This window comes from Eubalaena glacialis, chromosome 5 (assembly GCF_028564815.1).
Source record: "Eubalaena glacialis isolate mEubGla1 chromosome 5, mEubGla1.1.hap2.+ XY, whole genome shotgun sequence".
NCBI classification, from domain to species: domain Eukaryota; kingdom Metazoa; phylum Chordata; class Mammalia; order Artiodactyla; family Balaenidae; genus Eubalaena; species Eubalaena glacialis.
Window position 1 is genome coordinate 30,569,715 of NC_083720.1, and position 121,896 is coordinate 30,691,610.

Consider the following 121,896-nt stretch of genomic DNA (forward strand, 5'->3'; position numbering starts at 1 on the left):
TATGGTATTTGTTTTTCTCTTTCTGACTTACTTCACTCTGTATGACAGATTCTAAGTCCATCCACCTCACTACAAATAACTCAATTTCGTTTCTTTTTATGGCTGAGTAATATTCCATCGTATACATGTGCCACATCTTCTTTATCCATTCATCTCTCGATGGACACTTAGGTTGCTTCCATGTCCTAGCTATTGTAAATAGTGCTGCAATGAACATTGTGGTACATGACTCTTTTTGAATTATGGTTTTCTCAGTGTATATGCCCAGTAGTGGGATGGCTGGGTCATATAGTAGTTCTATTTTTAGTTTTTGTTTTTGTTTTTGTTTTGAATTTTATTTTATTTATTTTTTTATACAGCAGGTTCTTATTAGTTATCCATTTTATACATATTAGTGTATATATGTCAATCCCAATCTCCCAATTCATCACACTATTTTTAGTTTTTTAAGGAACCTCCATACTGTTCTCCATAGTGGCTGTATCAATTAACATTCCCACCAACAGTGCAAGAGGGTTCCCTTTTCTCCACACCCTCTCCAGCATTTATTGTTTGTAGATATTTTGATGATGGCTATTCTGACCAGTGTGAGGTGATACCTCATTGTAGTTTTGATTTGCATTTCTCTAATGATTAGTGATGTTGAGCATCCTTTCATTATTCAGCCTATTTTATAAGATTATTGTTTCTTGCATTACTAAATGTGTGACTGAACCTCTGATAAAAATAATTATGACTAGACAACTTAAAACAATTGACCAAATATATAGTTCTACAATAAGATCAATGACTGTAACAGTGTAACTCTAGATATGGGAAGAAGCAACAAGAAGGAATCAGTTCCTGGACCATAGCAGACTAGTAAGACAGGCGGTGCAGAGGCTTTGGCTACTGCTAACAGGGCCTAGTCCAGTAATAGCACACTGAGTGGCCTATCAACAAAATCCTCGCTTGAACTGGGAATGAGCATTCCTAGCACTGTGGGACAAATTGGTCACGAAATGCCTCTCAAACCTTGGTCAAAATCATGACCAAAAAGGAGGGGATTATAAACTAAAGATATTGCCCACTATCCAGTTCTACAAGAATCAAGTCATTAGGCACTGCAGTCGCGGACCTACAGTACACCCTGAAAGGAATTCAGGGTGAAGATCAGGATGAGGCACTTTGTTCTCTGGGAAAACTAGCTGAACCAGCCCTTATAGTTAGATATTTTCAGGAGAAAATTTTATGAACCCAGTTTTTTGCATCTTCCCAAACTTAGAAAAGCACTAAAAACATTAACTAAGATATCTATTCCTTGCATATAGCAGTAACCTTCTACCGAGATGTGTACTTGATTGCACTATATACTGGCCTCCCACCTTACCTCTTTGGAACAGTCCTCAGAGCTTTCTGAAAGACTGTCTCTTGGGATATAATCTTGAGGTTGGGTCAAGTAAAATTTTCCATTTCTTTCTTACACTGACCATTGATTAATTTTTTCATCAATAAAACAAAAGATAGGAAAAAAACCACAAACATACAAAAACCCTCACTCTGATTAACCTTAATTCTAGTGCCAAATATATGGAAATACATACACATGAAAACAGTAATTAAAAATGCAGAACACATAATAGTATGCACAGATTATAAATTGCTATATAAAATATATATGTGCATTGACTGATGTGATTTAAAAGCAATAGTGCTTAATATTCATTTGATCATTTTTATTAAGTAGACTGTTAATAAATAATTGCATTAAATTTTAAATTGTGAAGTGCTAAAAATGTTTTCCATTCTAGCTGGGAACATCCAACAACTTATTTCAGTAATTATTTATTAAAGACTATTACTTATTATTATTATTAATTCATTCTAACATTAAAATAGCAGTTGCTGCTGATCTAATGGAGGGACCAGGCAAGATACCAGGTACAGCCTAATACATGCCATGATAGGGAGAAAGAGAAGAGGCCTTAATCTCATGTGCCTCTATTCACCAAAGGAGATAAGCAATAAGTTTACATATAAGGAAACAATGAAACATTCCCTACAGTGGCCAGTGCACCAACAGAAGAACTTATACACTGCACGTGAGAAATCTACAGTCTATTAGGACAATCCTCTATGTCTACATTTGACTGAAATGGGCTCAGATTTTAAGTGAAATTAAATGATCGAAAAAAAAAAGTAAAGCAAATATTTTGATAATGTGTGCTTTCCTCTTATTTCAGACTTTTCCAGAAGTCAGTGGGTTTTGGGGTACATCCATTGGTAAGATACTCGCCATGGGCATTGCTTGGTGAGTCTGACATTTGAACATGGCAAGCATCGCCCTCCGGAACCTACAATAAAAAAGGGAAAATCTGGCATTACCCATGAGGACCTGGCACTTTTAGAGTACTCTCAAACATGGCTAAGATGCCACTACTATGAACTGGCATCTCCAGATAAACTTCTGCTTCCAGCTTTAACATCTGCTGTTGAGACCCTTGGTCAATGTATCAAGTGTATGACACAGTTAAAGACCACTTGTGCACCACTGACTATTAACATTGAAGACACTTAATAAAAACCACTAATTATGTCTAAGATGGTGCATCTAACGTCATTTGCAAGGAATTATTTACTTGAACTGAGGATGTGTATTTCATGCATTTGTTCTTCTGAGCAAAGGCCAGTTTAAATTAAGAGGAGCTTGAGAATGCCTGACCTTTCCTAAAGAACTACCAAGAGACTCTGAATTTAAAATGTGTTCTTTATGCTTCTTATGTGGTCTGCTTGGTCTAAAAAGTTTTTATGTTTCTTCATATACCTGTGGCTAAAGTTGCTTTCCCTAACATGTACATAAATACATAAGTGTAATAGAAGCAGCATTGGCATTCCAGGATCAAATTACTGCACCTCTACTGAGATTTTTCTGATCAAATATTTAAGCACAGTAGATTGGTTCATCCCAATCTACTGTAGATTGGTTCATCTACTGTTACATCTTTAAGCAGTAACAGGAAATGAAGTAGTCTAAGCTTCACTGAGGAGGCAGGAAAGAAATCCTTGCTCAGAGGCTCAACAAAGGGGGAAGGGGAAGATTCTCGACTATCCTGAGTGACTACACACTCCTGAAGCCCTTTATGTTAGCACTGAATTTTTCTCTTGCATTTGAATGATATGTCTTCCTCCTAGTAAATATACAACTATGCTACCCACTTAGGGAGCCCAAGTGGCCTTGCTTTGTCCATTTTCCAGTAATAGAACTACTCTCTTCTTTGCAAAACCAATTCCGCATATTTTAAATGGGGTAACCATGTGATCCAAGCTGAGCTCACCAATGACCATCCAGGGCCGCTTCTGCCAGAAAGCCATGTGAGATGAAATTCACATTTGGGGATGCTTAGCTTGTGGAACTTGGGTCTTGAGTTACCCGTGATTATCTCGCCTCTGTGTGGGAAGAGCCTGTCACAGAACTGGAGCCCTAGACATTTAAGGTCCTAAATGCTTCTCAAGTTGCATGAACCAAATAACTTTTACATTCATCTGAAGTGAGTTTCTGTCACTTACCTCCCCAAAAGTTTTAGAACATTATCCATTGCCTTTTTAACATTCTTTCTGTATACGCTTTTTTTAGTTGAGAAGCATTTTAGACATAACTTACTTTTTATTAGCAATCACATAAATACAGGGATTGTAGAATGTAGAAGATTTTGCAAACAGTGGAGCTAGGATGGCCATTGAGGGAGGAATCTTCTTTGGGTCACCAAAAGAAGCCCATAAGCACACGATGGAATAAGGGGACCACGCCACCAGGAACATGAGTATCATTATCACAGACATCTATAAAAGAAATCAATATTCGCCAAACCCAATATCTAAAATATCAAAATAACTAATATATCTTAAACTGCATGAAAAATTATCTGGTTTGGAACTTGAATAAATTTATGTTGTTGAAGACACAGAGGAAAAACTGAATTTTTCCCCTCATACTTTGCTAATGTGCCTGAGGTCATCTATGATAACAAGAGCTTGTGAAATGGATAGACTGGTGCACGAATGTAAAGAATGCCCTCTTTCTTTTGGTGAGCTGGGGAGAATACAAAAGCTGGCTTGGATGACAGGCAGAAGGACCCACTCCTGGCCCACTTGGAGTAACTGTGCTAGGGACTGCTGGTGTTGAGCTTTCTTTTCCTCACTCTCATCTGCTAATCTAAAAAACAACTTTCTAACTTTCTAAACTCAATGTGAAAAAAAAAAGTCCTCTATTGAGCTCAGCGAATTCTCATACAGGCCATTTGAGCTTGGTATATAATAAATCACATATAATACGTACAGTGCAGATAATTTTGTAAAGAAGCTACCCTTACATTTTGTTTGAATGAAAAATTATAATTGTACATTGCTCCCTCCTGACTGCCCACTAAAACGATAGAAAAGGTTTAAAAAGACATAAACGTATAAGGTCTGAGAACCACAGATTAGACAGCTTTGTAAAAGTTAAAATCAAATAACCATTAGACAAGTGGCATATTACTTATCAGACCTGAGAATGATTTTTTTTTTTAATTTTTTTTTAATTTTAAAGAGCCAGGAATGAGGGAAAATCAGGTACAGATGAACCCACTCCACAGAACTACAGAAAGTCTCAGGAATTAGAGGTGACAGTTCTGAATGTGGGGCTGCACTTGGAACCTAAAACACAAAAACTCATTAAAATCTGCAAAAAGAAGCATTTAGACTTCTGAATCCCCTCTCTATTCAGCTAGGAAACAGCCCCCTCTCCCCAGAAGAATCCCAAGGGTCAGTGTAAGAGAGGGTAAAGCAGGGAAACTTGGGACTGGGGGACACTGGGCTCAGCTGAGAGCTGGCGTACTGTCCTGAAAAGAGGGGGGCTGCACGCTGTCCCTTCCCTGCACTGAGCCATGAGAATGTGGGTACACAAACTTGTACCTCCTACCCAGAAAGGTGAAAGAATCTTCTCTCCTTGGAAACTGACCAGCCCAGAAGAAAATACCCAGAGGTACAGATAATCAGAAACCCCCCTCTCCAAAGACATATCCCAGTGAAAGAGCACAGCGAGAGCTCACAATCAACTTTTTAGCGCATCACTCTTAAATATGCAGGGACAGTCATTGATCACCATACACTGAGGAAACACGCAAACTGACAGGCAGAGACCAAAACAGTGCAGGAACTCGGGGAAAAAAAATATGTGATGAACAGAAGGAAAATGTAAACATATACACAACATCATCACAGAAATGAGAGAAGATACACATGCATTAAACAAGAAGAGGATGCTATCAAAAAGAAGTATAGAGTATAAAATAATGCTTCTATCTCATCTATAAAAGTGAAAGCAGAATTTAAAAAATGCAATAGGAAGGTTGAAATGTATGGTCAGCCAGGGTAAGGGTGAGGTAAATAAGGTGAACTGTGCAAGTGCAGGGTCAGATCCTGTCTTTGTTTAATATTTTATATTTTGTTCAACGTGGATTTTTTACATAAATTTTGATTTTTTAAAATACTGCACTAACTACTTGTTTTTTTGATTACTGAGCTTTTTGACGCCTGCTTAAATTTTGCACCCCAGGCTTGAACCTCACTCTCCTCACCCAATTCCAGTCCTGGACATGGTTGAGGAAATCTCTCAGAAAGTAGAAACAGGAACTTCCCTGGCGGTCCAGTGGTTAAGACTTCGCCTTCCAATGCAGGGGGTGTGGGTTCGATCGCTGGTTGGGGAGCTAAGATCCCACAGGCCTCCCGGCCAAAAAACCAAAACATAAAACAGAAGGAATATTGTAACAAATTCAATAAAGACTTTAAAAATGGTCCACATCAAAAAATAAAATAAAAAAAAAAAAGAATAAAGTAGAAACAAAAACAAACAAACAGGGGACTTCCCTGGTGGTGCAGTGGTTAAGAATCCACCTGCCAATGCACGGGACATGGGTTCGAGTCCTGCTCTGGGAAGATCCCACATACCGCAGAGCAACTAAGCCCGTGCACCACAACTACTGAAGCCCACACGCCTAGAGCCCGTGCTCCGCAACAAGAGAAGCCACTGCAATGAGAAGCCCGCACACCGCAACAAAGAGCAGGCCCCGCTCACCACAACTAGAGAAAGCCTGCGTGCAGCAATGAAGACCCAACACAGCCAAAAATAAATAAATAAATAAAAACAAAACAAAAAACAGAAATAATGCAGGAGAGAATATTTAAGAAAATTAAAAGACAAATCCAGGAGATTAAATACTCAAATAAAAAGAGTTCCAGAAAAAGAGAACAGAGAAAACAAAATGGGAGGTGAAACTCACCAGAGAAATAATACAAGGAAACTCCCAAAAGGGAACACCTGAGTCTCGACATAGAAAGCACTCACCCAGTACCCAGCACATGGGTGAATAAAGAGCCACACCAAGGCATATCAGCGTGACATTTCAGAAAACTGGAGACACAGAGAAAATCACAAGCTTCCAGAGAGAACGCAGATCACCGGAATGCTGTCAGCCTTCTCAATGTGACACCTGAAGCCGAGAGACTATATAGAGTAATGCCTTCAAAATTCTTTGAAAGTCATTTTTCTACTTAGAATTCCGTACCAAGCAAACAATCGGTCAAACATGATCGTAGAATTAAGACATTTTCAGGCATGCAAAATCTTAAAAATTTGACTTCCTTTTGACCTTCTCAGGACTCTATTATAGAATGTGTTACACCAAATGTGAAGGAGTTAACCAAAAAAAAAAGGGAAGACATGCAATCCAGAAAACGGGCGATCTGACCTACGAGACAGGCCAAAGGCATTCCCAGCTGGTGACAAAGGAGATGTGGGGATGCTGGCTTCCTAGGTAGTCATCCTAAAGAACAGCCAGTGTAGACTAGGGCAAGAGATCTGGCGGGTGTCAGGAGGGTAGCGCCAAGAAAAGGATAAAGTCGACCTAGTTTCTGATGTATTTGAAAATACTAAGAGGAGACTGAAGCTTCTGGTGGAGAGTTTAGAGACGAATTAGTGACAGGTACACAGACGAGTCAGCAAACAAAGCTACAGAGAGAGAGAGAGGGAGAGAAGAAAAGAAGGGGAGAGAGATGAACGTAGGAAGAGAAAGAGAAAAGGAATGAATTGTTAACTCCAAAGGGGGAAAAGTTGTATAAAAAAAGAAATATAAATCATAGAGTCTTACAGAGATTTTCAATAAATAAAATTTAGATAATCACAATAATGTAAAATTGGCTCTTCATCTAACCAAATATTAACATTTTACTGATAAGATGAGAGATAAATGTTGGTGGGGAGGAGTAGGAAAGGTTGGTGGTATAAGAAAAATTTTCTTTGTCTACAGTAGGAAATCAAGAAGTAACAGCAAAGAAAAATACCCAAAACAGGGCTTCCCTGGTGGCACAGTGGTTAAGAATCCATCTGCCAATGCAGGGGACATGGGTTCGAGCCCTGGTCTGGGAAGATCCCACATGCCACGGAGCAACTAAGCCCGTGCACCTCAACTACTGAGCCCGTGCGCTGCAACTACTGAGCCCACGCACCTAGAGCCCATGCTCCGCAACAAGAGAAGCCACTGCAATGAGGAGCCCGCGCACCACAACGAAGAGTAGCCCCCGCTCGCCGCAACTAGAGAAAGCCCGCGTGCAGCAACGAAGACCCAACGCAGCCAAAAATAAATAAATAAATAAATTTATTAAAAAAAAAAAAAAAATTACCCAAAACAGCAGATAAGCACCTCATTTATAAATAAGCACATCATTTATAAATATGGAGGCCAACACCAGAAAAAAGAGCCAGAGAGTAAGAATAGGGAGTTGGGGAGAGGTGACTGCAGGGGCCAAGGAACCATGTCCATGTAAAAGCTTGATTACAAAACCTTTTTAAGGATTTTAATGTCTTACCTACCTTTGTTACATCTACCTGATCTGACCAATCTCTGTTGAGATACTCAGTGCAGGTACCAGTGGCATGATGTTTAATGGATCGAGTGACATGGTAATAGCAGTAAAACATCATTATCAAGGGCACAATAAAATTTATTGCAACAACCATCATGGTGTAAGAAACAAAAGATCTGAAAGTAAGAAAAGGAAATAATTAAATCATGACTTTAAATCACTACTCATTTAATATACTAAATAGAGTAAGGGAAACAGGATAATTATCAGAAATAATACTGGCACTGTCCAGCAGTCATTATGTTATTAAATAGCTTAGGAAGTGCATTTGACTCTGAGTTCATTTGGACTAGGGGTTGGCAAACTATGACCTGTGGGCCAAATCCAGCCTGTCGCCTGTCTCTGTAAATAAAATTTTATCGGAACCACATTCATTACATACAGTCTAGGGCTGCTATCACAGGCAGAGTTGAATAGTTGCAATGGAGACAGTCTTGCCTGTAAAGCCTAAAATATTTATTTTTTGACCTTGCACTAAATCTAAAAAGTTTTAGATTTAGTTTGAGAGTTAGAAATTTTCTATTTGCTTTTCTTCATAACCTATCATTTCCTTCAATAAACTAAATTACCCCCTTTTCCCTGGTAAATATAGAAAAGCATCACTGATGAGCAAGCAAATCCTCGCAGTGACTGTGCTTTTGCTGCATAATTCTCAGGAGATGCTTTATCACCAGATCATCTAGAAAAGGAAGCCTGGACTTTTGCCAGATCTGCGCACTGTCTAGCTCCACTAACACTCCTTTTCCTCGTCAGGTCCTACCTCTAAGGTGCGGATATTGGAAGGATTCTCTGTTTCGCCTTTGCTGCCAGAAGATAGAGGAAGGAACAGAGCAGGGGACAAGGGGAGCTGGATGGCCTTTCCTTGCAAATAAGCATAATTCACTTTTCTCAGTTCATCTCTGCTGTAATCATATCATCTATACCAAGGAAGCTCTTTGTCATCTCTGTATGAGAAACATTTGATCTGAGCTTAAATTTGAAATGGTGAGAAAATGTCTACACTAGAAGCATTTGATTATAAAGTGTAAACATGTCTCTTACACATCATTTTTCCGCCAGTTTATGGTACAGGTGGCCCCAGTAGGATCTGGGGCATAACTAGCCCACCCAACAATAGGCATCAAAGCCCAAAAGAGGCCATTGATCCAGGCCCCCAGAATCATGCTGATGTAAGTGTTGGTGGTCATTCTTCTTCCTATTAACAAACATATGGAACATCAAAGTCATTTCCCAATGATGTGATTCATATCTTCATTTTGTTTTAACTGATTATTCAAAGTTGTCATCAAATAGATTCTTCACAGAGCACTTTAGTTCACACAAAGCCTATCTACATAAATTCACATTCTGAAAAAAAAAAAATGACATTTAAGCTGAAACCTGAATGATAAAATGATCAGTCAGAGGATAGAAATGGAGAAACACTAGGGAAAGAGCATTTACAAAGACTCCAAAGTGGGAAAAGGTTTGGCTAGTACCCCAAAGTGAGAGGACCCCAGACCACACTGGAAAGGTAGCCAGGGGCCAGAATGCGTGGGACCTTGGAGGCTGTGTTATGAAATTTGGGTTTTATTCTAGGTATAATAGAAAATCACTGAAACTTTCAGTCAAGGATTATCAGAGAAATATGACTGACCATGTTGCAAGCCATTACATTTACATTTTGAAGTGAATGGGTATCGAGCAGTACTTAGGCAAAAATGGGTTCATTGAGAAAGCTGAGAAAAGTGCTGTACCTGCATCAGGACAGCAGATGGTCAGGTATCGATCCACAGCCACAACTGTGAGCAATCCAATACTTGCCATTCCAAAAAAGATATTCAATCCAGCATAAATCTGAAGATCAAAATTGGAAAGATTCCACCATTCTACTCATCCTCCCAAGAGACATTTACACTTTTATCCCATTGCTAAAATATATTTTAAATACACTGTTTTTTATTTTACTAATTTTAAAATATATCATCTATTGTCAAATTATAAGTGGTTTAATAAAGGCATTTATAGAAAATGTTTTGAGACTTCATTAATTAAAATAAACTTTTTAAAAATGTTAAGGCTTAAAGTAAAACTTCTATACATACTCTGTGGAGTACAAAAACAAACCATAAATTAAGTGCAATGCATATAACCAACAAAAGACTGCTATTCAGAAGATAGACAATTCAACAGGGGGAAAAGACAAACAGAAAAATGGGCTATTCACACAAGAGGAAACCTGCATGTTTGACATAAGATGTACAATCACATTAAATCTTGAAAGAAATGCAAATTATAAGATACTATTTTATATCCATCAAAATGCTACAAATTCAAAAGTCTGACAACCCCAAGTGTCGGAGAAAATGTGGAGTAACAGAAGTTCTAGCAACTGGCACAACCATTTTGGAGAGAAATTTGTCCACATCTGATAAAATTGAAGATAAACATTATCTACAACCAAACCATTTCTTTCCTAGTAATGTATCTAAACTTTCACACATTGCAGAAAAAGACATGTATGAGAACAATTTATTGAAGCCTTGTTTGTGGTTTAAAAAAATTGGAAACAGGGAATTCTCTGGCAGTCCAGTGGTTAGGACTCGGTGCTTTCACTGATGGGGCCTGGGTTCCATCCCTGGTCGGGGAACTAAGATCCCACAAGCCAAGCCACACGGTGCAGCCAAAGAAAATAAGAAAAAATTTTTTAAAAACCCCAAACAACCTGAAGCACATATTGCAAAACATTAAGATTTGACAAAACTGGTTGGTGCACACATGGGTATTCACTACTCTCTACTCTTTTCATTTTATTCTCTATAGTTTTATAGCTTAAAATAGCTGTTTTAAAAAATTAGGCCAAAAGTCATTAATGCAAATTAATATTAATTTATTTTCTTGTCAGTAAAAATCATAGTAGATATATTCACCAGCAATTCTCATGGAGAACTTTCCATAGAAAAAAATCAGCAACAGGTAGTTTAACTACATTACTTAGATATTATGACATAGTCATTAAATATTTTATTGTTTCAAATGAAAGAGTATTTCTTTTTGAATTTGCAATATGCAAGTTTTTATCTGAATATGCAAATGTTCACTTTTCTTCTCTAGTTGACTGCTAATTTTTTGTTAGTTTAGTTTTTTCCTTTGAGTTGGGGAAATTTTAAAAATATAATGATGGTGACTGATTTCACTTCTCTTATTAAAGAATATATTTCCCAGTCACTCCTGAAGCCATTTTTATTAAGGGCACCATATCTATTATCCTACATAATCTTATTTGATTGAAACCCTTGGGATTTTTTAAAGACATTTAAATGTACATTTTCTTAATCTACTTTATTTTGCTTTGATTCTAAAGATCTCCAATACCTGACATCCTGCATATCCAAACTTCCAACTTCCATGCAGATCTGAAGCAGCAGACATGGGGTAGCCAATGCTACTGACCCCTATATCAGTAACAGCCAAGTTAATGATAATTGCATTTGTGGGTGTCCGAAGCTCCTTGTACTTAATGAAGATGCCCAGAACTATTATGTTGCTGAGAACACTTATCATACCTGAGAACATAAACAAAAAAATCACACATTTTGTTTAATTTGAATGTGTAAAAGTAGAATCAAATATTTAAGCTCCTTCAAAAATATAGCAAATCCGTTTTGGTTCGTTTATTTGAAGAGCTTCAGCTATTCTTCAAGCTAGTTGTAATATCTTCACAGCCCTTTTGTGAAATAGAAATATAAAAATTAAAGCACAAAGAATCTACCAATTGCATAAACCAGCACCAAAGACTGGTGTTAATGTCATCACTATTGATCACTCTGTCCTTGATATTATTCCCTTGCATGTCATGATACCACCACCACTGATTTTTAGGATATACATATGATCATACAATCTCCTTTGGCAGCTTAATTTTCTCATCCTCCTTCCTGAAGCCTGAGGCTCTCCTTTCTCTATAGTTTCTCAAGCCTCAGCTATCATTCTATCCTAACAGTGCTTCTGTCACTTTCCATCCCTGAAATATGCTCCAGTCCCGCATCCCTTTTCATACAATTCATTGCCATTAAACATTTATTAAGCATCTACAGTATGTAAGATCATATGACTGTTTCAGTATCACTTGAAACTCAACATGTTCAAATCTTAATTCTTCATTACACACACACACACACACACACCCCTATAGAAGAATGCACACTGCAAGGTTTGGCTATCCAGAGAGGAAGTCGGACTGGCTTTCAGGTCCACTGAGAAGCCTCACAGGCCATATCACCCTAGTCAAATCTCCACAGCCTGGAATCTGACTCCTAGCCCTGCAGGTCCAGAAACTCAATGTTGTCAGTGCCCCAGAATTGGCTGGATTCAGGTAGACTGATGACTGAACTTCTTAATCTGAATGCCAGTGTATTCATTTACAACAAGAAATATTGTTGAGTGGACTGGATGTGCATGTTAGCCTGTTTAACACTCCCTACATGCAACAAAGGATGCACACATTTCCCATAAGCCAGATGTGGGCCATATTAGGTCCTAACAGCTGAGAGAGGCTAGAGCTATTACCAGATTCCTAGGGGCTAAAGGAGGGGTAAGGAACAAAAGGAATAGAGTGGTGTTCACCATCATGAAGAGAACTCTGGTGATCAGCTCCAGCTATTGCCGGTGAGAGGGAAGGTTTCAAAGCACCAACACCCAAATGTATCAGCTAAGGAAGAACTTCTATTATATCTTGGCACCTTGGTCAAAACTTCCATTCAACATCCTGTTATACTAATCTTCCAGGTTCCTGTTCTTTCCTCCTGCATGCTGCTGGCAGAATAAACTTTCTATAACATAGAATTAACCAAGGCTCTTCTCAAAACCTCCAATACACCCCAACATCTGTGGGATAAAGTCCACATGTCCCAGCCTGGTATTCCAGGCTCTTTGCCTCAATCTGTTTTTACCCTCTCTAAGCAAATTTTCACACTTGTCAAACAAGCCCTCCAACTAATTATTTATCAAATGCACCAGGCTTGTGGTAAATATCGACTTTCATTTCTCCCACTTGGAACACCCTACTCCTTTCCTCTACCTTTCCAAATGCTACCCTTCAAACTTCTGTTCAAGGCCAATTCTGCCCCAAAGACTTGTCCTCCGCATAGTATCCTCTCTTCTCTAAATTCTCAAAGTATTTGCTTATATTATACTTTACCTTATGTGATGCTATATTATTTAATTCATATATGCCTAGTCTTCCTGTGTAGATTTTAGGCTTCTAATCATTTCTATGTTGTATATATGACATATAGCAGATTTATTTAATAAACGGACAACTAAAACTCATATTGTTTAATGTCTATCATTCCTGCAAGCATAATTAAGGCACAATGATATCAAATTTGATGATCCTTTGGCTCAATATTTTTGCATCTAGTATTGTAGCTCCAAAAAGTTTAGTGGATTGAAGAATCTTTCTGGGCTAGTTACAGATTTGATGATTTTTAAGTCAGATAAAAACACAGTGCAGTAAATTGTTGCCTACCAAGTATGCAACCAGAATAAAGTAAGTGTGCTTTGGGGGCGGTTTTAGATATAACAGGGAGAATGAGGTAAACAATTTAGCCCTTTTTCTGTTTTCTCTGCAGCTGTCTCAAGCACTCTGCTTTATTTCCTAGCTGTAGGTGTTTTCTAATGAGTAGACAATAGATCATTTAGTAGTTAGGTCTATGTTCAGTTAATTTCCCCTTGGCTTCTGTGGCTCTCCTCCAATCTCTTTGGCAGATCCTCCTTAATCTACTTCTTGGCCTTTCTTTCTTCATCTCTACCTTATTAAATATATGCATTGTCCACGTTTCTGTCCTGGACCTTCTTTCTTTTCACATTCAATATACACTCAGTGATTTCACACAGATTCAAGGCTATATGCTGTTACTTTCCAGATCAATCTCATAAAATTCAAACTCATGTGCGCAGCCTTTTATGGAACTTCTCTCAAACGGAACCCAGAGATTTTCTCTCTTGACCCAAACATGTTCTTCCCCAGATGTGCTCCCATCTTGATGAATAGCTTCACCATCTATCCAGTGGCCCAAAAAAGAAACCTAGATGTCACCTTTGATGCTCCCTCACCTTCTCCCCCAGTCTCCACATCCAACCATCAATTCTAACTTCTAGCTCTTGAATGTGTCTATTTCTATCTCCAATACTACTACTTCCTCCTCAGAAGTCTTTTTAATCTTAATCACACAGGGGCCACCTACCTGGTCTCTTAGCTACCACTGCAGCGCATTTCTAAAATACAAATTGGATCATGTCATTCAATGATTCCCCTATCGCCTTTACGGCTTAGGTCTTTCATTAGCTGGTACACAGCCATCCTCTCAGCCTAGTATCTCTCATGCTTCATCCTACAAGTCACCCATTATGAATCTATTTCAGATCCTTAATTCGCCATGCCCTCTTGCTCCCCAGCATTAACTGGAGAAAGGGAGAGTGCTCAAGTTGGTAACGTTTGTAAGAGCTACAATCTAAGAAAAATATTAAACTAAAAATTAAATTTAAAATGAAAAATCTAAATAGGCTCTTGGTAAAAGTAACAAATGAAATAAATGCTTTGACTAAATTCTTTTCCTCATAGTTTTGGTTTCGATTTGGACATTTAAGTGAGTTTTTTTAAAGGGAGAGATTGGGGGGCCCAAAGAACAATAAACGTTTGAACAAAAGCATAAAGAAGTTAGATATGCTCCCTTCAGTTCATCTACTAAAAACACAAACAAACAACACGTACTCATAGTATTGATAAAACTGATCCTTGTGGTTATACCTGAGGGTTCTAGAGTCGAAATACCTGAGTTCAAATCTTGGCGTAGCTACTTAGTAGATGTGTGTGTTGGGAAAGTTATTTAAACTCTTTATCTGTAAACAGGGAAAATAAAATTTACTTACTGAATTAGCATAAGGATGAATTATTCTGTACATGTAAATATTTAGAACAGTGCTTGGTATATACCAAGTATTCCAATAATAACATTAGTAGTGGTAGCAGTAGTAGTAGTGGTGGTGGTGGTGGTTGGAGTAGTAGTAGCAGTAGTAATAGTAATTCTAGTAGAAGTCATCATTGTCGTCATAGTAAGATTACTATTACTATTACTATTACTATTACTGTTACTGTTACAGGGATAAGAACCAGCAAGAATGTTTTCTTAACAGGAAAATTTCTTTGCATGCTTCTTTTGTAACCAGATCAAAAAAGATAGCTTTTCTTGGTCATCTACCAAAAACTAACTAAACCAAAAGTTTGTATACAAAGTACTTCTATGTAATTGTGATAAGGAGCTTATCTCTTTAAGTAGCATACTGTTTTCTCCTTTCTGTTGCAACACCAAAAAAAAAAAAAAAAAAAATCAAAAAGAAAACAGAACTTATCCAGTGCTTATCATACAGAGGTATTCAAATGAAAAAGTTTGCTGAGGAACCACATTTTCTATCACAGAAGTAATACTCTGTGAATTATGGGGAAACTAAGCAATTATAAAGAATAAACTGGGTACAGTAGGATTTGTTATGTTTTTACTCTACTTTTGAATATATTTGAAAATATTCATAAGTCAATCCAAAAAATAATAAGAGTTACTTCTAAAACTCATTACTAAGCATAAAGTTGAAAATGAAGTGACTGTTAAGCATAAAATTAATACCACAATTCAACCTATACATAAAAAAGGTAATCAGAGAACTTCTATTGTCAATTTCTTCATCCCTTTTTTTCAGCCAACAAGTCTTTATCTTAATCCAATATATGCATCAATGAGTGTGTGTATGTGGGGAGAAAGAAACATTTGTCCAACATATACTGTATATATCATTTAGGTATATTTGTGCATTATTTAATTTTACTTTTCAAAACAATTGTGACAGTGGCTTATTCTTATCCCCGTTTTACAGATATGAAAATGGAAGAACAAAAAACTTGCTCACTGTTGCAAAGATACTAAAAAATGAAAACCAAAGCTCAGTTTTCCAATACAGCATTGGAAAATGAGCTCAATTTTCAAACTCTGTCCTCAGTGACAATACACTCTGCTCTCTCTTTTTAAGACTTTAATTTTCTTTCCAGGATCTTTCGATCTTAACTAGATTCCACCACCAAGGACAAAACTACAGAAAGTATGTATGAGAATAGTAAATGCTATAAAAATACATTTTTGTCACGGTGCACACTATTCCCCAATAAAAACTTAATTTGACAATGTAATAACCAAACATATGGATAATTATGCATTTTATAGAAAACTTTTCTCAGCCCCATTTCACGGCTCTCACTGCCTATCAAAATTCAAAATAATTTGTTATATTAACCACCATTAACAATGTTTCCATTTATTCTTTCACCTACATTCTTTTTTTGATCCTTACAGCCAGGAAGTAGAGCAAGTATTATCATCCTTATTTATCACATGAGCACCCTAACTGAGAAAGGATAAGTGACTTGTCAAGGTTGGCCAACAATATAGAACTTGAAACATTATCTCTGAACCCATGCTTTTTCTACTACCTTATGCTGAAAACCTCTGCTTTTCTTCACTTATTCAAAAACAAAATAACTGTTAATGGAGTAAACATCCATACCTGCTGTAATCAAGTAAGCTGCAACAATATTGTGTTCAGTCTGTGAAAAGGCCGAGCCGTCTTCATTTTTAGAGTCTGAACTGTTGCCTAAATTATTCCTTAGCATTTTGGAGGGAAGATATCAAGATAGCCTTCATAACGGGCCTTCAATATCTATGAAATGTTTCAAAAGCCACCTAGGGAAGAATTTTCAGAACCAATCATTTCCACTTAAAAGACCTCAAAGAAGGGCCTTTTCATAGAGGCCCTCCCTTAACAAATTTAATTGGGCTAAAGAGGAAAGGATTTTTAATTCCCAGAACAAGAGAAAAGCTTATTAGCAAAATAAAGAGAAATAACAAGCAACACACATTTTAACCAATTAGGGCATCAGCTTTATATCCAAGGAGATTATCAAGTGCACACATCACATTTAAACAATAAACAAACTCAGAAAATCAGATCAGGACCTGACTTAACTGATTTCTGCTGGAAATCAGTTTCAAAATTAAGAGCCAGCCTTAGTCCTCTAAAACTATTCAGATTAAGGTCCCTGTTTTCTGTTTGACCCTTTCAAGTTTTCCATTTCAATTCCTTTTGTTTTTTCCATAACAATTTAAATCATTAGAGATAAGTAAAGAAGTAATCTCCCCCATCCTTCCAAATTTTACTCCCCTAATGGTAATAATATTGTTCGGTGTATATTCTGCTTTTCTTTGCTTATAGAAACATATATTTATACAACTGTTTGAGGTTTCTTCCACGTTTTTTTCCATTCTTTTCAAAAAATGGGGAGCTATGTATATATAAAATCATTCTGTAATTTGTTTTCCCCTAAAGCCATACCATAAATTCCAGGTCAATAAAGCATGGATATAGCATGATCTACTTCACAATTCACCTCAGTTCATTTACCCTACACTTTGATATGCACAAGTAGTTAATCTGGTAATAATCATAGCATGCACCAGCAAGGTATCTAGATTCAATAATTCATCTTGTAAAGTACAGGGCAATTCTAATATTCTGGATTATCTTGTTATAACTCCAAAAGTGGGTAACATAAGTGGTTGACAATCTAATATGAACATTTATTGTTAGAATAATATATCCCTATACCTTTTTTCCTCATATTCTTTATGCCAGGTAATATTATAAAAATTTGATTCTTCTCAATAGTGAATTTCTAAACATCAGTAACTTTAGAGAAGTGCTAGATGCACCAAAGTTAACAGTGTAAGCATATAACAGAACCACTAGAGGGCTATATTTACCCACTTAATTTTATAAATCTTAGAATGGCACAGCAAGAAGGGACTGGATAATCCTTTTGCCTCAATTTTCAGTTATACACATACATAAACTGAAAAAGTTGAAATCAGGTTGGTCGATCTGTCCCAGATCCCATAGCTACTAGTACTCAAATTTTTATAAATGTAATAAAATATTCGGAAGGGTATCTATACTAGGAAAGTGAACCTCTTTAGTATTCCAATATCAAAATATTTTCAAATGACCCTAAAGCAATGAACATAATACCTAAGATAACCTCTCCCTTTTAAAAATCTATGGGTTGTTAGGTTTTAAGTCTTTCTCTTTTTTTTTTTTGCATTCACCATTCACTCAAAATTTTTTGAGTTTACTTTGGTTCATACTCCCTTCCTTTCCTGTAATGGATTATTCCTAGTTAGTTGTAGTACCCATTTAAATTTTCCAGAAATAATTATTTCTATTTATAAGAACTGAAGAGGAGAGATTGGTTCAAGATGGCGGAGTAGAAGGATGTGCGCTCACACCCTCTTGTGAAAGCACTGGAATCACAACTAACTGCTGAACGATCATTGACAGGAAGACACTGGAACTCACCAAAAAAGATACCCCACATCCAAAGACAAAGGAGAAGCCACAGTGAGATGGTAGGAGGGGCGCAATCACAATAAAATCAAATCCCATAACTGCTGGGTGGGTGACTCACAAACTGGAGAACACTTATACCACAGAAGTCCACCCGCTGGAGTGAAGGTTCTGAGCCCCACATCAGGCTTCCCAACCTGGGGGTCTTGCAACGGGAGGAGAAATTCCTAGAGAATTAGACTTTGAAGGCTAGTGGGATTTGACTGCAGGACTTCAAAAGGACTGGGGGAAACAGAGACTCCACTCTTGGAGGACACACACAAAGTAGTGTGCGCACTGGGACCCAGGGGAAGGAGCAGTGACCCCATAGGAGACTGAACCAGACCTACCTGCTAGTGTTGGAGGGTCTCCTGCAGAGGCGGGAGTGGCTGTGGCTCACCGTGGGGACAAGGACACTGGCAGCAGAAGTTCTGGGAAGAACTCCTTGGCGTGAGCCCTCCCAGAGTCCACCATTAGCCCCACCAAACAGCAGGGTAGGTTCCAGTGCTGGGTCGCCTCAGGCCAAACAACCAACAGGGAGGGAACCCAGCCCCACTCATCAGCAGAGAAGCATATTAAAGTTTTACTGAGCTCTGCATACCAGAGCAACACCCAGCTCTACCCACCACCAGTCCCTCCCATCAGGAAGCCTGCACAAGCCTCTTAGATAGCCTCATCCACCAGAGGGCAGAGAACAGAAGCAAGAACTACAATTCTGCACCCTGTGGAAGGAAAACCACATTCACAGAAAGATAGACAAAATGAAAAGGCAGAGGACTTTGTACGAGATGAAGGAACAAGATAAAACCCCAGAAAAACAACTAAATGAAGTGGAGATAGGCAACCTTCCAGAAAAAGAATTCAGAATAATGATAGTGAAGATGATCCAGGACCTCGGAAAAAGAATGGAGGCGAAGATCAAAAAGATGGAAGAAATGTTTAACAAAGACCTAGAAGAATTAAAGAACAAACACCTAGAAGAATTAAAGAACAAACAAACAGAGATGAACAATACAATAACTGAAATGAAAAATACACTAGAAGGAATCAATAGCAGAATAACTGAGGCAAAAGAACAGATAAGTGCCCTGGAAGACAGAATGGTGGAATTCACTGCCACAGAACAGAATAAAGAAAAAAGAATGAGAAGAAATGAAGACAGCCTAAGAGACCTCTGGGACAAGATTAACCACAACAACATTCACATTATAGGGGTCCCAGAAGAAGAAGAGAGAGAGAGAGGACCCGAGAAAATATTTGAAGAGATTATAGTTGAAAAATTCCCTAACATAGGAAAGGAAATAGCCACTCAAGTCCAGGAAGCGCAGAGAGTCCCATACAGGATAAACACAAGGAGAAACATGCTGAGACACACAGTAATCAAACTGACAAAAACTAAAGACAAAGAAAAATTACTGAAAGCAACAAGGGAAAAACGACAAATAACATATAAGGGAACTCCCATAAGGTTAACAGCTGATTTCTCAGCAGAAACTCTATAAGCCAGAAGGGAGTGGCATGATATATTTAAAGTGATGAAAGGGAAGAACCTACAACCAAGATTACTCTACCCAGCAAGGATCTCATTCAGATTCAACAGAGAAATCAAAAGTTTTACAGACAAGCAAAAGCTAAGAGAATTCAGCACCAACAAACCAGCTCCACAAATGCTAAAGGAACTTCTCTAAGTGGGAAACACAAGAGAAGAAAAGGACCTACAAAAACAAACCCATAACAATTAAGAAAATGGTCATAGGAACATACATATTGATAATTACCTTAAACGTGAATGGATTAAATGCTCCAACCAAAAGACACAGGTTTGCTGAATGGATACAAAAATAAGACCCATATATATGCTGTCTTCAAGAGACCCACTTCAGACCTAGAGACACATACAGACTGAAAGTGAGGGGATGGAAAAAGATACTCCATGCAAATGGAAATCAAAAGAAAGCTGGAGTAGCAATACTCATATCAGATAAAATAGACTTTAAAATAAAGAATGTTACAAGAGACAAGGAAGGACACAATGATCAAGGGATCAATCCAAGAAGAAGATATAACAACTGTAAATATATATGCACCCAACATAGGAGCACCTCAATACATAAGGCAACTGCTAACAGCTATAAAAGAGAAAGTCGACAGTAACACAATAATAGTGGGGGACTTTAACACCTCATTTACACCAACAGACAGATCATCCAAAATGAAAATAAATAAGGAAACAGAAGCTTTAAATGACACAATAGACCAGATAGATTTAATTGATATTTATAGGACATTCCATCCAAAAACAGCAGATTACACTTTCTTCTCAAGTGCACACGGAACATTCTCCAGGAGAGATCACATCTTGGGTCACAAATCAAGCCTCGGTAAATTTAAGAAAACTGAAATCATATCAAGTATCTTTTCCGACCACAACGCTATGAGATTAGAAATCAATAACTGGGAGAAAAAATGTAAAAAACACAAACACATGGAGGCTGAACAATACGCTACTAAATAACCAAGAGATCACTGAAGAAATCAAAGAGGAAATCAAAAAACACCTAGATACAGATTACAATGAAACACAACGATCCAAAACCTATGGGATGCAGCAAAAGCCGTTCTAAGAGGGAAGTTTACAGCTATACAAGCCTACCTCAAGAAACAAGAAAAATCTCAAATAAACAATCTAACCTTATGCCTAAAGGAACTAGAGAAAGAAGAACAAACAAAACCCAAAGTTAGAAGGAAAGAAATCATAAAGATCAGAGCAGAAATAAATGAAATAGAAACAAAGAAAACAATAGCAAAGATCAATAAAACTAAAAGCTGGTTCTTTGAGAAGATAAACAAAATTGATAAACCATTAGCCAGACCCATCAAAGAAAAGAGGGAGAGGACTCAAATCAATAAAATTAGAAATGAAACAGGAGAAGTTACAACAGACACCGCAGAAATACAAAGCATCCTAAGAGACTACTACAAGCAACTCTATGCCAATAAAATGGACAACCTGGAAGAAATGGACAAATTCTTAGAAAGGTATAACCTTCCAAGACTGAACCAGGAAGAAACAGAAAATATGAACAGACCAATCACAAGTAATGAAATTGAAACTGTGATTAAAAATCTTCCAACAAACAGAAGTCCAGGACCAGATGGCTTCACAGGCAAATTCTATCAAACATTTAGAGAAGAGCTAACACCCATCCTTCTCAAACTCTTCCAAAAAATTGCAGAGGAAGGAACACTCCCAAACTCATTCTATGAGGCCACCATCACCCTGATACCAAAACCAGACAAAGATACTACTAAAAAGGAAAATTACAGACCAATTATCACTGATGAATATAGATGCAAATATCCTCAACAAAATACTAGCAAACAGAATCCAACAACACATTAAAAGGATCATACACCATGATCAAGTGGGATTTATCCCAGGGATGCAAGGATTCTTCAATATACGCAAATCAATATGGTGTATCAATATGATACACCATATTAACAAATTGAAGAATAAAACCCACATGATCATCTCAATAGATGCAGAAAAAGCTTTTGACAAAATTCAACACCCATTTATGATAAAAACTCTCCAGAAAGTGGGCATAGAGGGAACCTACCTCAACATAATAAAGGCCGTATACAACAAACCCACAGCAAACATCATTCTCAATGGTGAAAAACTGAAAGCATTTCCTCTAAGATCAGGAACAAGACAAGTATGTCCACTCTCGCCACTATTGTTCAACATAGTTTTGGAAGTCCTAGCCATGGCAATCAGAGAAGAAAAAGAAAGAAAAGAAATACAAATTGGAAAAGAAGAAGTGAAACTGTCACTGTTTGCTGATGACATGATACTATACATAGAGAATCCTAAAGATGCCACCAGAAAACTACTAGAGCTAATCAATGAATCTGGTAAAGTAGCAGGATACAAAATTAATGCACAGAAATCTCTTGCATTCCTATACACTAATGATGAAAAATCTGAAAGAGAAATTAAGGAAACACTTCCATTTACCATTGCAACAAAAAGAATAAAATACCTAGGAATAAACCTACTTAGGGAGACAAAAGACCTGTATGCAGAAAACTATAAGACACTGAGGAAAGAAATTAAAGATGATACCAACAGATGGAGAGATATACCATGTTCCTGGAATGGAAGAATCAATACTGTGAAGATGACTATACTACCCAAAGCAATCTACAGATTCAATGCAATCCCTATCAAATTACCAACAGCATTTTTTTACAGAACTATAACAAAAAATCTTAAAATTTGTATGGAGACACAAAAGACCCCAAATAGCCAAAGCAGTCTTGAGGGAAAAAAACGGAGCTGGAGGAATCAGAGTCCCTGACTTCAGACTATATTACAAAGCTGCAATAATCAAGACAATATGGTACCGGCACAAAAACAGAAATATAGATCAATGGAACAGGATAGAAAGCCCAGAGATAAACCCATGCACCTATGGTCAACTAATCTATGACAAAGGAGGCAAGGATATACAATGGAGAAAAGACAGTCTCTTCAATACGTGGTGCTGGGAAAACTGGACAGCTACGTGTAAAAGAATGAAATTAGAACACTCGCTAACACCATACACAAAAAAAAACTCAAAATGGGTTAGAGACCTACATGTAAGACCGGACACTACAAAACTCTTAGAGAAAAACATAGGAAGAACACTCTGACATAAATCACAGCAAGATCTTTTTTGATCCACCTCCTAGAGTAATGGAAATAAAAACAAAAATAAACAAATGGGACCTAATGAAACTTAAAAGCTTTTGCAAAGCAAAGGAAACTACAAACAAGATGAAAAGGCAACCCACAGAATGGGAGGAAATATTTGCAAATGAATCAACGGACATTAAAGGATTAATCTCCAAAATATATAAACAGCTCATGCAGCTCAATATTAAAGAAACAAACAACCCAATCCAAACATGGGCAGAAGACCTAAATAGACATTTCTCCAAAGAAGACATACAGATGGCCAAGAAGCACATGAAAAGCTGCTCAACATCACTAATTATTAGAGAAATGCAAATCAAAACTACAATGAGGTATCATCTCACACCAGTTAGAATGGGCATCATCAGAAAATCTACAGACAACAAATGCTGGAGAGGTGTGGAGAAAAGGGAACCCCCCTCTTGCACTGTTGGTGGGAATGTAAAATGATAAAGCCACTATGAGAACAGTATGGAGGTTCCTTAAAAAATTAAAAATATAATTACCATATGACCCAGCAATCCCACTACTGGACATATACCCAGAGAAAACCATAATTGAAAAAGACACATGCACCCCAATGTTCATTGCAGCACTATTTACAATAGCCAGGTCATGGAAGCAACCTAAATGCCCATCGACAGATGAATGGATAAAGAAGATGTGCTACATATATACAATGGAATATTACTCGGCCATAAAAATGAACGAAATTGGGTCATTTGTAGAGACGTGGATGGATCTGGAGACTGTCATACAGAGTGAAGTCAGAAAAACAAATATCATATATTAATGCATATATGTGGAACCTAGAAAAATGGTACAGATGAACCGGTTTGCAGGGCAGAAATAGAGACACAGATGAAGAGAAAAAACATATGGACACCAAGGGGGGAAAGCGGCAGTGGGGGTGGTGGTGGTGGGATGAATTGGGAGATTGGGATTGACATATATACACTAATATTTATAAAATAGATAACTAATAAGAACCTGCTGTATAAAAAATGAATAAAATTCAAAAATTCAAAAAAAAAAAGAACTGAAGAAAAAATAATTCCAAAAATGGCCAGCTCTTTGCTGTAGCTACAAGTTTTACAGATTATGAGTGTGGTAGATGCATTCAACGTACTTTTTAATGCTTCCTTCATGAGTGATATGGAAAAGCTATATTGGGATGAGGGTTAGAATACTAAGAAATATAATTATAAGTATGTCAAGTTTACACAGCTCATGATTCTTCAATTTTATAAACCTTAACTGGCCTAAAGTCAGTCCTCCTTTCATAACTCCTCCCAAATTTTCAGGAATGCCAGGAAATATTGCTTGTATTCCACTAAATCTTTTCAGTGCTATGGTAACAAGTACATTTTAGCATGATGCAAGCAGTCAGAATGTTATTTGGTTAACAACTCAAAAGATTTAATATGTGAATAATCATCAAAGTATCTTTTACAGTGGAGTTCAGTGATACCACAGTACCAAATGCATTAATGTTAGGCTCCCTAAACATATGAACTCGATTCAAAACCAAATACCCTGGGGAACTTCCCTGGCAGTCCAGGGGGCATGGGTTCAATCCCTGGTCAGGGAACTAAGATCCCACATGCCACGTGGTGTGGCCAAAAAAAAAAAAACAACTAAATGCCCCAAAGGAAACCCAGGAAGAACTACTATAAGGAAGAAAAGAGAAAAATAGAGTTTAAAGATAGCTAATGACCAAAAGATATACCTAAGGTAAAAGATGAAATCTCAAGTGATCTGTCTACCAACATTACTACCATCAGCCAGTTTAGACTTTTAAATGTTAAAAAAAAGCGTAGGAATTTGCACTATTATTTGTCCTTGGGACAATACCAAGGACAAATAATTGCTTGCTATGTCTTTTACAGACCAAGAGTAAAAAACCCTGGCCCTAACTCTCACTGAAAGTTTCAACCCAAGTATTCTAAATCAAACAGTCTCCTTTCCCAAGTTGTAAAAGCATAACCGCTTCTTCCTGTGAAAAATTTTCAGCATATTTGTTCATCATATATACTTATGGCTTACATATTTATTCATCCTGCTGCAATTCCATTAATCAAAAAAGTCACGTAAAACCCAAAATACTGATTTAGGCAGTATTAGGTAAAACATGCTAGAAAACTTAAAAGATATGGCAATCCCACTCCTTCTGAGAATGAACACATGTGAGGGGGGAAAATCAGTGGCAGGGGAAATTATCCTATATCACAGTATTCTAACTTGCTATCATGGTTACGTCTTGATACTACAATAGCAGTAAGGACCAAAACCAATTTCATTTGTAATGTCCCTACCCAGGAATCTGAACGTGTAGCAGGCAATCAAATATTCATTTATGGTCAGTAACATCTTAAACCTTGAGTCCCTTAAAAAAAGGAAAATAAAAACATTCAGTAAAACTTTCAACATTCCATCTATGTTGAATGAAAAAAATTAAACATTTCTTAAGAAATGTCATCAACTTCTAGTTCTCAACTTGAACAGAGCTGTTCCATCTTTAATAGATTCATAACCAATACTAAAATTTTCTAATCAATTACTAATTACAATTAGAGAAGCTGCCTTACTAACTTTGATTTATGTACTAACACACAAAAGGGAAAATACAATAAAGTGTGCTGATGTTCTCATATACAAAAGGCAAACATTTTGAAAGGGAGTGTTAATTTATAGAGAATGTTGAAGTACTGCTCTACTAGCCTATTTTTTTAAAAGATCAGTTATATATGCAAACACCTTTTTTTCTACCTTAAATCTACTGGGTTGTCCCTTTTAACTCAAAAATAGCTCTGGTTTAATAAACACAGCTCTAAATAACTTAAAGGAATAAAAACACTTTATTTTAAAAATTCAAATACGCTTCAGATGAAAGCTGCCCCTTTCCTGACCACCCACAAGTTCCAAGCATTGTACAAAACATTAAACACTTGTTCATACTCTTTTAGAGCAAAATTGCCTGTTCTGCCACACTCGTTTTTGCATGACGTTGACATTTTAGCTCCACTGTCATAAAATGACCAGTTCTTCAAGATTTGATCAAGAAACGAGTTTCTGATCCATAGATGTAGATCATGAGGTTAATGCCGAAGTCAACTGGTGAAGTTTCTCTGTCAACTGTTACACTTAATGTCCTCTTCCTGATTAAGAGAAAACGAAAGTATTAAGGGTACAGAAAAATGAATATTTAATAATACTATTACCCAAAACTCAAGTTTAAAATCAGCATTAGTTCTTGTAAGGTTTAGCAAAAGTATTTTACCAAATTTAACTGTCATTTGTATTACACTTTTTTGTTTTTCAAATTAATAATACAGCAAAGTAAAGTAGAAGTAGGTGAAAAAATTCAAAGGGAAAAGTGATATAAAATGAAACTATCTATTAGGCTAAAGCAAAGAACACCATTGTGTTCTATGTACTTGCTGGCAAACAGAAATAAAAGTTGGTAGACATTACCATTTCTAGAAATTCAGTCATTTAAAGTTTTTTTTCCACTCACCTCTAAAACCACCACCCCCTCTTCCTCCTCTGAAACCTCCACCTCCACTTCCTCTTCCACCTCTAAAACCACCTAAAAATAAAGGAAACATTCATTAACCGTAACCTATCATATTTTGATAAGCCTGTAAATATCAATATAATTCTTGCAGTTGTAATGAAAATATATTCACATATTTTACCTTACAGAATTTTTTAAGATAAAAATGGAGAAACTGTCCAGCAGCAGGCTAAAATCCTAGGTTACAACTTTTTAAACAAGGTTTCTGTTTTAATAAATTAGAAAAGCTTGTTACTTAAAAGGTCAATTTAGTCCTACCATTAAGTTCATGAGTACCTCAACTTTTGCTTATTATATATACTTTTTAAATTGTTTTTACCCTAAGAACAAAGGGTAGCAGGTATGGGTGGTTTGGCTCTGGGGATACTACCATAAGTACAATGTTTAAGGTCAATGGAGCTGCAAACAGATCAACACTGATGGTCACATGCTGATGAGCCTTGAAATTTAAAATTTTTAAAGCATTTTTTTCTATTATCCAACACGTTTGGCTTCCTGTTGCAGTCCCTATTTTTACTCATTTTGGGGGCTAACTTTGTAAAGAATGATGAAATATAAAAAGAGAAATTATAAAATGAGGAAACAAACACTTACTTCCAAAATACTGATATAAAAAAATTAAGATTTTAAGAAAATATAGTTGCGAATGCTTTAAAATGTCGTATATGAGACTGAATATAAAATGGAAATGAGGGGCTCTCCATTCATCAAATTCTTAAAGGGGTACTCCCAAAAATACTTAAAGATATATGTTAATATCTCTTAAGAGATTATCTCCAAGCTATCGGGACGCCAAAAAGGTACATTTAAGGAGTGAAGTGATAATTACATTGAGAGGCAAAAGTGAAAACAGAATTCTCTCTTTTCTGATCCTGTACCAGAAGCTGTCCAATCCCACTGTGCAGCTCCTCTTCCTTATCTCTTTGGCTCTGCCCATCACCCAGTGACCCACCCACCACACCATCTGCAGATCTAAGCATAGCCAATGCTGTATCCCACCTCATCCCCAGCTCTGCTCATTATCCAGCTGCCCACAATGATGAATGTACCCAAGCTGTGGGGAAATACATATGTCAAAATACTGAAATCAAAGCAATGAACTTACTGTAATAGTCTTTGGCATGACATCAGAAGATATGGGTTTTATTTCTGAGCTGCCAATTGTTTGATTAGAGCAAATTAACTTTTGTAAGCCTGCATTTCCTCATCCATAAAAAAAGGATATCACCTACCTTCACAAGGTTTTGCTAAATATTAAAAGAATATACTTGGATGTTAAAAGAATATATGACCAGCTCTTGGCATATAATCACCACTCAATGATATTAACTAAAAATTTAAAATTCAATTAAGATAATACTATACTTTACAGAAACTAAGCATTATTACTATGGTAATGTGCCAAGATTGGAAGCAGCTTTATTTAAAAAGATAAATAACCATAAGGGAGGTCCGCCTCTATACAAAACTAAATTGTGCTATAAAAGTTGGCTGCGGCTTTGAAATCTCATTAGAAATCTCCCCCGCAGGTAACTTACCACCCCTAGCACCTCTGCCACCTCCGCCTCTTCCTCCTCCTCGACCTCCCCTGCCACCGCCTCGTGGAGGCCCCTTCTCACCCGGAGGTCGAGGCAGAAACCTCTGCAACGGCAGCAGCTTATATGGGTCTATGTAAAACTGGAAGTATAACAGAAATAATTAGTGTGATGTGCTTCACACTCATTATGTCCAAAACTGAATTCATTATCTTCCCCTAATTCCCTTCTTCTCCAGTATTGCCCATTTCAGTGAATGGTGACACCATCCACAAAGCTGTTGCAATCAGACATCTGAAAGATGGTGATATTTTTTATTTCAACTTCAACAGCTAACCAATTACCAAGACCTATCGATTCTACTTCCTGTATCTCTCATAAAACCATCCACTTTTCTCCATTTCCACTCTTTCAGGACTAAAGCAACAGCACCCAACCTGGCCCCTTCACACACAGTACTGACCTCTTTCCAGGGTGCTCTTTTATTTTTCTAGCACTCTCTTTTAAGTATAAATTTAACCGTATATATCCTGATAGTTAAAAACAAAATGAAGACTAAAGTCTAAATTCTTTCCCATGACCTGAAGGCCTTAAGTAATCTAGCCCCTGCCTACCTTGCGAGTCATTACTTCACAACTTTCCCCACCCCTCCTAAATGTTGTGTCCAAGCTCTACCTCTGCCTGTTTCAGATCCTTGAGGTGGCTTTACTGTCAGACTTGCACATGCTGTTTTCCTTACTTGAAATGCACTTCCTCCTCCTCTGTGACTAGAGCAGTGGTTCCCGAGTGCTAGCCTAAACTTCATCAAAATCAGCCAGAAGTTTCCTTTTAAAAACTGAATCCTCGTCCCTACCTAACACCTACTTGGTCAAACTTCTAGGAGTGGGACCTAGAAATACATCTTCTTAAAAGCTCCCCCAGGTAATTCTGACGTGCAACCAGGTTTGGGAGTCACCTGTGGTCAACTTTCAGGTCTCCGCTTCAAACTCACATTCTCAGAAAGCCAATGCACTAAATTTGGTCTCACTACTAACATTCTCATACCAACATGTATTACTTCTTTACAGCATATATCATAATGTTATTGAAATATCTGTGAACTCATTTAATATCTGATTTCTCCCAAATAATATAAGCTTTATAATTTAACATTATACTTAGATGAAAGCTTTTCTATAAAATTTGTACATAAAATAAAAAATGTACTCCAGCAGTTACAGAATTGCTAATATGACCACAGATTACTTTCTGAAAACCTGAATTAAACACACTACTTTTAAAGATTAGTAAGTTCAATGTCTAAAGTACAGAACATCTCATTTTAAGAGCTTCACTAGTGATACACTGGGGAAGTCTCAAGTGCCTTAAGTAAAACTGTCCTAAGGTAGGTCATTCGTTTATAAAACCAAGGATCTAGGTATCATGAACTTGACTCACCTTCTGCAGTTTTTTAAAGGAAGATGCCTTCATGTTCTCTGACAATTTAACTGAAAAATACTATTAATTTTATTAAGGAATAAGCAATTAATATCAAAGATAATCTTCTGAATTCACATATAATTTTTAAAATAACAAGGTTAGAATATACAGGAATATTTAGGAAAAGTAAGAAATGAGTTTCCAAACAGAAGTGAAATTTTAATTTTGGTTTTGAAACTTCCAATTCCACCATCCAATTGCAGTGGCATCATCATATCCAAAGCGAAGTACCTCAACCCTGTGGCACTGATCCAAGTGGCAATCATTTCTAAAACCTTCCAAAAAGGAAGTCACCCTTATAAGGCCTATCTTTTCAATATATGTGAAAATACATCCCCCCTCTTGATTCTCCTTTATGGTCCAATCTTAGCAATACTCCATCCACTTTAATGAAGCAGGAAGTTTAGTTTAATCAATACTTAACCCCAGAAAAAACAAACAGTAACCTTTTAATGAGATAGCTACATCCTCCAATTAAAAAGGATACAAAATCTCTAAGTTGTCCAAATATTTCATCCACTTTTCCAATTTGTTCTTTGTTTTCTAAATAAACTGGAGCATTGAAATAAGGCACCTTATTTTCATCTGTGGTACATTTACAAACTATGTCATCCTCACAGGGGTGCAGGAACTCTCCTAATACTGAAATAGGACATGAAAATGTTAAAATATAAAACAATTTCAAATGATATTGACCAACCTCTTCTGGAAGCTTTCCTCTTGGCTGCCTGGAATTTCACCATATCTGTTCTGAGGCAGAAAAGCCCTCCTGGGTTAGTATACCAACTCCACAAAATACTAGCTATGTGACCTGGGGTACGGGTCTCACATTCTCTGTGCTTCAGTGTCTTCATCTTTAATGTAGGGCTAACAACAGTACTGACACCTAACATATAGTATTGTGAAGATTAAGTGCAATAATAAATGTCAAGTGCTTAGAAAATGCCTGGCATACTGAGACCACTCAATCTACAATAGCAGTTATTTTACTATAATAACTATTATTATTTGATTAAACAACACTATGCTTCATTCTATTGTCTCTTCCTTCTCCCCATCCCTAACTCTAAGTCAGTCTTTGTTGTTCTCTGGCCCTTTCTTTTTTTCTCCCCTTTCCTAAGTTCCTACTACCACCTCTTCACCAATGACCCTTCGATCTTTTCCAAGGAAGTCTGGAATCTCAAAATAACTACCTATATATCTGACTTACAGTCACCCCAAACTAAAATACTCATCATATTCCTGCAAAACCGACTCTCAATTCCTATCACCAAGCTCAAAACCTGGAGCCTTTTATTCCTAGTATTAGCCAAGTTCTACTGAGTCTGTTTGCATTGAAATATCTCTCCCATCGAACCCTTCTTTTTTTCCTCACTTTCACCTTGCTCTGATGTGTCATGCATTGGACCGTTATGGGGCTAGGACCTTTGACTCTAGCCATTGACCTCTTCAAACCATTTTGCATACTGATCCATCCTACTCTTTACATTAGACTCTGTTCATCCTTTCTCTTCTTTGATGTAGGCTTCTACTGTCAAATCTCTCACTTTCCATGACTTCCATTCTACCTCTTTGATAATTACTCCAAAACTCCTCTAATTAGGCCTTTTTCTTGACTCCCCCCCGGAGTTTCCCTTCTGAGCAAGTTTTTTTACTCACTTCACTTAGTTATGAGTAGCAATTAAAAGCATGGGCTTTGGAGTCAGGAAACTTGGCTTTGTATCTCAAATACATCACTTACTGATCACTTATCACTATGACCCTAGCAAAGAAACTTAACGCTGAATCATAGTTTTCTTATCTGTAAAATGGGGACGGTAGGGGTAAACGCACAATATTACGTAGTTGTATCTCCCTTTCAGCCCAAACCCAAGTTCCATCTCCACGATGCATTCTAAGTGTCCTTCAGCTTTCTTATCTCCCCCTTACTTCGACAGCACGATTATACGTCACTTCACAGCCTCTCCGTAGGCTTGACTCCCCAGTCAAGCAGCAACCTCCGTAGGAGAGAGAGCTGCTGGATCTATCTTTCAGCACCCGACTCCTAGTCAAACTTACTAATAACACAAACCCACAACCTCCGTCCCCCGACCCCACTCCACCCTCGCCCCCTGGTGGGCCAAGCTTTGAAGCCTACTTACAAACTACTTGCTCTGGAGGTCCTTGGTCCTGGCCTTTGTTAAAACCTCCGCGGCCGCCCCCTCGTCCAAATCCTCCTCTGCCGCCGCCTCTGAAATTGCCGCCGCCTCCACCTCGGAAGTGGTGGTTGCTGCTGCCGCCGCCGCGACCGAAGCCGCCACCTCGATTAAAGCCCCCGCGACCTCTGCCTCGAAAAGACATGCTCGCTCCCACCTTGTTAGAAAAACAGGGCGTGCCTTTCAGTCACTGTGGCCTCTGGGGGCACCACCAAACCCCTCTGAGCCTCAGTCAGAAACCATAAAAGTGGACAACAATAATAATAGCAACCCTGCCACCTCACCCATGGCCAGGCGGCCAGCGACGAGCCCGAAGGGGGAGCGTCACCTCCCCATAGCCCAGTGAGCCCCGACCAACCACTCACCAGCCCCGTCACCCCCGGTGAGTACTTCCTCCCCCAGCTGGCAGCAAGGTCCTCAGCCGCATTCCCCCCTCCCTCCGCTGGGTTCCACCTCCAGCATCCTCAGACCGCCCGGCCCCCTCCCGCCACTCACCGGCGCCACGTGCACCTCAGGCCCGGAGGCTCACACCCTCAGGCCCGGAGGCTCACACCCTCCCGCCCGGTACTTCCGCCGCACACGAGCCTCTTCGGCCACTGTACCGGCACAAAACGGAGGTGGGGAGGGAACCAACTAGAAACTCGAATAACTGGTTCAGAAAGCCAGCCAGTCACCCGCGGAATCAGGGACGCTGTCACCTGCACGAAAAAGCCTTCAGCGACGGAAGGGTATCAATACTACCTAACGTCAACCGCTACTTTACGACAGTTAGGTCTATTTGCCTACGGAGAGCGGAGGAAATGACGTACAATAGCGGCGTCCTTTGCAGCGTGACGTTTCAGGAAGTGCCGCCCCGCGGCGTTGCCCTTGGCGATGGCTGGCGTCAGGGACCGCCCCTCTCCCAGCGGCTCGGCTGTTCCTGGAGGCAGCTGAGTGGCTGTGCACCCTGTCCTCTCAGGCTGCGCTGCAGTCCCCTCGCTCGTCAGTTGGCTGCGGCTCCAGCAACTGTGCTGCCCGCGGCTCTGAGGACGTTTGAGCCGCGCTCTGCCGGGTGGTGGATCTGGCCGCGTCGGAACTTAGTGGAAGGGCTTGTCTGCGTTCTTTCGAGTCGCTTGTTTCTTCCGGATCTTTCGAAGTACGCACGATTGTGGGCAGTGCTGCGCCCGTCGTTTTGTAGTATGGTTTCACGAAAGGAAGAAGAAAAAGTGTGTGTGCCTGTGTGTGTGTGTGTGTGTGTGTGTGTGTGTGTGTGTCCTTTTAAAGAAACTGTTACCTGACAGAAAGCCAGACCATATTTTTGTCTTTTGTACCAGATAGTTTATTCCTTTGTCAAGTACGTTTTCAGACCCGCAGGACACTGTCTATACTACAAGCCCCTCTCCCCTTCTGTCTTTAAGTCCTTGATATTTGACTTCAACTTCCGCTAAGACTTCTCTCCCAAAGAATAGCGTTAGCGCTTCTATTTGTTAAATTTGGTTGGTCTCTTTTCACTCGAATCTTCTGAGACCTTACCTTGATATTTAACGCAGTCAACCGCCGCTTTGAAAGAGGGTGGGGATTGGTACCTTTTTTAGAGGGTTATTTTCATATTGGAAGAACTTCGTAAACTTAACTATGGAAATATTAGGAATCACAGTATGTCTTCTACTCTAAAGTGTAAGCTTCTTGAAAAAGCATCAGTCATATAGAAAAAAAAATTTTTGGTAAATGAATTTTTATTCAGATTTGATACTTTAAATTCTATACACCATACAGAGGTAGAATTATTCATAACTGCCCTGCTCTATTTTACTCTGTTTACATTCAATGTTTTATCTCCATTTGGTGTCCCAGTATTATCCTCAACTCAGTGTGATGAAACCATTGAACTTTTATGGGACCTTCAAGATTACGTGGTGCCCCTTTATCTTACATGTAAGGAACTGACAGAGAAGCAAAGTAACTTCCCCAGCTAGTTAGAGGGACAAAGTGGAACCAGGGATTCTCACAGCCCTCAGTCCTTTGCTGTACCACCACCCCCAGTCTCACTCCTTGCTCTCTCCAAATTATTCATCATTCCAACTCCCTGTTTGTCCTCATAGCATCATACTCTTGGTTTCTGCATCTTTGGACTCAAGCCTTTGAGCACTCTCCATCATCTTTGTCACCATCCCCACCCAACCTTGGTTGCAGTCTCTTTTATCTAAAGCGCTCAATTTCTGTTCATTCCATCTAAAGCTTGTGCTGTTGTTACAGGCCTTCTGTTGCCACTACCACACTTTCCTCTGTTATTCCTAACCGAAATCACCCAGTATAATCTACGGCAACTCAAAAGTTGAGAAATAATTAAAGGGAACTATAACATCCTCACGTTCTGAGCATCTTTGTTTTCTCAAATTAAATGCTTCCAGGCTGTTCTTCCTCCCATCTGTACTGCATGTGATGACATACTGAACTTATTAAAATGTCCTTGTACCATAGCCATCCTCAGGATCCCAAATAGTTCTCCATTTCCTTTAACAACAAGTCTAAAGTAAAATCTCTCCATTGACTAGGCCCTCTATATAATTAATTTTATTTCCCTCCAGTGCTGTACACCATTCCTCTGTCCCATCAGGCCAGCATCATTGCCTTGCTTCTCTTTTCCTGCCATTGGCAATCACTTCCTTCTTGGAAAAGCTCCATTTGCCATCCATTAGACCAGCCTTTTTCTATCTTTTTACCCTGGAAGAACCATTGGAGTAATTTTTATGTCTCAGAAAACCCTACATAATATAAATATATATGTAATATAAACATATATATATACATATATATATATCTCCATCCTAGTACGTTAACATGATCAGCAGCTTATAGACATGTAGACATGGTAGTCCAATAATAATTGTCAATGCTCTTTTTTTCAATTGTAGTAAAATACACATAAACTGTACCACATTAATCATTTTGAAGTGTATAGTTCAGTGGTTCACATTGTGTAACTTGGTGCTCTTTTGAGTAGAGAATGGTGTTTTTCTATGAATCTGTTTATTTTTGTCCAACTTACTAGCCTACTCTGTGTAGTTTCCCTCCTCTCACAAAGGATCTCAATTCTTTTTTAAAATTTTTTTATTGAAGTAGAGTTGCTGTACAATATTATATAAGTTACAGGTGTACAATATAGTTATTCATAATTTTTAAAGGTTACACTCCATTTATAGTTATTTTAAAATAGGATATCAATTCTGCTGCAAATTAAGTGGGAGAGGAAACTTCAATTTTTCATTTAATTTATTAGATTGCAAAAATTGATTTTAATGGATATTAATCTTTTTATAGGCCTATATGTGCATGAAAGTGCTATTTTTGAAACTAAAGAAAATAATGTGAAATGTTTGCTTGTCTTTTGCTATGTATATGGTCAATGCTGAGTTGATCTTGAGACTCACATACACAGATCTCATTTTCAGCTGAAATAAGATTATTTCAGTCACTGTTTTTAAGCTCAAAGAAAAAGCTTGCTCACACAAGTAAGAAGTTGGAAAGTACAGTAAAATGTTTATTTCGTATGAATGGCAGGATACTCTTTCACAAAAATCCAGAACTTGTAGAAAGGCAAATCAGTTAAGTTTCATCTTATGTTTATAATCATAATCTTACAAACTCTCCCTCTTCTCTCAAAGTCAGGTGCACAGGTTGAGGAGCAGATTCAGAGAAAAGAACCCTCATTCAGTCATTTACCTGTGTTAAGGGGAGGGAAAATACGGTTCAGTTTTGTTCTGCAATTCCCTCAGGTGGTTTGGTCTTAACTTGAGACTTCCTCACTCTAAAGTGCAAGCAACAGTAGAAATATTTCAAGATTTTTTTTTTGCCGTATGATTTTTCCAGAATTTCAGTTTCCATTTAAAACCAAGAATCTTGTCACTTGAAATCAAGATATTTTCTCCAGACCCTAGTATTCCCACAGTTCACTTTTCAGCTGAAGCATCCTATTAAGAACCAAAATCAATATTAGTTTCTCTTACTGTATAACAAATTACCCCAAAACTTAATGGCTCAATGTAATCAACATTATCTTGAATAATCTCCATAAGTCAGAAATTCAGGAGCAGCTTAGCTAGGTGGTCTGGCTCTGGGTCTCATGACGTAGCAGTCATGATGTTGACTGGGGCTGCAGTCATCTGAAGGCACAACTGGGAGTGGAGGATCAATCTCTGAGGTGCCCTCAGTTCCTTGCCACGTGGGCTTCTTTACAGAGCGCTTAAGCATTCTCATGACATGGCAGCTGTCTTCCCCCAGAACAAATCATCTCTTAAGTCATAAGATTTTATGCATGTGGCAGATTTATGTGGTCTTTGTCCAGGTTTTTACACAGTTTTTTAAATGTTCTCAGGTAAACTGGTCTTTGATAAGGTTAATCATTTTTGTATCATTATCCAGAATTTTTTTCATTTCAGCTCCAAAAGTTTCTGACACCAGCAACTCTCCTGGAGGAAAGAAGGGTGTTGTGAATTCATTAGAATTTTCTCTTTTATGAAAGTGAACCATCTCAGGGAACAATGCTCAAATCATTGACAGGGTACCGTCAGTCAGTTGCCAACACATTTCTTCCAAGATGTACCTTTTGTTTCCAATATGAAGACAAAACAGTAAATGTATCTTGGCCTTTGCTTGTTTGGGGCAGCATTTTATAGCAGAAAAATTTTCTCAAATTTCACCACAATTTACATCTTACAAGTGCTATCATATGACATTTGTTGTTGAAATCTGTTGATCCATCAGTCTGGATAAAAGGTGGTTTTTTGGTTTATTATACAAAATCTCTTTAGCATCATGTGACATCATCAATTACATCAATCTATCAAACTTTGAGAGTGAAACCTTTTTAGTTTCTCATATAATGTCTTATCCTGACATTTTGCTCTCTCTAAATTTATATACTAAAATTGTGAGGTTCTTCCCAACTGTGGGCTTTTTTTCCTTTTTTAGTCAAAAAGTTCTGCCACTTGATAACTGCCTTTCTAAAAGGTGACTTTTTTTAATCAAGTTTTTTACTCTGGGATTCCAAAGGCCATTTGACATTATTTGCTCTCTTACTGTGATTTGAGTGTCTTTTCAACTTTTCTGGAGCCATTGCTGCACTTATAAGTTGTGATTCTTTATTACTATCAGAATTACCTAGGCCTAGAATTCTCTTTCATCTCCCACTTTGTCTTCAAAAATCACCACATTGAACTCTAAGTCATGTTTGTAAAACAGGTGTTAATAAAGTGTAAAACAATCAAACTAAACAAGGAAATCAGAAAAGAAAAATGAAATCCTTATAACAACAATTCACCATTAACATACAAGCTCTATCCACGCATTACATTTGATTGATACGTCTCTTAAGTCTCTTTTATTCTTTATCAGTTTTCTCTCCTTATTTTCTTTCATGGCATCTACTTGTTGTAGAAACTGAGTTTTTTATCTTGTAGAATTTCCCATCTTCTTGGTCGTATAAACCATGTTTCTCTGTCCTCTGTGTTTCCTGGAAACTGGTAGTTGCCTGGTAGTCAGATCTGGAGAATCGATTATGTTCAGGTTCAATTTTTTTTTTCCAAGAACACTTCTTACAGCATCACACGAGTAGGCACATGACATCTGGTTGTTTCTCTTTTGGTGTTGTTGAGATTCATCAGTGGGATCAGTATGTCACCCTGATCCATCTGTGAGAAAGTTCCCTGCCAGCTTTTCACATGACGGCTTTAGCAGCTATCAATGATCCTCATCTAGAGTCATCTATTCATGAGGGATTGCAAAATGGTGATCTGCTAATTTTATCATTCCTTTAGCAATTATTAGCTGAAATAAAGAACTTTTCTTCATTATTTTTTAATATTTATTTTTACTTAAATCCTTTGTTATCATTGTCCTTTTTAATGCTTAAATTGGTTCATCTTTGGCTGTGAGAAACCCTTCAAGTTTGGTCCTATGTCTGTTAATACCACTTACTAGCCTCTGATAGCTTCCTTGCTCTCTGACGCCAGATGTCTCTATCTAACACATCTTATACATTTCCTGCCCCAGCCCTTTCTTTAGGGAGCCCTTGTTCCTTTTAGTAGGGAAGGGTATGTAAAGAACACAATCTGGCACTAAGGGGTGGTCATTGCTTCTGGATTATCACGACTTCTATGCCTTATCATTGGACAGAGATAGGAGATATGTTTAGTACATATTTTTAGAAAGAAAGAAAAAAAAAACATGGTTTGTACTGATATGTCCAAAGTTAAGACTAAAGGGTTTTTGCTTCTTTTGAATTTAAACATGTGCCTCTCCTCCCCTGAAATTATGACATTAACATAATTACTTATTTACTTGAGCCTATATACATATGTATGTGTGTGTGCATAAAAAGTTGTCAAGTGTTAATGTTATTATTAACAGACTGCTGAATCCTATTTAAGATTTTGTTTGTATCAGTTTGCTGATATTTTGTTTAGGATTTTTGCACCTATAGTCATAAATGAGGTTGGTCTTCCTTTTTATTGTGCCGTACATACTGGTTGTGTAGCTTCTGACTACAGAGCACTGTGTGGATGATTGTGTAGGAGAAGGTGGGGTGGAATGTGAGGCCTTGGGAGATTGCCTATAACTTGCTTTTTAAGTACAGAGATACCCTGAACCCCATGAAGTTGTACCTGGAATGGTTCTCTGCTTCTCCTGCCCCAGTGTTCACTCCAGGGGAACTAGGTTAGAACATGCACTGCAGAGAGCCTTTTGTAGGCTTTATCCTGGAGCAAATGCTGAAGTGAGTTTCCTGAAGAATGGGGTACTGGCTCAACTGTTTTGCTCTTTATTTAATTGATTACCTAGTCTATCACTTCTCACAGATTCCACTGTCTTTACTTTGTGGTCTCCCTTATTCTGGATACAATTGTTGTCACTTACATCCATTTAACATTTCAAAACCTCCTTTAAGTTTTGCAGTTGATCTCTTCCTCTCTGTTTTATGTCTTCCAGTAAATCTTCACTGTTTGTATCCTGTTGATGGACTCCCTCTTCATTTTTCAATGGTGCAATGGAATTATTTTTATATTTATTTTTACTGAGACGTTGGAAGGGAAGAGATGTAAACTATATAGAATGTCTGTCATTGTGAGCCATTTATTACATTTTCTATTTGTTAATTGCTGACAAATAGGAAAAGTCATTTTCTTATGTTGATTGTGTATCCAGTCGCTTTAATAAACTTTGACTTTAGGTCTAATAGTTTTCAATTAATTTTATCTAAGTAGATAGTCATTTCATTTACAAATAATGGCAATTTTGTCTCTTCCACTCCAATATTTATAAATTTTTTCATGTTTATTCCCTCCAATAACAGCAATATTGAAATATTGCATCCTTGCTTTTATTCCCAATTCTAATGGGTTTGGCTCTAGTGTTTCACCAGTGTATATGGTGTTTACTGTTGGTTTCTACCCTTTATCAGGTTAATGATATTTGTTCTTTTCCTAGATTGCTCACTTTTTTTAAAATTAAGAATTGGTGTTAAACTCATATCAAATACCTTTTCCATATCTTGTGATATAATTATACAGATTCTCTTATTTAATCTATTATTTTAATTAAAGATTTTAATATACTGAATTACTCTGATATCCTAATGTTGAACACCCCCGTATTTCTGAAATGGTCCCCACTTGGTCATGGTATGTTATTCTTTTACTATATTGTGGTTTATGGTATATGGTTTGCTAACATTTTATTTAGGGTCCTTGCATGTATATTAATAATTAAGAGTAGCTTATAGATTTCTTTTAGAGGCTTGTCTTATCCAGTTTTGGATAAGTATATTAGAGTATTGCTAATAAGTTGGAGAGCTTTTTATCTTTTTTCATGTTCTGGAAAAGTTTAAATAACAGAAGAATGATCTTTCCTAAAAGAGTTGGTAAAACTTAGTATTTTGGGGGGTTTAAAATCTTTAACTTTTCCATGTCTTCTTAGCTATTAATTTATTTGAATTTTCTGTCTCTTCCTGAGTCAATTCCAATAATTCTATTTTCCTGGAAATTTTCTTCCAGATCTTCAGATTATTTGATAAATTGCACATGATTTTATCACTTAAGGTTCTAAGTGACAAGCCACCAAACCAACTCTGGCTAACTTTAGTAAAAGAAAATTCACTTGGAAGATAATAGGATGTTTACAGTACTGACAGGTGACTAAGCACCTAGGCTTAAGAACTAAAGATACTTAACAAGGCCAAAATGAATGAATGAAAAGAAGCTTATCTTATAGCTGAAGCAGTCTAACCAGTATGCTGCTGCTGCTTCTGCTGCCTCAATAAATAATTCACAACTGTTCCTTTGTTCTCTTATCACTTAACTCAAGACTCAAACACCAGAAAGAGAGAGAGAGAGAGACTCTTTGATCAGTCCCTGGGCTATAAAAAGGAATGGAAAGAGGCTGGATATGGATTTCTCAACTTCCATTTGGAAAGCAGGTGCCTGGAATTACTCTCCCACCAAAACAACTCATAATAGAAGAAAGATAATTCCACACAGAAAATTGGGAACCTATTATGAAGGATAATGGATGTTGGCAGCCCCCTAAAAATGTCCACTTAAATAGCTTTCCTCTAAAATTGTTTTACTCTCTCTTTTTAAAAATTATTTCTCAAAATGACTCGTGTTATTTATCAAGTCTACTACTTTTTTACTTTTTGGTTAATTTATTATTGCTTATGTCTTTATTAGTTCCTTTCTATCATTTTGATTCTTTTTGATATTTTTTTAATGGTATCCTGAGTTGCATGCTTAGTTCATTTTTTTCAGTGCTTTTTTTGTTATAAAATTTTTAACATAACTTGCATATATAAATGTCTTTTTGTTTTCTTCTTTCTAAGCTTAGAAATTTCACCCCCTACCTAAGGTTTAATATTTGTTTCAATAAAATTTCTTTTAGAGATAAGAACCTTGATTCTAGTTTTAGCAATATTATAAAGTATATCAATAAGAATTTGGTCAGGAAAACCAAAACCACTATAAGTATTTTAAGCAGAAAAGAATATTGGAAACAGTTTGCATTCATGTGGGATGAACAACAGTATACATTTAGAATTTTTTCATAGGTCTTATGTCCCAACTTCTGCCATAATAAAGTCTGAAGAAATCTGGGTATCATCTGGACTTCTTACAAAACATTACGTTGTTTTATTACATTAATGGCATTACCTTAATCAGAGCAGATAAGCAAGAGGTGGCTAACATACTGAATGCCTTGATTAGACACACATGCTCCAGAGGTGATAAATCCTGGCACATCAGTAAAATTTTAGGAAAACAGCACTCAGAAACCTTCCAGAACATCTTCTCTAAATTAAAAGATAAATTATTTTGTACTTCATTTCACAAAGAAGGAAGCACAAAATTTAGTGAAACTTTTTGGGGATATTCCCTTTGGGGAATATTTGACTTCTGGGCAAATATTTCACACTGAAGAATCGTTCATTGGCTACCAGAGCAGGAAAGAGTTCTGCAGTAATCCAGAAGACCCTGCAGTGTTGGAGGTATCAGTGGTGGGAGAAAACATTGCAGAGTGTTTGAGGAAGACTCAGTGGGAGAACTACAATACAGGACCCTGGGGTCCTGGAGCAAGGCCATGCCATCTGTAGCAGAGAATTATATTCTTTCTGAGAAACAACCTGGGCACTACTGAACCCTGGTAAATGTGGAACAACCGAACATGACACTGTGTCACCTTGTGGCAGAGATGCCCGTTATGAGCTGGGTGCTAACAGACCCATGAAGTACAAAGCTGAGGAGGCCTAGCAAAAACGTAAGATGAAAATGTTACATCTGGAACCAAATACAAACAGCAAAAAAGGGCACAAGCAAAGTACATGAGCAGGTGGCCCCAATTCCCCCCTTTCCCCCAAATCCAAACCATTGCCCCTGTGTTCCTCCCTCAGCTTACACCTGTGGCTCTGTGGGGACTCTGGTAATGACCAGCTGAAGGAGGAGGAAAAGTTTGGGTTTGGTTCACAGATGGGCTCAGCATGTAGGTACAACCTGAAAATAGCAGCTGCATTACAGCCATACTTAGTAATGGTTCTGAAAGACAGTGGTGAAAGAAAGTCGTCCCCATGGGCAGAGCTTCAGGTGGCACACCTGGCTCTCCACTTTGTGTGGAAAAATAAGTGGCCTAAGGTTAGACTATATATGGAATCACAGTTTCTAGAAGGGGAGAAACATGTGGATGTACATATAGGAGTAGGGCTGAAGTGTAGAAATCTTTGTATCACATGTTAACGCCCACCAGAGAACATCCACCAGAGAAAAGTAATAAATAATCAACAAAATGACTCAGCCAATTGATAATCAGCCAATCTCAGTCATCAACCACCTCGGTACTAGCACAATGGGCACAAGAATAAAGTGGCCATGGTGGCAGAGATGGAAGATACCCATGAGGCCAATAGCATGGACCCTGAAGGTTTCTTTAGCTACTGCCATCAACAAATGTCCAATCTGACAGCAACAGAGACCAATGCTGAGCCCCCAAGATGGCACAACTCATCAAGGATACCAAGCCCGCAAGATGGCACAACTGAGCGCCCAGGATGGCACAGTTCATCAAGGATACCAGCTAGCTACTTGCTGGTAAATTGACACATTCGGTTCTTTCAATCTTAAAAGGGCCAGTGGTACATTCTCACAGGAATAGACATAAATTGTGGGTAAGGATGTACCTTTTCTGTCTGCAGGGCCTCAGGATCATGAGCCAAAGGATTACAGAGTATTTAATCCTCCAACAGGGGATCCTGTATAACATCCTGCCAGATAAGGGAACCCACTTTATAGCAAAGGAGATGTGAGCGTGGGCCTATGACCATGCAATCCACTGGTCATATCACATACTATACCACTGTGAAGCTGGCAGCCTTATGGAGCATTGGAGTAGCCTGCTGAATGCCAAGCTGAGGTGCTACTTCAAGGCAATACTCTGTGAGGACTGGGTGCTATCCTCCAGGAAGCAGTATATGCATTATATCCCCAACAGAGAGAAGACACAGGTCTGGGAGCCAAGGAACAGAAGCAGGAATAACCACACTTACCATCACTTCTGATGACCACCTGGAGGCCGTGTGCTCTTGTCTCCACACTTTGTACTCTGAGGTCTGTTCCTCACAGGAAGCGCACTTTTGTCCTTTGGCACAACAGGAATCCCACTGAATTATAAGGTGAGCCTTCTGCCTGGTGCACACTGAGCTGCTTGTGTCTGGGGACCAGCAGGAAAGAGGGGGCATCACCATCTTGACAGGAGTAACTGACCCTGATCCTTCAGAGGAAGTTAGGCTGCTATTATACAACGAGGGTAGGGAGAAATGTGTATGGAACCATATGAGCTGCTCAGGTGTCTCTTGTGACAGTAAAGGGATAGAAACAGCAACAATGGTCTGAGAAGTGAATGGTAATCAGGGGCTGGATAACTCCTGGAAGAGGTTGTGGGCCATCCCACCAGGTAAGCCACTGAGGTCAGCAGAGGTGGAAACTCAGGGTGAAGGGAATCTAGAATGGATAGGAAGGAGGCAGGGGGTGAGTATCAACTGCAGCCCCAAGGTCAACTGCAAGGGAAGGGGCTACAGTTCCCTCCCCTCCCCCTCTCCGCAACCTCCCTCTCCTAAATAATCTCTCAGGAAGAAAGGTGCACTGCAGTTTTGAAGGAGCCACCCTTGAAGCATACATGGAAAGTAGATCTAAAAGGTGCAAATGGTAGACGCTGAAAGACAGGGAGATGAGTTTCCCAGATCCGCCTTCAAGGAAGGTCTGGCTGCCTGGCCGTGAAGTGTGTGGTCAGCTGACACTTCCTTCTGACAGCAACTAACTGTCAGATCCTTCAAGGTCTGCCTCAGCGACAGAGACCTGCCTCACCTAAGGGCAAGCATTTCCTGGGTAGCCCTCACCAGGCGACTGAGCAAGGCAGGCAGGATCCAGCCATTTCTGCATGACCCAGGGCCACTGTGACTGGCCACTCTTGCTCCAGAGGCCCCCGTGAGCTGGGCAAGGCTTTGTCGAACCTGCATTGCAGTCTAATTTTCTGCTCATTCCTGCTTCTCCTCCCTTCCTTTCCCAGGAGCTGATTCCTGATAAGTATCTCACACCCCAAACTCTGTCTCACATCTGCTTCAGGAGAATCCAAACTGTTGACAGCATTTCTGCTTAGAGAAAATAATTTGATCACAGAACAACTTGTGAATGAAAGGAAGCGTTTTGGTGAGGATTTTTAATGTATTCAGCATAACCTTCAATATGATGGACTTTTACTTCTTACCATTTCCTAGTTTTTGTCCTTAAAGAAAAATACATAATTCTATTTTACCAAAACATAAGAAATTTCTTCTAGTGATTTCTGTCTTCTCTAGAAAACAGAACGAGGCATTGTTCAGTATCAAGGTGGGGCATCAGTTTCCTCTCCAGGAAACACAGTCCCTCAGCTATTTACTGAGGCCTTTTTTGGTTTCAGTTACGGTAAAACTCTGGAATTTTGCCAAAATCTACATGAGTTCAAAAGTACAAAGCTCTTTAGGAGGCTTGCTCTTTTTAAATATTTTTTCAGAGGTTAAAAATTAAATTTCAAAAGAATATCTGGGGTGCAGAAGAGTCCACAGTAGAGATACAGACCCTGATTGTCTCCAACATGAAGCTTGCTCATGCTGTTCTGTTACTTTTGTGCTTCTGCTTAAGTTTTTGTGAGGTAAGTAATTCAATATTTATGCAAACTATTTTAAGTAGATAGTTCAAATACTATAAAAATACAGAAAACATCTTAAGGATACATTTTGACTTAAGGATTACATAGTTCAGTTGCCAACAATGACAGTATCTAGTCAGTAACAAAGATTTTATGTTAACATCTTGATGAAAGAGCTTTAAGAAATCGCTTTTTTCATATGCTATTCTCTGTGCATAGAAATTGAACTGAATGAGAATTTTACTAATATAGATCTATATTTACAGTAATTATTAAATCAGTAAACATTTATCAAGCTCCCTCTATCTATGTGCAAGGTAGAGTGCTGGGCAAATGGCAAGACTGATCTCTTCCTTCAGTAACCGTTTGGTACAGTTGTAGAAAGACGATACAAGTATGCCAATGAGGAAATAAGCAAAATTTAAATAATATATGAAAACACAAGAGAAGGAACTTTTAAGAGACATATATATTTAATTGCCAAAAAATGGTACAAATACTATCTGCCAAGGGACATTAACGAGAGGAAAAATCCCTTCCTGCTAGGAGGTCAGGGAGAGTTTATGGGTCAAATAGGATTTGAGCTAGGCCTATAATTCTGGATTAGATTTGACCAGTGGAGAGAAAGAGGAAGTGATTTTTCAGCCTGAAAAAGCAGCAAGTGTTATGGCAGAAAGATAGCACAGCACTGGGCTCTTCCAGATGAATAAACCCATTTGATCAGAGTAGAGGCTTTGTAGGCAACTCAAGCAGTTAAAACCAAAATGACAGATTGTAGGCAGTCTGAAAGCTGATCTATTAAAGTTAGAAATGTTTAAGACATTTTAGATACTTATTGATGATTGCCTGCTTTTGTGATCAAAGAGTTTTGAAACAATTCCAAAATTTGTTTTAATGCCTGTTTATAGCAGCAAATATTTAAAGAAAACTACCTAAGAAATCAGAATTATATACTTTGTTTCTTGTAACTTCTAAAATATATATGCAGTGTTTATAGTACAGATCAAATGGAAGTAAAGTAAGTGCTTGTTGATTAAAATCGATTAAATTATTGTAGTCCATAAATGAACTATCATGTAGCCATTAAAATTGTGCTTTTATATTTATTGAAATAAAAAAGCCCTCACTAAAAATCTTATTTTTGTTAAAGAGAAAAATACACACACACACACACAAATACACACATTTAACTGCTTGTATAAATGGCAGTTTAAAAGTTCATGAGGAATGTATATCAAATAAATAACAGTTGGTATCTCTGAGTAATGGGATTGCTGGTGATTTTTATTTTATGTTTTATGCATTTATGAATTTTCAGAGTTCAGAAATTCTGTTTTATTCACTCTTTATTTTTCTTTTTTAAATACCAAATAAATATGTTACATTATAACAAGAAAAATTTGTTTTTTGAAAAAAAGATATTTCAGCCACATTTTGGATTCCTGGACAAAAAACAGGAAAAAAAAAAAAAAAACTGAATATAGTAGTTTTCACTTACGCAAAGGAAAAGAGCCTCTTTCTTTTACTGAAAAATCATCCAACAATAAAGCTGTCTTCATTCCTTTAAGAAACAGCATTTTGAAAAGAGTTAATACCATATTTGTGAAAATTCCAGAACTCCTTAAAATATTATTTATAAAAGAAAATGGAATGATTTTTTATCCCACCTGCTGAGAAATAACCATTTTAAAATGGAGGTTACCATAGAGACAACATAAATGTGTTCAAAGAAGTTTTAAAATATATCTACATTTTCAACATGAAATAAAATATGTACAGCTAGGAGAAATGTTTGTTATTTTGAAAGCTGGGAGCAGATTTCCTTCTAGGGAATAAAAAGCCCCACTCCCTTTTTATATCAAAACATTCTGAGGGACTGATTTGGAGTCCATTTTGATGGACTGATAATCTACCCATCATATGTCAATGATGGGTGGATTATGTCATTGAATCAATGATGTCATTGATGGGGTGGGCTGGCACTGGGTTAGACTTAAGTTGTTCTGAATAGTGAAATGAGAATTCTGGTTTTACTGAACCTACCCAGACAAAGAGGTAAGGGGACTTAGGAAAGGATGGGAGAGAAACTCAGAGCACAGAGGTAGTGGCTGCTGTATCAATAACCAAGGGATATTAAAGAACAGGGAAGCCAGATATTTCAGTCAATATGGTTACCTACAGTGATAGTACTGTGCTGTGACATAATCCCTGACTGAAACCTTATATTTTTATTTTACCCTAAAAGCATACTGCAAACCTTGGTTTATATGGGTAGTATTTTGGAAGGAAAGAAGTAGGGTGATGTTCAGCAGAGTGACAAAATGCTGGAAAGAGGATATGCACAGGAGGCAACACACAATGCAGAGAGTGATGTCAGCAACCATGGCAGAGTAGGCAAATCCAAACACTTGTCCCTCTGCAAAAAAATAGAAAAATCAAGCAAACTTTCAGAACCACCTTTGTCAGAACTCCAGTTATCAGAGGCCTACAGCACCCAAGTGAATTCTGAACGAAGGAAAAAGGCAATTTAAAAATGGTAGGAAAACTGTGGCATTTCTACTTGCCCTTACCCCACCCTGTTCCCAACTCAGTGGCAGTCTTGAAGATGGCAGTCCATGTTCCCAGCGTGGAACTCTAGTCCCTGGCTCTAAAAGGAGCAGAGCAGACTTTATTTAAAAAGAACTGTGTTTGTTCTAACCTACCTGGGGGCTACTTGAAAGACTGACACAATGTACTTGTCTTTGTTTCATCTAACTTGGAACTCAGAGTGGAAAGCCAGCAGACGTTTCTCAAAAACATTAGAAAGCAAGCAAAAAAACAACATACAGCCACCTGGGACAAAAGATTACAGTTGAGACATACAATAGCGTGCCAAAGCTTGGAAGGGAAATTAGTGCATTCAAAAGTCCCTGTGTATACTGGGGAATTTAGAAAGCAGCACACATGCCCAGGGCAGGATGCAGCTCAGAAAACACCCAAGAAGATTCTAAGCCTATACCTCCAGGCCCAGTGCAAGCATGAAGTAAAGGCTAAGACATAATTGTAAATGGCCTGGCTAAGCATTGAAGGAGTGCCCCAGCACAGAGCCAATTTGCAAACCTGGGGGAGTTTTTTTGTTGTTGTTCTCAATTTGAGAGGTTCCTTTTACTTTCTTTGTTTCTTTCTTCCTTCCTTTCTTTCTTTCTCTCTTTCTTTCTTTCTTTCTGTCTTTCTTTCTTTCTTTCTTTTTTCTTTTCCCCCCCTCTCTCTCCCTTTCCCTTTCTCTTTCTCTCTTTCTGGTTCCTTGTTTTCAAGGAAATCTTTGTCTAAACCCTAGCTGAATGCAAGGTAAAGGAACCAAGACTTCAGGGACCACACAAGACAAAAAAACAAACTTTACAAAAACAGTTTAGAAAAGTTAGTAAACAAACAGCTACAATCTACAGAAAACAAGGGAAGCAAACCCTGAGGAGAAGAAAGAATTTGATTTCAAGAATTACTGCATTATAATATTCAAAATATCCAGTCTTCAACCCAAAATTATGAAGCATGTAATGAAACAAGAAAATATGTCCCATTCACAGGAAAAATTAACAGAAATTATTTCTGAGGAAGAACAGACTTTGAACTTACCAGACAAAGACTTTAAGTCAACCATCTTAAATATGTTCAAAGAGCTAAAGGAAACCAGGAGGATGATGTATGAACAAATAGAGAATATCCATGAAGAGACAGAAATCATAAAAGGAATTAGACTGAAAAGTATAACAAAGGACTCACTAGAGGGTTTTAATAGCAGATTTGAGCAGGCAGAAGAGTAAATGAACTTGAAGATTGTTCAATTAAATTATCCAATCTGAGGAACAGAAAGAAAAATGAATAAGAGCCTAAGAGACCTGTATGATACCATCAATATATACAAAATAGGAATCTCAGAAGGAGAAGAGAGAAAGGGTCAGAGAATATTTGAAGAAATAATAGCCAAAAACTTCTTAAATTTGATAACAGATAATGAATCTACAGATTCAGGGTGCTTACTGGTCCCCAAAAAGATAACACTAAGAAATCCACACCAAGATGCATAATAATGAAGTTATTAAAAGCCGAGAAACAAAACAGAAGATCTTGAAAGCAGCAAGAGAAAAGCAACTCATCATGGACAAAGGATCCTCAATAAGATTAGCAGCATCTTTCTCAGCAATAACCATAAAGGCCAGAAGACAATGGGATGACATTTTTTAAGTGCTGAAAGAAAAGAACTATCAGCCAGGAATTCTATATCCAGCAAAGCTATCCTTTAAGAATGAAGGAGAAATTAAAACATTCTCAGGTAAACAAAAGCTGCTGAAGGTGCTAGTATACCTGCTCTATAAGAAACACACTACAAGAAGAAAAAGGAAAGAGGGAAGGAAGGAAGGAAGGAAGAAAGAAAGAAAGAAAGACATTACAAGAAAGGGAGTCCTTCAGGCTAAATGAAAGGACACTAGACAGTAACTTGAAGCCATATGAAGAAATAAAGAATTCCAGTAAAGATAACTACACAGATAAATACAAAAGCCAATGTAATTTTATTTTTGGCTTGTAACTCCTTTTTATTTCCTACACTGTTTAAAAGACAAATGTATTTAAAAATTATAAATTAACAGGCACACAATGTATAAAGATGTAACGTGTAACAGTAACAACATAAAAGGGGATGGAACTGTACAGGAGCAGAGTTTGTATATGCTCTTGAAGCTAGGTTGGTGTGAATTCAAACTAGACTGCTATAAATTTAAGATGTTAAGTATAATCCCCATGGTAACCACAAAGAAAATATTTTTTAAATAATCAAAAGAAAATGAGAAAAAAATCAAAATTGTTCACTACAAAAAAATCAACTAAACATAAAAGAAGGCAGTATGGAGGAAATGACAATAAAGGTATAAGCCATACAGAAAACAAATAGCAAAATGTCAAAAGTGAGGCCTTCTTTAATTAATTTAAATGTAAAAGGATTAAGTTCTCTAATAAATAGGCATAGATTGGTAGAATTTATTTTTTTAAAAAAAGATGTAATTATATGCTATCTGTAAGACAAATTTGTGATCCAAAGACACAAATGGGTTGAAAGTGAAAGGATGGAAAACAATATTCCATGCATATAGTAACCAAAAGAGACCTGGAGTGCCACACTAATATCAGACAAAATTGACCTTAATTGTCTCTTGTTACAAGAGACAAAGAAGACATTAGATATTGATAACAGAGTCAGTTTGTTAAAAATATATAATTATAAACATATACACACCAAAAAATAGAGCCCCAAATTCATGATACAAATACTGACAATTAAAGGGAGGAAGAGACAATTCTACAATAATAGTTGGAGACTTCAATACCCACTTTTCAAAATGGAGAGAAAACCTAGACAGAAGATCAATAAGGAAATAGAGGACTTTAACAGCACTGTAAGCCAACCTGACCTGACAACTAGACGTATAGAAGCACTCCTCACGACAACAGCAGAATACACTCTTTTCTCAAGTGCACATGGAACATTCTCCAGGATAGACCATATGTTAGACCACAAAACATATCTCAGTAATTTAAAAATATTGAAATCAGATGAAGCAGCTTCTCTAAAGACAATGGAATAAAGCTAGAAATCAGTAACAGAAGGAAAAGTGGAAAATTCACAAATATGTGGAATATAAACAACATACTCTTAACCAGTAGTCAAAGAAGAAATAATAAAGGAAATTGGAAAATACTTAGAGATGAGTGAAAACAAAATACAACATTCCAAAACATATGGGATTGGCAAAAGCAGTACTTAGAGGGAAAATTGTAGTAGTACTTAGAGGGAAAATTGTAGCAGTAAATGCCTACATTACAAAGGAACAAAAATCTCAAATCAATAACCTACCTTTACACCTTAAAGAACTAGAAAAAGAAGAGCAAACTAAATCCAAAGCTAGGAGAAGGAAGGAAATAATAAATATTTGAATAGAAATAGAAAAAAATTTTTAAATAGTAAGACAATAAAATCAATTAAACCAAAATTTTGTTCTTTGAAAAGATCAACCAAATTGACAAACCTTAGCTAGACTGACAAAAAACAGAGAAGATTCAAATAAATAAAATCAGAAAGTGGAGACATTATTACTGACCTTACATAAATCAAAAGAATGATAAGAGAATACTGTGAACAATTATATGCCAACAAATTAGATAACCTAGATTAATGGACAAAGTCCTAGAAACATACAAATTACCAAAACCAACTCAAGAAGAAATAGGAAATCTGAACAGACATGTAACAAGAGATTAAATCAGTGATTTAAAAAGAAAGGAAGAAAGAAAGAAGGGAAGAAAAGAAAGAAAGAAAGAAAGATAGATAGAAAGAAAGAAAGGAAGGAAGGAAGGAAGGAAGAAAGGAAGGAAGGAAGGAAGAGAGAGAGAGAGAAAGGAAGGAAGGAAGGAAGGAAGGAAGGAAGAAAAGAAAGAAAGAAAAAACTTCTATCAAAGAAATATCCAAAACCAGATGGCTTCACTGGTGAATTCTACCAAATAACAACACCAAATCTTCTCAAACTCTTTTGCCCCCCCCCCAAAAAGGAGAGAATACTTACTTCCTAAATCATTCCATGAGGTCAATGTTACTCTGATACCAAAGTCAGATACTACAAGAAAAGGTACAAAGCAGAGATAATGGCTACCTCCTCCCCACCCCCATATAAAAAATTCCAGGGCTTCCCTGGTGGCACAGTGGTTGAGAATCTGCTTGCCAATGCAGGGGACACAGGTTCGAGCCCTGGTCTGGGAAGATCCCACATGCTGCGGAGCAACTGGGCCCGTGAGCCACAGTTACTGAGCCTGCACGTCTGGAGCCTGTGCTCCGCAACAAGAGAGGCCGCGATAGTGAGAGGCCCACACACCGTGATGAAGAGTGGCCCCTGCTTGCCACAACTAGAGAAAGCCCTTGCACAGAAACGAAGACCCAACACAGCTATAAAAATAAAATAAATTTAAAAAAAGACCCACAGCTGTGTCACATCTAAAAAAAAAAAAAAAAAAAAAATTCCAGATATTTCCAGTATTCTTCATTCGTGCGTGTAGCTACAGATTTTCATCTAGGATAATTTCCCTTCTGCTTGAAGGACTTTTTTTTTTTTTTAACATTTCTTGTAGTGCAGATATGCTGGTGATTAGTTCTTTCAACTGTTGTATGTCTAAAAAGGTTGTTATTTTGCCTTAATTTTCAAGTGATATTTTTGCTGGGTATAGAATTATAGGTTGACAGGGGGTTTTTTCTGGCATTTTTTAAATGTTTCTTCACTGTCTTCTCACTTGCATGAGACCTCTGTTGTCACCCTTACCTTTGTTCCTTTGCACATGGTCTTTTTCTTTGGCTGTTTTGAAGATTTTCTCACTGTTGTTATTTGAGCAATTTGAGATGATGTGCCTTGGTGGAGTTTCCTTCATGTTTCTTCTGCTTGGGATTCATTAAGTTTATTGAATCTGTGGATTTATAATTTTTATCAAATTTGGAAAAATTTCAGCCATTATTTCTTCGAATAACTTTTTTGTTCCCATCTCATTCTCATCTCCTGTGGAACTCCAATTACACATATACTATGTATACTACACCACTTGAACCTGTCCCACAGCTCACTCATACCCTGTTCTTTTAAAAAATTCTCTATTACTTCCACATTTCATTCTGGATAGTTTCTATGAATAAATCTTTAGGTTTGTTAATCTTCTGCAATGTCTTAACTGTTGTTAGTTCCATCCAGTGTATTTTTATCTCCGATATTGTCATTTTCATCCCTAGAAGTTCAATTTGGATCTCTTATATATTTTTCTTGTCTCTACTTTTTGAACATAAGGAATACAGTTATAATAAATATTATAATATACTTGCCTGCAAATTCTAACATCTATATTAATTAAGGATTCTGGGTAAATTTCAATCAATTTAATTTTTCTCCTCACTGTGGGTCATATTTTCCTGTATTTTTGCATGCCTGTATATTTTATTGGATGCCAGCTATTATGAATATTATCCTGTTAGATGCTGGGTATTTTTGTATTCCTATACATATTCTTGAGCTTTGTTCTGAGATGCAGTTAAGTTACTTGAAAACAGTTTGATCCTTTCAGGTCTTGCTTTTGAGCATTCATAGGTAGGACCAGAACAATGCTCAGTCTAGTACTAATTGTTCCATACTACTGAGGCAAGATCCTTCTTTGTACTCCTTCCAATGCCCCATGAATAATGAAATTTTCCAGTCTGAATGTTGAGAACAAGCCCTATTCATGGCACCATTTGAGCGTGGGCCCTGTTACCTTGATTTCTATTGGGTGGTTCTTTCCCCAGTCTCTGGTAGTTTCTTCACATTTGGGTGCTGATAAATACTCAGCTGAACAATTAAAAGGGGATCTTCTACAGAGCTACAAAGTTCTCTCTCTATGCCACTTACTTGTTTCCAGTACTTTATTCTGTGAAGTATAGCTGCCTTGGTCTCCCAAGACCCTCAGCTTTGTCTCCTCAACTCAAGAAGTCCCTTGGGCTCAGCTCAAGTTCCTCCTCTCCGCACCACAGTCTGGAAAGTCTCTGAAGGAAATCACATGGAACAGCTGTAGGGCTCACCTACCTCATTTGTTTCTTTAGTCTCAGGGATCTCTACCCTTCATTGCCTGATGTCCAGTGTCTTGAAAATCATTGTCTTCTGTATTTTGTCCATTTCTTGATTGGTTTAGGCTGAATAAGAACTAGGGTAGCTTTGGTACCCTTATAAGTCTATCGACTAGAAACAGAAGAATTCCCATTTAATTTTAATAATTTTAATTTAAATATCCACTTTTGGTTAGTGGCTATTTTATTAGATGGCACTATTAACAATTGCTGGGGTTGCTGAGGTTGAGTTTTTAAAATACAAATGTAAACTTCAAATGAGCACTTTTTAAAACTTATTCTTTAATAGACATTGTATTAAAAATGGAAGTTAATTCAGCCAACTTTCAGTTCTACCCTGACATAGGCAGTCTCATATGCATTATGCATTGGAATTGTTCAAATTCGCTTCAAGTATAGTTCATCTATGTTCTTACGTATTCCTGAATTTATAATAGATTCAAAATAAAGTGTTGTCACAGCGATTGTAAGAGTGAAGAAACAAAAAAAGTTGAGTTTTTCAGTTTTGTCATTCTAATGGCCATTTGGAATTTTTGTTTTCAAAATATAAAATAGTAAAAACAATGCAGCCTGAAAGGTGTAATATTTTTGTTTGCTAAGTGCAAACAGTAGTTCATACAGGAAATATTTTACCTAATATTAGGTAAAATATCAGATTAGGTAAAGATACTGAAAGATACTATTAAGTATCCTTAAAATGAAATTTATTATTTTTATTAATATATTTAATTATCCTTAAACTGTAATATTATTATTCATTACTGTAACAGGCCTATATATAGGTATAGTTTTTCCTTTTTCATTAAGTATATGAATGTAATTTAAAATATTTGTCTAGTACTTTTTTCCTTATTTGTACCATACTATGAATTTTACTTTTTACTTTTTTTTCACAAGCATGATTTTTTATGTATTTATATATGAAATTTCAATAAAAGAAAATATTTGCTGTTTAAATTTTTCTCTATAATTTATTATTCATTTCTTTCATGATTTTTACTGAAAATAATTTTGTTCTGTAGGGGGGTTGTTTAAAAAGTATCTGTTGTTGGGCTTCCCTGGTGGTGCAGTGGTTGAGAATCTGCCTGCCAATGCAGGGGACACGGGTTCGAGCCCTGGTCTGGGAAGATCCCACATGCCGCGGAGCAACTAGGCCCGTGAGCCCCAACTGCTGAGCCTGTGCGTCTGGAGCCTGTGCTCTGCAACAAGAGAGGCCGCGATAGTGAGAGGCCCGCGCATGCAATGAAGAGTGGCCCCCACTTGCCGCAACTAGAGAAAGCCCTCGCACAGAAACGAAGACCCAACACAGCCAAAAAAAAAAAAAAAAAAAAGTATCTGTTGTTTAAAAATCTACTAGGCTTGGGACTTACCTGGCGGTGCAGTGTTAAGAATCTGCCTGCCAATGCAGGTGACATGGGGAGTTTGAGTCCTGCTCTGGGAAGATCCCACATGCCGCGGAGCAACTAAGCCCGCATGCCACAACTACTGAGCCTGTGCTCTAGAGCCCGCGAGCCACAACTACTGAGCCCACATACCACAACTACTGAAGCCCGTGCGCCTAGAGCCCGTGCTCCTAAAATCTTCAGCTCCTAAAATGTAAAATTCTCCTCAGTGTTCTCTTTTTGTTTTTGTTTTTGTTTTTCACCATTCATGCAATGAATACCAGGCCCACCATGCCCCTGAAGAAAGTCTGAGCTAGGAGAAAGGACCTTTCACCTGAAATGAAGGTCAGAGTCTAAATGATTACCCAGAACTGGACATTGCAATATATGACTGTTATATATGACTGTTCCTGGGACCAAAAGTCTTTTAATCTTTCATTTTTGCTCTAATCTAAGAGTGACTGAAAAGTTGATGGCACTTGCCCAAGTTTCTTTCTAAAGATCAAGGAAAAATGACACCTCAGAAAGGGATCAATTTGGGGAAAAAAATCAAGTTTTTTCTGCTTGCACCCAATTAGAGTATTGCTCTTTCAATAGAAAGGTGATACGTAAAAGCTGACAGTCCCAGCTGTCAGGGCACTTAAATTTTGTCAGTGGAAGACACAGGAACTAAGTAATTACAAAACTGTCAACTCTAATAAGTGCTACAAAAGAGGTACATGGAACCATGAAAAGTATGTAACTACTAGATTTTATTCTAGATCAGTGTGTCAAAAACCAGTGTAGTTAACGACAAATTTGTCAAATTTCCTGGCTATTTGATAAAGTTCACTGAAAAGCATGTTGGATAGAATGACTTTCACAGCTTTTGCAAATTTTTGTGTGGTTTTTAAATGACTGGTTTTTATTTGTCTTCATCATAGCCCTTAAAGATCGTTCAATTTGTTTCTGCCCCAGCTTGCTGTTACTGCAGCTGGAGGGCACTGAGCAAGGTTGGGGGAGTGTTAAGGCTGGAGGCTGGGGAGACTGGACAAAAGGATGCCCATCCTCCAAAGGGGGTGTCTAGGGGACAGAGAGAGAGCGTTGACTTTCCACAACTGGCTTTTGACCCAGTTGACCTATTCCCAGCCTTCACTGTATTTCCTCTGGATTCCTGCAGGTCTAATTGGCCTCCTGCCTGTTTGTCTGATCTGATCTCCAGAAAGATCTTCCTCAAATGCAAATTTGCTCCACTGTTTAGTCTCTCAGTGGCTCCCTGTTCTTGCTGTTCTTGTTCTCACAGTCCTGCCCGGAGCACCTCCCACCACCCTTGCCAGCTGACTCCTTCTCAGTGCTCTCAGTGCTCATCCCAGACATCAGCTCTTCTTGGAGATGTTCTCAAGCCTCCTAGTCAGGCCACGGGCCCACTGTCCTAATGGCATCCCCGGCCCACGTCTACCAGGGAAACTGTCAGTCAGGCTTGCCTGTCTCTCTTCTGGTTGGTGCACTCCAGAGGCAGGGATCCCTCTGATCCTAGCCTCAGGCTGTTCCCTGGCATAGAGTGGTGCTTACTAAATCATTCAGTGAATTAATTGATGAATGAGCTAATCATCTGTTTTCCAAGCTTCAGACACACATTTCCCTTTTCTACAAAATATCTCCAAATGCACATCCTTCAGGCATATCAGAATCAACAGGTCCCAAGCCAAACTCATAATTCTCTACCTTAACTTAATATCTATATTGATGAATGGCATTATACATCCTTACTAACACTCAGCCTCAAAACCTAGTTCTACTGTCAACCCCTACATGCATTAAATTGTCCAGTCCTCTTGCTTTTGCTTGTTCAAGTGTCTTTCCAAATCATTTTCTTGTTGCACTCCTGCTGCCTCTTCCTCCCCAGTTTCCCAACCAATGACCATCCCAGTTGAAGCACACACAAGCCCATCACTTGGGACTGCTCACGATTCCCTAAATACATTGTGCACCATTCGTCCTGTGTTTTGCTAGCACCTACCCTCTGCTAACACCTGACCTTCCTCACCTTGCTCAGATGCTCCATGAGGCTGTTTAAAATGCCCCTGGAGGGAATTCCCTGGCGGTCCAGTGGTTAAGACTCTGCGCTTCCACTGCAGGGAGCACGGGTTCAATCCCTAGTTGGGATCCCCGATCGTGCATGCCACAGGGAGCAGCCAAAAAAAAAGAATGCCCCCGGAAAGACTTGTTCTCTCCCACTCTGGATCTCCAAGAATACTGTTATCTTATTTGTATGACTGTTGTATCACTTACCCCAGTTATTATGCGTGTTTCTATCTTATTGTCTAGATATCAAGCCCTTGGAAGACAGAGCCCATGTCATGTTCATCTTAGCAGGATTTTGCACTAAGTAGGAGTTTAGCAAATGGTTTTGCATTTATTAATAGAATTAATCAATTTCATTCCTCAATTCATTCCATGAGACTATAATTACCACCAAATTTTCTACTCCTTAACATAACTGTCGAGATTCATTGATTTCTTCAAAGGCAGAATTTTATGTTGGCTTTTGAATAATAACAGCTCCCACTGATTTCATGCCTAGTACCTGCCAACCATTATACACATTTTATTTCTAATCCTTACAATAACCTTGCAAAATAGAAGGAAACAGTTTACAGATGAGGAAACATGTTTCATGAGGGTAAGTAACTTGCTCAAGGCCATATAAGTGCCCAAGTTGAGACTAGAAGCCAGGGTTGTTTGATTCTAAAAACCACCAGACCACATTACCCTCATCTATACTGTGGGATATATGAGTCTGTTTTGTTCCTTTCCTTCATGTATTCATCTTTTCTTTTTTAATGTGCCATAATATACGTAAATGATGTCCTGATAACATATGTTGAGACTATTTTTCTATTTTTAATAAATTCCAGGAAGGGGAAGATTTTGATACACAGCATCTGAAGAAGGTTATATCAACATTTATTTCCATGATTTGAGTTTAAAAATTATCTGTCACACTTCCCTTATCGGCACAGAGAACTATCACTGATGAAACGTGTCTTATACTGTATGCATTTCTCTGGGACGGTGATACTGATCAATCTGAATACCCATGTATCACTGGTCATTTGTAGCTCGTGTATTCATCTTTAAAAAGATTTTAGTTTGTTGCTAAGCTAATGTTTATTTTGTGCTTTATAGTCCACGTCAACATCAGACACATTTCAAGAGGATCTCGTGGAGAAAAAGTGCTTGACTGAAAAATACACATGTCTCTCCTGCAATAAAGTCTTCTGCCAACCATGGCAGAAATGCATCGACGGGACCTGTATTTGTAAACTTCCTTATCAGTGCCCAAAGAATGGTACCAGGGTGTGTTCAGTTAATGGGAAAAGCTACCCAACTTACTGTCAGCAAAAGAGTTTTGAATGTCTTCGTCCAGAGGCAAAGTTTTTAAAAACGGGAGCATGCACAGGTGAAGGTAGGAGAAGCCTAGTTTATTTTGTAAGAAGAAAATTGTCTACTATATTTTCTATTAGAAAATACTTTTCCTATGAAATGTTATGACGACAACTCAAAATTCTTCTCTAGACCCTCACTAGTAACTGGGGTGATAACTAAAGAAGTTAGGGGATCATCAGAATCTAGCCAGCCCTTGAGTCGAGAGCATGAGGCCCTGAGGCTGGTCCTTCCCCTCAGTGCCTATGCCACTCTGTGCTGCCCAGCCCTTCAGAATTATCCCCACTCTCACTTCTACTTGGCTAAAGGGATTATTCCCGGAGCTGTTGAGTTGGTTCAGAACCCAGTGAAAAGGGCCTTACATGAGACTGGTACTGATATGGAACCCCTTTGGACCCCAGCCCCAATAATTTCTTCCAGCATCCATCCCACCAGTCCCTACCCCTTTCCCTAGCCCCAAACCATCAGCCCTGATCCAAGGTTTAGGCCATCGCTGGCCTAGGATATACTCCAACCTAGCAAACTTGGCACATCAGATCAGAGAGCTTGTCAAGACTTCATCCAGGTGCCTAATGTAGTGAGGAGGCTGGGACCCTAATATGGAGATTAGTAGAGTGGTTAAGATTTAAGGGTCTCACTGTCAGTCAGATTTAGTTGTAAGCCCCTCCAAGACCCACCTCGATTATTGACAAACTATGTGGCCTCTCTGGAATGCAGTTTCCACATCTGTAAAATGTGAGTAACAGTAGTTCCTAACTCATAAGACTCTTGTGAAAATTAAATAACATGATGTATGTAAAGCTCTGTGAATAGTACACAGAGAGCACTCATGAAATTTTAGCTGTGACAGCAAACCTTAAGCTCGTTGTCTTCTGATATGAATTATCACAGACATTTCATGAATTTACAGAAGAATGCTTACAGTGTTCTTTTTAAAGTTACCATGACGTATGCCAGCACACAGTAGCCTAAATATTTTTGTATTGCTGAGTTAAGATGTTAAGGTACTGTGGAACAGGAAGAAGAAAGATCCGTAATTGAGTCCATCTCTCTTACTTGTTGGAGAGGACGAAAGCAACTGTGGAGATTATTTTGTCAGGGTCAGACTTTTGTTCTCTTGAGGCATGAAATGCCTTAAATATATGAGAATACATAAACCTTTCTTACATTTTCATTATTTGCTTGGCTAACTTTTAAGAGCACAGATTTTGGAGTCAGATCAATATAGCAGGTTCAGATTCCTGGCTTCAGTCCTTGAGCAAGTAACTTAATCTCATGTATAAAAATGGATAAATTTAGATTCCTCATGTGCAAAAATAGGGATAAATATCACCCTAGTCTTCATAGGGTTGATATGAGGATTTTATGGTACTTTTTTTTACAACTGGGTAGCACAGCTACTGACACATAATAAGCCCTCATAAAATGATTGCTTACCATTTGTTAGAATCTTCATGGTGGGTCTTCCCTGGTGGCGTAGTGGTTAAGAATCCGCCTGCCAATGCAGGGGACACGGGTTCAATCCCTGGTTCGGGAAGATCCCACATACCGCGGAGCAACTAAGCCCGCGAGCCACAACTACTGAAGCCCGTGCACCTAGAGCCCGTGCCTTGCAACAAGAAAAGCCACCGCAATGAGAAGCCTGCGCACCACAACGAAGAGTAGCCCCCGCTCACCGCAACTAGAAAAAGCCTGTGCCCAGCAACGAAGACCCAACGCAGCCAAAAAAAGAAAAAAATCTTCATGGTGTTCAAAGTTAATTAGAAATTATGTATTTTATTACTTTAGAGACTTAATCAAGAGGAGAAAGAGTGCCTGAATATTGCTCACTCTTTTTTTTTTTAATTTTAGAACAATTTAGTGTTTCCTTGGAGAATGAAAAAGGACATTCAGAAGGAATTGTTGAAGTAAAACTTGTAGACCAAGATAAAAAAATGTTTGTGTGTGGAAAAAGCTGGAGCATTACACAGGCCAACGTGGCCTGCCTTGACCTTGGATTTCAACTGTGAGTGCTTGTGTCACTGAATTTTCCCAGGGCTGATTTTATTATTCCAACTTTTTTTTTTTTTGATTACCCTATCTTTCTGTGCCTCAACTTCCTCAACTGTAACCTGAGCATATTAACTGCCTGTCATGAGGATGAAGTGTGTTTATGCTCAACTAGCACTTAGAACACTGCTGAGCACACGAAGTTTGCTCAGGTATCTGGATGCAATCCTTTGCCCATCTGTAGACTTGCAAATACATTCATCATTATCTCTATTCACCTATGATTACGTCCACTCCTTCATACCTAATGTTGTTTATATATGCCTTCTCTCTTTTTTTTCTCAAGCTTGCAGAGATTTGTCTATTTGATTAGTGTTTTTGATTGTTGTATTTGTAAATTATCTCTTGTTTCTTTATTTTCATTAACTTTTATCTTTGGCTCTCTCTCTTCTTTTCCCTATTGTATTTTTTCTAATTCTGTTAGTTAAAATGCTTAGCTCATCAATTTTCAGTTTTTCTTATTTTCTAATATAAGCATTTAATGTACAAATTTCCCTCTAGGTAATGCTTCATCTGCATGCCATAACCCTCTATAAGTGGGTATTTTATTTATTGTTCAATTCAAAATATTTTCTAATTTTCAATATAATTTCTTCTTTGACTCATACATAATTTAGAAGTTTCTTTTTTTTACATTCCTAATGAGTATATTAGTTCGCTTTTGGTTAACTTTTTTATATAGATTTGCCATTTAATTTTATTGTGGAGAGAGAATGTGTCCATATGATGACAATTGTTTAAATATTTTTTTGAGACTTGCTTTGTACTGAGTATATTTTAAATGCTTCATGTGCAGGGTTCTGCATAATAGATGTGTTATCCATTAGAATAAGCAAGCTTGTTGATTGCTTTATTCAAATATTTTCCCATTTATTTACTTACAGGTTTTCTATGTTTTTATCTTTTAAGTTTGTCCCTTATAAACAACACATATCTAGATTTTTTTTAAAAAAATACAATATGACAATAACTGTCTGAAGAGTTTAGTCCATTTACATTATTGTGATTATTTACATTGTTGAATTTATTTTTCCTATCTTGTTTTGGGCTTATTAGTTACCCTGCTCTTTTCTGTCCTCTTGTTTCTTCCTTTTAAAATTTCTGTTAGGTTAATAAAGCTGATGTTGTTGTTTCTTAATCTTCTCCTTTTTCTTCCTCTAATTGGTTTGAAAATTATATACATCCTATTTCTATTCCTTTAGTGGTTATCTTTACATTTATACCATGAACCCTTAACTTAGAAAGTCCTTGGCCTCTTCAGGAATCATATCAATACAAAGAACGGCATTACCGTGTCAAGTTTCCAGTATTTTGTTCAACCTTATTTTTATATATTCCTGAAGTTAATTGCTATCATTATATAATAAGCAATTATCATCACTTTTGTTCAGTCAGTGCTTACTCAGATGTACTTCATGTTTACCAACTTCCTGGTTTGTTGTTGCTTCTTTCATCTCACTTCTTTGTTCTGGCTTCAATTTTCTTCTGCCTAAACCACATCTGCTAGTAGTTCATTAGTGAGAGTCTCTTATCATTAAATTGAGCCATAGAGTATTTATTTTCGACAGTTTGTGACCTACAACCTATGATTCAACCTAATGGCAAACTCTCTCACTCTTTGATCTCCCAATTTTTGTTCTTATATTTTGTATAAGCTCATGAACAGACTTCTCTGATTTTAGCCAGTGGGTATTTCCCTTAATTCCTTAAGAGCTCATTGAGGACATTTATCTAGTACTTTTAGATATTTATAGGTTGAGAGGTTTTTCAGATTATTCACCTGTCAGATTGCCCCAAATGGCTCCCATCTGTTCTCATATTTCGATGTGGTTTGGCACAGTTTCATGACCACTATATCTTCATTATGGATCTGAACCTCTTTGTTCCCTTTAGTTGCTCTATTTTTCCCTTTCATTGTGATTTATCTGATATTTATATTGCCATTACTGCTTAATTTTTGTTTACATATGCCTGATGCACCTTTGCTCAACCTTTTATTTTTAACCCATTTTCCCCATTAACTTCTAGAGAAAAGCAGGGAGCAATTGAATATTCTGGAAGAATAGCTCACTGTAACTCATCATCTCTAGGATATCGGGTCACTGAGGTAGCCTCTTAGCTACACAAATTCTGAACAAACTGAGAAGTCCAAGCAATGGCACATAGATGTCAAAATATCACTTAATACTGTCAAGACTGAATTGAGGATGTAGCTTAGCGTGAAAGCAAAATGGACCTGCTAGAATCAAACTAACTGAACCTCCCTGATCCCAGGCAACAATGGGGCCAACCAGGTAAGACTTACAGCATTCGGCAGGTGAAGAGGACCCAAAAGGAAAAAATGGAAGAGCTGGGCTGACCTTTCCTGGTTTACATTTCCAAAATTCCCTGATAAAATTAATCCACTCCCTTCCTGGAGAGAAGAGGAGTTAAGCCGTAGAGAGAGGCCAAGAATGACACATCTCAGGTTGGAAAGAAATCAGCAGTGTGGATGAAGAGGCATTCCTCCTCAACAAGAAACAGAGGAGAGGAAACCAATATTTGTGGGTGCTTGCCATGTTTTGAACTTTGGCCAGTCAGTTTAAACTGATTGTTTTAGTTAATCTTTGCAAAACTCAATGAGGTAGTTATATTCCCTGTTACAGGTGAAGATATTGAAGCTCAGAGAATTTAAGCATATTGCCCAATCTATCACCCATGTGTAGAAAATAAGAGGAAATTAGTCCCTTACCGCCTACAGTAAAGTCATAAATACAAAGTACTAATTATTCTACCTTTCTGTTTCATTTATTTGATTTGCAGAGGTGCTCTTGATACTCAAAGGAGAGATCCTGATACAAATTCCACTGAATGTCTACATGTGCATTGTCGAGGATTTGAGACCAGTTTGGCTGAATGTACTTTTACTAAGGGACTAACTAGCAGTTCCGAGGGTTTGGCTGGTGTGGTGTGTTACACAGGGAGTGCAGGTTAGTGGAGTACTGGCCTGATATTTTCCCTTCCTTCAAGGTTGTTTATTTCACATCAAGTCTGTAGTAAACAAATAAATTACAGATACCCTCCTGCCAGTCACACACAATGGCAAAATCATATTTTGGGTTTTAGAGCCAAAATGGGTGCTTTTCCCCTATTGTACCTTTCTGCCATTCAAATATTACTTCTATCCAGGTTCCTATATGGGAAGTAAAGTTGCTTGACTCCCCTTTGACTCCTTGAACATATGGATTAAAGTTGATGTAGCAAACACAAGTTAATAAAACATTAGAAGAAACTCAGCATCTCCCTCCAGAGGTCCAGCCGATTACACATTCCTTTAAAATGGTTAAGTGACCACATCTGTGCCTCAGGCCATCAATGCCACTTTTCTCCTTCATCCTGACCTTGGAATATTTTAGCCATATATACAGTATTAAAGACCAAAGCCAGGGGCTTCCCTGGTGGCGCAGTGGTTGAGAATCTGCCTGCCAATGCAGGGCACACGGGTTCGAGCCCTGGTCTGGGAAGATCCCACATGCTGCGGAGTAACTAGGCGCGTGAGCCACAATTACTGAGCCTGCGCGTCTGGAGCCTGTGCCCCGCAACGGGAGAGGCCGCGGTGGTGAGAGGCCCACGCACCGCGATGAGGAGTGGCCCCCGCTCTCCGCAGCTGGAGAAGGCCCTCGCACAGAAGCGAGGATCCAACACAGCCATAAATAAAAATAAATAAATAATTAAAAAAAAAAAAAGACCAAAGCCTTTTTTGGTGCTAAAAAAAAAGTACCATCAAAATGTAAACAGCACTGCCAAGTAAGCCTCAGGATTGGGGTGGGGGATAAAGTAGTAGCGTGAAAGGAATGGATGAGCACCAGAGTTCGCCAGTGTCAGCAAGGGCTCCTGATTCCCGAATCCCCTGCCCCATCTCAGCGAGCAGAGACCTCCACAATAAATGCTGGTTTTCAGAGATTATAAAAGGGCGTCCGTAAGCCAGCTTTGGCATTTAGTTTCCTTATTAATCATATATACTATGTCAATGCTACCACCCATACATTTTATATCATTTTTTATTTGTGCCTGGCTTTATCTTCAGGTCCGCATTATTCCAAACATGTGATAAAGATGTCACCCACAACTCCATAGATAAATTTCACAAAGATCATTCCTACTTTACAGTTTCTCCAACAAACGACTCCTTTCTGTGTGTGAATGGGAAACCCATTCCTCAGAAGAAGGCCTGTGATGGTGTCAATGATTGTGGAGACCAGAGTGACGAGTTGTGCTGTAAAGGTAGCAATGAATCTAGCCTTTAAACCCTCAAAAGCATTCTTTTGACTAAGAAAGTGGAAGCAACTTTACCACTGAATTAAGATTCCATCTCATTCCATTTTAAGAATGAAAAAAAACACCCCTCTTGTATTTATGTTTGCACAGAGTGCCGAGGTGAAAGTTTTTTCTGTAAATCGGGTGTTTGTATTCCAAAGCAGTATAAGTGCAATGGCGAGGTGGACTGCATTACTGGAGAAGATGAAATTGGTTGTGAAGGTAATTTAAAGTTTCGTGGTTACTTTTTTTCATTATTGGACCCAGGGGTTTTAGCAGGCTTTGTAATTATTGCCTAGAGCTAATTCGTCAATAGGGACTATAAAATGGCAATTTCATTTTTAAAAATTTTTATTGAAGTATAGTTAATTTACAATGCTGTGTTAGTTTCAGGTGTACAGCACAGTGACATATATATATGTACATATATATATATATATATATTTATATATATATTCTTTTTCAGATTCTTTTCCCTTATAGGTTATTACGAAATATTGAGTAGAGTTCCCTGTGCTATACAGTAGGTCCTTGTTGGTTATCCATTTTATATATAGTAGTGTGTATATGTTAACTCCTGATTTATCTCTCCCCCCTTCTCTTTAAAAATGGCAATTTCTAACTTAACATTCCTTCTGCATTTATTAACTGGAATTCTATAGAGAAGAACTATTTTGTTTCCATGAAATTCAGTTCATCGTAGAAAAGCAGAATGATATTTAATTCTTTCCCTTTACTTACCAAGCTTCAAAGCAGTGAGTTGGTGTTCTTTGCTTTTTGGTGCTCATTGGAAAACCTCCAAAGGTGGAAAATATTTACTAGGTACCTACTGTGTCCCACACAGACTGACTTCCTGCTCCCATTGATGCTCTCTGGAGGAAAAATCTCCCTAAGTTAATATATTCATTCATCTACTCAACGGATATTTATTAAGTTGTTACTATGTGTGTCAGGTCCTGTTCCAGATGCTGGGGTTACAATAGTGAATAACATTTCAAAATCCCTGCCCCCTCATGGATCTTATATTCTAGTGGAGGAAGAGAAACAATAAAGAGAAATAAGTAAAAATATCTAGTAAAATAATAAGTACTAAGAAAAAAAATAAAGCAAGCAAGGGAGATATCAAATGCCCCGGGGAGGGGGGTGGGAGTAAGTTCTGAAATTTTAGGGAAGGCGGCTTGGGAAGGCTCACTCACTATTACTTTTAGGCAAAGCGCCGAAGGAAAAGATGGAGCCAGCCATGCAGACGTCTGCGGAAGAGTATTCTAGGCAGAGGGAACAACCAGTGCAGTGTTCCTAAGACAGGACCATTCCAGTATGTTTGAGAGCCAATCAGCAAGGAGGCTAGTGTGGCAGGTGTTCCAGGTGGGGTTAGTGGGTTAAAAGACAAGCAGTGAGAGAGGTTGGAGCAGTGCTTGGGTGGAAGATCAGGGCAGATCCAGTGAGGCCTGTTAGTGAGTGAAATTGGGTCTCTAAGCAGAGGAATGGCATGATCTGACTTACATTTTAAATCATGATTACCCTGGCTGCTGGGTGGGGAATAGACTGTATGAGGGCGAGGGGCGAAGCAGGGCAACCAGTGAGGAAGCTACTGCAGTAATCCAGGGAAGAGATGATAGTGACTAGGATAAGTTGGTAGGAATGGAAATGATGAGAAGCAGTCAGATTCTGGATATGTTTTGAAACTAGAGCCAAAAAGATTTGCTGGTAGATTGGATGGGGGTGTGAGAACAAATGAGCAGTCAAGGGCAGCTCCAGGGGCTTTGGCCTGAGAATGGAAAGGATGGAGCTGCTTTCTTCAAAGATGCGAAGGCTGCAGGAGGAGTGTGGGTCCTTGAATCCACCTCACTTGTGGAATGAATCCAGTGGTGCGCTGGTAAATGTTTAACAGTTGGCTTTGAAGAGGGACAGGGACTCCCTGATTTGTAGCTTTTGCTAATTTCTGGGGTATGAATTACTCCCACCATGGGTGATTTCAAGCCATTGACATGATGTCGCAGAACACAAACTGGGAAGTGACACAACAGCCTCCTGTGTAGTGGTAAAGTCCGTGTCAGGACACCACTGAATTACTGTTAATGATTTATTGTAGTTTTTTGTACTCGTCTTACCTTTCCTTCTCAACAGCAAACACCTTTAAAACAGGATCAAATTATTTTTACGTTCCAAATGTCCCAGGTAAAGTGCCTTCCACATAAGCATTAAATAAATGTTGAAGATATGTATGGATAAGTTAATTGATATTAATTATATCATGTATAATTGCTTGGTATGCCAAGTATTTGACTTTAATGAAATTTTGTTTAATTTTCCATTGATATCAGTTCTTAAAAGACACACTTTTTAGGATTTCAAATCACGTTAATTTTTTTGAAGGGTATAAAGCAGTTGAGCAAAATACTTTAATGTTGGTTAAATGTAGTGAAATCCTTAGTGAAGAGAGGAGAGAAAGAAATTTCAAATACAACACTGTAGAAGTTTAAGGTGTACAGCATGAGCTTGACTCATATATTGCAAAATTATTACCAAAATAAGTTTAGTTGATATCCATCACCTCATATAGTTACAATTCTTTTTCCTTGTGATGAGAATTTTCAGGATTTACTCAAAGCAACTTTCAAGTATACCATACAGCAGTGTTAACTATCGTCACCATGCTGGTGACGTCACTAGCCCCAGTGCTTATTTACCTTATAACTGCAAGTTTGTACCTTTTGACCACCTTCACCCAGTTCCCCACCTTCACCCAATCCCCTAGCCCCCAACCCCTGCCTCTAGTAGCCACAAATCTGACCTCTTTTTCTATGAGTTTGGATTTTTTAGTTGCCATATATAAGTGAAACCATACAGTATTTGTCTCTCTCTGAAGCTCTACAGTTTGATTTCACTGCTTCAGTATAATAATATTTTGGGTTTCCTCGCCACCTCCTCCTCTTCTTCCCCTCTCCCTCTCTCTCCTCCTCCTCAGAATTTGTTAGTTTATCAGAAAAAAAAAAAAAAAGAATCCTACTGCAAGGGAATAACTACAACATAAAGCTTACTTTTAGTATTAATTTCTTGAATCCATATCAAAAATACATTTCGCCAACTGTCATTGTTACTTCAGTTTATCCATCTTTAGAGTGAGCTCCGCTTTGTATTTCAATAATGATTCGAATTTTTCCCTCTCTGAGAAAGAGCAAGTGAGAGCAGAGATGTGAAATAAATATATTAATATATTCATTGATCTCTCCTTTCAGGGAACAGATCAGAATCACTAAACCAAGGGAGGTTTGGAGTATACCTTAATTTCATTTATCCTTTATAAACCCACTTTTTATTAATATAAGTTAAAAAGAGTAAATAAATTTTGTTTAACTATGTAATAAGTCTGCTGTTGGGTATGTATTCAAATATATCTAAAATACGAATCTCTTTTTAAAACTCAAGTTAAAATGATTTCCTTGCTGTGGTGAAACTGGTGTGTGTTTAAATGTAAGATGAAACATTTGTTAGGCAGTATTAAAAATCAAAGTATTTGGTTGTGCCCACAAAAAATGGCATACTGTGGTTCCCTTTTATCTTTTTGTAAATATTAAAGTTGTTACACTATTACTGAAATATTAATGATTAGTGTATATTTAATTCAAGTGAAAATGATCTCTTTGCTACAGTGAGTTTTTTGTTTTGTTTTTAGGAACTGGACATCCTGAAATTAAAGGTAAATCGATTTTTACAATAGATTTAAATAAATAAATTTTGTAAATTTATATTACAAAATTGAGAAGAAGAATAAGGTGTTCTAGCTTGAAATGGTATGCATTTTTTTCCAAATAAAAATTATCCTTTGCTGTGGTAATTTTTTTGTTTTTGTTTTTTTTCAGGCGCTTTACGTACGGCTCAAGGTAAAAAATTTATTAAATTCTCAGGATATTGCAGAATTGAAACAAAATACAAGCGAGCACTGCTGTTATCTTATATTTTAAGGTAACTATTAACTGAGGATGACATAACCAGTTTTAACATTTGTTTAGGCACAGTGGCCTTTTCCCCGCAGTGTGGTAAACTTTCATTCTCACACTCCCCGTTCACAGCCTGCTAGCCAAAAACCACCCAAGGTGCATTCCCTGCACATTTCACCTCTGCCAAATACCCTTCTCTTCCTTTGCTTTTTCCCCAAAACCAAGGCAGCTCCTGAAGAAATTGTCACCAGAGGAAAGATAACATCTTTTTATGACAGGTATTTTCTTATTTACTTTTGTAACAGATATCCCGAAATCTTCCAGCTCTTTAGGGTCATCCCTTTCTTCATTATTCATATAAAATGACTACTAAAAGTTTACGGTCCTCCTTAGGGTTCCTGAGTGACTTTTATATGCTCAAGATCAGCCCTGTTCTAAACGGCAATTTCAACTATTTCTTTGTGTTCCCTCCCTCTTGTCATCTTGCCCTCCAAGGCTGCTGTCCTTTTTGTTTTGTTTTGTTTTTGTTTGTTTGTTTCCTCTTCTTTATTCCTTTTCCCCTTCCCTCCTTCTTGTCCTTCCTTCCTTGCTAGTTTCAGACCTCAGGGGCAAAGAGATGACTTAGTGATATTCCTCAGCTCATTGCACATGATCATCTCTGTCCAGGCAAGCCCCCTCTCTTGCTTTATTTATTCTCCTTTATTCCTATACCTTAATCCCATTCCCCATAAGCAACCATTTTAATGTGATTTAATGTGTATGTCTTTTTGTTTGTATACATTCTTATCCAGTGTGTACTGTTATCTTGCGAGCACACATTTGTAATTCACATAGTATTGTGTTCTAGCTCTTATATTTCCTTTTTATCTTTTCACAAAGCCTTACGTTTTTAAGATCTGTCCATGTTGCGATGTTTCCATCTAATCTGTTGCTTCTGACTGCCACATGATAAAACACTGTGGTGTTCATCTTTCACAAGTGACTCTCTACCTTCTCAGTAATGGACTCTCAGCCCGCACTCACAGTGCAATGAATATCCTCTCCTTAAGGATGTGTGGGAGGATTTCTTTGAGACATCTAGCTGGGCCAAGAATTGTTGGGTTTTGGGGTATGCCTCTACTTAATCTGACAAACTAGTGCCTGCTCGTTCTCTGGCAGAGTGGTCCTCACCTCCACCGACAACACCCAAGGGCTTGCCTCAAACCCACTAACACTTAGTACTATGCAGCTTTCTAATTTTGCTAGTCTCATACTCTCAAGTGATATGGCATTGTTTATTAATTTGAATTTTTGTCGTAACCAATGATTTTGGGTTTCTCTTCATATGCATACTAGCTTTTTGAGTTTCCTCTTCCTTTTCTTTCTTCTGTCCTTTTTCCAGTTCACATCTTTTGCCTCATTTCATATTGGGGCTGCAGTCTTCTTTCTTGTTGCATTCTAGATATTAATCCATTTTCAGTTTTAGACATGCAAATACCTTCTTCCATTCTGTCACCCATCTATTAACTTTAGCCAAGATTAAAGATTAAATTTAATCATTAAATGTTTAAATCTTTATTTAATCAAAGTCATTGATTGTTTTTCTTACAGTCTGTGCTTTTGGAGTTTTATGCTGCTCTTCTAATATCCAGTATATCTCAGCTACACTGGGCTTTCCCCATCTTCCTTTGTTGAGCATTTAATATGAAGTCTTCTCTTTGGTTCATGTTGTTGCTTTTGTGAAAGCTCTGAGCAGAAAATAACCTAGATGTGTAGCATAACAGATACATGTGTGTCTCTCCCAAAAAGAAGTTGGGAAATCCAGTGATAAAACACAGGATTGCTGCAGCAAAGTAACATTGCCCCTCTGGGCTGCAACCTCATCCAAGACAGAACAACATGTTGCGGGAATTCACCTTTGGATCCTCAGGTCAAAGAACTGATGATCCTGTCCATGACTGAAATGTTCTAGGACAGCAGAGTGAAGATGGAATCATCCCATATAACTTCAAGCAAAGGTCTAAGAGAAAAAAAGGAAGAAGAGAGAATGTGTTTCTGTTTTTCTTTTTGTTTAACTTTTGACTTCTGCATCCCAGATGACTAATAATAACTATGCCTAATACTGAAACCAATTAAACATTGCATGACCCCTGTTAAGAGGTGCCTTATTATATATACAAAATGAGAAGACCCTTTTTAATGTCAGCTCAGAACTATTTCGGTCGGTGTCTATAACTGCTCCCTACCTTATATAAAGACCTTGCAAATGCAGAGTTGAAAGAGATGCTTTTCTTCTCTGAACCAGGCATTTCGCCTGCTCTAAATGTAGAACTCTGCAGCGCCATGAGTCTAACCATTCACTTGTGCCAACAGACACCTCTAGTTTGTGCCTGAAATTTTTCTTACCTACTTCATCTTGAGCCTTCACAATTACCTAGCTATAGAAAGGAAATAAGATTTTGTACTGTCCTTTTTAAAGGTAGGACAAGGTTTAGACAGATAATTATTATCAAAGTTTAAATGATTTTAATGATTTAATTCTTACTATAAACACAAAATTAAACATTGGAACTTTTGTTTGATTATAGAAGAAACAGAAATGTTGACTGCTGATATGGATGCAGGTAAGTTAGCATTATTCTTTTTTACTGGTGCTTCACTGGTTAAATTTGCATTTTAATGTCATTTGCGTGTGTGTGAGTATGTATGCATATATGCAATATAATTGATTCAAGCAACAATTACCTTTGATATCAACTTAAATAGAAAAAAATAACATTACAACTTTCCTTATCATTTTTAAGAAAAGCAAGCATAAATACTTCTTGAGAACCGCTTTTAAAATGGGTTAATTCATATGGCTAGTTTTGAAATGAAAACAACACTCTAGTCCTACAAAAGATTTTTCTATTTGTTATGAGATTTGTTAGGTCAGTTTTGTCAAAAACAACCAGATTTCAAGTGTGACCCAGGACATACATTTTTAAATAGAAAAATAATAGATGTTAATTGAATGAACCTGCTCTTTTGCAGTATTTTAAACCATGATCACAGGAGGTGTGTGAAGATCTGTATCTTGGCCAGTTCTGCACTGAGGGCCAAATCTAATTAAAGTATTAAGTTTCTGGGAAGACAGTAACTGATAAGAGCTTTTGAGTCAGAATGACTTGTATTAAATCCTGACTCAGTTATCTGTTAGTTGTGTGACCTTAGGTGAGTAACAAGCTCAAATGCAAATTAGGAATGAAGTATCTCCCTATTTTAGGAGGTTTAAAAACTGAAGTTCATGTAAGACTCCCTTCCAATTGCCAGGCCCAAAAACTATCAATTTTTTTTTAAATCAGGCAATGAGTGAAAGATTTAGATCTCAAAGCTACAGATATCAGTTAGAGGGATTTCCAACAAAGGCCCTTTATTTTCTACTCAAGGTAACATTAATTTTCAGATACTACCCAAGCTGGTTTCATAGTCCTCAAATGATGGGGTCCCTCTTCTTTCAAAGGTCCAAGCAGAAACTTAAAATTTATCATCACACTCTTCCCCCAACACAGTTCTTAGGATGGATGGGACTCCCCCCAAAATCTTTTATCCACATTTGTTCACAACTTCTCTCCCTTGAGGACCTACCTCCTTCTTATATGTTCAAAGTAATTGAGAGTGATATTAATTTTCCTTTCTCATTTGGGATTGCAGAAATTTTTGTGACATGATAAAATAGAGTGAGAGAATAAGAAGAGCATCTTATACTTTTACTTTCTTCCTTTGTCATGAATTCTCTTGCAAATTCATGTCTTAAGCCTTGCTCTACCATGTCTCCCAGTGACAAACATGCCTTGTCTGAGTGCTCACAGAGGAAGGAAATATCATCACATGTCAAGTGGCTAAAAACACAACCCCCCTCCCAGCCCACTGATCCTGGATTGTCCAGGGGTTCCTGGCACATTACCTCTCAGGGTTAATATGATGATTAAATGATATAAACTATATACAAAGTACTTAGCATGGGGCCTGACAGATAGAAAGTACCCAACATTAACATCATTAATGTTAATATTATTGAAAAGAGTCCCATATAAACAGCCTCTAGAAAGTAAAAACTATGAAAGTAAGAAGCTGGAGTTCTTCATGTGACCCCCATCCTGAACTGTCATGGTAGTAATGCCTGGGCATGTGGCTTCTCTTATATTCCAGAGGCTGGTAAATGTTTAACCCCTCAGGCAGCCTCTTTCTGCCACTACTCCAGCTTGGGCAGAACTTCAGAGAATCAAGCCAATTTTAATATTAAGCCAGAATTTTTCAACAAGGTGAATAGCACAGTTTAGCATCCAAAATAATTTACTAATGAATCTGGCCTGTTTCATATTAGTTGTGACTCTGCTGTTTTTATGGCATAGATAATCAAGAAGTTTGCCCAGAAGGTAATGGTTTCAAAATCATAATGATACAATCTCTTCCTTTCTTAAAGAAAGAAAATGGATAAAATCGTTTTTCCCTAAACTATCCTGTGGAGTTAAAAACAGCGCGCACATTCGAAGGAAACGAGTCGTAGGAGGAAAGCCGGCAAAAGTGGTAAACCCACACAAAAAGTTATAATGTCACTTCCCAGGAGCAGCCCAAGTTTGAAAAAATAAACGTGGGGGTGGAATGTGGTAATTACAAGAGACTGAGAGTCTTGCAATGGAAATATCTTCGAGCCACCTGTCTGGGAGGATGGCAGTGACCACACAAATGTCTTTACAGGGAGACTTCCCATGGCAGGTGGCAATTAAGGAAGATGAGAAAATCAACTGTGGAGGAATTTATATTGGTGGCTGTTGGATTCTGACTGCTGCACATTGTGTCAGGTAAAAAAATATCTCCAGTAGATGTTGGATTTCCTGAAACAATGAAATTAGGTGATAGAGATTGTGGCAGGTCATAAATAAAAACATATACAAGAAAAGTCATTGACAAGTTCCACTCTATTATCTGCTAAACGCCCTCTGATATTGATGATCGGGATCCCAGAGGCCAATTCCCCAGAACCCACTGTGTTCCCCTCAGACCAAACTGTTGATCCCAGCTGGCAAGGGCAGATCAAACCTGTAGGTACCAAGTTATTTCACTTGGCTCATTTGCATGGATCAAGGTCAGCTTGGAGAACAGGTTCAGAATTCTGCCCTCAGTTATGACCTTTAGAATGAATGAAACACCATTTATTGAGCACCTCTTACAGACCAGATACTGTGTCCAGCACTTTCATATATGTTATTTTGTTTTAATATTCTTAACAGTCCTAAGAGGTAAATATTATTCCTCCCATTTTCTAGATAAGCAGACTGAGACTAGAAGTTACATAACTTGGCTAAAGCAACACTACAAGTCAGTTGCAGAGCCAGGGTAAAATCAAGTTCAACGTATCTGACAGTAACTTAGATGAAGGCCTGCTTAGAAAATCTGCAGGTGACCCAAAGTTGAGAGAGATAGGAAATCTGTTGAATGACACCCATAAAAATCCTCATGGATTGGAGAAATGCACCAACTCTAATTTCTTCCTTCTGAATGGCCCTTTTCTCTTGGCTTCTGTTACACAACACTCTCCTGGTTTTCTACCTACCTCTCTGGTCACACCTTCTCTGCCTTCTTTGCAGCTTCCTCCTCCAGTGACTGAGCATTATTGCTTACGTGAAATACCTCAGTTCCTCAAGGTATATCCTGCCTTCCTCTTCTCTTCTTACCTCTTCTTCCTAAAATTATCTGTACTTTAAAATACCACCGTATGCTGACACAACGATATTTCCAGCCTAGACATCTTCTCCAACCCTGACCCTACAGTACACTGACTATCTTGGCTCTATCAGAAGTAAATCAAATTCAAAAGGTCTAAGACCGAGCTCATGATATGCCCCTTCCCCCAGATATGGTCCTGACCCAGTGTTCCCTATCTCAGCAAATGACAACACATTCATCTAGCTACACGGGGCAGAAATCTAAAAATCTTCACACTTCACTCCCTCAACCCTTCCATAGCTCAGCCAGTATATCACCAACTCCAGATGGCATCTTTAATTTCCAATTATTTAATTCTCAAAACTTCTTTCCATCTCCACTATTACCCTGCTCCCACCTCTCTCCTGGATTATACCAACTGATTCCGAATTGGCTTACCCACAGTCACTCTGCCCAGAGCTGCCCCCATCTATCCATTGCCTACTGTGCAGCAAGAGTAGTAGTTCCATACCTGGTTTTGACCACTTCCCACTTAAAATTCGACGGCTTTGCATTCCTCTTGGGATAAAAAACTAAACAAAATGTTTAACACAGCTCATTAGGCCCCAAGTGATGTGACCCCTATTTACCTTTGCCGATCTCGTCTTGCCCCACAGCGTCACTTCTTGCCCCTATTCCACCTGCTCTGGCCTTCTTTCCGTTATTCAAGTGTACCTTGCTCCCTGCTGCAAAGAGACCTTCACATATGGTTTCCCATGCTTGAAAGCATCTTTCCTACCTAGTTTCCCTAGTTAGTGCTACTCGTTATTCAGATCTCAGCTCAATCCTCACTTCCTCAGAGAACCTTCCCCGACTCCCTAAAGTCTAAGCCCTCCTGATATGTTCTCAGAACCCATGTGAGTTCCTCTCACTTTTTACAGTAGAATACATATCTTCATTGGTGTGATTATCCATTTAATGCTGCATCCTTTCCTAGACCCTGCGTTCCATGAAGGCAGGAACTATTTCTGATTTGCTCATTTCTGCATCCCAGTGGCTAACACAGTGCCTGGTGATAGTAGGTACACACTAAATATTTGTTAAGTAAATTGAATGGATCAACAGTTAAACATTAAACAATATTCAGGACCTCTGATCCTGAAAAACAACCAAAAGTAATATGAAACATAGCATTCTTGGAACTCTAAGTTTAAATAAAAGCATCCTGAACACTCATTAGTTCCTAGGACATCACTGTTTAACTGTAAGGTGATTCCCTGAGAAAGTGATGGTAGACACCCAATTTGCTGGAAACCACGAGGTGAAAATTGATATGAAAATAGAGTGAGGCATTGGGACAGGCAATATTTAGCCCATTCACCATTTCAACCAAATTCTAAAACAGCTGCTGTGTTCCAGGTATAATACTCAACACAGGCATCTATCTATAGATGATAAGACCCTATCTTTGACTTCAGGTAGCACAAACAGGAAGAAAGGCTTGTGAGCAAATAAATACAATGCAAAGTTAGGATGAAGTCAGTTTTAAAGGTCAGAATGATGACTGCTGTGGTCTTCACCCTGGGAACCTCTGGGGTTCTGTGCTCTGACTCCCTATTTCCTCAAGCACATTTCTTGCTAGATGCTCTCTGGTCTCTGCTTAAACACCTTCAGTGCCGGTGCTCTTACTTCAGAAGCAGCCAACTCATTCTACTTCTGGCATATCTGGTAGTTAGTAAGATCTTTATGTCCCTAATATTGAACAGTTAGATGAACTATTCCGCTCTTCATTTACCCATGGACTTTAATTCTGTCCTAAAAAAATTTAATTGCACTGCTTCATGACAGCAAAGATAAAAAAAAAAAAACCGGGAAAATGAAAAACTTCCTTAAAAAGCAAGTTGTTTGTTTCCAATTTAGAGTTGTTTGTTTGTTTTTTTTAATTAATAGCTACTTTATTTATTTATTTATTTATTTATTTATTTATTTTTAGCTGTGTTGGGTCTTCGTTTCGTGCGAGGGCTTTCTCTAGTTGCGGCAAGCAAGGGCCACTCTTCATCGTGGTGCGCGGGCCTCTCACTATCGCGGCCCCTCCCGTTGCGGGGCACAGGCTCCAGACGCGCAGGCTCAGCAGTTGTGGCTCACGGCCCCAGTTGCTCCGCGGCATGTGGGATCTTCCCAGACCAGGGCTCGAACCCGTGTCCCCTGCCTTAGCAGGCAGATTCTCAACCACTGCGCCACCAGGGAAGCCAGAGAGTTGTTTTTTTTTCTCAATATATTTATTTCCCTTTTCCTTTCTGTTACAGAATCAGCAAAATTCGTCGTTACCAAATATGGACATCATTTACAGACTTGATAAGACCTGACTCTCAGATAGCTGTTCAGTTGGTAAATCAAATTATTATCCACGATAAGTACAGTGGAGCCACCTACCAAAATGACATAGCTTTGATTGAAATGAAAAAACACCCAAGCCGAAAAGAATGTGTGTTGCCTCATTCCGTCCCTGCCTGTGTCCCCTGGTCTCCCTATCTATTTCAACCTAATGATAAATGCATCGTTTCTGGCTGGGGTCGAGAAAAAGGTATGTTTTACAGTTTGTTAATCAGAATCCAGGGGCTGAAAAATGAATAGGAATAGAAATGCATAGGAGCCAATCTCCTAGTGTTCAGAGAGAAACATTGCATCAAATCCAGAAAAGTGAATGTCCAGCCAAGGCCAGCTCATGGGCATAGGACCTGTGTGGTTGCACAGCACCCTGGGCTCTGGGCACCGAAGAGCCTTGTGCTTGGTGTACTGCTCTATTGTCACCATCAAGAAATTCTTAATAATTTTTGCAGAGGCCCCACCTCACATTTTCAATTTTCACTTGGTTCTGCAAATTATGTAATTGATCCTGACCTAGAGTTTCAAAGGATACCTATACTCTGTGATACAGAATGTACATTGAGGGGTAACCATTCACCAAGAAAAAAATAGAGTGACGGGGGACATATAGCATGGACTTTCTGGATTTGTTGGAATGATATGGATGAAAGATAAGAAGGTTTTCAAAAGGATAGTCATAGTATATGCTGAGTCAGTGATCCCACAACCCTTCAGCTCTCTCCGCTGCCCTCCCCTATTCTCCATGCCTCACAGCTCCACATCCCACAAAGAGAAAGAGAACATAAAGAATTCATTCTTTGAGCTTCTAAGAAGACTTGAGGTGAAAATTCATATGAATAAGAGATGTAGACCCTTAGGGACAAATTATTAGAAAGACATGCTAAATTGGAGATAGATTAGAATTAATTTAGGCAATGCTTTTCCCTTCGTCTCGAAGTCAGCCTAGAAATTTAGCTTCCTTTTGACCTCTTAAACTCTCTTTGTAAATAACTTCACTGCATTAGTCTAATAGACTCCTATTCCAACACATTCTTTATAATTGCCATATTGAAAAGTATAAAATATGCATGTAAATGAACCCGGATTTGTGGTATGTTTGAAAACCCAAGATTTACAAAATACTAAAATTTTATTAGTAATCAATTCATCCGGAAAGTATTATGTCCTTATATTCGTTCTTTTTTTTAATTAAATTTTTTATTGGAGTATAGTTGATTTACAATGTTGTGTGAATTTCTGCTGTACAGCAAAGTGAATCAGTTATACATATACATATATCCACTCTTTTTTTAGATTCTATTCCTATATAAGTCATTACAGAGTATTGAATAGAATTCTCTGTGTTATACCTTAGGTTCTTGTTAGTTATCTATTTTATATATAGTGGACTTTATATGTCTACTATGTCATATGTCAATCCCAATCTCCCGATTTATCCCTCCCACCCCCTTTCCCCTTGGTAACCATAAGTTATGGTTATATGTCAATCCCAATCTCCCAATTTATCCCCTCCCTCCCCTTTCCCCTTGGTAACCATAAGTTTGTTTTCTACATCTGTGACTCAATTTCTGTTTTGTAAATAGGTTAATTTGTACCATTTTTTTAGATTCCACATATAAGCAATATCATGTGATATTTGTCTTTGTCTGACTTACTTCACTCAGTATGACAATCTCTAAGTCCATCCATGTTGCTGCAAATGACATTATTTCATTCTTTTTATGGCTGAGTAATATTCCATTGTATATATGTACCGCATCTTCTTTATCCATTCCTCTGTCTATGGACATTTAGGTTGCTTCCATGTCCTGGCTATTGTAAATAGTGCTACAATGAACATTGGAGTGCATGTATTCTTTCGAATTATGGTTTTCTTCGGATATGCCTAGGAGTGGGATTGCTGGATCATATGGTAGCTCTATTTTTCTTTTTTTTTTAAAGGGATCTCCATACTGTTCTCCATAGTGGCTGTACCAATTTTTATTCTCACCAACAGTGCAAGAGGTTTCCCTTTTCTCCACACCCTCTCCAGCATTTATTGTTTGTAGATTCTTTGATGATGGCCATTCTAACTGGTGTGAGGTGATACCTCATTGTAGTTTCAATTTGCATTTCTCTAATAATTAGTGATATTGAGCATCTTCTCATGTGCCTCTTGGCTGTTTTTTTTTTTTAATATCAACATTTTAATATTTTATGTTATTTTATTTTGGCTGCACCTTGTGGCTTGTGGGATCTTAGTTCCCCAACCAGGGATTGAACCCTGGTCTTTGGCAGTGACAGTGCAGAGTCCTAACCACTGGACAGCCAGGGAATTCCATGTTCTGTTTTTTAAAAACTTTTATTATGTACATTCACATGTACTCACAAAAGTAGAGATAAAAGTAAAATAAACCTACCTTTCCTCACGCAGTTTTCACAGTTATCAACATTCCATTCTTGTTTTAGCTCCCTGAATTGATCACAATCACAATAGGATAATTAGGAAAGTTTATTCATAAAGGAGTTAATAACAAAGATGTAGGTGGGAGGCTGGGGAACCACAAGGGCTATGCGGGAACCCAGGACTAACAGTACCAGAACTGAGACCTTTCCTAGATCTGAAGGTATAAGGTGAAGGAGAAGTTACCAGAAGGAGAAAGAGTCTTAGGTAAAGCAGGCTACCTTGAGAGAAGTAATGACCTTGGGTTGAAGGTTATAGCCAGCCCCAATCTCACTATCCTCTCTCCTTCCCTCCTTCCCTCTGCTGGAGTCCTCCGCTGGAAAGCAGCTGGAAGCCAGAGGTGAAGGCATTCCTATGGAGGCAATCCCTCCAGCTCAGGCTCTCAGGGCAGAGGGCAGGGCATTGAAGGGTGGAGGAAGGATCCAAATGACAAATCAGGAGCTTTTCAACATATTCCCCCACATGCACTTATTTTTTCCTGGAGCATATCAAATCAAATCCCAGCTGTCATGTAATTTTACCCATGAATACTCCAGTATACATCTTTACCAGGTAAGGACTTAAAAAACAAAAACAAAACCACAACACCCTTCATACCCAACAAAATAAAAATGATTCCGTAATATCGTCTAATAACCAGCTGTGTTGAATGTGCCTTAATTATTTACAAAAAATTTTTACAATCAGATTATTTCCATTGGGATCCAAACAAAGTCCACACATTGCATTCAGTGGCTATTTTTCTTAAATCTCTTTTGATCTAGAACAGTTACCTTTTCCTTTCATTCAAAATGTATTTATTTTAAATGAAACTGGGTCATTCTTATTTTAGAATTTCCACACCTTGAGTTTGGATGATTGTATCCTTGATGTGGCATTTAACATGTGCTTCTATTCCATGTATTTTCTGTAAACTAGTAGATATATTCTTATGCACTGATTTATTTATTAATCAAATGTGATTCAACACATTTATTGAGCCCTTTCTGTGAGTTCAAGATAGTAAGGCTAAAGTGCTAAGATCTCACTGATGAAAAATATGGACGCAGCCAACAAACAAGAGGTGCTGAGGCTACAAAGTGGGATGGCAAAGGCCAGCTCTCAAGGGACTTACAGGACAGAGGCGCCATCAGACGTGAATGCCACCACCAGACAGCAGAACGTGACAGAGGCTTCAAGAAGCATACAAAACAAGAGTTCAGGGGAGGAAGCAATCTCCCGAGTCTTAAAAATCACTCACATGTTACAAGAGCTCCCAGTTTTTGAAGGCTTATCCTGAGTTAGGGGAAATAATAAATTACTAATTTTTGAAAAGCTGTTATCCTGAATAAGGTAGTCATCTTAAGACTAACTTGAAGTAGGACTTGAAGGAGAAAAAAACTCTTTCCTGATTTGCTACATACATTGGTGGATTTGTTTCTTCCTCTGCTTCCCAGAAGAGAAGAATATTAGTCCTACAGTTAACTACTACGTGCTCAACACGCTGCTAGGGTCTGTGGCGGTGTCCTCTCAGGATAAGCAAGAGGTCTCTGTCCCCAGGTAGTTTAGAGATTAATTGAGGAGCCAAGTCATTTGGCATAAAATATTTAGTGTATAATAGAATTACTGAGTTCCTGCATTAATTACATAAATATTTATTAAGTAACTGATTTGTGCTAGCATGAGGCTGGGTGCTGGTGCAGCAGTGAATGAATCAGGCTTAGTCCCTGCCCTCTTAGAGCACATAAAAATTGCTGCAAGCTAGAAGAAAAGAAGAGGGGAGACAGGGCAAAAGTTCACTCCTTATACCTGAGACATCTCACCCTGTGTTCTTAGGTTTTTCTCATCTTCCCTGGACTGTCAATCAGCAACAGCACCTGGTCCTTCTCTTTCCTTGGACCAAGTTCAAGTCCCAAATCTGTGACTTAAAAGGAAAGGAAATCCTAAATCCTCTTTCAATCGCTTTCAAATCATTTAGGAGATAGAGCTCCTCACAGACACAAAAACACATAGATACTGGTAACTTCATATGTATTTCCTTCATCTTAAATTCTTATATTAAAAAGTTGTTTTCACTCTAACAAGCACTTTCAAGGAAATAAGGGACTATAAGAAGACAGGAGCTATTTATGTAAGCTGATAACAGATTTTTAGCCATCCCCCACCCCTGCCACTGGACTCAGTGACCAGAGTGGAAGGAGTCTATCCTATTCATCTCACAGTACCCAGGCCAGATGTTCAATAATGCCCCTTGACTATTTTTAGAAAGACAATTCTAGAAACTGGGGATACCATCAGTTGTATGACTAAGTTTGCTAATCAATTATCCTCAAAAGTTTACATATGTATTAAAGAAAATATATATTCTTATATGTTCCTAATGGTTTACTAAATTATGAAAGTAAATACTTACTTAGAGTTCTCATTTGTAACTTCAAAATGTCTATTTGTTTTCTCTCTTTGTTTAGATAACCAAAAAGTCTATTCACTTAAGTGGGGTGAAGTTCACCTAATAGCAAACTGCTCTAAGTTCTACCCAGGTCGCTACTTTGAAAAAGAAATGGAGTGTGCAGGTAAGCACTGAGAGGCTTCTCAGAGATGTCTCTAACGCACTAACCAAACATGTTTTTCCTCCCCACTGAGTCACCCCCTTTATCTGGGCCTCCAACTCTTTCCTTTGGCCTCTGGCTGTTGCATCATCAAACTTTTTCAGTCCCTTTCCCTCAGCTCAAGTTCCACAATCTAATACCAAGAGGAAAAATCTTCCTTAAGCCATTATGCAGCAGTCTAGCAAGGTGATTAAGAGCACAGCCTCTGGAACCAGACTGCCTGGGTTTACATTCCGGTTTTTACCAATTACTACATGTGTGACCTTGAGCAAGTTTCCTCATCTGCAACCTTGGTGATCTTAATAGATGAGGAAAGTGAGATGCAGAGCAGTTATATAAGTTGCCCAAGTCTTACAGACAAGAAGTGGTATATTCGGGATCAAAACCCAGACTTCTAAGTAAAAATCCAAATGATCTCATTTCAAATGCGTCCAGTTGGAAGTAAATTCTCCCTCCTCGGAAATCCCTTTATGCTTCCCACGATACCTTCCACTCTCTCCTTTAAGATCACAGGGATGCTACTGCCACTACCTAACACAACTACAGCAGTCCCTACTTTTGCTGGTGACCCAAAGGCAGGGTACCAGCCAGGGTAGTGCATTTAGGACACTTTATTGAAACCACTTATAAATAGTGGGTTATACAAAAAGGCAGAGTTGTTGACCTCCTATAACTTCTTGGATACAGTGATTTAAAATCTTAGAAAGTCATAAGAGTGAGAAGAAAGTAAACAGGCCATTTCCTGTGCCCTCCCATCTTAAAATGGAGTTCAGGATTACAGAGGACAAAAGGAGAGAATAGCACAAAATCTACCAAGGGGCAATAGCACAGTTAAGAGGACAAACTCCAAGGTCTGGCTGCCTGGGTTCAAGTCCAGGCTCTGCCACTTATTAGCTATATGACCTTAGACAAGTTAGTTAACCTCTCTCTGTCTTGTCTCATCTTAAAATAGGGATAATAATGATACTTCTCTCATAGGGTTGTGGTGAGGATTAAAACAATGAATGACTAATACATACTAAGCACTCAATGATCACTAGGTACTCCTATTATTTTCCCACTCAGCCTTTGATGCTACTTTCAGATTGCTATCTCATCATAGTATATGCTTCCACAAAGTAGAGGAAGCAGGGGGAAGCACTTGCTAAACTTGGAGAATGAGTAGAAGACACAGCATTTCCCAGCCTGCATCTCTACAAGTCCGTGGGCCCGCTCTGTAAGGGAGCGCATGTGTTATTGCCTGTTAGGAAAGTGTAAGAAAGTCAGTGTCAGTACAGGCATTGGTAGAAGAGGCAGGAAGTTGGCATGGCAGCCTTGACAAATGGAAGTAAATGTGTGATTTTCTTTTTCCTTGGTCTTTCTCAGGTACAGATGATGGTTCTATTGATGCCTGTAAAGGGGACTCTGGAGGCCCCTTAGTCTGTAAGGACGCCAACAATGTGACTTATGTTTGGGGTGTTGTGAGTTGGGGTGAAAACTGCGGAAATTCAGAGTTCCCAGGCGTTTACACAAAAGTGGCCAATTATTTTGACTGGATTGGTCTTCATGTAGGAAGGTCTCGTATTTCTCAGCACAATGTATAAAAAACTGTGCTCTCTCTCTTCTTTCTACTCTTTTTGTCTCAGGAGTTACATTTTAATTGAAATGATACTGCATAAGTAGTACTTCTTCAAGGAAAAAAAATAAAGGCAATTTTATTGGACATTTTTTAAAGGGCTCTACAAAGTTTATGCCATTTTGGAATTCTGTACAATTCTCAAATAAATATTCTAGTCAAGCATACATATTTTATTTATTGGAAAATGTGATTAAATGATCTCTTCATACAGGAGTGCTGTATTGACTGTACTAAAGGTTTAGCTAGTTGGATTGGCTTCACATAAGCCTGGTTCAAACCCCAACTCTGCCACCTACTCCTTGCTTGGCCCTGGTCAATTTATTATCTTTTTTGTGTCTCATTTTCCACTTTTAAAGTGGAATCTGGAATTCTGAGAAAATGAAGCTGCATACTAAAGTAAAATGTTTGGCATAATACCCGTCACAGGGAAATAACGGACCTCACAGCTCTTGTCCCATTTTTCTGCTTCTTTAAGTATTCAGAGCTCTTGAAAACTTTGAGTTCCTCGTTTCACAAGTTCTCCTTGACCCTTTCTTTAAACCTCCCCACAGATACCACGACACAACCACTGACCTCCTTGGTGCCAAACCTCACAGCCAGGAAGCCATGTTCGCCTGCCCCCAGCCCCGCAGCAGCACCACGCAGTCAACCCCTCAGGGCGTCACACTCTGAGGCCTGCTGCCTCCCTGGCTGCTGGTCTCAGCTTCCTTCCCAGCCTCTTCCTTCTGGTCACCTCTCTCATTCTGTGTCATCTAGATTCAGCTTTAAATCCCACCACAGTCCAGCGGCGCACAAATCCATGTCTCCAGCCCTGACCTTTCCTAGAACTCCAGACTGTATCTCCTGAGCATTTAACATCTCCTTCTGGATGTCTAAGAGCATTTTCAAAGAAAGAAGGCCAACCCCAAACTCTGCCCCTTCTTAAACCTCTTCCTCCCTCCTTAGTAAATCCCCCATGGCCTCAGCGTAGAGTGGGCACCCAGTCTCTTTCTATCACATGAGCCTGCCTTAATCTCAGCGTAGCACTTGTCATTTCCCAACATATTCTGCTTTCATTGTCTACCTCTTCGCCACGATGCTCTCCCACCCACCATCCCACTGGCCCCACTACACTGTAAGACACAGGAGAAGAAAGATTTTGGCTTCCTTTCATCAGCATCCCTAGCACTTTGTTCATAAAAGGTGCTCACTGCTTTTATTATTATTTTTTTTTTTAAAGCACAGCTATCATCATCCTGAAGGCAGAGGTATATTTTTCACATAAATATTACCTTAAAAACCTGAGGTAAAAAGAAAAAACAAAAAAAAACCTGGGGTCCAGTTCTGGATACAGCCCAATTGTTTTAATAATACAAATGCCCATTTCTACATATATTCCAAAATCAGTTACTGCCCAGATTTTTTTCCTTTTTAAAATTTTAGTAAAATATACATAAAAATGTTTTTGTTTTTTTTTTTACCATTTTAACCATTTTGAACTGTACTGTTCAGTGGCATTAAGTACATTCACATTTTTATGCAACCATCTCCAGAAATCTTTTATCTTCCCAAACTGAAACTCCTGAAACATTAAGCAGTAACTCTTCCTCCCCTCCCATGCTGCCCATTTTTAATTCCTTTTGTCATTGAAGGCAGGAGAGTATTTGGTTACTTATAGCTGTGAAAGAAAGAACCCCAAAGTAGTGATTTACATAACAATTCTTTATGATTTTGCTCTTGCATCTGGGGATTGACTGGGCTGGCTGGACAGTTCTTCCATCCTCTCATGCAGCTGCCATCAGACGGGGCTGGGACAAGGGTCATCTCCAAGGCTTCCTCACTCATGGCTCGTGTCTGGTGCCTGGGCTGGGAGACTCAACAGCTGGGGTTCTCAGGCATCTCTATCTATGTGGTCTTTCCACATGGGCTCTCAACATGGTGACTTGGGGTTGCCAGACTTCTTATATAGCAGCTGACAAGTGTCCCAGGAAAACCTGCGGAACCTGCACTGGCTTTTTATACCTAGCCTGGAAAGTCATTTAGCCTCACTTCCATCACAAAGACCTGACCAGGTTCAAGGGGAAGAAATATAATCCATCTCTTGATGGGAAGGGTGTCAAAGAATGTGTGGCATATTTCAAAACCACCACCTTGTCCTGACCCAGCAAACCTGGAGCATGTGGCACTTTAGCAGGTGTCTGTTTATGAGCAAAAAGAGAAGAGTACTAAGGGCTGCAAGCTGGGAAACCCAGCATATGGGCACCCTCAGCTGATCTTAGGAGGGAGTAGCATCGTGGCCCTTTGAAGGACCAGTCTGCACAATGACTCGAGACCTGGAGGCTTCACAGCAGAGTGGATGACGGTGGGGTATGAAGTGTGAAGAGCCCGCTTCTCCACAGTGACCCTGTGTGGCAGAGACCAGGAGCAGCAAAAGTGGGGTGACCTGACTTCTGGGCTCTCCCAATTTAGAGGTCTGTGTGAGGGCTCCTGGTTGCACACCACAGAAGCCAATAGAATTGGTTTAATGAAAAAAAATAGATTTATTCAAATATATCATGCAGTTCACAGAATCTCCAGAAAAGCCAGAAAGATGGAGGCTACAAAGACCACTATAGGACCACTCATCAGAGATTCCCACTGCCACCAGCTTGGGTCCAAGGATCTATGCACAGCTTGTACTGCAGAGGCTGGGCATTGGACACTACTGCTTGACCCTTTGCCATCACTGCTTCTGTGAGTTAGCATGGTCTTCCCTGAAGGCGGTCAACAAACAGAGGTCACTAAATGTGGAGTTCTGCCATCATCTCACTTAACCCTGGTCTCAGAACTCACCATCTTATGAGGGAGATGGGAAAATAAATTATAAAGCATCACTTTGCCAGGTACAATGGTAAGGAAACCTCATAGGAGAATCATAAATGAGCCTTAAGAGTCCAAGAAGTCTTCCCCAGAGGTGAGCTTGATCTGAATTATGGAAGAACTTTCCAGGCAGATGCAAATGCAAAGGCCCTGTGGCTTGAGGAGCCAAACTCAACATCAAGGGGACAGAGAGCAATTCAGCATGACTGGAGCCCAGGGCGCAGCTGAGGAGCTGGAGAGGGAGGAAAGGCCAGATCAGGGAGGGCCTCATGCCAAAGATCTGGCACCAGTGAAACACTCTGGAAAGTTCATGCTGGAGGCATTGAGGAAGATATACTGGAGGGAGTGAGATGAGTTAGGGAAGAGAGTTGAGATTATAGGAGTACTCCAAATGAAAAATGATGAATGTAGAAACCAAAGCAGGGCACTTATAAAAAGAATGGGACTAATTCTAGATATGTTAAGGAGTGAAACAGATGACATCTGGGGACAGAAGAGGTAGGGCACTAGGCAGAGGGATAGAAGTCTAGGATAATTCCCAGGTTTTCTCTTCGATAATGGGGTGATTGGTGTTGCCACTGATTGCAGAAATAAAGGGAAGAAAGGAATAGAAGTAGGTTTAGTTAGTTAGGGATATTTTGAAGCTGTGCTATCTATAGGATCCCAGGGAAGACAAATAGTAGGAAATATAAAGCTCAAAATCAACCAGAGTTTGAAAGTAGCCAGAAACCCTACCGAGAGAAACCACGCACCTGAATTTATCCTGATGGTCTAAAACCTGCGATTTCACCTAAGCAGGTTCCTTTCCGTCTTCTCCAGTGTTTCCTCTTTGTGTGCCAAGTAATCATACATTCTAACCACAAACGTCACTTGAAAATCTCTCTCCCTGATTGTTATGGTCTGAATGTTTGCATCCCCCTGTGAAAATTAGCAAAGGGAAACTTCACTAAAATGGGAGTTGAGAGGCTAAAAGGGCGAGCGCTCATGCACATACCACTCCATATATCAATCAATAGTACAGATCCCAATAGGAAGAGACTACTTTGCCTTTCCAGCATGAATTGACACCACTACTGTACTACCACCAGCAGAAGGAAAAAAGATTTTTTCCTTGCCTGGCAACAGCTCAGCCAATGAGAGACTGTCACAAATCAGCCAACGAAAAGCTACTATACTTCAAGCTCCTAGTTTTCTCCAATGGAGTTTTTGCTTATAACAGCCCCTGCCAAGTTCCCCTTCTCCTTTATAAAAGTTTCCTCTCCTTTGCTTGCATGTGGACTTGTATGTGGTTCACCATAGTTGCATGTCTTGAAATGTAATTCTTTGCCGCTCCAGAATAAACCTGTCTTGCTGGTAAAATAACTGGGTGTTTTATTGTTTTAGGTTAACCCCCCAAATTTATATGTTGAAATCCTAATACCCAGTGTGATGGTATTAGGAAGTGGGGTCTTTGGGAGGTGTCTAGGTCATGAGGTTGGAACCCTCACGAATGAGATTAGTATTCTTATAAAAGAGACCTCAGAGATCCCACACCTCTTCCACCATGTGAGGACACAGCGAAAAGTCAGCAGTCGCAGCCCTGAAGAGGGCTTTCTCCAGAACCCCACCATGCTGGCACCCTGATCTTGAAATTCCAGCCTCCAGAACTGTGAGAAATAAACTTCTGTTGTTTATAAGCCACCCAGTCTGTGGCATTTTATTACAGCAGCCCAGAGAGATTTGTCTGATGGTAGACCTCCCCAAGCAAAGAGCCATTACCTTCAACATATCACGGAACCACCTCTTGTTCACAGATCTGGTACAGACATTTGTTGTCCTTCACTTCATTCCCAGCTTGAAAGCTATTCAGCCATTGGGGGCTTTTTGTTTGTTTTTTGAGTTTGGTTTTTTTTTTCTTTCTTTCTTAAAGGCAGAGGCTGGAACCTAGCACTTATTTCGCCTTAATTTGAGCCTCTTTTAGAAACTAACCTTCCAGCCTTAGCACTGGGTAAAGATTGATCATTATGGCTGGAATTGTTTCACCATGTGGCATTTATTTTCATCACGATAACACTGCTGAGGCCATTTAATGAGTCGTTGGAAAAGACTAAAAACAGAAACTGCCCTTGATCATTTGTATTTTGTTGATTTTGCATTATTTCACACAACACAAAGGATTGCATAATATCCTAGTTTCCAAGCATTCTGAGTTAATATGTTACATTAAACCCAATAAATTTTGCATTCTTACTTCATTAATACCATCATGTTCCATGATGTCCATGTCCAGTGAAGAGATCATTAGGGGTTTTTAGAAGGGTATCTGACTGATCATGCTTATAACTGTACTTGGAAGCTCTCTATAAAATACACAGCCTAGGGACTTCCCTGGCGGCACAGTGGTTAAGAATCCGCCTGCCAATGCAGGGGACACGGGTTTGAGCCCTGGCCCAGGAAGATCCCACATGCTGCGGAGCAACTAAGCCCGTGCGCCACAACTACTGAGCCTGCACTCTAAAGCCCGCGAGTCACAACTACTGAAGGCTGCCTGCCTAGAGCCCGTGCTCTGTGACAAGAGAAGCCACCGCAATAAGCCCGCGCACCTCAACAAAGAGTAGCCCCCGCTCACCACAGTTAGAGAAAGCCCACGTGCAGCAACTAAGACCCAACACAGCCAAAAATACATAAATAAATAAATTAATTAATTAATTTAAAAAAACAGAAAAAACACAGCCTAGTTGCAGCCACCCAGAAGTTCCCATTCCAAGGCATTTAATCATTCAGACAAGAATCAGCACAAAAACAGCATATTTTATATTTTCATAATTTGTTTTGATGATTTTGACCATAATTTCTTTCCCTAGTTCCTCTTTCTTTTTTCTTCCTGGACTACAATTGTGTTTTTTCCCCAGTACTCCATGGACATGTCTCTTGTGAAGTTCACCAATAACCTACATGTTATTAAATCCAGTGATCAATATCCTGTCCTCACCTTCTTGCACACCCGCTGAAGTGATGGTTCTATCTCTCTTAGACACACTGCAATGTAGCACTCTCCTGCTGCACTTGGCTGTTCCTTCTTAGTCTCCTTTGCTGCTGCTTAGTTACCTGACCTCCTACGACTTAGACCCTGTTCTGCTCCTCTTTACATGCTCACTTTTTAGAGGATCTTATCTAGTCCCATGGCTTAAAAGCCATTTCTATGCTGACGACTTCCAAGTTTATTTCCAGCTCTTATCTCACTTCTGAACTACAAATTCAGTACAAGCTTCTCAAACATGGTATGTCTGAAATTAATTTTCTAACTTTTCCCTGAAATCTGCTTCTTCTGGAATCCTCCCCATTTTAGCTGGTAAGAACTCTCTATCCTTCCAACAGTTTAAGCCAAAACCTCAATGTTATCCTTGAGTCTTCTTTCCCTTTACACCACATTCAATCCATCAGTAAATCCTGTTGGATCTACCATCAAGTTACATCTAGAACATGACCACTTTTCACACCTCCACTGCTTCCTCCTCGGGCCAAGCCATAATAATATCTTACCTAGTTTATAATGTCCTAACTGGCTTCCTGACTTCCGCTCCTGTCCATCCACAGTCAACGTATATATAGACAAACTAGCCATTTGCTAGCAGGCAAGACCTGGAAGCTGTGGGTTTGCAACCAATAGTGTCTGTCTCGATAATAACAGGTTTTGCTGAGTAGATGAAAGTGCCCTGTAAAGAAGCCTCTTTGAAACATTTTATGCTGACTATTTGGAAGAAGAGATGAAAGTGGGTCATCTAGGAGTTATGTGATATGGTCAATCAGGGCTGACTTCACCGGCAAGCATCCTGTGCCAATGCACAAGGCCCTGAACCTAGGAGGGTTCCAGACTTGCTTTCATATCTCCCGTTATCACCTTGAAATTCTTAATAGTTTTTGAACAAGGGGCCTTGCATTTTTACTTTGTGCTGAGCCCTGCAAATCACGTAGCTGGTCCTGTGGTCAATGCCATACCCTGGTATCTGACAGCAGGAATTAAGAGGAAAAAGTAAATCTTGGAATCATTACAGCAGAACAAATATCTAATGATTGATTATGAAAAGAATGTGAAAATAAAACTTAGAATCTTGTTTTCTGGAAAGATGGCAGTGATTTCCATGAAGAACACAGTAGAAAAGGAGATTTGTTTGAGAGAAAAAGAGATTTCTATCAGCCAGAGGAAATGGAGTTTGAGAATTTAATCCCTAAGGAATGATGAGACAAAAAAGACTAAACCTGAATCCTCAGAGCTGAGGCTGTATTTAGGGTAAAGAAATTAGATGAGATCACCAAGGAGTAAATGTATACAGAAAAGGTATAAAGGAGAGATTTGGGGCATCTATAACAGGGCTGGAACCAGGTAACCTTACTATACAGTATTCTGTCTTTTCTTTCTGAAGACTTATTCCCATACCAGTGAGTTTCTCTGAAAGAGCCGAGCCTGGTTTAAGTGTTCCCCTGGTGGAGCTAGGTGGGACCTCAGAGGTAATCTGGTACAACATCCAAACTTTAGAGATGAGAAAACCAAAGCTCCAGGAAGCTTTAAAAAAAAGAATTCTGTTTCCTTTTCCCAACTGTTGAAATGTGCTGTCCAAAAATTAAAGAAAAAAAAAAATCTTTGGCATCTCGTGATGGCAGAAAGAGACCTTGGGAATTCCCTGGCGGTCCAGTGTTAGGACTCGGCGCTCTCACTGCCAGGGTTCCATCCCTGGTGGGGGAACTAAGATGCCGCAAGCCATCTTGATTTGACTGGATACTGTCACATGACTGCTCTGTGGGCACCTCAACTCCTTTACTGTAAAAAGGATAATACCTCTCAAGCACATTTCTCCTCTTCTTCCACTGTAGTTCAAGTTGATCACAGCCCAAGGGTGCCTGGCTGAGCATCTGAGGGCAGACTTAAGGCAGGCCGCTCTCCACTAACCTTTTTTGTTTCTAATTCGCCCAAAGGTTGTATTCCTGAAAAGCGGTGTTCTGAGTGTGAGAGATTAAGTCCATGAAGTGCCTGGCACAGACTAAGCTCTAAATAGAGAGATAATTCTTATGAGTTCTGCACTGCACATTTATTATCAACTCATGAAGCTTGTAAGAAACACAAAACGGCAAACTAGAATTTATTGGTAATTCTTATAGAAAGGACACATCTTTTCTCAACACTCGCAATATTGCCCTGGATCTTACTGTAAAATTCTTGGAAACTGCCAGTATACTAAGATAACTATTTATAGCTCTGGTAGAAATTACTGCAATTGTTATTTAAGGAGTCTGCGCTGCACTGGGAAAAAATACAGGGAAATGTCACTGGAGCCATCAAGTTACAAAGTATCTTGAGTAGGAAAACTGTGCTTTCCTTTTTTTTTTTTTTTTTTTTTTAAACTGCGTTCAAGTATGGAGTACAGCTTCTTCCTTACCAGGGAAGAAAACTCATGGTTTTATTGTCAAACCATTTCCTTCTTCCAAAATTTCTAAACTAGCATCTAGCTCGTCTTTGTCAGCCAGGCACCACCACGGCCTTGGATTAATATGTTCCAATCCCGATCCCCCAACCGCGGCCACCGCGGTTCGAGAGGACCGGGTGAGGGCCCGAGGAGGTGAGATGCGCGTTCGGCCCACGTATCCCGCATAATCACGATTTCAAACAGCGCTCTCTGCAGGGGATTACGGGTAGGGAGGGTGGGGGGTGGCTCATTTCTCTGACGTTGTCTACACCCTGAAAAGCTTGTCGCTCGGGGTGGCTGGGCTGCACCCCGACAGGTCAGATGAGGTCACAAGGGTTCGCCACCTGGCTGCACCCTACAACTACCCGGGGAGCTTTCAAAAAATACCGATGTCCACTGACACCGGGACGAACTAATCTGCCTGCCTGTGGTACGGGGCCCGGCATGGGTATTTAATTAGTACAACCAACCCCTAAGGTAGTACTGACGAGGACCAGGGGAGCCGGCCTCGGGGGCGCGCCGCGGCGACCACGTGGGTGGGGAGGACGCAGCGGCCGCTCTGCGCTCCCGCCTCCCCTGCGCCTCAGACGCACCACGCTTGGCGCAGGCGCACAGGAGCAGCGGCCCGCCCAGGTGGGCGCGTGTGCCGCTCCCTGATCTCCGCCGGCGCACTGTCTCCCAGCGGGAGCTCGTTGCAGGCGGCGAGGGCCCGCCTCCCAGCCGGGCAGGAGGCGTGGGCATGGAGCTGGCCGCCGTCGCCAAGCCCCGGGCCCGCGCCGCTGCCTAGGGCGACCCGAGGGACGCTGCCTAGGGCGCGGCTCCGGGGACCCGTGCGGCCTAGCACGGCCCGGCGCTGCGCGGATGGCCCTGCTCCTGCGGCCCGTGCTCGCCGTCCTTCTTCTCCTCCTGACCGCCGCTTTCAGGTGCCAGGAGCAGGCCCAGACCACCGACTGGAGAGCCACCCTGAAGACCATCCGGAACGGCGTTCACAAGATAGACACGTACCTGAATGCCGCCTTGGACCTTCTGGGAGGCGAGGACGGGCTCTGCCAGTATAAGTGCAATGACGGTGAGGGGAACCCCAGGCCCTGCGAGGCCCGTGCTTTCAGGGCTTTTGGGGGGGACCGAGGTCGTGGAGGTGTGAGATGCCAGGCAGACCTTGACGGTGTCTTCTGGCCCTGGAAAAACTTAGCCATCGCTAGATTCTTGCCATTCTTGTGATTGAGAAACCTGTTGACGAGTTCACGCCACTATTGTTAGAATGTGAGAGATCGCCTGAGAGTGTACTCTCCATTCTGTTTTCGTTGCGTCTGATTTACTTTTGTTGTTATTGTTGAAATTGCATGAAAGTTGCCTAAGAACTTAGTGACGTAGCATCATGGGGATGGAGTGAAACAGACTGATTTTAGCGCCTTTAAATTAGTCAGCTGAACACGCAAAACAGCAGGAATTTTAAAGTCATGCTTTTTTAACTTTCTCAAGAATTGGTTTAAATTTTTTTTTTTCTGCAAAGCTACAGACAATAAATTGCGACCTTTGTACAGACTTTTGGTGTACTTTACTGTTGAGAAAGAGTTCTGATTAACTCTTCTAGGAAATGATTCTAGCAGTACTTGACAGGAATTTTCTTTCCTTAGATACCAGTGACGCTGCCTCCTCATTGTTGGTTGCTATTAATATTATTCTTTTGATTTACTTTCTCATATTTTTAAACTTTAATTCTGTTTGAATCTGAGAACTTGTTTGGTGGCATTGTTGGTTATAGTAACTTAGTATTTCAGGCAGAGATCGTTCTTTTGAAGCACTTGACTTTTTTGAATGCTTAGATGTTGTAATAGTTCAGACAAAGTACTTGGGCTTCTTTTTTGAATTTCAAAATGCTAAGAAAGTAATTGGGAGGTCATGTTTCCAATAAAAGTGGACAAGGTTTGGGCCTAGTTAATTTAATGCTTGGCAACTCAAAATAATAGGGAACTAAAGGACTTTAGAGGTAAAACTGGACTATACGTAGGTGAATTGAAAAGGGACCTCTGTCATGTGAAAACGTGATGCAGCATGCGGTCATAATTTCTAGTTTTCTGTTAATGGAGGTAAAGAATGAACTATATCTTGTATGCTATGAATTGCTAAATTTCATTCCTTCTTAAATGTATGCCTAAACGTTACCACCAGTGTTCAATCAGGAAGGATGTTTTTGTCCTTGTAGAGCTTGTTAGGAGGAATAAGTGAGTAATTTGAAGATTAAATGGTTGCTTTTCCTGAGGCAGATGTCATAGTTTTACTTGGTCATCCCCATTCATTAAACAAATAATTGAGTGCCTGCTATGTGTCAGGCGTTGTAGCAATTGGAGATTTGGCAGTGAACAAAACTGACAGAATTTCTGTCCATGGAGCTTACATTCTGCCGGGGAGAGACAGTAAACTAACGAATAAGTAAAACAAGCCAAATCTGCAGTGTGTGTAGATCTGCAGTGTGCCAGTGATTCCAGAACAGTACAGCAGGGGAACCGTCAGTGGCGGTGTTGGGAGGCGTTAGTTTACTCTTTTAAATAGGTTGGGGGAAGGCCTCACTGATGAGATAATATTTGAGAAGAAATCTGAAATGGGGAAGGTGGCACTGTGATGATCTACGGAAAGAACAATCCAGGCAGAGGGAACAGCAAGTGTAAAGGACCAGAGCTGAAATGCCAGGCAAGGATGACTCTGAAGGTTTTGGCCTGAGCCAGAGGAGGGATGTAGTTGCCATTTACTGAGATAGGAAAGACTTGGAAGGATCAGTCTTCATAAATTTACTATGAGTCAAGCGTTCTAGAGTTTATTTAGTTTAGTTTATTACATTTAAAATATCTCTGAAGTTAAACGGATACTATTCTTATTAAAAATATTATTTTAATCTTTCCTTTTTCTTAATCCTCTTCTCTTCCACAAGCCTCACAAAATTTACCATTTGGAGTTTAGAGCAAGGTCTCCAGCATAAAAAAACACAAATGAACTCAAGAATTTAGGAAACGGTATGCTTCAGTGAAAATCTTTTAGTACTTAGTAAGTACTGTCTGCTCATAGGACTGTGGTTCCAAGTCACCGTGTTGATAATTCCAACATAATGAAGATTGTTCTTTAATTGCTGTTACTTGAGAAGTCTCCCTGGAACACTGTCTCAACCTTTCCTATATTCTGGAATGTTAGTGACCAAATCAGAACCAAACAGAAACAGACAAGTCTCAAAATTAAAGGAGCATGGTGATTAAGGGGTGTTTAATAGTCGCAGTAAAGAGGTCAAGGGAGCCTTAAAAAAAAGACTTAACAGAGGGAGAGGTGTTGGATTAAAGGGCACAGATTTGTTGCATTCACTTATCTTTGCTCTGGTGAAGGACCAGCATGATGGAGATTTGCTCCTTCTGGCCATCCTCCCTAGGGTGGGAACAAGGCTTTATGGAGAGTGAAATAAAGTTACTTAGGGGGGCAAATTTAATGGTCACTGTTTTTTTCTTTTAACTTTTTTCTCCCTGACAGCAGAGAAGATTGAGGAATTTTCCAATTTCCTTTAAAAATAGAAAACAAAATTGGGTTGTAAAATGTTTTTAGAATTATGAATAAGTCATCAATTCATTCAGTAATTGATATCTTAACAGGATCCCTTTGGCTGTTGTGCTCAGAATAAAAAGGGTCGAGAGAGGTGGGGGAGCAAGAAGGGAGGCGGAGTGACGGGTGCAAAAATTCAGACCAAACATGGTGGTAGTTTTGTTCAGGGTGGTAGCAATAAAGGTGGTGAGAAGTGGTTGGATTTGGGGTGTATTTTGAAGGAAGAGCCTAAAGCATTTGCTAATGGCTTAGAAGGAGGGTGTGAGTAAACTAAAAAAGGATTCCGAAGTTTTCAGCCTGAATAATTGTAAGGATGGAGTTGCCATTAACTGAAAGCGGTTGCGGGGGGGAGCGGTGGGGGGGAGCGGGGGGGTGATCATGGAAAAACTAGTATTGGGTTCATTAGGAAAAATAACAGCATATTTGTATGCTTTTGAGAATGATTCAGCAGAGAGTAAAAACACTAATGAGGGAGAGAGGAAAGAGAATTATTGGACTCATGTTCTTAGGTGAGAGGAGTGAGTTCTAGTACATAAATAGATTGGCCAAGAGCACAGAGGATATGGGCACAGATGCCAGTTAGGTGGGTAGTGTTCAAGTTATCCTCTCGTTGCCTTGGTTTTCTCATTGAAGTAGGAATCGAGGTCATCAGCTGAGTGAGAAGGTGGGAATAGAAGTGTTGGAGATTGAGGAAAATAGGAAAGTGAATGTACTAGAAAAATAAAGTAGCATAAGGGCCCTTTGGAGATTGATAATCAGGAATTTAAAGTTTCAAGTGTTTGGGAAAGCAGGTTAGAATTCTATACGGCTTCATACAAAACACAGTGATAAGATCTTTCTGTGACCCAGCAGCCTTCCCCTCATGCTTCTCATCCGTTTCAGTGTCTTTCAGGTGAAGGAAATTGGTCTGTTGAAGGTATTTACACCAAATTAAGAAAAATACATAGAAAAGAACTATCATTGTCTCAGTCCAGGAGAATCTTTACATTTCAACTGACCGTACAGATGATAAAACATAAAGCATCAAGATGAGAGCAGTCGCTTAGTCAAAAAGTGAAATCAATGAATAGTATTTCCATGTAGTTGTACGTAGTGGATTTGGTTTTTGTTTTGTTCTGTTTTGTTTTGTTTGGCAGCACCCTGTGGCATGTAGGATCTTAGCTCCTGACCAGGGATCAAACCTGCGCCCCCTGCAGTGGAAGGGCAGAGTCTTAACCACTGGACTGCCTGGTTTGTTTTTAAAACTCTTATTCCTGTCTCATTTTTTTTCTTAGCTTTCTGTACAGAAAAGCTAAGATATTGTAGTTTGTAATTTCTGCTTACAAATTTTAGGGGACGGTGACCCCAACACATCATGGATTTTTGGTTTGACTCTGATGTTGTTTATTCTACTGTTGAGTTTTTGCTTGCTTTGTGTATTAGTCTGCCCAGGTTGCTATAATAAAATACCACAGACTGGGTGATGTAAACAACAGGAGTTTATTTCTTACAGTTCTGAAGACTAGAAAGTCCAAGATCAGGGTTTAGCCAACACTTTTTTTTTTTTAATGTATTTATTTATTTATTTTTGGCTGCAATGGGTTTTCGTTGCTGCGCGAGGACTTTCTCTAGTTGCGGCGAGCAGGGGCTACTCTTCGTTGCGGTGCATGGGCTTCTTATTGCGGTGGCTTCTCGTGTTGCCGAGCACGGGCTCTAGGCGCGTGGGCTTCAGTAGTTGTGGCACGTGGGCTCAGCAGTTGTGGCTCACGGGCTTAGTTGCTCCGCGGCATGTGGGATCTTCCTGGGCCAGGGATCGCACCCGTATCCCCTGCATTGGCAGGCGGATTCTTAACCACTGCGCCACCAGGAAAGCCCTAGCCAACACTTTTCTGTGGTGAGAGCTCTCTTTCTGGCTTGCAGACAGCTGCCTTCTTGCATGGTAGGGGCAGGGGGTGAAGGGAAAGTAAGTTCTCTGGTGCCTCTTCTTATAAGGGTACTAATCCCGTCATGAGGGCCCTACCCTCGTGACCTCGTCTAACCCTAATTACCTCCCAAAGGCCCTATCACCAAATACATTGAGAGTTAGGGCTTCAGCATATGATTTTGGCAGGGACACAGTTCGGTTCATAGCACTTAGTAAAAACTGGCACCAGTAGAAATGCTAAATATTTTTAATGATCAGCAGCTTATAACACCTTTTATAACAACACTTAAAATGATATGAATACAGTTTTAATCATGGTATCCATATCAACCATTTTTTTTAACTTTTATTTATTTTTTAATTTTTATTTTACATTGGAGTATAGTTGATTCATAGTGTTGTTTTAGTTTCAGGTGTACAGCAAAGTGATTTAGTTACGCATATACATACATCTATTCTTAGATTCTTTCCCCATGTAAATTATTACAGAGTACTGAGTGGAGTTCCCTGTGCTATACAGTAGGTCCTTGTTGTTTATCTGTTTTATATATAGTACTGTGTATGTGTTAATCCCAACCTCCTAATTTATCCCTCCCCCACCCTTCCCCTTTGGTAACCATAAGTTTGTTTTCTAAGTCTGTGAATCTGTTTCTGTTTTGTAAATAAATTCATTTGTATCATTTTGTCTGACCTTTGTCACTTAGTATGATAATCTCTAGGTCCATCCATATTGCTGCAAATGTCATTATTTCATTCTTTTTATGGCTGAGTAATATTCCATTGTACATATGTACCACATCTTCTTTATCCACTCATCTGTCGATGGACATTTAGGTTGCTTCCATGTCTTGGCTGTTGTAAATAGTACTGCAATGAACATTGGGGTGCATGTATCTTTTCAAAGTATGGTTTTCTCCGGATATGTGCCCAGAAGTGGGATTGCTGGATCATATGGTAGATCTATTTTTAGTTTTTTTAAGGAACCTCCATACTGTTCTCCATAGTGGCTGTACTGATTTACATTTCTACCAACAGTGTAGGAGGGTTCCCTTTTCTCCACATCCTCTCCAGCATTTATTGTTTGTAGACTTTTTGATGATGACCATTCTGACCACTGTGAGGTGATACCTCATTGTAGTTTTGATTTGCATTTCTCTAATAATTAGTGATGTTGAGCATCTTTTCATGTGCTTTTTGGAGAAATGTCTATTTAGATCTTCTGCCCAGTTTTTGATTGGATTGTTTGTTATTTTTTTATTGAGCTGCATGAGCTGTTTGTATATTTTAGAGATTAATCCCTTGTTGGTCGCATCGTTTACAAATATTTTCTCCCATTCTGGGGCTTGTCTTTTCATTTTGTGTATGGTTTCCTTTGCTGTGCAAAAGCTTTTGAGTTTAATTCGATCCCATTTGTTTATTTTTGGTTTTATTTTCATTATTTTGGGAGGTGGATCCAAAAAGATATTGCTGCAATTTATGTCAAAGAGTGTTGTGCCTATGTTTTCCTCTAAAAGTTTTATAGTATCCAGTCTTACATATAGGTCTTTAATCCATTTTGAGTTTATTTTTGTGTATGGTGTTAGAGAATGTTCTAATTTCATTCTTTTACATGTAGCTGTCCAGTTTTCCCAACACCACTTATTGAAGAAACTGTCTTTTCTCCACTGTATACCCTTGCCTCCTTTGTCATAGATTAATTGACCATAGGGGCATAGGTTTATTTCTGGGCTTTCTGTCCTGTTACATTGATCTATAAGTCTTTGTGCCAGTACCATAGTGTTTTGAATACTGTAGTTTTAGAGTGTAGTCTGAACTCAGGAAGCCTGATTCCTCCAGCTCTGTTTTTCTTTCTTAGTATTGCTTTGGCTATTGAGAGTCTTTTGTGTTTCCATACAAATTTTAGAATTATTTGTTCTAGTTCCGTGAAAAATGCCGTTGGTAATTTGATAGGGATTGCATTGAATCTGTAGATTACCTTGGGTAGTATAGTCATTTTGACAATATTGATTCTTCCAATCAAGAACATGGTATATTTTTCTATCTGTTTGTGTCATCTTCAATTTCTTTCATCAGCATCTTATAGTTTTCAGAGAATAGATCTTTTGCTTCCTTAGGTAGGTTTATTCCTAGGTAGTCTTTTTTTTTTTTTTAACTTTTTTTTTTCTTTTTTTAAAAAATTTATTTACTTATGGCTGTGTTGGGTCTTCGTTTCTGTGCAAGGGCTTTCTCCAGCTGCGGCGAGCGGGAGCCACTCTTCCTTGCAGTGCGCGGGCCTCTCACTATCGCGGCCTCTCTTGTTGCGGAGCACAGGCTCCAGACGCGCAGGCTCAGCAGTTCTGGCTCACGGGCCCAGTTGCTCCGCGGCATGTGGGGTCTTCCCAGACCAGGGCTTGAACCCGTGTCCCCTGCATTGGCAGGCAGACTCTCAACCACTGCGCCACCAGGGAAGCCCCCTAGGTAGTCTTTTTGTTGCAGTGGTAAATGGGATTGTTTCCTTCATTTCTTTTCCTGATCTTTTGTTAGTGTATAGAAATGCAACAGATTTCTGTGTATTAATTTTGTATCCTGCAATTTTACCACATTCATTGATGAGCTCTAGTAGTTTTCTGGTGTCATTTTTAGGATTTTCTGTGATGTATAGTATTATGTCATCTGCAAACAGTGACAGTTTAACTTCTTCTTTTCCAATTTGGATTCCTTTTATTTCTTTTTCTTCTCTGATTGCCGTGGCTAGGACTTCCAAAACTATGTTGAATGAAAGTAGTGAGAGTGGACATCCTTCTCTTGTTCCTGATTATAGAGGAAATACTTTCAGCTTTTCACCATTGAGTATGATGTCATCTGTGGGTTTGTCGTATATGGCCTTTATTATGTTGAAGTATGTCCTCTCTATACCCACTTTCTGGAGAGCTTTTATCACAAATGGGTGTTGGATTTTGTCAAAAGCTTTTTCTGCATCTGTTGAGATGATCACATGGTTTTTATTCTTCAGTTAGTTAATGTGGTGTATCACACTGATTGATTTGTGGAATTAAAAAAATCCTTGGCATCCCTGGGATAAATCCCACTTGATTATGGTGTATGAGCCTTCGAATGTATTGTTGGATTTGGTTTGCTAGTATTTTGTTGAGGATTTTTACGTCTATGTTCATCAGTGATATTGGCCTGCAATTTTCTTTTTTTGTGGTATCTTTGTCTGGTTTTGGTATCAAGGTGATGGTGGCCTCATAGAATGAGTTTAGAAGTGTTCCTTCCTCTGCAATTTTGGAAATAGTTGCAGGAGGATAGGTGTTAACTCTTCTCTAAATGTTTGATAGAATTCGCCTGTGAAGCCATCTGGTCCTGGACTTTTGTTTGTTGGGAGATTTTTAATCACAGTTTCAATTTCAGTGCTTGTGATTCGTCTCTTCATATTTTCTGTTTCTTCCTGGTTCAGTTTTGGGAGATTGTACCTTTCTAAGAATTTGTCCATTTTATTGGCATATAGTTGCTTGTAGTAGTCTCTTAGGATCCTTTGTATTTCTGTGGTGTCAGTTGTAACTTCTCCTTTTTCATTTCTCATTTTATTGATTTGAGCCCTCTCCCTTTTTTTCTTGATGAGTCTGGCTAAAGGTTTATCAATTTTGTTTATCTTCTCAAAGAACCAGCCTTTAGTTTCATTGATCTTTTCTATTGTTTTCTTCATCTCTATTTCATTTATTTTTGCTCTGATCTTTATGATTTCTTTCCTTCTGCTAACTTTGGGTTTTTTGTTCTTCTTTCTCTGGTTGCTTTAGGTGTAAGTTTAGGTTGTTTATTTGTGATTTTTCTTGTTTCCTGAGGTAAGATTGTATTGCTATAAACTTCCCTCTTAGAACTGCTTTTGCTGTGTCCCATAGGTTTTGGATCATATTTTTGTTTTCATTTGTCTGTAGGTATTTTTTTTTTTTTTAGTGGTCATAGTCTCCTTTAGTATAAACCAATAGGTATAACTTTATATAATTATATGAATATAATTTCATAATGTCTGTAAGTAGTTTTTGATTTCCTCTTTGATTTCTTCAGTGATCCATTGGTTGTTTAGTAACATATTGCTTACCCTCCACATGTTTGTGTTTTTTACAGTTTTTTTCTTGTAGTTGATTTCTAATCTCATCGTTTGTCAGAAAAGATGCTTGATATGATTTCAGTTTTCTTAAATTTACCAAGGCTTGCTTTAGACCCCAGCATGTGATCTATCCTGGAGAATGTTTCTTGTGCACTTGAAAGGAATGTGTATTCTGCTGCTTTTGGATAGAATGCTCTATAAATATCAATTAAGTCCATCTGGTCTGATGTATCATTGAAGGCCTGTGTTTCCTTATTGACTTTCTGTCTGGATGATCTGTCCATTGATGTAAGTGGGGTGTCAAAGTCCCCCACTATTATTCTGTTACTGTTGATTTCTTCTTTTATGGCTGTTAGCATTTCCCTTATATATTGGGGTGCTCCTACGTTGCGTGTATATATATTTATAATTGTTATATCTTCTTCTTGGATTGAGCCCTTGATCATTATGTGGTGTCCTTCCTTGTCTCTTGTAACATTCTTTATTTTAAAGTCTATCGTTTTTGGTAGGTTCCAGTCCTTTTCAATGGTTGTTCAGCAGTTAGTTGTGATTATGGTGTTTTCATGAGAGGGGGTGAGCTCAGATCCTTCCGCTCCACCACCTTATCCTCACTCCTCTCAACCTACTCCATATCAACGTAATCTTAAATAAACAACCTTCTATGTAAGTTGCTCAGAAATAACTATTTCAACATAAAGATGAATTTAGAATTTAAAACACTTAAAAAAATTTCAGGAAACTAGTTCAATTTTCTGGGGTTTTTTTGGGGGGGGGTTGTTTTGTTTGTTTTGGTTTTGTTTTGTTTTATGTTTTGCTGTGGATAAAGAATATTTTAATTTCAGCAAGGAATGTTTCTCATTTTTTCATCTGGTGATTTCCTGTGCACCCACTTTGTGCCAGGCATCTTCTAGGTGAGCAAGACAAAATTGCTGTCTCCATAGAAACTAATTATGTTAATTTGGTTAATAAATGTTAGAAAGAAAAATAAAGCCAACCATGGGTGTATGGAATGGGTATAAAAGTGAAGGGGCACTACTCCAAATAGAGTGAGTAAGAAAGGCCTCTCTGAGGAACTGATATTAGTAGCTTCCTTCAAAAGAAACAAAAAAGAAACACATGCCCCTTTTTCCACTTACACTGGAGAGCCAGTTTTACCAGCACTTATTTCATGGTGTTATTGTCTAGTATTTCACATACAGTAGATCTAGGTTCTTTATTACTCCATTTTAGCAGCTCCTCTCTTAGGACAGTTTTAAGCACTAGCCCTGTTTGAGATGACTACTACTTCCATCCTTGCCTCCATTTTCATTTTTGCCAGCTGATTTTCTCTGTACTCTTTTCCTCTTTATTCTCTTATAATAAGCATATTTTGTTTTGTTTTCCCTGACTTCATTTGCTTCTAATCGTTCTCCCGTTCAAAGGTAATTATCTTTTACAAAATGAGGTAATGTCTGTATATATCAATACATATGCACACAGGTATGTATCACTATTATTGTACACATCAGAATGTTCAAAAATGTTTTTATAGACTCAAAATCGAAGAAAAGTGTATGGGTTTATATAAAAAACAAAGGGAAGGGAAAATAGAAGTGCTACTGTTGTATAACATTGAGAAAAATAACTTTCTGGTTAAAAAAAAAAAAAAAGCAGACACTTGAGAAGAAGAGATTAGACATCCACATGCCTTTAAAACTCTAGGCCCGTATCAGTTGTCTGAGGGTGGTAATCTTTGATCCTCATAGAAAAGAGACAAGTACCAGAAATCTGGAGACTGGCAGGGGTAGTGTACGGGGTATCCACAAAGTTGGAAACAGGATAAACAGTTTGTTGGTTAGATTTTCAAGTAATATGCCTGATATGTGTTGCTTCAATCTCCAGGCACCTTTTAAGGTGATATGCTTCTTAATTTAAAGCAAAAAGTCCAGTTGTTAACCTGAAAAAAATATGTATAGTAAATAAAATATTTTTTCTGTTTCCAGACTTTTTGAACACTCTTTGGCATATTTATTGTACTTTTTTCAGACTATAAATGTGACTCACTGCTTAGTATCTCTTGCTACATGAGTTTCTAAACATTTTAGACGGTTGGTTGTTAAAACCCTTGACAAGAGAGAACTTCAAGGGGCTAGAATGGCTTCCCCAAGGATATAATGCTGATCCAGCCTTCCTCCCTTTCAGTGAAGAGGTTTCTAGCATGGTAGGGTAGATCAGATGCCTAGTCTCTCATGATACTCCCATGAGAAGTGTAGGCTGGATAGAACTTGTTTTAGGTGAAATCACAACTGGCTAAGTGGTCTACCCAAAGGGTTGGGTGAATGACGTCATGGCTTCTTGTAGAGAGGGCTCATCTCTAACAGGGTGTTGCAGATCTCTGTCCTGGTTAAATCAGTGTCTCAAGCTTGTGAATATCTGGGTATAACAAGTAACACTGGGTGAATACCTCTAGATTTAAAATCTGCTTAATAGTCCTGAATGATGAACTAAAACTAACAAGATAAGAGTTTTATAACCTAGTGTTTTAGGCTCAAAAATTAAATGGCAGAAGTGCTGAGCCTCTAGCAGTAGATGTTAAAAAGTTCATTTTAGAAAAAAAGCTTTTTTCTACTGTTATTGTGCTGTATTTTATTTTATTTTTTAAAATTTATTTTTTGGCTGCATTGGGTCTTCATTGCTGTGCGTGGGCTTTCTCTAGTTACGGCAAGCGGGGGCTACTTTTCGCTGCGGTGCGCAGGCTTCTCATTGTGGTGGCTTCTCGTTGTGGAGCACGGGCTCTAGGTGCATGGGCTTCAGTAGTTGTGCCATGCGGGCTCAGTAGTTGTGGCTCACAGGCCCTAGAGCACAAGCTCAGTAGTTGTGGCTCACAGGCTCTAGAGTGCAGGCTCAGTAGTTGTGGCACACGGGCTTCATTGCTCTGCGGCATGTGGGATCTTCCCGGACCAGGCCTCAAACCCGTGTCCGCTGCATTGGCAGGCGGATTCTTAGCCACTGTGCCACCAGGGAAGTCCTGTGCTGTATTTTAGCATTGAGACATAGCTGAAACATATGCTGTCTTAGGTTATATTAATACAAGTAGTTTATCCAGCTCAAAATAGGCCCATCATTCCTAATGGTGTTCAGTTTGGGGTGCCACATTCTGGATGTGACAAACTAGAAGTGATCAGTCTTTGGAGGCTGATGAATGCTCATCAAAACTCAAAAGAGACTGAAGGGTAAACAGCAGTACCAGTTTATTTATAATGAGTATTATAACTGCCATGAATATTAGGCTTCCAAGTCTTCTGCTCATTCATTCATTCATCAACAGATATTTATTGAGAACCTAACTATATGCCAGACATTGCACTATGCATTGGGGGTACAAAATAGACAAAAATTCCTGCCCTCAAAGAGTTTATATATATATATATTTTTTTTCACACACACTGTGTTTTATTTTTACAGGAGATAAATAGACTGACACCAAGCATTGTACATGGATGACCACAACAAAAGCAACAATGATTGCAATTACCAAACATGAAACACACTCATACTATGTCATAATATTGACATTCAGTCCAGTAATCCTCCACTGTAACAGCTCCTTTACTTTGCAGTGAAAATTGATTTGTATATTCTTTGCCTCTGAGTTCTTGTGGGATTTTTTCTTTTTTTAAATTCAACCAGAAAGTCACAAAAATTATACTCATCCTCATCAGTTCACTCAGTCTCATGTAATTAATTTTTTTTTTTCATCTTGATCTTTTGTTAGCACTTTTATGAGCTCATCAGTTTTTCATTAGAGTTCTGAAAATGCGTATTCATTCAGTTCAGCAGTACAGTCAGGTACCAGAAACCTGTACTTGTCAGAGTCTTTTCCATGAATTTCCTGAAGATGAAACCCTTTTATAGGAACATATTTACAAAAGCATCAGAGTACACCCAGAACTGTCTGTAAATGACAAAAGACTTAAAAATGACCACGGTTAAAGATTTGATGAAAGTTCATAATAATGCAGTTGACAAGAAAATTAGTTATTTCTGAGATATACATTTTAAAGTAATAACTAGGATTATGACTTATAACATTATACCAGAACATATAAGATTTTTAGAAATTTCATGTAATGTCTGAAACATTTATATTAACATATTTCCATACAAATAACCCAATGAAAGTTTAGTATTAGTTGTTTTGTTTGTTTGTTTATACTGCAGGTTCTTATTAGTCATCCATTTTATACACATCAGTGTATACATGTCAATCCCAATCGCCCAATTCAGCACACCACTATCCCCGCCCCACCACAGTTTTCCCCCCTTGGTGTCCATATGTCTGTTCTCTACATCTGTGTCTCAACTTCTGCCCTGCAAACCGGCTCATCTGTACCATTTTTCTAGGTTCCACATACATGCATTAATATACGATATTTGTTTTTCTCTTTCTGACTTACTTCACTCTGTATGACAGTCTCTAGATCCATCCACGTCTCAACAAATGACTCAATTTCGTTCCTTTTTATGGCTGAGTAATATTCCATTGTATATATGTACCACATATTCTTTATCCATTCGTCTGTTGATGGGCATTTAGGTTGCTTCCATGACCTGGCTATTGTAAATAGTGCTGCAATGAACATTCGGGTGCATGTGTCTTTTTGAATTACGGTTTTCTCTGGGTATATGCCCAGTAGTGGGATTGCTGGGTCATATGGTAATTCTATTTTTAGTTTTTTAAGGAACCTCCATATTGTTCTCCATAGTGGCTGTATCAATTTATATTCCCACCAACAGTGCAAGAGGGTTCCCTTTTCTCCACACCCTCTCCAGCATTTGTTGTTTGTAGATTTTCTGATGATGCCCATTCTAACTGGTGTGAGGTGATACCTCATTGTAGTTTTGATTTGCATTTCTCTAATAATTAGTGATGTTAAGCATCTTTTCATGTGCTCCGTGGCCGTCTGTATGTCTTCTTTGGAGAAATGTCTATTTAGGTCTTCCCATTTTTGGATTGGGGTGTTTGTTTCTTTAATATTGAGCTGAATGAGCTGTTTATATATTTTGGAGATTAATCCTTTGTCCGTTGATTCGTTTGCAAATATTTTCTCCCATTCTGAGGGTTGTCTTTTCGTCTTGTTTATGGTTTCCTTTGCTGTGCAAAAGCTTTGAAGTTTCATTATGTCCCATTTGTTTATTTTTGTTTTTATTTCCATTACTCTAGGAGGTGGATCAAAAAAGATCTTGCTGTGATTTATGTCAAAGAGTGTTCTTCCTATGTTTTCCTCTAAGAGTTTTATAGTGTCCAGTCTTACATTTAGGTCTGTAATCCATTTTGAGTTTATTTTTGTGTATGGTGTTAGGGAGTATTCTAATTTCATTCTTTTACATGTAGCTGTCCAGTTTTCCCAGCACCACTTATTGAAGAGACTGTCTTTTCTCCATCGTATATCTTTGCCTCCTTTGTCATAGATTAGTTGACCATAGGTGCGTGGGTTTATCTCTGGGCTTTCTATCTTGTTCCATTGATCTATGTTTCTGTTTTTGTGCCAGTACCATATTGTCTTGATTACTGTAGCTTTGTAGTATAGTCTGAAGTCAGGGAGTCTGATTCCTCCAGCTCCGTTTTTTTCCCTCAAGACTGCTTTGGCTATTCGGGGTCTTTTGTGTCTCCATACAAATTTTAAGATGATTTTTTCTAGCTCTGTAAAAAATGCCATTGGTAATTTGATAGGGATTGCATTGAATCTGTAGATTGCTTTGGGTAGTATAGTCATTTTCACAATGTTGATTCTTCCAATCCAAGAACATGGTATATCTCTCCATCTGTTGGTATCATCTTTAATTTCTTTCATCAGTGTCTTATAGTTTTCTGCATACAGGTCTTTTGTCTCCCTAGGTAGGTTTATTCCTAGGTATTTTATTCTTTTTGTTGCAATGGTAAATGGGAGTGTTTCCATAATTTCTCTTTCAGATTTTTCACCATTAGTGTATAGGAATGCAAGAGATTTCTGTGCATTAATTTTGTATCCTGCAACTTTACCATATTCATTAATTAGCTCTAGCAGTTTTCTGGTGGCAGTTTTAGGATTCTCTATGTATAGTATCATGTCATCAGCAAACAGTGACAGTTTTACTTCTTCTTTTCCAATTTGTATTCCTTTTATTTCTTTTTCTTCTCTGATTGCCGTGGCTAGGACTTCCAGAACTATGTTGAATAATAGTGGTGAGAGTGGACATCCTTGTCTCGTTCCTGATCTTAGAGGAAATGCTTTCAGTTTTTCACCGTTGAGAATGATGTTTGCTGTGGGTTTGTCATATATGGCCTTTATTATGTTGAGGTAGGTTCCCTCTATGCCCACTTCCTGGAGAGTTTTTATCATAAATGGGTGTTGAATTTTGTCAAAAGCTTTTTCTGCATCTATTGAGGTGATCATATAGTTTTTATTCTTCAATTTGTTAATATGGTGTATCACATTGATTGATTTGCGTATATTGAAGAATCCTTGCATCCCTGGGATAAATCCCACTTGATCGTGGTGTATGATCCTTTTAATGTGTTGTTGGATTCTGTTTGCTAGTATTTTGTTGAGGATTTTTGCATCTATATTCATCAGTGATATTGGTCTGTAATTTTCTTTTTTTTGTAGTGTCTTTGTCTGGTTTTGGTATCAGGGTGATGTTGGCCTCATAGAATGAGTTTGGGAGTGTTCCTTCCTCTGCAATTTTTTGGAAGAGTTTGAGAAGGATAGGTGTTAGCTCTTCTCTAAATGTTTGATAGAATTCACCTGTGAAACCATCTGGTCCTGGACTTTTGTTTGTTGGAAGATTTTTAATCGCAGTTTCAATTTCATTACTTGTGATTGGTCTGTTCATATTTTCTGCTTCTTCCTGGTTCAGTCTTGGAAGGTTATACCTTTCTAAGAATTTGTCCATTTTTTCCAGGTTGTCCATTTTATTGGCATAAAGTTGCTTGTAGTAGTCTCTTAGGATGCTTTGTATTTCTGCGGTGTCTGTTGTAACTTCTCCTTTTTCATTTCTGATTTTATTGATTTGAGTCCTCTCCCTCTTTTTCTTGATGAGTCTGGCTAATGGCTTATAAATTTTGTTTATCTTCTCAAAGAACCAGCTTTTAGTTTTATTGATCTTTGCTATTGTTTTCTTTGTTTCTATTTCATTTATTTCTGCTCTGATCTTTATGATTTCTTTCCTTCTGCTAACTTTGGGTTTTGTTTGTTCTTCTTTCTCTAGTTTCTTTAGGTGTAAGGTTAGATTGTTTACTTGAGATTTTTCTTGTTTCTTTAGGTAGGCTTGTATAGCTATAAACTTCCCTCTTAGAACTGCTTTTGCAGCATCCCATAGGTTTTGGGTTGTCGTGTTTTCATTGTCATTTGTCTCTAGGTATTTTTTGATTTCCTCTTTGATTTCTTCAGTAATCTCTTGGTTATTTAGTAACGTATTGTTTAGCCTCCATGTGTTTGTGTTTTTTACGCTTTTTCCCCTGTAATTCATTTCTAATCTCATAGCGTTGTGGTCAGAAAAGATGCTTGATATGATTTCAATTTTCTTAAGTTTACTGAGGCTTGATTTGTGACCCAAGATGTGATCTATCCTGGAGAATGTTCCGTGCGCACTTGAGAAGAACGTGTAATCTGCTGTTTTTGGATGGAATGTCCTATAAATATCAATTAAATCTATCTGGTCTATTGTGTCATTTAAAGCTTCTGTTTCCTTATTTATTTTCATTTTGGATGATCTGTCCATTGGTGTAAGTGAGGTGTTAAAGTCCCCCACTATTATTGTGTTACTATCAATTTCCTCTTTTATAGCTGTTAGCAATTGCCTTATGTAATGAGGTGCTCCTATGTTGGGTGCATATATATTTATAATTGTTATATCTTCTTCTTGGATTGATCCCTTGATCATTATGTAGTGTCCTTCCTTGTCTCTTGTAACATTCTTTATTTTAAAGTCTATTTGATCTGATATGAGTATAGCTACTCCAGCTTTCTTTTGATTTCCATTTGCATAGAATATCTTTTTCCATCCCCTCACTTTCAGTCTGTATGTGTCCCTAGGTCTAAAGTGGGTCTCTTGTAGACAGCATATATATGGGTCTTGTTTTTGTATCCATTCAGCAAGCCTGTGTCTTTTGGCTGGAGCATTTAATCCATTCACGTTTAAGGTAATTATCTTTATATATGTTCCTATGACCATTTTCTTAATTGTTTTGGGTTTGTTTTTGTAGGTCCTTTTCTTCTCTTGTGTTTCCCACTTAGAGAAGTTCCTTTAACATTTGTTGTAGAGCTGGTTTGGTGGTGCTGAATTCTCTTAGCTTTTGCTTGTCTGTAAAGCTTTTGATTTCTCCATCAAATCTAAATGAGATCCTTGCCGGGTAGAGTAATCTTGGTTGTAGGTTCTTCCCTTTCATCACTTTAAGTATATCGTGCCACTCCCTTCTGGCTTGTAGAGTTTCTGCTGAGAAATCAGCTGTTAACCTTATGGGAGTTCCCTTGTATGTTATTTGTCGTTTTTCCCTTGCTGCTTTCAATAATTTTTCTTTGTCTTTAATTTTTGCCACTTTGATTACTATGTGTCTCGGCGTGCTTCTCCTTGGGTTTATCCTGTATGGGACTCTCTGCGCTTCCTGGACTTGGGTGGCTATTTCCTTTCCCATGTTAGGGAAGTTTTCGACTATAATCTCTTCAAATATTTTCTCTGGTCCTTTCTCTCTCTCTTCTCCTTCTGGGACCCCTATAATGCGAATGTTGTTGCGTTTAATGTTGTCCCAGAGGTCTCTTAGGCTGTCTTCATTTCTTTTCATTCTTTTTTCTTTAGTCTGTTCCGCAGCAGTGAATTCCACCATTCTGTCTTCCAGGTCACTTATCCGTTCTTCTGCCTCAGTTATTCTACTATTGATTCCTTCTAGTGTAGTTTTCATTTCAGTTATTGTATTGGTCATCTCTGTTTGTTTGTTCTTTAATTCTTCTAGGTCTTTGTTAATCATTTCTTGCATCTTCTCAATCTTTGCCTCCATTCTTATTCCAAGGTCCTGGATCATCTTCACTATCATTATTCTGAATTCTTTTTCTGGAAGGTTGCCTATCTCCACTTCACTTAGTTGTTTTTCTGGGGTTTTTTCTTGTTCCTTCATCTGGTATATAGCCCTCTGCCTTTTCATCTTGTCTATCTTTCTGTAAATTTGGTTTCTGTTCCACAGGCTGCAGGGCTGTAGTTTTTCTTGCTTCTGCTGTCTGCCCTCTGGTGGTTGAGGCTATCTAAGAGGCTTGATGGGAGGCTCTGGAGGTGGGTAGAGCTGACTGTTGCTGTGGCGGTCAGAGCTCTGTAAAACTTTAATCCACTTGACTGTTGCTGGGTGGGGCTGGGTTCCCTCCCTGTTGGTTGTTTTGCCTGAGGCAACCCAACACTGGAGCCTCCCTGGGCTCTTTGGTGGGGCTAATGACAGACTCTGGGAGGGCTCACGCCAAGGAGTACTTCCCAGAACCTCCGCTGCCAGTGTCCTTGTCCCCACGGTGAAACAGAGCCAGCCCCCGCCTCTGCAGGAGACCCCCCAACACCAGCAGTTATGTCTGGTTCAGTCTCCCCCAGGGTCACTGCTCCTTCCCCTGGGTCCCGATGCACACACTATTTTGTGTACGCCCTCCAAGAGTGGGTTCTCTGTTTCCCCCAGTCCTGTCGAAGTCCTGCAATCAAATCCCACTAGGCTTCAAAGTCTGATTCTCTATGAATTCCTCCTCCCGTTGCCGGACCCCGAGGTTGGGAAGCCTGACGTGGGGCTCAGAATGTTCACTCCAGTGGGTGGACTTCTGTGGTATAAGTGCTCGCCAGTCTGTGAGTCACCCACCCAGCAGTTATGGGATTTGATTTTACTCTGATTGCACCCCTCCTACCGTCTCACTGTGGCTTCTCCTCTGTCCTTGGACGTGGGGTATCCTCCTTGGTGAAGTCCAGTGTCTTCCTGTCGATGATTGTCCAGCAGCCAGTTGTGATTCTGGTGTTCTCGCAAGAGGGAGTGAGAGCACCTCCTTCTACTCCGCCATCTTGGTTAATCCTCAAGAGTTTATATTTTAATATGGGGTGACAGATAATAAACAAAATAGGTTAGTAATACGTTAGAAGGTCATATGTGCTACAAATGGTATGGTCAGAAAAGGCCTCGAACATGAAGAAGTATGTAGATGTCAGGAGGAAGAGTATCCACATAGAAAAACAGCAGCTTCAGTGGCACTAAGGCAAGAGCAGACCTGGAGTGTCTGTGGTCCAGCAAAGAGGTCAGATGTGATGGGATGGAGTGAGTAAGGAAGGAAGAGGAGAGAGAACAGTAAGGAGATGAGGTCGGAGATGCCATTATATAGGGCTTATAGACATTGAAAGGACTTTTGACTTTTTTCTTTTTTCTTTTTTTTTCTGGCTGTGCAGCATGGCATATAGGATCTTAGTTCCCCAACCAGGGTTCGAACCCGCGCACCCCTCAGTGGAAGTGCAGAGTTTTAACCACTGGACCACCAGGGAAGTCCCAGCTTTTATTCTGAATAAAATGAGAAGCCATTGGAGGGGTTTTGGCAGAGCAAAGACTTAATCTAACATATATTTTAATAGGATCACTCAGGTTCAGTGTTGAGATTGGACCATAGCTGGAGGTGGTGTTGGGTGGGGAAACCAAAAAGACTAGTTGGGTTATGGCAGTAATCCATGGTGACTTGGAGCAGGATGGTAGCAGTGGAGGTGGTGAGAAGTGGTTAGATTCTGAATATTTTGAAGGTAGAGTCAACAGGATATGCTGTTGAATTGGATGTGGGATATAAGAAAATGAGAGAGTTAAAGATGGCTGAGGTTTTTTCCCTGAGCACCTGGAAGGATGGATTTCTATTACCTGAGAAGAGGGAACTGTGGATGGAGCAGGTTTGGGGGTGAATGGCAGGAGGTACACCTTAAGTTTGAGGTGCCCATTAGATATCCAAGTATTGATAGTTCGAATATCCTCTCTCTGTAGGCCCTTTAGAGTGGAATGCCAAATCGTAAAGAGTTTTCTTAAGAGTGAAGGACTAAAAGGAGTTGAAGGATCACAGTGACTCACCTGTGGTAGCCTGAGGCGTCTACCTTCATCTTCCAAGGGCCCAGGAACAGCGCTCCTCTTGGACAGTGCTAGAGAAACTTCTGTCATTGGCCTCCTCTTTGCTAGATCCATCATAACGATCCCCTTTTGTACACATTGTTCTTCAGACTGGGTGGAACTTTGTATCTCCATGAAGTTATGCTCTCTTGAGGCTCTACTTGGTCACCTCCGTTGAGCATGTGAGTCTTAGCAGCTCACTTAAACCATTTTTAGTTCATTACTTTGAGTGGATTACTTATTTTGATGGCTGATTACTGGAAGGGTTGCTTTTTTTCTTCCTCACTTTACTTTTGGAGGGCAAACTTATCTTAAAGTCTCCTAGTAATAAATGTTAATTGAATGAAAGTTGGTGGAATACTTTGTGTCTCTCCTAAGTATCCAAATGTGGGGTGGTATTTGGAATAACTGGGGATATTTTATTTGTGGAAGATAAATGGTAGCCCCAGGTGTGTGAAAGGATTATCATGTAAAATAGGGAATTGGGTGGCTTTGTGTCCCCCAGAGGGCAGAGGATTGCTTACAGGTAGAATTTACGTGAAAAAGAGAAGAAAGAACTCAACAGTTAATGCCAGTCCACAATGGAGTAGGCTGTTTCCTGACACTATAGGATTGTGGGAAACATTCAAAAACTCTTCGGTATATTGAAGTGATTTCTGTATTACATGAGGAGAGATATTTCTGAAGTATCTTCCAACATTTAAGATTGCTTTGATAATGTCATCTTTCTCCTTGTTACTGAACTATTGGTGCTATTAAGGAGAGTATAACTGGAGTAATAGTTTACCAAGCTATCTTTGTTTCTTGCCTTTTTCCTTAGAGGGCAGAGGAGTATATTTGTGAAACGGTTGGTTGGAGTCTGGGCTAGAATGGTCCTGTAATGTCTTATAATGATATTAAAGTAATTAAATGATCAGATGACCTTGTCTTCCTTAGCTTTAGGCTCTGGTTAATGGTTATTGAGGTTTGTGTACAATGGAGCGTTGGCTGAGGTTGGGAAGATACAGTTCTTGCCCTGTAGGTTTTAACCTAAAAATATAAGCATTAGAATGTACAGGAAAATGGTGTGGATTTATGTTTCATATATATGGACCCAGTCTGGCATGTAACCTCTGAAATTGACAGAAGTCCAGAATAAAGATTTACATGTTTGTATGGTGTAGGCTTGTAAATATAATTACATTTTATGAGCCACCGTAATATTTTATGAACTGCCATCTATGCATACATGTACACATTTGTACATATTTTGCTTCAGGAGAAGTAAAAATAATTCAGTAGACAAATTAGCATTTTTAATGCTCATCCGAATAAACACATATTCACTTATGTTAGCATCCAAATAGTAAATATTTCCAGGGCTAGTCTAGCACATTGTAGACCTTTTTGTGTATGTATTCTCTAGCATATTTGAAAATTAATTATGATACCATTTATATTTTCTAGGATCTAAGCCTTTTCCACGTTATGGATATAAACCCTCCCCGCCGAATGGATGTGGCTCCCCACTGTTTGGTGTTCATGTAAATATCATTTTATATTTGATAAGTTTTTATGATTGGTAGGCTATGTAATACTCTTGATAAACCATCAGTGTGTTCTCAGGCTCAGAAATAATTTTGTTTTTTGTAATAGTGATCAGGTTTGTTATATTCTTTTATAGCTAAAACACATTTAATAAGTCCTAATGAAACTAAGTGGAGTAAAAGTCATGTTTTATTTTTTAATCTTGTAGATGTTAATACCATTTAAATGATATTTCCTCATGTCACAAATATGATTGAAAAGTTTAGAGTATAGAAGTAACACTAGTTAGGATGAAAAAGTACAGGAAAGCATAATATTTTCTATATTAAAACTAGGCTAAGTGGGATAGCTGTGTGTTTGTTGTAAGGGAGGCTGAATCTGAGCCAGTATGGGGGAAAAATGTTTTATGAAAGTGATTCCTAGACACAAGGGTTTTGCATATAAAGTTATTTAAAATAGTTAAAGATAATTCCAGATTCGAAGGAATAATGTCTTTAGGGAATGGATGAACACTTAAAGATTAAACCATAAAAACCAAAAATAAAGTTTGAGTTGTAGGAGCTTAGAAGTTGTTGGTGACATTTCATATAAAGTACATTTTATTGAAGGAGGAGGCACAAAATACTTGGGAATATCCAAAAATCATACTTGCATAGCCCCTGCAAAAGTCTTCTAAAGCTCCTAGCTTTATCTTTCTATTCTTAAAATTATGTTTTGTGTTTTGGACAATTGGAAGTTGCGTTTGCTACCGGCAAATGACTGCGAATTCTCTAACATTGCAAAATAGGGAGCTTTGAGGCATGGCTGAGAGGATGGAGTAACATGGGTGGGTGCAAGTGAGGGTAATGGAGAGAAATCTAACCTGGAAAGCATTTGGAGGCAGAAACGAATTTTGGAAATTATCTATATAGCAGTGTTGTCTTTGATTTCTAAGTTTCTTTGATGCGCTACTTCAGAGAAGGTTTGAATTTCATCAGCAATCATCCATCCAAATGTCTCTTTCAGCTTAACATTGGCATCCCTTCCTTGACAAAGTGCTGCAACCAACACGACAGGTGCTATGAGACCTGCGGCAAAAGCAAAAACGACTGTGATGAGGAGTTTCAGTATTGCCTCTCCAAGATTTGCCGAGATGTGCAGAAAACACTAGGGCTAGCTCAGCATGTGCAGGGTAAGGCTGATTCGGTGGGATGGGGATGAGTGCAGTCTGGGAAGTTTTATTAGATGCTTTTGTGTTAGTACAAGATATACCGATAGAAATCTTTCACTATGTATTACCTTATCTATGGTGAAACAGCCCCTTCAATTTTCTGAGATGAGAAGTCAATGATTTTGTCATCTAAAATGGTTTGCAATCACAGAAGCAAGAAGTGTTAGGAAACCTGGGGAGGAGGGTGTGTGAGCTAGAGAAGAATTCATCCAAAATCTTGTGCCCTGTAGTGTAGTTCTAATTACCCAGAGCCTGAAGTTTGAAATTCTGGATCCAGTGAAGTTCGGAGTATAGCACATAGGATTTGGAGTAGGAAGTTCTGGAAGATTTGAGTCTTAACTCTGTCTCTTCATATATATCTGTGTCAGGAAGGTCCTCAAAACCATCCCCCCCAGGTTCAGTGATTTGCCAAGAGAACTCACAGGGCTCAGCATGTAGTCATACTCATGGTAATGATTATTGCAGTGAAGGGATACAAAGCAAAGTCAGCAAAGGTAATAGGCGTTTCAGTGTCCTCATTTATAAAATGAGAACGGTACTTCCCATCTTGTAGAGTTGTTGTAAGGGTAAAATGAAATATTTGTAGAAATACACATTGCTGTACAAATACTAGTAGTTAACAAGATTTCTTTACTGTCAAGCCAAAGAACGTACCATACACTGAAATCAGAAGAGGAGGGGCAGTAAGAAGGGGCAAGAAAGGAAACTACCATTTTTAAGCACTTTCCGTAAGATACTGTGCTAGATACTTGAGACATGTTTTCATTGATGTTCACAGAAACCCGAAGTACTAGTTGGCATTATGGCCCTTTTTAAAGGAAGGAAATTGAGGTTCAGAAAGAAGTAACTTGTCCCAAGTTGCATACTTCTGACTTTAAAACTTGTGTTCTATTCCAGTATTCCCCAAATAGTCTCATATTATAGGTGTTATTCTGAAATTCTAGTAATAACTAGGAAGTAATAACAAGGAAGAAATCTCTGCTCCAGGTGAAGCTTGAACTTACAACCTCTGAATCCCTTTGAAAGCTTCTGGCTAAGGTAAACTAGTTGTCCAGGTGAAGCACAGGTGTGTTTCCTGTTTTCTGACCTAAGGATATGCTAATGTTGTTAAATGATGAAACCAGTTTCCTTGCAGTCTCCTATTTAGTAATCATAACCTTTACACTTCTGTGGTTGGTTGTATTCCTTAATGGCACAGCCTTTTGGAAAACTTTGAAAATGCCAAGATTTTGTAATGAAAAGTTTCTTTCTTAACATGAATATTGGAAACTAGAAGTATTTGGATAACTAAAAGCCACTCTGTGCCATGTTTCTGTAAGTATAGTATATTAAGATAATCTTACCTGAGTGTTTCAGGTTTCTTAGAATAAGAAAAGTTAAATCTGCTATCTTTTTTATAGTCTTTCAAAAAAATTAAGAAACCCCACCAGAGGAAAAAACACGTTGGATTCCTGTGTCTCCCCTCCCAAGCCAAATTTGGATATTGGTCAAAGAAAGAGACTGGGGTCCATTTAATACTTTAAGCATCTTAAATTATGTGTGATCATTAAAAGCTATTGGCTGTAATTAAATGTTTTGAGGTTTCTCTATTTTTAACCTTCATTTTTTTCTGCACCTGGAAGTCCTTCCTTAAAGTGCAAACTTAAGAGTGTTATCAGGCATCTCTATTAGTGATATTTTTCATATAAAAGGAAAATTAACAGTGATGAACTGATCAGTGCTATTGAGAGAGACTCACTGTCTAGTACAGAAAGTTGGTTTGAATAGTTGCATGCAAAGAAAAAGTAGATACAGATAGAGAGGCTGAAACGGAAAGTGTTTGTATACGTATGCTACTAGTTTGCGAGGGTTGGGAAGACTTTCACCTAAAATAGGTGTAAGTGCCCACTAAGGCTGTGCCTGACATTGTGCTGAAACATGTAATATATGTGAAGAGAGAGTGATGCTTTGCAGTTGCCTAACAGTAATGGCACTTCCTTACTTTGCAGCATGTGAAACCACCGTGGAGCTCTTGTTTGACAGCGTTATACATTTAGGCTGTAAGCCGTACCTGGACAGCCAACGAGCCGCATGTAGGTGTCGCTACGAAGAAAAAACTGATCTTTAAAGAAGATGCTGACAGGTTGTGACAGCAGATGAGGACAGAAGAACATAACCTTTGACAAAGAGCTAATGTTTTCACAGCATAAAGCTGCCTTATTTTTGTGAAAGGATTATTTTAAGACCTTATTTTGACATTAAAACTTCAAACTAAAGAAACAAATGCAGGTTATCTTCCTGGATGTTGCTGCCTTAGTGTGCCATGTTGTCTTGACAATCACAGAAAGAGGTGCATGTTAAGGGAGAATTTTTTAAAAGAAAGAGTCTAACTCAATTTTCACAACTATATTTATCAAAAAATAAGGTCAAGTGTAAAATTCATTGTAAGGTATGTTCAACATTATCTTATTTGGAAATATGGGGAAATTTTCACTTAAAAGTATGTTTGTTTACTGTAAAATTTAAAATATACATTTATGCCCAGAAAGATCTGACTTTATTTTTGCTCTTTTAATTAACACATACAGTTTTTCCATAGCCCATTGAGCATATGAATAAGCCACACTTCTATGAATGACAGGACTAGTTACAAGGACATGTCTGTTTCTCTTGTAAAATTGGAACCATCTCCTGGGACCTCTTAGGAAACAAAACTAGGATATCTAGGTATTAATATGTGCTTAGAAGGTGACGTGAACAAAATTCAGAAGCATAGCCCATTTTATGAACCGCTTATGACAAATTTCATATTTTGCTATATAAACTTTGCCTAAATTGGAGAAAAGATGGATTTAATGAGACAAATGAAAAGTTGTTTAATATATACATCAGAGCATTATATGCGTTATATGCTTTGGTGTTTACTCCCTAGGACTTACTCGTGGTAGATTCTGGGATATTTTTAAAAGACAGTAAACCATTTACTAATACTGGCCTTCATAAAAATTGTTCTTGATATTGTTGGGTTTTTTAAGTCTTTAACTGTGGCGTCAAAAGGGATGGAAAAGCAGGATCCAAAGAACTATCTTTTGTAGAAAATTATTAACAGATGTTTAAGAGCAAATCCCAGAACTTCAACTGCCTCTGAAAATGTCTGTGAGGATTGAAAGCTTTTCAACCCCTTGGAAAGCTCAGCTGTGTTCCTCTACCATTCTTTGCTTACCACTGGCTGTCGACTTTCCCTAGCCCAAGATCCCAAGCCATGTATATCTTTTGGGTAACCTCTGGCCAAAGTTATTAAGATGAACTGCTTGCAAAGTCAGAGAAAGCCAGCACCAGCAGAAGTGGTTCTTTCTAAATCAATACAGGCAGAATTGGGATGAATGAAAAATATGTTCTGGAAAAAGGGCCACATTCCTAACTTTGAATATATGTTATTGCTGAGAACCTGATGGCTTCCCAACCTGAGATGGTGGCAGCTATTCTGCTAATAGATGTGTCCTCTATTAGACAAGGCAAGTGTATCCCTCAGGGCTAAGTAAGCAAACTGGGCTCCAGTTGCATTACTTGACCAGGTAACTTTAAACTTGTAATAAATTCATGGATTTTCTTGGCAGCATTGGCTTTCTCAAGAGGACAAAGTCAGAATGTCTTTGTAAAATATTTAATTCATGGTCATAAATTATGTACAAAAATCAGTAGAAGCAGTTTTTATGTTCAAATTTTAAAAACTTATCTAGGAATAATTTTAGATTTACAGAAGAGTTGCAGAGATAGTATAGAGGCTTCTTGTATACTCCTTACCCCAATGTTAACATTTTACATAAACAGGAAACATTTGTTAAGAAACCAACATTGGTAATTACTATTAACGAAACTCTAGACTTTATTAGGATTACACTAGGTTTTCCACTAATGTCGTTTTTCTTTTCCATGATCGACTTTAGGATACACCATGTCTAATTAGCCTCTAGTCTGTGACGGTTCCTCGTCTTTCCTTGTTTTTCATAACCTTGACAGTTTTGAGGCATACTGGTCAGGTGTCTTGTAGGATGTCCCTCAGTTTGGGTTAGTCTTACGTTTTCCTCATGTTTGGACTAGGGTTATGGATTTTTAGGAAGAAAACCAAGAGGTGAGTAGTGGTTCTCATCAAATCATATCGGTAGTTGACTGCTATCAACTTGATGTTGTGTAAACTCTAGACATTTGGTTAAGGTAGTGTCTGTTAGTTTCCTCCACTGTAAAGCTAATGTTTTTCCCTTTCCATGCTTTTGTTCTTTGGAAACCAGTCACCAAGTCCAGTCTGTGGGAGGCGAGGGGTGGGCAAGATTATATTCCACCTCCTGGGAGGGGGTGTATCTATTGTAGTACTTGAAATTCTTGTCACCATCTGCCCCTTGCCACACCTGTTTATTATTCAGCTATTTGTGTCAGTATGGATTCATGCCTGTTTCTTTTGTACTGTGGGTAATATTTACAAATTGTTCCAGCTTGGCTGTTGGGAGTTAAGTCAGGTTGACTCTGTGTGTCTTTGACCTGAACCATCCTTTTGACTTTCGAGCATCTCCATCCTTTCTGATAAGAAAGTAGGAAAGTTGCTTCAGGCTCATCTTATATATTCCCAGCCCCAGCCCTAGAATCATCCTCTTTTCAAAGTTTCCTTTTATTGAAGAATGGTTTACAGTGGAACTTAGAAACCAGGATCTGGACACAGGATAGCTTGTTTCTATTGGGGTATCACTGCTTCTAGACCCTCCCAGCAAACAGAGCTAGGAAATATGTGTATATTAACCCATGTACATGTACATATCTGTAATTATTTATGTGTATATATATTAAGCTGAAGATAAGTTTGTACTGTCTTCACTTGAATTCTGTACGACAGGGCATATATTTAAGCTTTAAGGATGGTATTTTCCTTATCCACAGAATAAATTAAAAAACAAAATCACCCCCAAAAAACTAGCTTTTAGCAGCTGTTTGCAAGACATATATTGATATTTTAAAATAATAAAACTATATTGCCTTCAAATAATGCCTGTCTTTTTAAAGTCTTTTGGCACACCTCTTCCAGGGACAGATATGGCTGTATTCATTTCATAGGTGGAGAAACCGAGGCACAAAGAAGTTGTAAGGAAGACAGAATTGAAATATGAGGGCAAACACATCTTCTCGAGCAGGATTTCCTTCAGTGACCCCCTAGACTAGTCTAGACTAGTAGTACTAATTAAAGAGTTGTTTTGTTAGCATATAACTACTCCCTAAAATGAAAAAGTGATATTTCTGTCACTATTTATAGATGTACAAGGTTGACAGGAGGTCAGAATGGTCATTATTTTATCCTGGTACAAAACAGGAATAACATCTAACAAAATGAAGACAATGGAGTCCTTCTGTAAAAACAACTTTTTAGTAGACTGACTTTAGTAACTTTGGGGAGTAGAATGAAACCTATTAGGTAAGGATCCTTCCACGTAGATTACATTGCATTGGTCAAAATTCACAGATACTCCCTGCAGTATATTCAAGTCTTGTATAACACCTGGCTCTAATGATTGAAATAGCCCCTTTAGTTTGCTGTTTTTCCTCACAGAATTGTGTACAACCAGTATATGAAAAATAACTAAATTAATAGTTATCAATAAAAATAAAACCAGATCAGCAGTGTCATATTTGCATACAGGTCACCGTGATGTGCTTTTTTTTGTCTCGGGCTTATTAGGTTTCCAAAACATCCTTCAGGGTCTCCTTGCTGACTACTTTACAAATATGTCTTTGTTGGCTCTCAAGTTTTCTTAAGTGTAGTAATCAGAATTATAGAAATTTGGTATTCCTATGATTTATATAGGAAAAAAACAAGGTTTAGTGGGGTAAACACTGAAAAAAGAAAAAAGGCCAAAATTTAAGTTTTAGAATTATCTCTGAATTTAACTTTATTCCATATATTTCATTCTTTGGATAGGTAACAGTTGGCTAAGAGCTTCAGTTTCAGAAAATTCCATAAAAGTGACTTCTAAAAGTCACTTAAAAAAAGTCAGTAAAAGTCACTATAATGGCAAGAATCAAGCCATCCTGCCCGTTAACTTTTGGTCTTTAGTATATCTTAATTATTTTAATAATATGGAATTGCTTTGGGTTCTTCTTGAGAAGGAAGAGATTCCTTGGTAGGGTTCTAATTAGTCTATGTCTCAAACGTGAGCATGCAGCAGAATCACTGGAGGGCTTGTTAAAATGAGCTGCTGGACCCCACCCCCACCCAGTTTCTCATCCAGTAGGTTTGATTGTGTAGGTCCCAAGAGTTTGCATTTCTAGTATGTTCCCAGATGATGTTGATCCTGCTGATTCAGAGACTACGGTTTGAGAACTGGTGTAGGTAATCTTCAGTAGCTAAAAATAACATGTACTGAAAACTTACTGTGGGCTGGGTACTATTCTGGAACTTTGGCAGTTACTATCTCAGCTATTGAGTAAATTTGATCCCCATTTTACAGAGAAGAATTTGAAGCTGGGAGAGGTTAAACTGCCTTAAGTACTTGTCCATGGTCTCACAGCCAATAAAATGGTGGAGCCAGGATTAGAACCTAGGCAGCCCATTTCCCAATCCCAGGCACTTACCCTTTTTACTGGGGGGATAGCTATTGCTTTAAAAAGCTAGAATTTAGCATTTATAATTGTAAAATAAGTATCCTAATGCTTTGTATTTATACCTCTTAAGGTAGACAGTATTTTTATATAACCACATGCTATAAAAGCAATACAATATTCTGAGATAACAAGACACTTAAGGGGAAAAAATAAATTCCTTTCATCTGCTCCTTTCAGATAAATGGAAGGTCAGCCAGTTGGAGTTCCGTTTCTATATAAGGAGTGTTTTCAGGGCTCAAGCAGAGGAGACCCTGAAAACCAGGCGGAAGGACAGGAGGCTCTGGTGGTCAGATATTCAAACTGGGTAAAGTCCAGAGTGCAAATGCTGAAACCCTGAATCTCATTCAATGGATAAATATTTATTGAGCACCTCCTACATACTAAGCAACTGCTTTGTAATGGGGAAACCGAAAGAAGGCCAATTTTGCTTTCAATAAGCTTAAGATGGTGGCAGTAAAAATGTATTGAGCT

At 38.7% G+C, this 121,896-nt stretch overlaps 4 protein-coding genes across 6 annotated transcripts; 2 read left to right on the plus strand and 2 right to left on the minus strand.

Annotated features, from left to right (window-relative positions):
• Window positions 1-2,218: 2,218 nt before the first annotated feature.
• Window positions 2,219-16,642, minus strand: RRH (retinal pigment epithelium-derived rhodopsin homolog). Its single transcript, XM_061191154.1, has 7 exons — window positions 16,537-16,642; window positions 11,296-11,486; window positions 9,678-9,777; window positions 8,983-9,136; window positions 7,889-8,057; window positions 3,641-3,819; window positions 2,219-2,333 (listed from the first exon to the last, which is right to left on the minus strand). Exons 1-7 carry the CDS (start codon window positions 16,640-16,642, stop codon window positions 2,219-2,221), a joined length of 1,014 nt encoding a protein of 337 aa, XP_061047137.1.
• Window positions 16,643-25,990: 9,348 nt separating this feature from the next.
• On the minus strand, window positions 25,991-32,811 carry GAR1 (GAR1 ribonucleoprotein). Of its 2 annotated transcripts, none has more exons than XM_061191156.1 (7): window positions 32,751-32,811; window positions 31,888-32,098; window positions 30,234-30,388; window positions 29,705-29,764; window positions 28,271-28,409; window positions 26,673-26,744; window positions 25,991-26,313 (listed from the first exon to the last, which is right to left on the minus strand). In XM_061191156.1, the coding sequence occupies exons 2-7, from the start codon at window positions 32,084-32,086 to the stop codon at window positions 26,300-26,302; spliced, it is 639 nt and encodes a 212-aa protein (XP_061047139.1). In that variant the 5' UTR covers window positions 32,087-32,098; window positions 32,751-32,811; the 3' UTR covers window positions 25,991-26,299. The 2 variants fall into 2 exon arrangements, with proteins under 2 accessions (XP_061047139.1, XP_061047138.1); XM_061191155.1 differs by lacking the exon at window positions 32,751-32,811 and adding an exon at window positions 32,437-32,717.
• Window positions 32,812-44,476: 11,665 nt separating this feature from the next.
• On the plus strand, window positions 44,477-83,208 carry CFI (complement factor I). Of its 2 annotated transcripts, XM_061191158.1 has the most exons (15): window positions 44,477-44,643; window positions 54,969-55,029; window positions 57,853-58,132; window positions 59,962-60,115; window positions 62,962-63,128; window positions 64,309-64,422; window positions 64,567-64,677; window positions 68,132-68,155; window positions 68,319-68,339; window positions 70,964-70,999; window positions 72,841-72,944; window positions 73,116-73,219; window positions 76,370-76,647; window positions 81,342-81,446; window positions 82,848-83,208. In XM_061191158.1, exons 2-15 carry the CDS (start codon window positions 55,024-55,026, stop codon window positions 83,063-83,065), a joined length of 1,722 nt encoding a protein of 573 aa, XP_061047141.1. In that variant the 5' UTR covers window positions 44,477-44,643; window positions 54,969-55,023; the 3' UTR covers window positions 83,066-83,208. The 2 variants fall into 2 exon arrangements, with proteins under 2 accessions (XP_061047141.1, XP_061047140.1); XM_061191157.1 differs by lacking the exon at window positions 54,969-55,029.
• Window positions 83,209-91,989: 8,781 nt separating this feature from the next.
• PLA2G12A (phospholipase A2 group XIIA) lies at window positions 91,990-120,382 on the plus strand. Its single transcript, XM_061192056.1, has 4 exons — window positions 91,990-92,448; window positions 113,511-113,587; window positions 114,597-114,762; window positions 116,790-120,382. The coding sequence occupies exons 1-4, from the start codon at window positions 92,241-92,243 to the stop codon at window positions 116,906-116,908; spliced, it is 570 nt and encodes a 189-aa protein (XP_061048039.1). The 5' UTR covers window positions 91,990-92,240; the 3' UTR covers window positions 116,909-120,382.
• The last annotated feature ends 1,514 nt before the right edge of the window (window positions 120,383-121,896 follow it).

What these genes read in the sequence shown, in the direction of transcription:
- RRH (XM_061191154.1), bottom strand. Translation starts at nt 16,642, where the DNA reads ATGCTAAGGAATAATTTAGGCAACAGTTCAGACTCTAAAAATGAAGAC. An exon ending in AACTGGCGGAAAAATGATGT is followed by an intron (nt 8,058 to 8,982) that starts GTAAGAGACATG and finishes TCTTACTTTCAG; the next exon opens with ATCTTTTGTTTCTTACACCA. An exon ending in ATCAGGTAGATGTAACAAAG is followed by an intron (nt 3,820 to 7,888) that starts GTAGGTAAGACA and finishes TTTCTTTTATAG; the next exon opens with ATGTCTGTGATAATGATACT.
- GAR1 (XM_061191156.1), bottom strand. Translation starts at nt 32,086, where the DNA reads ATGTCTTTTCGAGGCAGAGGTCGCGGGGGCTTTAATCGAGGTGGCGGC. An exon ending in TTGGACAACTTAGAGATTTT is followed by an intron (nt 29,765 to 30,233) that starts GTATCCTTTTTA and finishes TAAAATTAATAG; the next exon opens with TATTTTTCAGTTAAATTGTC. An exon ending in CCTTTAAAAAACTGCAGAAG is followed by an intron (nt 28,410 to 29,704) that starts GTGAGTCAAGTT and finishes TTATACTTCCAG; the next exon opens with TTTTACATAGACCCATATAA.
- CFI (XM_061191157.1), top strand. Translation starts at nt 44,587, where the DNA reads ATGAAGCTTGCTCATGCTGTTCTGTTACTTTTGTGCTTCTGCTTAAGT. An exon ending in GTGTTACACAGGGAGTGCAG is followed by an intron (nt 63,129 to 64,308) that starts GTTAGTGGAGTA and finishes CCTACTTTACAG; the next exon opens with TTTCTCCAACAAACGACTCC. An exon ending in TGGCTGGGGTCGAGAAAAAG is followed by an intron (nt 76,648 to 81,341) that starts GTATGTTTTACA and finishes CTCTTTGTTTAG; the next exon opens with ATAACCAAAAAGTCTATTCA.
- PLA2G12A (XM_061192056.1), top strand. Translation starts at nt 92,241, where the DNA reads ATGGCCCTGCTCCTGCGGCCCGTGCTCGCCGTCCTTCTTCTCCTCCTG. An exon ending in CCAGTATAAGTGCAATGACG is followed by an intron (nt 92,449 to 113,510) that starts GTGAGGGGAACC and finishes TATATTTTCTAG; the next exon opens with GATCTAAGCCTTTTCCACGT. An exon ending in CCCCACTGTTTGGTGTTCAT is followed by an intron (nt 113,588 to 114,596) that starts GTAAATATCATT and finishes TGTCTCTTTCAG; the next exon opens with CTTAACATTGGCATCCCTTC.